The 144179-nt window shown below is 31.7% G+C and overlaps 1 protein-coding gene across 3 annotated transcripts; it reads left to right on the top strand.

The window, feature by feature from the left end:
* Positions 1-36284: 36284 nt before the first annotated feature.
* Tecrl (trans-2,3-enoyl-CoA reductase like) lies at positions 36285-141468 on the top strand. Of its 3 annotated transcripts, none has more exons than XM_058574033.1 (12): positions 36285-36616; positions 56783-56834; positions 86511-86555; positions 92047-92150; positions 103598-103713; positions 107375-107480; positions 108755-108827; positions 110423-110466; positions 114225-114282; positions 119189-119274; positions 119787-119832; positions 141200-141468. In XM_058574033.1, exons 1-12 carry the CDS (start codon positions 36383-36385, stop codon positions 141208-141210), a joined length of 975 nt encoding a protein of 324 aa, XP_058430016.1. In that variant the 5' UTR covers positions 36285-36382; the 3' UTR covers positions 141211-141468. The 3 variants fall into 3 exon arrangements, with proteins under 3 accessions (XP_058430016.1, XP_058430015.1, XP_046284616.1); XM_046428660.2 differs by lacking the exon at positions 141200-141468 and adding an exon at positions 120714-122983 and having other exon boundaries at positions 36287-36616; XM_058574032.1 differs by lacking the exons at positions 86511-86555; positions 141200-141468 and adding an exon at positions 120714-122983.
* Positions 141469-144179: the final 2711 nt, after the last annotated feature.

The raw sequence follows: 144179 nt of genomic DNA, 5'->3' as shown, positions 1-144179 counted from the left end.
GAATCCTACTTGATCATGGTGCACAATTTTTTTGATATGTTTTTGTATCCGATTTGCCAGAATTTTATTGAGGATTTTTGTATCTAGGTTCATTAGAGATATTGGTCTGTAGTTTTCTTTCTTTGAAGTGTCTTTGTCTGGTTTAGGTATCAGGGTGATATTGACCTCGTAGAATGAATTTGGAAGTTCTCCCTCTTTTTCTATTTCCTGAAGTAGCTTGAAAAGTATTGGTATTAGTTCCTCTTTAAAGGTTTTGTAAAACTCTGCTGTACACCCATCCTGTCCTGGGCTTTTCTTAGTTGGTAGTCTTTTGATGGTTTCTTCTATTTCCTCAATTGATATTGGTCTGTTTAGGTTGTCTATATCTTCCTGACTGAATCTGGTCAGATCATATGACTTAAGAAATTTATCTATGCCTTCACTATCTTCTAATTTATTGGAGTATAAGGATTCAAAATAATTTTTGATTATCTTCTGTATTTCTGAAGTGTCTGTTGTGATATTGCCTTTTTCATCCCGTATGCTAGTAATTTGAGTTCTCTCTCTTCTTCTCTTCGCTAGCATGGCTAAGGGTCTGTCGATTTTATTTTTTTTTTCAAAGAACCAACTTTTAGTTTTGTCAATTTTTTCAATTGTTTCTTTTGTTTTGATTTCATTAATTTCAGCTCTGATTTTAATTATTTCTTGCCTTCTACTTCTTTTGCTGTTGTTTTGCTCTTCTTTTTCTAGGATTTTGAGATGAAGTGTGAGATCATTTATTTGTTGTTTTTTTTCTTTTTTTAAGGAATGAACTCCACGCAATGAAATTTCCTCTTAGAACTGCTTTCAATGTGTCCCATAGATTCCGATATGTTGTGTCTGTGTTTTCATTTATCTCTAAGAATTTTTTAATTTCCTCCTTGATGTCTTCTATAACCCATTGATCATTCAGTAACCTATTGTTCATTCTCCAAGTTATGTATGCTTTTTCCTTCCTTCTTTTATCATTGATTTTCAGTTTCATTCCATTATGATCAGATAAGATGCATGGTATTATCTCTACTCCTTTATATTGTCTAAGTGTTGCCCTGTGACATAATATATGATCTATTTTTGAGAAGGATCCATGTGCTGCTGAGAAAAAAGTGTAACTGCTTGATGTTGGGTAGTATATTCTATATATGTCAATTAAGTCTAGGTTATTAATTGTGTTATTGAGTACTGTAGTTTCCTTCTTCAACTTTTGTTTGGATGATCTGTCCATTGGTGAGAGAGGTGTGTTGAAGTCTCCCATGATTATTGTATGGTGGTCTATTAGACTGTTGAACTTGAGAAGAGTTTGTTTGATGAACATAGCTGCACCATTGTTTGGGGCATATATATTTATGATTGTTATGTCTTGTTGGTGTATGGTTCCCTTGAGCAGTATGTAGTGTCCCTCTTTATCCCTTTTGATTAACCCTGGCTTGAAATCTATTTTATTTGATATGAGTATGGACACTCCTGCTTGTTTCCGAAGTCCATATGAGTGATATGATTTTTCCCAACCTTTCACCTTCAGCCTATGTATGTCTTTTCCTATCAAATGCGTCTCCTGTAGGCAGCATATTGTTGGGTCTTGTTTTATGATCCATTCTACTAGCCTGTGTCTCTTAATTGGTGAGTTTAAGCCACTAACATTTAGGGTTATTATTGAGATATGGGTTGTGCTTCCAGCCATATTTGTTTATTTATGTTACTAAACATGGTTTGTTTTCCTCTTTGGTTATTTCCCCCCCTTTACTGTCCTACCTCCCACTGTTGGTTTTCATTGTTATTTTCCATTTCCTCTTCCTGTAATGTTTTGCCGAGGATTTTTTGGAGAGATGGTTTTCTAGCTGCAAATTCTTTTAACTTTTGTTTATTGTGGAAGGTTTTAATTTCATCTTCCATCCTGAAGCTTAATTTCGCTGGATACACAATTCTTGGTTGGAACCCATTTTCTTTCAGTGTTTGAAATATGTTATTCTAGGATCTTCTGGCTTTCAGAGTCTGTGTTGAAAGATCAGCTGTTATCCTGATTGGTTTACCTCTAAATGTAATCTGCTTCCTTTCTCTTGTAGCTTTTAAAATTATCTCCTTATTCTGTATGTTGGGCATCTTCATTATAATGTGTCTAGGTGTGGATCTCTTATGATTTTGCACATTCGGCGTCCTGTAGGCTTCTAGGATTTGGGATTCTGTCTCATTCTTCATGTCTGGGAAGTTTTCTCGTATTATTTCATTGAATAGATTGCTCATTCCTTTGTTTGGACCTCTATACCTTCCTGTATCCCAATGACTCTTAAATTTGGTCTCTTTATGTTACCCCATATTTCTTGGATGTTCTGCTCATGGTTTCTTAACAGTCTTGCTGAGCTGTCTATGCTCTTTTCAAGTTGAAATACTTTGTCTTCATTGTCTGATGTTCTATCTTCTAAGTGTTCTACTCTGCTGGTAGTATTCTCCATTGAGTTTTTAAGTTGGTTTATTGCTTCTTGCATTTCTAGCATTTCTGTTTGTTTGTTTTTTATAACCTCTATATCTCTGTATAGTTGATATTTTGCTTCTTGGATTTGTTTATGTAATTCATTGTTGAAGTGATCTTTCATTGTCTGATTTTGCTGTCTAATGTCTTCCTTGAGACTCCAGATCATCTGAAGCATGTATATCCTGAATTCTTTCTCTGACATTCCATCTGCTGCAGATATTACCTCTTCTAACGTTGAGTTCACCTGCATTGCTTGTGGTCCTTTCTTTCCTTGTCTCTTCATACTGTTCGCGTTTCTTTCTGCTTGGTGAAACTGTTGTGTTATTGAATTTTCCCCCTATATATTTATATTGCTCTTGTATAGTTGCAAAGTCTCCCTCGAAGGCGCGGGCGGCGGCTCTGCCCCTCCTCCAATTGGGGCAATGTGCCTACCACGCCAGCAGGCCGCTGGGCCTGTTCTTCCGGTTGGTAGCAGGTTGCCTACCTTGCAGGCGCGGGCGGCGGCTCTGCCACTCTGCGGGCCACTGGGCCAGTTCTGCCGGTGGGTGGCAGGTCCGCCTACCTTGCAGGCGTGGGGGGGCGGGGCGGCTCTACCCTTCCGCAGGACGCTGGGCCTGTTCTGTCTGTTGGTTGCAGGTCTGGCCTGTTCTGTTGTTGGTCGCAGGTCCGCGTACCTTGCAGGAGCGTGGGGTAGCTCTGCCCCTCTGCGGGTTGCTGGGCCTGTGCTCCTGGTGGATCACAGGTCCGCCTACCTTGCAGGCGCAGGGGGAGGGGGCGGCTCTGACCCTCAGCAGGCCGCTGGGTTTGTTCTGCCGGTGGGTCGCAGGTCCGCCTACCTTGCAGGTGCGTGGGCCGGCTCTGCCCCTCCACGGGTTGCTGGGCGTATTCTGCTGGTGGGTCGCAGGTCTGCCTACCTTGCATGTATGGTTTTCAGCTCTGCCCCTCCGCGGGCCACTGGGCCTGTTCTGTCGGTGGTCACAGTTCCGCCTACCTTGCAGGCGCGGGGGGAGGAGGCGGCTCTTAGTCTAGCTGTTTTGCTGAATAAAATGATCTATCACTTTTTTTTTCTGGGAGGAAAACATAATATTTGGAAAAACACTTCTTTCTGGATGATAGTCTTTTCAACTTCTGGATACTCCTTCCCTTCTATTTGGGAGAGCCAGACCAAATGTCTCATATTCAGAGCTATAGACAATTTTGTGCCTGATTGTAAATATAATTTCATTTCAAAGTCCTATCAAAATAATTAATTGGCACAAGTAGATGACTCACTCTAGGTCCATTTTAGAAATCAGTGTGATTCAGACAGGGGCAGACAGATATCAGATATTACTAATGCATTAAAAGTAATGCTATTAAGCAAACTATCAAAAGCCAACCTGACAGGACAATGAGCAAATAATTATTTTGTTATGAGATATACTTAAATGAAAATATTGCTTGATAACTTTGTAATTTTATAAAATATATTAACAATGACAAAGTCTATAGATATATTTTAGAGGATTTTATCAAGCCAATTTCTATCATTTATATAAGACAGGCCCTTGAATAGGATTAAAATTCAACAATCATAGGAAAATAATGTAAATTCAATCATGTCATACCATATTCTGGGAAAAGGATTTTTTATCTGTACCAAAGTTTAAAGGCATTATGTCACTTTCATACTAAATACTATAAACATCTGAAGAAATTCTCTGAGAAATTTATCACTTCCCACTTTCCTCACCCCATCATCTGCATCATCAATCTATACAAATCTCTATGGAATTTTATTCATAGAAACACTCCCTACCACCTAACCCACCAGTTTTCTTAGATATTTTTATGCTAGTCTAAAGCTTGAAATACCTTTTTGTCCTGTTCCAGCCCATTCAACCCTATGATGTTAACGTCTATTATCATAAATGCACAATAAAACAACTTTCCTCTGGAATATTTTCTTGTCCTGGAGCCCTATTGTATAACTGGGATAATAGATTTGGCCAAATCCCACAAGTGTTTCTGAAACATTTACTTACTCCTTGGTGTTTGGTCTATGGAGTACCATAACATTGTTTGCATGTGTCACTTGGAGATATATATATATATATATATATATATATATATATATCACACACACACACATTCATGCAACTATTATTTTATCACTATTTATTGAACACCTATTTCATCTGTAGAATGGTAAGCAAATCTCTTTTGTTGTTGTTGTTGTTCAAGAAATATACCAATACCCAAACACATTTTTTTTCCACCATCAGTCTTACATTAAGAATGAGAAAAAAATATCCTTTTTGCTATGTATTACCTAGTAACAAGCCTGGAAAATCCTGGGTGTGTCTGATTATTTTGTTTTCTATTGGTTACAAGAAAATATTTGAGATCTGTTAATTTATAAATAGCACATGTTTATTTAGCTCACGGATCTGGAGGCTGGAAAGTCCAAGAATATGGTACTGACATCTGCTCATCATCTAGTTAGGGTCTTCTTAATGCATCATAATATTGTGGAGAGCATCATATGGCAAAACAGAGCAAGCATGCCAGAGAGATCTTCTTTTTCCAACAGAGACACTTTTATGATAACAAATTAATCCATTCAGGACAGCAGAAACCACAAAAAGCATGTGGACAAAACAAGAGACTCAGAATAGACAAAATTCTGAACTAAAAGAGCAAAGCTGGAGGCATCATAATACCTGATATCAAAGTATACAAAAGAGCTACAGTGACAAAAAAAAATATGATACTGGCATAAGAAAAACAGGCAAATAAACTGATGGAATACAATAGAAGACACATAGACAACCTCACACAGATATAGATATCTGATCCTTGACAAAGATTCCAAAAACAAATGGTGCCATGAAACTTGTAGAAGATTGAAGATGTGCAGAAGATTGAAACCAGATTCTTATCTCTCACTCTGGATAAAAGTCAACTCAAATAGATCAAACAGCTGGGAATTAGACCAGAAAATTTGCAAAACTGTCAGAAGAAAATATAGAATCAACATCTAAACAGGCAATGACTGCCATAATCAGACTCCTAAAACTTAGGAAATACCACTAAGAGTTAATAAATGGGAAGGTGTAAAATTAACAAGTTTATACACAGCAAAAGATACAAGAGTTTGAAGAGAGAGCCTTTAGAATGTGAATCTTTGCCAGCTACTTTTCTGACCAAAGAGTAATATCCAGAACATACAAAGAATTCAAAAAACTTTCATAAGCAAATAAATAAGCTAAAAAATAAATGGGCAAATAAACTGAATAGACATATCTTAAAGGATAAACACATGTACCTAATACTTATATGAAAAAGCATTTAAAGTATCAGCAATCATTGAGATGTCATCTCACTTCAGTTAGAATGGCAATCATCAAAAATACAAATAACAATAAATGATTGAGAGGATGTGGGTAAAGGAACACTTACATACTGGTGATGAGATCACCATGGAGATTCTTCAAATGACTAGGAATAGGACCACCATATAACACTGCTATACCACTCTGGGTATTTATCCAAAATAACTAAATTCAGTTTACTATTGCAATACATGCATACACATTTATACGTGTGTGGTTTGCAACAGATAATTTATGGAACCAGCCTAAGTGCTTGTCAGTTCCAAACTCAGAATCTTTCTGTGGTCATTGCTTACCCTATAGCATTTTAAAGCCATGAACTGTTTTTCTCCCACATTCCCTGTGCCTAGAGATAGACTGATAGACATCTTGCTAAGAATTTATCTAAATGGTTAAAGGCTGGGCTGGGGAGGTGGCTCACGTGGTAATGTGCTAGCCTGGCATGCACATGCTAGCCTCAGCACCACATAAAAATAAAATAAAGATGTTGTGGGGTTTTTCTTTGTGTGTGTGTGTGTGTCTGCCGAAAACTGAAAAATAAATATTAAAAAATTCTCTCTCTCTCTTAAAAAAAAAAAAAGTTAAATGCTGATTCAGTGAAATGTCTGCACTGCTATTCTTGTCATGGATAAACAAACATTTTGTTTATGGTAAGAGATAAACAAAATGTTGTAAACATATACCTCAGACATTTATGCTCCAAAAGGGTCAAAATTATGCATTTGCAGGAAAATGTATGGATCTGGATAACATCATGTTAAGTGAAATAAGCCAGATTAGAAAGACAGGGACCATATATTTTTTTCATATGTGGAAGCTAGACAGAAAAAATGAGAAAGGAATAATCACGAAAGTAAAAGGTCAGTAGAGGATAGGATTCAGGGGGAGGGATGAAGAGAGAGAAAGAGGAGGTAATATTGAATGAAATTGATGAGATTATGTTATGTGCATACACAAATATATAACAATGAACCTTATTGTTTTGTATAATTATAATGCACCTATTCGAAGCAGATTATCTGGGAAAGTGCCAGTGTGAAGTAGAAAAATGTGGTAGTCAAATTGGAAAACACTAAGAATTTATTAGTGGTTCTGCATTAAAATTTTGTAGAATCAGTTAGGTATTTTAACTCTGTTAATCAAGATGAAAAAACCAAACAGCTTAAAGATGAAAAGAAAGACAAAAGTTCATGTGTAAGATATGGAAACCTTACTATAATAATAGTGTTGTCCCATATCTATACAAGATGGGCTATGTATATTATTTGGGACACACACAATTATCCAACAGTATTGTTCTTAAAACTTACCTATTATGATTCTTATCTAAAGTCTCAAGTTTTGTTTCAGATGTGGTGGTTGGCTGAAACAGCTTACAGAGCAGTTCATATAAATTAACAGAGGATGTATACACTGTCTACACACAGTAAGCACCAATATGGAGTATACTATCCTAAGGCTGCTGTTTCCCTGTCTTGTTAAATTGGTGCATGTGACTTGTGATTGACTATTTTTTAGACTCAATTAAAAGGAAATTAATATATACTTATACTCAATTTGAATATGAGATGATTTTTAAAGGAGGACATAGAATTTTTCTTTTCCTAAGTTTGGATTCATGATTGTTGGAAGCCACGAATGAACTATGGGTGGGTCTGCAGCCATTTCTAAGCAGAGGTGAGCTCCTCGGAGAACTCTTGGTGTAATCTCACTAATCTGAGACAGCTTCATTTCCTTGGCAAAAGTCCTGCTCAAGATAAATCTGTGATACTGTGGAATTTATTGGCTCATAGATCCCTAGGTTCAAATGGAATTCTCCAGGTAGAGAGAGATACCAGTGCGTCAACTAGTCTTGAGGCGTCAGCTGCCTAGAATAGAAAAGGAAGAGTTACTATGCAATTGATAAGTCTCCAATCAGGCCAACTTCCCCACAGCCTCTTTTTCTTATTTACCTTGAAGAACCCTTCCTCACAATGAATTCCTTTGGTATGTTTCACTATAAGTAAAGCATTTGCGAGTTTTTTCCCTTTGTTAGTATCAGACCCATCCATAAGGTCTTTTCCACAGTAAAGCCCCCATTTAAAAAAAAAATTCTGTGTCTTTTGCTTTATTTATTGATATTACTTTTTCAGACTATTATTTCCAATTGGCCCACACCTCCAAGGGTTACTTATTCCCTGCTCACACTGGCCACAGGGGACACATGAAAACTTTGAGTGATGGTAGTTGGAGAAAGAATGAGAATGAGGGGAAGAGACTGAATGAACTTTTTCTTTCCTTTGTTACCCTTCTATGTTGTGTTATTTTAAGGTATTAAATTCCATTAACCATTTGAGAAACTTTTATATATATATATATATATATATATATATATATATATATATATATATACATATATATGTAAAAATAAATTTATGTAATTAATGGTTGTATGTGGATGTTGGTGGCTTACTTTGGTGACCTGAAGCTCAGAAGAATTAACATTCCTGAGTGGTTCAGGCCACTCTAACTGAAAGAATTAAATAGGGATTTAGGTGAGAGAAAGGTTGCAAAATAAGAAATTTTTATCTAGAAATGAGAAATGCATGCGGAATGAATTCCTGTTGGAATCTGAAATGTGTATATCTCTTCTTAGAGTGCTAGAGGATATTTTCCCTTATTAAGAATTTTTCATAAAAATTTTCAGGAGCTTTGTAAAAAGGAACTCTGTGGTTTCAATATCCATTGAATCATATTTTCTTTTTTTTTCTGTTTTGCTATTTTGATGAAAAAAAAAAACTTCTCAGGTGGAAAAAAAATCACCAATATATATGATATGCACAAGGACAATTTTTTAGCTTGCAGTTAATTCCCTTTTACAATTGTGTTTTTATGAGAAAGTAACCAGATGATTCATCTCATGGATTTGCCCTGAAGAAAGCCTGTTTGTCAAGAAGTAGAGGGAGTATGCAGAATTAAATTTTTATTAGTGCAACTGTATAAGATTATATGAAAACAGATAAAAATAAATGTACTGATATACCTTCTTAAGTTTGAAATAAAATATAAAATTTTAAGAAGGATATACATTTTAGTCCCATGTTATATTTCCTTAGAGATTCTTTGAAATTTAAAGAAACTAAACTCAAATTTGAGAAAGATTTTGATAGTAAAAAAAAGTTTAGCTAAAATTATGACTTCTTATGACTATTACAAATTATGAAGCTAATTTGTTTGTAATGACTTACCATGCAAATTGCATAGATATCATCCATTATGTGTGTATTATTAAAACTGCAAAAGGGATCAATTGATTTAATTTAGAAGAAATAAGACACTACAACAGTACATTCTTAGTTAACTGAATAAGTACATAATATTTTTTCCTATATAATTTTCTCCTATTCCATCATTTCATCGAATTTGATTTTCTACTCAAACTACTATATGTCTGTGTGTGTGCGTGTGTGTATATTTATTTATGTATTATTTTGAGATATGTGACACATATCTCAAAATAAGAATACAAGAATGAGTAACTAATTATTGAAAAAATACAGTATCTATCAAATAATCTAAATAAAATAGCTTACAAAAATCAAAATCACTTTTCAAAGATATTTATTCTAGTATGCCTCAGTTATTTTTGTTGTAGGTAACTTTATAGTTACATCTGCATTTATAATAATATGCTGATACTCCTGACTCTAAATAATCAATTTGAGTCATTATATATTCATTTTTTTTCTATAATACATACTAACTTTTACTTGGCTCATATTTCAAATTTTGATAGTAATGCCAAGGTTTTAATTCTTTTTTGTTTTGTTTTTCTTGTAATAAAGAAATATCAAATTATAGAACCCATAACCTGATGTCATCTCATTGGCTGCATTACATCCTTGTTTAATATTTTTTTTTCTTTCAGGAATGTTAGTTTGCTGTAATTGTGACAAAATACCTGACATAATAAACTTTAAAAGTGAAAATATTTATTTTGACTCACAGTTTCAAAGGTTCAGTACACAATCACTTGGCTCCATTGTTTTTGGGCCTATGGTGAGGTACAAGATCATGGCAGAGAATATAAAATGGTTTACCTCATATGTCAGGAAAAGAGAGAGAGAGAGAGAGAGAGAGAGAGAGAGAGAGAGAGAGAGAGAGAGAGAGAGAGAAGTGTGCAAGAATCCAAATATTCTCTTTGAAGGCAAGCTTCCAATGTCCTAATTTCCTTACTCTATGTCCCATCTCCTAACAAGTTCCACCAGATCCCCAAGATGGCCCAAGCTAAAGATTAAATCTTGAGGATATGGGCCTTCCTTTGTGGGATATTTATATCCAAATCATAACAAGAGCAATACAATTTTATGATATGATTAATCATGCACTAATGAACTTATCAGTTTAAGTGACTGAAGGAAATATTTCTTCAGAGTATATGCAATGCTTTCACCAAGCACAATTCTAAAAATACAAATATTATGACCCCATTAAAATTCTAGGCAACAACAATGTATAAGAACAATTTTGAGACTAACCAAATATCATAGTCTATCTAAATCTTACTTACTACTAAAGAATACAACCCTAGTTGAAGTAAGCAAAATGGAGGATACTTCTAAAATATGGAGTATAGAAAAGTGTCATTAAAACCTGGAGAAGTTTGGGAGTCCTGGGTTGGCAGTATATAAAGATGAAAGAGTGTTCCAGCAGCTGTGACACTGGCTTCCTGCCAAGAGGAATCAGAGAGAGACTGAGTCCCAGCAAACTCCATCAATATGAATGCCAGCGGTATCAGTTACTTAAAATTTGGCAGTTGTGACAGGTTTGTAACCTAGTTTTAGGTTGCAACTTGGAGTCTGCACAGTAGCCTTGATTTGGAAAAGGAATTCACATTTCCTTCCTGCCAACTTCTTAGAGCACAGGTGGCTGGAGCTAGGTGGAATCCTGAGAAGGGCCAAAATCTGTTGTTCAAATTCCTTCTAGGTTAGGAACCAGAAAGCCCTATACCTCCTCATCCCTGGAATCCCATAAACTTTTTATTACACCAATACAGGGGCTGCAGCCTCATGAACCCAACTTGACCCAGCAGAGAACTCCTGCAGGGTTCCTTGAGTCTTAGGAGATGGATGTTTCCACACAATAGAGACTCCAAAGTGCAGCATAGAGTTTAAGATTATGACTAATGGTCATGAAAGATAGCATATTAAAAAGTTGATTTATTTTTTCAAAATGACTTTTTTTCTTCAACTAAAGTACATGATTACTATGTGAAACATCAGAAAAATATATGTATTTCAGTATTTTAAAATATAGTCTGAATGAGAAAGAATGTACATCTGAGTATGATGATTAAACAATATTGTAAAACAATAGCATAATTTTTTCTTAATTAAAGTTTTTGAACTAGAAGAACAAAATCATTTGACTTAAAATGGTCTTTCTTGAAATCTTTTCAGACAGAATTTATGAATTTATCAAATGAAATATAAGCCATTACTAAATTCTCTAGTAATATAAATAATGTATATTAAAATTAGCCAGGTTTTATAAAGTTGAATTTAAGAAAAAAACAATGTATGAGGAATATGTCATTTTACTTATTTGAAACTATTTTGTGTAGCATAATATCAATATATGTCATAAAACTAGCATAGGCTAGCACAAAGGGAATAAAAATTTAAAATGAAACCTCAAATCTGTCTTGTGAAACAGCCATCATTAATGGTGTTTTACTCTAAAACTGTAATACTACTACTATACAAAATATAGGCAGTCAACTTTTAGTATAAAAGGAATTTCATGTCCTCATATTTCCTTTATGATACCAGGTAGTATTTTAATTTCTATTCTATATAAATTCTATATTTTTGTCAATATTTTATTCAGCACTGTTCTCTATCAGAATAACTGAATAAGTAATTCATGTAGCTTTGTCAACCCAATAAGCATCATTGTCAATGACATGATGTACTGAAGAATGACAGATTTTATTTTAATTAGAGAAGAAAATTAATATTTAGAAATTTCAGAAAAATACCTCTATATAATTATGATTTATATTAGTGAAGAATAGGAGAAGCCAGGAGAGATAGAGCACTAAATAAAGTATTCAAATTTTGTTTAGAAAAACTGTAGTATAATTACTATACCTTTTTAAAATGATAAAGTGTAAGTGTTTGAAAATATAAGCATTTGATGAATGCGTTAGCTAGTCAAGATTTTCATCTATTCTGAAAACTGGCATATTCTCTATCTATTCTCATTCACAATTTTTAATTGAATATTCAAAATATTATTTAGATATTAATATGATCAAAGATATTAAGAAATTATTAGATTGAAAGCCAAGAAATATTAGTTCTGTGTTTCTAAATCTTATATAATATGATCAACAGTATGGCAGGAGTAACTTCTGGTTACTGGTTGCAGGGAGCCTTATGTTACTGTGTCTCTTTTAAATTAACCATTTTGATTTGATTCTGATAGTTGCAAGATAACTAAGCCTGAGACTCTCTTCACTTATGATGACATGTCACACATTTAAACTATCTGCTTTGCTTCATACCCAATTAATTCAGGGTGCATTTAATGAATATATCTCATATACCTATAATAAACCAAGTGCCAAAGATTTAATAGTAAACAAAAGATACTAATTCCTACTCTGTAGGACTTATATTCTAATAAAGTTGGGGAGGAAAAACTCTAAAATAATCAAGCTTAATGTGTCAAAGTTGATATGTGCTAAGTGGAAATAAAGGAGAAATAGAACAAGAGTTTTAGGGATATGTCCTTTGAGATGGAGTGGGTCAGAACATTCTCCTTGATATGGTCATAATTTAGCAAACATCTGAAAGAACTGAAACCAGTTTAGTCTTTTATAATATAATTAAGTCTTTCATAATATAAACAACTACACTCCAGTAAGGATGAAAATAGTGAAATCCTGAATGGAGACATGTGTAAAGTGTCTAGATACAGCTAGGCTAGTGAAGGAGCAGAATGTGTGGAAACAGCAGCAAAAAAGTTACTGGACAATCAGGATTGCAGAAAAAAAGATCTTGACTATACCACATTAACTTTTGTCTTTTCTTGTGGAGAGATGAAAGATTAATTTGATTTCTGTGCAAATTGTCTTTTTGGAAGCAAGATTAAAGCAAAAGACAGCAATTTGGAGTCTATTAATATATTCAAATGAGAGACAATAGTGTCTTAGATACCAGTAGCTTCCATGTAGGTTGTAAAATGGCCTAGATTCTAGATATTTTTAAATTGTAAAGCAAATAGCATTTATATATGGTTTGGTTGTGGTTTGTGAGAAAGGGAACAGGTAAGATTTTTGCCAGGACGATTGGCCAAATACGATCAACTATTGTCCTTAGTTCAATGTGAAGAAAATTCAATGGTTGAGAAAGACGCGGTGAAAGGTGTTGAAAGTACAATGAAAAAGAGAAATCCTCAGACATTCATATAATTTACCTAATACACATGTGTGTAGTATAAAATTTAGCTTTGCCAAGATTTTTTCTATACATATTAGGTAGAAGGAAAATTATTGTTATAACAGATAACGATTTTCTTTTAACTTTTACATTTTTTCTATCTATAGCTTGATAAATGTGAATATTTTCACAAATGTATATACTAATATGTATATATTGATTTTTATCATCATTTAAACTTCAATAGTCTTAAATTTTAATAATATGTGTTAGCTTAAGAAAATTAAGATTAATAGGCATAATAATAAGACTTATCAACTTCATAGTTAACACAATAATTGACATGTTATTTGTTTGGTAAAACCACTTAAATAGAGTTAAAAAAGTACTAAAAGAAATAGGCATGTTAAAGGAAATATACTAAATTGTTTTATATGGATCAGAAGTTAAATGACAAGTACATTAATATTTATCACATAGCAAATGATGTACCATATGTGCAATCAAATTTTATGGTGTTCATAAAATCATCCTGCAGGTAACTAAAAGTTAGAGACAAAAAAAGTCATAGGAATATGATAATTCTTATCATATTTTCTCAGAGTTTCTAGTATCAGGGAGATGTTACAATGCAAATTACTACAAAATTTGTTTTGATTATTAATTTTCAAACTTCCCTTTTTATATAGATTACTTAGATGACATTATATCATATAATGCAACAAAAGTAAAACTCATGAGTCAAGAAGCAAAGCTATTGCTGTAGTTGGTAACATGATGAAGTATTGTGGATTTCTGAAGAAAAATTCTAGGTCCTTACATTTATTTTGTACATGATTTTATTGCAAACTGCTGACAAATGAGTTACAATAATAATAACAGAAAGCACATTTTTAGTTTATGTTTAGCATTTTTGACATTTATGAATATATTTTATTTTCTAAATTATTTTTTAGTTCATCATGACTCATCCCCCTAAATGATTTAGCATCTGTTTCTTAAGAAAAACATTTTCTTACATAACTATAATTAAATGACCCAACTCATCATATTTAATTTTTCACAATATTATTATTTATTTATATAGATAATTTCTGCTTCAATCTTGTCAAATTGTCTCTATAAGATAACAAGAATTTTGATCTCATCCTAGATCCAATTGTAACCTAAACAATAATTAAGGCTCAGGATTCTTTATTTTTCCATAACATGGAATAGTTAATTACTTTATTTTGCATTGTAATGTTTGATAAATTTAGTACATGTGTCATATTTATTTTATTCCATTTATTATTGTTATTTTTTGGCAAGAATACTACATAATTAATACTATGTCCTTTTCAGTGAATTATGCAAGTGATATTAACTTATTATAATTTTATTTATATCAGTATAAATCTCTTGATTACAGAGTTGGTCCCCAGATTGCCTTTATGGAATATTACCAGTTCCTTCTACCTTAGTAGTTATTCTATGGGGAGACACTTTGGAATTATGTAATATCCTGTTTTGACATCTCTGATGAATTTTCCCTGAAAAAAGAAATTTATTACAATGGTAACAAAACGTGTTTTTGTGATGTTATTATTGTTTATCAGTTGACATTCTACTCTGAAGAGTATCTTTCCAGTCTTCACTGTTGATGAGATCACAAGCAAGGGAATAGTTCATGCTGATCTTAGTAACTTTATTGAGGACACATGATTAGTTTGGTCTTCCTGATACATTTGTCAAGTGACAAGAAGTCCATCAGGCTTCATAGCAAGAACTATTGTGAAAAAACTGAAAAGTTTTTAATTTCCACATGCACACAAACCAGTGAGACAAGGAGAGAAATATATTAAGGGTAAGGGTAAATTTTATTCATATGAAAAACCTCATAGTCTTTTTTTTTTTGCATGTTTTTTTTTTTTCGTCGTTTGTTTTTTGGTAAGGAAGTTTCCTTGTAACATGTGATAGACATTGAACCACTTGTTCTCTGAAACTTAACATTGAAGCTTTTGTTTCAAGTTATGTTTTAGCATTTATTTCAGAACAATCAAGTTTTTCTTTAATTACCTAAATTCTTTATCTTCCTACATATGATACTTCTTCATCCATCTGTTGTCAATCCATTTTTACAGGAGACAGCCCTGACAGAATCTGGACATAACTACTCTTGACTGAATCTGTATTTCCTTGTAAAATCAAAGGACTATTCTGTTTCCACCTATATTCTAACATAATCCTGAAATTCCCTGTATTTTTAACCTAAAGCTATTTTTAGTTTGTATTTTTTATTATACTGTCTTCAGTATCATTTTTATATTGCCATTTATTCAAAATCTGTTATCAGATGCCTGTCATACTGTCCTGTAAACATAATAACCGGGTGGTTCCTACTTCAGTTTTTAGGAAAATTGTTTATCTTTGGTTAGAACCATTAACCACAGCCCATTTAAATGTCAAAATGATTGGGCACGAGAAATGATGGAAAAGTAAATCATTGTCCACATTTAGAGTCAATGAAAGTCCAGAAACTTGAGCTTATGTGCCTGTCAAAAACATAGTGTTTTACTATTTCCTTAAGAGCAAACTCTTCAAAAGCAGCATTAATCACTAGCTCTAAATTCTCTCTCTCACATACACACAATCATCACAAAACGTACTCACACTCACACTCACACAAATATGGATAATGCAGTATATTAAGGGTTCATTCGTTTTGAAAGTTTTCTACTAAAAAATGTACGTGTGTCTATTTACCATATTGCAGTACCAATTATATATTAAAAGTTTATGCATATTTCTGTGTTGAATAATTTTAATTATAATGAAAAATAGTAGACACCTATGTATATATTTGGTCTTTATGTATATGTGTGTAGCCATGAAAATTGATGCTGTGAAATGATTAATAGCTTAGACTAGTTGATGACCAATTATGCCACTTTTTATATCAATTGGGTCAAATTAAGCTCTTAGTGACCCAGGTTTTGCACCTGTAATAATAACTATCTTACAGAATTGTTAAGTGGATAAGTCCGGGGTAACTTGCCAGGACCATAACCTTCACATGAGCACTGACAATTATTACATGAATGTTGAGTATTTTAGCTTAAACATAACTTTTAAAAATTAGAGTAATTCATGAAAATCTTATATCACAAAATGTATTCCAAAATGAAAACAAAAAAGACTATCCAAGAAAATCATAAGACACTCAAGATGATGATAGTCAAACTTTCTGCTTATAGACAAAAATGTGCCATAAACATATCAAGTCAGAATTAAAGATATTTGAAATGTGCATAATAGACCTGTGTTAAAATATGACCAATTTCAAAGTTATGGAGAAGAACATTTAATGTCCTTACTCTGTATTGTTTTACTCTTATTCTTCCTATTTAAAAAAAATATTTCTCAATATCTGTGAAACAAAGAAACATACTGGACTAATTTTCCTTGCCCCAGTGAAAAATAGAAACTATATATAATAAAAATAAATAAACTGAGTTGTTGATTCTCAAATTGAACCTTAACTTTTGTTTGACCCTACAACCTACCAAAAAATGAAAAGATAAATCTACATAGGAAGTGGTTGGTTTGGTTTTTAAACATATAGAATTGAATGTGTTTTTTCCCCCCAGTTGTTCTTTCAGTGTTGATAAAGGAGTTCTTCATCCACACAATTCATGGCAAGAATCTCTGAAAAGATTATTTTTCTAAAACAAATATCAATGACAAAAGGTGAAGACTAAATCATTTTAGATAATGGCTTAGTCTGACTTATTAATTAATAATAAGGCTATACAATTTCAGAGTGCATTTTCACATATTAGTTTAATAACTTCTGAGGGAAGGACTATTTTGTAGGTTTTATTCCTATCAGTTCCAAAGTAAAGGGCAACATGTACCACTAAATAGAAGGGAAGTAGCAGTGAGACTGGGACTCCAGGGACAGGCAGGCCCTGGTGAACTGGAAACTCTCCAGGGGAGTTCTGAGAACTCAAGAGCAGGAAGAATCAACTGCCCCTGTAGAAGAGCAGTAGGCAATCCAGGAATATAAGACAGGTAGAACTGAGTGAAAGACTGAGGTTGAAGGATCTGTACTGAGCTTGCATAAACTGTTCAAAGAAAACGTTTTGCTAAGTATTCATAAAAAATTTAAAGGACAGTCAAGATCAACAGATATGTATAACCTTGTTCAAACTGACAACGAAGTAAATTCTGTGCCCTCCCTATTAGTTTTTTCTCACCAGTATGTATTTTAATTTTACAAGAAACTCTGATCATTTGCATATATGAGATGAGACTATGTTTCCCCAATTTTCTCCAGGAAAGATTAAATCCCTGTGCAATTTATTTGCTTTTCAGGAAGCTATTTAGTTTTAACTTAGCCTTGGAGAAGTATAGAGTTTTCCACTGCAGTCTGATTTGCTAATTAATAATAAGGTCATACAATTTCATAGTACATTTTACATATTAGTTTAAAACTAACAACCTTCTGAGGGACAGACTATTTATTCATACCTTTATATTATTAATGATTTTAAATATGAAGTAAAGCATAACTAGAAGAGTAATTAGAGACCATGTTAAGATTAACATCATCTCATATTCAGAGAATTTACCCAGCTTATCTAATATTACACAATAAACACAGGCAGACCTAAAAGTTAGGTAACCATCTCTTTCAACTCTGGAAGCTTTTGCTCTGTATCACAGCTACAATATCTTTTTTAATAGAATTATAATAACTTTCTGTTATCTGAAATGATTTAATCATCACCATTTCTCATTGATAATTGTTTTAGATCAACAGTCTGAATCTATTACTCGAAAGTACAAAGGTGAAATTGTGTCATAGTAACCATTTTCATTTTTCTGCTTTATTGCTGTTACAAGTGATATACTTTATGTAACCAAAATAATTTGTGAAATACTGTGTATTAATTGAACTGTTAAAATCAATGGTTTAAATTTTACTGATCACAAATTGGAAAAAAAAAATGTTTTTGTATTTCCAGAAGTTTATGTAATAGATTGATAAATAAAATATTATTTTAAGAAAATTAATATCTTCTTGTGACTCAGAAAATAATTTGTTTTTATACATAATGCCCTTTCTATTTGAGCCTACTGATTCAGAACCCATTTTATAGTTCATTAGGATCATTAAAAAGGAAAAATCTGAGAAGGCCCAGGTCCATTCCTCCATTGGTAGCCACCTGCCAGAGCCTAGCCTCCAACAGAGGACTCCTCCTTCTGACCAGCAGACTAAGGGAGGCCAGACCCAGCCCAGATCTGTTCACACTGGCCTGCACAGGACACAGTAGGTCCAACCCTCCACCAGCAGGCACCCACTAGAGCCCAGCCTCAGGATGGCCCCTTCCAACCAACAGACTACAGGAGGCCAGGCCCATCCCTGATCCACCCACATGGGCTGCATGGGACCTAGGTTCACAGTAGGCCCAGGTCCATCCCTCCACTGACAGATACTTGCTAGAGTACATCCTCTGGCACAAGACAGCCCCTTCTGACCAGCAGATTACTGCAGGAGGTCAGGCCCTGCCCAGATCCACCCACACCAACTTGATCAAAACTCAGGTCCATGGTAGGCCTGAATTTGCCCCCCAACCCTACCTGAAAACCTGAGCATAACCCATTTCCATCTTGGGACACTGTAGTCATCATCATAGCCTTCCCTATGCAATACCCCTACATTTTTTACAACAAGCAAGACCTAGATGTAGCTATGTCTCAAATCAGTCATCCCAAAGAATGTGAGGTCCACCCTTACAGCCCCATTTCTTTAAGACATGGCTTCCATCTTGGGACACCTCAACCATTATCTCAAGTTACCTAGTTTACTGCCACCACCACCTTTAGTAGCAGTAGCATACATTGAGGGACACCAGAAAAGTCTGGAACCCCAACATCAAAGTCAGGAACAGACAGTCTGAATGTGTACTACAAGAATATAAGATAGAAACTGTAATTTCTCAGATCCACACTTCAAGAAAGGAAGACACATAGACAACAAGAAAAAGCAAGGGAGGAAATTTCCACAAACCAACTAGGATACTAAAATAACAGAACATATGGACAGCAAAGTTCATGAAATGTCAGAGAAAGAGTTCAGAAGGTTCATAATTAAAAAGATCTATGAATTAAAGCATGACCTAAATGAGCAAACATAGGTAAAAATTGATCACTCCAACAATGAGATAAGAGAGCAAATACAAGTAGCAAAAGATTACTTCAAGGGAGAGAGAGAGGGCTGGGGTTGTGGCTCAGAAATAGAGTGCTTGCTACCATGTGTGAAGCACTGGGTTTGATCCTCGGCACCACATAAAAATAAAATAAAGATATTGCATCCACCTATAACTAAAAATAAATATTTAAACAACAAAAAAAGTTTAAAAAAATTGAAAGAGATAGACTCTGAAAAAAAAGTTGAGAAATCCTTGAAATGAAGACTACAATAAATAAAATAAAAAATTCAATAGAAAGCATAACAAATTCACTAGTTCACTTGGAAGAAAGAATGTTAGATAATGAAGAAAAAGACTATAATATGGAAAATAAAGTTTCCATATTAATAAAGTTAATCACACAGTGAAGATAGTAAGGAACCATGAAAAGAACATTAAAAAAATAATGGGACAGCATCAAAAGACCAAATCTAAGAGTTATTGGGTTAGAGGAAGGCACAGAGTTTCAAACCAAAGGAATGCACAATCTCTTAACTTATTTAATAGCAGAAAATTTCCCAAGCATGAAGAATGAATTAGAAAACCAAATAAAAGAGTCTTATAGAACACCAAATGTGCATTACAACAGATCTACACTAAGTTACATTATGTAGGCCTAACATACAGAATAAGTATAGAATCTTAAAAACTGTAAGAAAGAGGAATCAGATAACATACAGGGTGAGAAAAATTTGTATCTCAGCAGATTTTTCAACAAAGACCCTCAGAGCCAGGAGATCATGGAACATCATATACCAAGCTCTAAAAAAAAGGATGTCAACTGAGGATCTTATATCTAGCAAAATTAAGCTTTATATTTGATAATGAAATAAAAACTGCCCATGATAAAAAAGTTCAAAGAATATACAACTAGAAAGTCTGCACTAGAGAACATCGTCAGCAAAATATTTCATGAAGAGGAAATGAAAAACAATGATGAAAATCAGCAGAGGGACATATTACACTAACGGAAAATCTAATCAGAGGAGAACCAAGTCAAGTTAAATACCAAAAATAAACAAAATGGCTGGAAATACAAAGCATGCCTCAGTAATAACCCTGAATATTAATGGCCTAAACTCACTAATCAAAAGACATAGATTGGATTTTTTAAAAAAGACCCAACAATATGCTACCTCCAAGAGACATATCTCATAGGAAAATATATCCACAGACTGAAGGTGAAGGGTTGGGAAAATCATACCACTCACATGGACTGCAGAAGCAAGCAGGGGTTTTCATTCTCACATCAAATAAAGTAGACTTCAAGGTAAAGTCAATCAAATGGAATAAAGATGGACACTACGTACTGCTCAGGGAACCAGACACCAACAAGACTTAACAATTATAAACATATGTGCCCTCCAAAATGGAGTGCCTACATTCATCAAACAAACTCTTCTCAAGTTCAAAAGTAAAATAGACAACGACAGAATAATTTTGGGTGATTTTAACACACCTCTTTCATCACTAGATAATCTTCCAATCAAAATCTGAACAAAGAAACTATAGAACTCAATAATATAATCAATAACTTAGACTTAACTGACATATACAGAATATTTCATCCTTCAACAAGAGAATACACATTCTTCTCAGCAGCATGTGAATCTTTCTATAAAATACACCATATATTACTCCACAAAGCAACTCTTAGCAAATATAAAAATGTAGAGATACTACCCTGTATTCTATCAAATCATAGTGGAATGAAAATAGAAATCAATAATAAAATAAAAAATAAAAACTATTCCAACACCTGGTGACTAAATAATATGCTACTAAATGAACAATGGATTGCAGAAGACATCAAGGAGGAGAATAAAAAAAAAATTAGAGGTGAAAGAGAACAGAGATACAACATATTGAAATATCTGGGACATTATAAAAGCAATTTTCAGAGGAAAGTTCATTGCATGGAGTTCATTCCTTAAAAGAAGAAAAAGTCAACAAATAAATGACTTAACATTACATCTCAAAGCCCTAAAAAAGAAGAACAAATCTACACTAAAAACAGTAGAAGACAGGAGGTAATTAAAATCTGAACTAAAATCAATTAAAATGAAACAATAACAACAACAAGAAAAACAATAAAAAGAACAAAAAAATTGGTTCTTTGAAAAAATAAATAAAATTGACAGAACTTTAACCATGCTAAGGAAGAGGAGAGAGAAAACTCAAATTACTAACATACATAATGAAAAAGGAAATATCACAACAGACACTACAGAAATACAGACAATAATTAGAAATTATTTTGAAAACTTGTACTACAATAAAATAGAAAATATTACAGTCATCAACAAATTTCTAGAGTCATATAATATACTTTGCCCAAATTGAATCAGGATGATATACACAATTTAAACAGATCAATTTCAAGTGACAAAATAGAAGACTCTATCAGAATTCTACCAACAAAGAAAAGTCCAGGAAATGATGTATACACAGCTGAGTTCTACAAGACCTTTAAAGAAGAACTAATACCAATACTCTTCAATGCATTGCAGGAAATAGAAAAAGAGGGAGCATTTCATAACTCATTCTATGAGGCCAATAATACCCTGACTCCAAAATCAGGCAAAGACACATCAAAAATGAAAACTTCAGACCAATATCTCTAATTAAAACAGATGAGAAAATTCTCAATAAAATTCTGGCAAATTGAATACAAAAACATATCAAAAAGATTGTGCACCAAGATCAAGTGGGGTTCATTCCAGTGATGCAAGTTTGCTTCAACATACAGAAATCAATAAATGTAATTCAGCACATCCATAGACTTAAAGATAAGAATCATAGGATCATCTCAATAGATGCAGAAAAAGCATTTGACAAAATATAGCACCCCTTCATGTTTAAAATACTAGAAAAACTAGAAATAACAAGAACATATCTCAACATCATAAGGCTATCTATGGTAAGCTCCAGGCCAACATCATTCTAAATGGAGAAAACTGAAGGCATTCCCTCTAAAAACTGGAACAAGATAGAGATGCCCTCTTTCACCACTTTTATTTAACATAGTTCTTGAAACACTAGCCGGAGCAATAGACAGACAAAAGAAAATAAAGGGATACACAAAGGAAAAGGAGATCTCAAATGGGCACTATTTGCTGATGATATGATTCTATGCCTAGAAGACCCAAAAAGTTCTATCAGAAAACTTCTAGAACTAGTAAATGAATTCAGCAAAGTAGCAGGATATAAAATAAATACCCATAAATCAAAAGCATTTTTGTAAATCAGTGACAAATCCTCAGAAAGGGAAATGAAGAACACTACCCCATTTGCAATAACCTCAAAACAAACAAAAAACAAAAACAAACAAACAAACAAACAAAAAATTTGGAATCAACTTAATGAAAGAGGTGAAAGATCTATATATTAAAAATTACAGAACCCTAAAGAAAGAAATCAAAGAATACCTTAAAAGATGGAAAGAGCTACCTTGCTCTTGGATAGGCAGAATTAATATTACCAAAATGACCATACTACCAAAAGCACTATACAGATTTAATGTAATTCTAAAAAAAGCCCAATGGCATTCCTCATAGAAATAGAAAAAGCAGTCATGAAATTCATCTGAAAAAATAAGAGACCTAGAATAGCTAAAGCAATCCTTAGGAGGAAGAGTAGAGCAACTAGCATCACTATACCAGACCTTAAACTATACTACAGAGCAACAGTAATAAAAAGAGCATGTTATTGGCACCAAGACAGACTGGTTGACCAATGATACAGAATAGAGGATGCAGAGACTAACCCACAAAATTACAATTATCTTGTTTTAAACAAAGGTGCCAAAAACATACACTGGAGAAAAGATAGCCTCTTCAACAAACGGTGCTGGGAAAACTGGAAATACATATGCAACAAAATGAAATTAAACCCCAATCTCTCAATATGCACAAAACTCAACTCAAAATGGATCAAGAACCTAGGAATAAAACCAAAGACCCTGCATTTTATAGAAGAAAAAGAATGCCTTAATCTCCATCATGTGGCATTAGGCCCCAACTTCCTTAATAAGACTTCTTTGACACAAGAATTAAAATAAAGAATCAATAAATGGGATGTTTTCAACCTAAAAAGTTTCTTCTCAGCAGAAGAAACAATCTGTGAGGTAAATAGAAAGCCTACATCTTAGGAGCAAATTTTTACCCTTCACACATCAGTTAAATCACTAATCTCCAGGGTCTATAAAGAAGTCAAAAGCTCAGCACCCAAAACCCAAATAACTCAATTAATAAATTGGCCAAGGGCCCAAGCAGACACTTCTCAGAAGATTATATAAAAATCAATCAACAGATATATGAAAAAATATTCATCATCATTAGCACTTAGAGAAATGCAAATCAAAACTACTCTAAGATTTCACCTCATTTCAGTCAAAATGGAAGCTATTAAGAATACAAACAACAATAAGTGTTGGCAAGGATGTAGGGGAAAAGGTACACTCATACACTGCTGGTGGGACTGAAAATTGGTGCAGCCAATCTGGAAAGTATTATGGAGATTTCTTGGAATATTGGAGAAACACCGTTTGACCTCTCCTCAGTCTATACCCAAAGACTTAAAAACAGTATACAAGAGGGACACAGTCACAATTCACAATGTTTATAGCAGGACAATTCACAATAGCTAAACTGTGGAACCAACCTGTATGCCCTTCAGTAGATGAATGGATAAAAAAAATGTGGCATATATACACAATGGAATATTACTCAGCACTAAAAAATAACAAGATCATGGCATTTGCAGGTAAATGGAAGGAATTAGAGAAGGTAATGCTAAGCGAAGTTAGACAATCCCAAAAAAACAAATGCCAAATGTTTTCTCTGATATAAGGAGGCTGATTCATAGTGGGGTAGGGAGGGGAAGCATGAGAGGAATATATGAACTCTATATAAGGCAAAGAGGTTGGAGGGCAAGGGAAGGGCATGTGGTTAGAAATGATGGTGAAGTGTGATGGACATTATTATCCAAAGTACGTATATGAAGAAATGAATTGGTGGGAATATATTAAGTATAAAAGCAGAGATATAAAAAATGTGTTCTATGTGTGTAATATGAATTGGAATGCATTTTGCTGTCATACATAAATTTAAAAAATAATTTAAAAAAGTGAAAAAACTTGACAAAAAATTAAGACCGTATAAAAATTATAATGTAAGAGATTAAAACAACTTGCAGATATTTTAGTAAGTCAATTGAACTGAGTTAGTACTCTGCCTACTTTTTTTTTGTTATTATGAGTGATTTTTTCAATGAACTGGTATTGTATCATTTAAGTTTAGAAGGCTAGAAAACAGGAATAATCTTAATGTTTGAGCAAGGTGACAGAGTAAAACAATGTCTGTTTGGGGACCTATGCTGAAAATTATATTAAGTTTATATGTTGAATATATTCCATTTTTTAAAGTATGCCTTGATCTATTAGACTTAATAAAAATTTTGTGAGTTTCACATGTTGTAAAATGTGACATAAGCATCAGATCATATAAGTGTTTAATTAGAATGCAGATATATGAATCCATACATTTAAAATAACGGTGCAATTTTCTAGGTAAACTGCTTATTTACATAATTACCCAAGTCTAGGAACAGGATAATTTGATATACATTTTGACATTCTGTCTTTCCTTAGCTTCCTGAACTCCAATTCTTTTTATTAATATATAAAATTTTCTCATCAAAATTGAAAATATGCACAAGTGGTTCATCTTTAGATTCCTATATTTTTCTCTTTCTTTCATCCTTCTGCAGGTTCACTGTCTTATAGTGTTTACTTGGGTGACTTTTAACCCAGTTCAAATCATAGTTTTTATCATGAATTTCTTTTCATTACCTCAATGACTACCATATTGTGATATCAGTAATGAATAGGTTAAATTAGAATGGAAAATTTATTCATGTGATGATTTATTCATTCAACCAGTAATATTGAGTGCTTACTACGAGTAACATTCTATATCTTGAAGACAAAGCATTGGATGGAATTTGATCCAATCACTGCCTCATGAATGTATGGTTCAGTGGATGAAACCATTATTGTTTAAATATCACAAATGCATACAGATAATTACAACTTCCATTGATTCCCTACAGAGTTGACTATTAATGAAGGATTCTAAATATAGAAAATTGAAATACAATTTAGAAAGAGAGCCAAGAACCTTTGTCTAATGATGGGAAACATAGAAACACATATAGATATTCCAACTTGACACATTATGATTTAGAAAATTCACAAGTTTGAAATCAGTGTAGTATCTTTGATAATAGCTAATATAATAGACAGAAAACTCATAATATTAGGCATAACATTAAAAAGAGGAACAAAGACCTGACATCAGTGGATGACTGACACTATTCAACAGAAGAACTTTGTATATCATGTTAGTAATAAAGAAAATGTCTTGTTGGCAAAACAACAGCATATAGAAGAAGCAATAAAGCTACACAAATATAATTTTGATTTTTGACAAAATAACAGAATATTGCAATGAAGAAATGATAGTATTTTCATTCAATGTACTGGAATAACTGGAAGACCTTGCATTTCTCATAAAATTTTTGTATATATATATGTGTGTGTGTGTGTGTATATATATATATATATATATATATATATATATATATGGCATTTTATATATATATGGCATTTTATATATATATGGCATTTTATATATATAATGGCATTTTACTCAGCCCTTAAGAATGAAATGATGACATTTTCTGGCAAATGAATGGAACTTAACAACATCATGCTGATTGAAACAGCCTAGACCCAGAAAGTCAAAAGTCAAATGTTTCTCTTATATGTGAAGACACAGAAAAAAATGGATCATGGAAATAAATGTAAAATTCGAAACTGCATAGCATCTATAATGTAGCACAGGAAAAATTTTGGCTATCTATATCTTTGGTAATTACTGTCTACATACAGTCCAAAAATCACAATCCATGAATGAAAAAAAATGAAGAAATTGGATTCTAATAGATTATAAACCAGCATATGTATCCCTAAATAGACAACTAGATAAAGGAAATTTTTGTACATATATATATATATATATATATATATATATATATATAAATGGCATTTTACGCAGCCCTTAAGAATGAAATGATGACATTTTCTGGCAAATGAATGGAACTTAACAACATCATGCTGATTGAAACAGCCTAGACCCAGAAAGTCAATGTCAATAGCTTTATAATGTTTTGAACAACCAATAAAAAAAAAGTCAAATGTTTCTCTTATATGTGAAGACACAGAAAAATGAGGACTAAAAAGGAAGTATAAAATAGAAGGGATAACTGTGGAGCAGAGGAAAGATAATGAGGTGTGGGAGCAGGGGTGGGATAGGGAAAGAACAGCAGAATGACATTAACCAAACTACTTTATGTGCATACACAAATATATCTCAATGAATTCCAATTTTATGAATAACTATAGTACACCAATTTAAAAATAAATCAGTAAATGCATATTTGTAAAACATCTGAAAAAGTTATTCAAAGAATATTATAATATAAAAAGAAATATTAAAACTCAACAATTATAAAATAACCTATTACAAAATGGATGAAAGACCTGAATGGACACCTCACCAAAGAAAATATTCAAATAGGAAATAAAGATAATTAAAGTTACATAACATTCTTCATACACCATAAGGGAATCACATATAAAACAATGAAATTCCACGACCTGACAAATTATTATTTAAATGGTTAAAATCCAACAAATTGACAACACAAATTCTGCTGAGGACTTGGAGAGACAGGAGCTCACATTCATTGTTAGTGGGAATGAGTGCATAATGGTCCAGTCAATTTGGAAAACTGTCTCCGTTTTTTTCAAAGCTACACTTAAGTTTACCATTCAGTCCAGGAATCACGTTGCTAGGTATTTACCTAAATAAATTTGAAATTATATTCATACCAAAAGCAACAGATAAATGTTTACATTTATTATGACCAAGATGTCTTTCAATAGATAAATGAATAAATAAAGTATGATTCACCTAAACAATAGTATATTATCAGCAATTAAAAAAATAATAAGCCTTCAGTCTTTGAAAAAAACAGAGACTTAAATGAGATTACAAACTGAAAACTGTCCAAAAACACTACGTGCTAAATAATTCCAACTAATGACATTCTGGAAAAGCTAAAGGTAGGAAGATAGTAAAAAAATCAGAAATTTTTAGTGGATCAGGTGATAAAGAATGATGAGTAAGTGGAGCACAGGACATTTTTAGATCATTAAAACTATCTGTATAATATTGTCACTGTGGAACATGACATTAACCATTTGTCAAAACTCAGAAGTATAAAACCAAAAGTCTAAACAGTAAAGTAATTTGTGTGTAGAGTTTATATAATCTATGAATATTATTTTTTTTAATTTAAAAAATATTCCACAATATACAAGCATTAATAATAAAAAAATGTGTGGTATAGTGGCCCATAGAAATATATGGAAATTTAGGTTTGGATGTTCAATTTTTGTGTTAACTAAAACTGCTCACAAAATGATGATTAATTTTAAAAAAATCAACAGAGAAGAAATAGCACTTCAAATAGGGAATAAATGGAAATGGAATATTTTTTGTCAAAACAAATATGAAAGATATCAAGGTAAAAGCAATGATGTGCTACTTTTCCCCCTTATTTGTATTTTACAGTATTTAAATGCGTTAGGAAGAAGATTGTCACTGAATTTTTTTTACAATACTTTTCTGATCTTAATGTTTTAGATTGCAGTATAGCATATAAATTGGCATAAATTTTCTGCTGTCAAACAAATATCAACTTAGGTGTTATTTTCTTAATGATTTGCATATCAATGTTTATAACACCTTCATAAAGACAAATATTTTATTTTTCAAGCTACTTTGTATTCACAAAATGAAATAGTAATTATAGTGTCTGAAAGTTTTCATCCTCATTTTTTTATGTAAGTAAATGAGTAAATATATCAGATAAATATATACAGATTTCTGTTTTTTATGTCATTCCCTTTCATTTTTCTCTTTTTTTAAAAAAATGTTCTTTATTTGTTCTTTTTAGAAATATATGACAGTAGAGGGTTTTTTTTTTTTACTAAAGTGCACTTTAACATATTATAAATACATGGATTATTACTTCCCATTCTTGATGTTATACTACATGATATGGAGTTACACTGGACATGTATTCTTTTATGAACATAGGACAGTTAATTTCTAGTTTCATTCTATTGTCTTTCCTACTCCTATTCTTTCCCTTCCCTTCATTACCCTTTTTCTAATCCAGTGAAATTTCTAGTCTCTACCTGCTTATCATGTGTTAAAATCCGTATATGAGAGAGAACATTTGGCCTTTGGTTTTGAGGGATTGGCTTATTTCACTCAGCATAATAGTCTCCAGTTTCATTCATTTACAGCAAATGGCATAATTTCATTGTATGGCTAATATTCCACTGTGTATACATACTATGATCTCTTTATCCATTCATCTATTGAACAGCACGTAGGTTGCTTGCATAACTTACCTATGGTGAAATGAGCTGCTATAAACATTGATGTGGCTGCATCACTATATTATAATTTTAAGTCCTTTGGGTATATACCAAGGAGTGGGGTAACTGGGTCAAACAGTAATTCCAGTCCAAGTTTTCTGAGGGATCTCCAAACTGCTTCCCAGAGTGGTTGCATCAGTTTACAGTCGCACCATCAGTGTATGAGTGTACTTTTACCCTCACATCCATGCCAACATTTATTGTTGCTTGCATTCTTTTTTAAATTTTTTAAAAATTTGTTTTAATTAGTTATACATGACAGTGGAATGTACTTTGATACATCATATATAATAGAGTATAATTTATCATTCTTCTGATTATACATGATGTAGAATCCCAACAAATAGTATACATGTACATAGGATAAAAATGTCTGTTAATTCTACTGTCTTTTCTACTCTGGTACCATTTTCCCCTGCCTTCACTGACCCCTACTTAATCTAATGTAACTATATTCTTCCCTACCATGCACCCCATTGTGAATTAGCGGCTGCATATCAGAGAAAACATTCAACTTTTGGCTTGTTGGTTGGAAAACATAAAAGACCCAGAATAGTTACTTGTATTCTTGATAATTGCCATTATGACTGGAGTGAGATGAAATCTAGATATAGTTTTAATTTGCATTTTTCTAATCGCTAAAGGTGTTGAACATTTTTTCATGTATTTGTTGACTGATTGTCTTCTGTGTAGTGTCCAGTTTCTTTGTCCATTTATTAATTAATTGGGTTATTTGTGTTTTGGTGTTAAGGTTTTTTTTTTTTTTTAGTACTGGGGATTGCACTCAGGGGCACTCAACCAACCCTATTTTGCATTTTAATTAGAGACAGGGTCTCACTGAGTTGCTTAGCTCTTCTCCAGGTGCTGAGGCTGGCTTTGAACTCCAGACCCTCCTGTCTCAGCCTTAAGCTGCTGGGATTACAGGTGTGTGTCACTGAGTCTGGCAGGTTTTTGAGTACTTTATATATTCTGAACATTAGTGCTCCATCTGAGGTGCAGTTGGCAAAGTTTTCTCTCAGTCTGTAGTCTCTTTCTTCATGTTTTTGATTGTTTCCTTTGCTTTGAAGTAGTTTTTAGTTTGATACCATCCTATTTATTGACTCCTGATTTTACTACCTGCACTTTTGGAGCGCTGTTGAGGAAGTTGTTTAATAAGCCAACATGATGGAAAGTTGGTTCTAAATTTTCTTCTAGTAGGGACAGGGTCTCTGGTTTAGTACCTAGATCCTTAATTCACTTTGAGTTGAGTTTTGTGCATGGTGAGAAATAGGTATCTACTTTCTTTTTCTTACATATGGATTTCCAGTTTTCCCAGTACAATTGAAGAAGCTGCTCCAAATATGTTTACTATGACTTTGTCATGTATGAGATACTGTATTTACATGGGTTTGTCTCTTTGCCTTCCATTCTGTTCCATTGGTCTTCATGTCTGCTTTGTTGCCAATACCAAGCAGTTTTTTTTTTTTTTTTTTACTATAGTTTGTAGTATAATTTAAGGTCTGATTGTTGTGATGCCCTTCTTCACTTTTCTTGCTAAGGATTTCTTTGGCTGTTCTGGGCCTCTTAACTTTCCAAATGAATTTCATGACTGCTTTTCCTATTTTTATGAAGAAAGCCATGGGAATTTTAATAGGAAGTGCATTAAATCTGTATAATGCTTTTAGTAGTATGGCCATTTTGACAATATTATTTCTGCCTATCTAAAAATATAAGAGATCTTTTCATCTTCTAATGTCTTCTTTAATTTCTTTCTTTAGAATTCTATAGTTTTCATTGTAGAGACTCTTATTTTGATAGATTGAATCAAAACTAATTTTTTTGAGGCTATTGTGAATGGGATAGTTTTCCTAATTTCTCTTTCAGTTGATTCATCATTGATATATAGGAATTCCATTTATTTATGAGTTTCAATTTTTATATCCTGCTATATTGCTGAATTCATTTATGAGTTCTGAAAGTTTTTTGGTGAAGTTTTTTGATCTTCTAAATATAGAATTATGTCATTGGCAAATAGGAATAGTTTGAGTTGTTCTTTTCTTATTCATACCACATTGTATTTTCTGCTTAATTGCTCTGGCTAGAGTTTCAAGGGCTATGTTGAATAGAAGTAGTGAAAGAGGGCAGCCCTGTCTTATGAAGTTTTTAGAGAGAATGCTTTCAGTTTTTCTCCATTCAGTATGATGTTGGCCTTGGGTTTAGCATATATAGCATTTACAATGTTGATGGACGTTCCTACAATCCTTAGCTTTTCTCATGTTTTGAACATGAACAAGCACTGTATTTTGTCAAATGCTTTTTTCATCAATTTATTTCTGTACATTCTAAAGTCTTTCACTGACATTTCTTTCACTGTGGTGTTGATGGATTATTTTACTGAAGTAAGTTGATTTGCTTAGGGTGATTGGTTTCCTTACTTTTTCGTGTTATTTTTGTGTCTACCCATCTAACAGTATTTATCTGAGGCAGTAGAGTTTCCACCCTGTAGACTTATGGTATCACTGAAGGTTTCCAGTACCTCAACGTTTAGGAGAGACAAATAATAACAACAAACAAGGTGAACAATGTAAGACAGCAACCCAAATAGTTCCTACTATGACATGTACAACATTCAACATTAATTGTCACAATAAACAAAAATGATATGATCAGTTATTGCCCACAGTAAAAGCATTAAATTTGCAAAAAAAAAAAAAAAAGGCTTGCAATTTCAAATGGTAGACAGGAAGAGAACAAAAGTGATGTAGGAAGTGATGATTATGAAGGAGGAGGAGAGAAAATAGAAGTAAAAATTTAAAGAAACAGTGAAAGAGAGAACAATAGAGTTTGACTGTTAGTGGAAGGCAAGAGAGAAGGAATATCAAGGGAAACAGATAAGTGAGAGAAATATATATATATATATATATATATATATATATATATATATATATATATGATATATATATGATACAAATTTTAAAAGTTAATAAAATTAAAAATAAAAGAATACAAACCAAAATTGAAATTATTAAACAAACATCCTAGTCCTCAAAAAAATGATCCATAAAAAATATTGGCTTCAAAAATGCTAGAAATGCATAAAAGCACAAATATGAATATGAATAAATGTTCATGAATTATTAGGGTCACAATTAAAATGAAAAAAAAAGAAGAAAGATCTCCATTAAAAGTTAAAGAATTTTTGTTCAATAAAGTTCAAAAGATTCTCATCCTCTCTTCTCAGCAGTGCTAGGTGGCATGGCCTGGACTGTGATGCCTGCCATCAGGATGGTTTTGCTGGAGTGAGAGAGGAAATCCTGTGGGTAGACCTTCTGGAGGTGGGTTTTAGGCATAGCTGATCTCCAGAATTTTGTTGAATTGCAATTTGGAGATTTTAAATCAATACATCTCCAGGGCCCAGCAATTGTCAGACCATGATGGAAGACTGCACCCTAGGGATCTCCCTAGGGTTTCACTTATTCAGTGAAGGAGAAAATTCAGTCCCCTCTGTCACCTGTGGACCCTACATTTTCTGATCTGGGTTCAGTCTCCTAACTCAACATCTCCTGCCCCTGCCCTTTTGAATTTTGAGCCAGGCACATCTCTCTTAGCCCATCTTTTGAGCAACTGGATTGGAAGGGGAGGAGAAGAACTGGATGGGTTTCTACAATCACTATTCTCCTGTGTAAACTCCTCTCCAAGTTTGAATTTCCCCTAGTGTCACCTAGGTACACTCTATGTCATGCAATGTGAGTTTTCCAGGCCCATATTTCAGGCCAAATTCAGATTTTCCAGGAATCAACTTCCCCAGCTGGTGTACCCTTCACTGCAGCTGCAAATTGGGTCCTTCCTTTGTTCTCTGCACACTGTCAGGAGAGATGCGGCTTCTCTGAGCACAAGAATATTGTGCAGAACACCTTTCAGTTTAGTTGGGCAGTGTCTTTGATCTCTGAACTCTCCATGCCTCAGGCCGCCTAAAACTGAAGGTATCCTTAATTCCTTTATCCCTTCACTTTGCTTGAAGAAGGAAAGCTCTGACTGGTACCTCCAGTGGCAGCAGTGGCACTGGGGTTTTCTTCCTTATTTTATTATATCCAAGATACTGAGTCGCCAATCTGCTTTAAATGTCCAGTATTAGTTTTCATCAAAATCCCTCTTTTTTTTTGTTTTCTTTTTTCCACTCACCATGATGTAAAGCTGCTTTTCTGCAGTCTTGCTCTCATACCACAGAGTAGTCAGGGAAGCAACCTTCTCTATTCCATCATCTTGAAACATCCCCCCTCTATTTTCTCTTTATACCTTTATTATTATTAATAGAATAATAATTATTATTTTGGTGGTGGTTGTTTATTTTATACTTTATGTTTGGAATATTTTAATAAAAACCTTGGAAACAGAGTATCAAGAATATTTTAATCTCTGAAATCTCTAAATTCCTGAAATTTAGCATCTTTCTCTTTAATTTGTCAGTCTCTTCTTTATTTCCCCTATTCATTAGAGGTCTTAGTTTTTTTGTTTGTTTGTTTGTTTTTAACTCAGAGGCACTCAGCCACTGAGCCACATCCTCACTCCTATTTTGTACTTTATTTGGAGACAAGGACTCACTGAGTTGCTTAGAGCTTTGTCATTGCTGAGGCTGGCTTTCAACTTGCTATGCTCCTGGCTCGGTCTCAAGAGCCTCTAGTATTACAGAAGTGCACCACTATGCCTGGCCTATTCATTAGACTTTCAAAGAGTATTGTTGAATACTTGCTGGAATGCCCCACTGTTTGTACTTTCTGTCTTCACAGTTGTATTCAAGTAATAAGCTGTGGGGCAATAACACATAGATGAGGTATTCTGATCTCATATGATAGTGAGTTCATGATAGAAAAGTGAATATTTGGGGTGATATGAGACTCAGTCACATTGTTAAGATACAGACTGTCTGCCAGATTTCTTATCTATAGAGTTTCCATGTTTCTCTCTGCATTACTTAATTTTTGTAAGTCTGTCACTCAGTAAAATATATACTTAAGGAGAGGGTATCTACATATATTATTTGAAGTTGTTATAAAGAATTTTTTTTCCTTTTTTATCATGTATTTTATAACAGTATGGATTTATCAGTATTTTATTGTTTTTTGAGTTACAATACATTATTTTGATACTTGTATTGCTGTTGAGTTATTCTGACTTTGGATATGGGAGCTTTCTTAGGTTGTTTTTTTATATTTATCTTTTTTATTTTAAGGAGAGAGAGAGAAGAGAGAGGAGAGAGAGAGAATTTTTTAATATTTATTTTTTAGTTTTCGGCGGACACAACATCTTTGTTTGTACGCGGTGGTGAGGATCCAACCTGGGCGGCACCCACGCCAGGCGATTGCGCTACCGCTTGAGCCACCTCCCCAGCCCTATATTTATCTTTTTGACTATTCTTTTTTAAAATATAAATTATCTCTGATAAAAGATTATATGGCTCATAGTTATGTCATTTTATACAGTACACATAGTTAGAAATACATCATTCTTCTACTCTTTCAAGATGTAATTCTTGCTCATACATTCATTTTTTTTATTTACTCCATGTTTCTTGAGTACTCACCATTTGCCAGTCTCTGTTTTAGGAACTGTAGATAGTCTAGAGAATGAGATCAGTAATGTAATAGGGTGCTCAATGGAGTAGAGCACTGTAGGCTTTTGTAGAGAATTATGGCTTTTTCTTAAGAAAAAATAAGATGCTCCTGTAGTGTACTGAGCAGATTACTAAATTAATTGCCCAGATATAAAACCGGATTACTCAAACTGCTATGTTAAAATGAAATATAGTTTGGCAAATGTTCCCAGGGAGATCAATTGGGAAAAATGATAAAAGTGAGGCAGATGATGTTATGATAGCTATGAGGATAGTGAATAGAATGCATTCTAGATTTCTGATGAATCAGATGTTAAGTATGGGTAAAAAAATCACTCCAAATGTGGAGTCCAGAACAACTGAGTTAAGGTTATGCAACACATGTGCACAGAAGTGTATGCAAATGCTTGTGCAAATTTCCACACATATAAATGCATGTAAATGCACATGTATCTCTACTTTTATGCTTTTGAAAATACAAAATATTGAGTATAATGATGATGTACAACATGAAATTATAACTGAACCATATATAAATGAAACTGATGTCCTTATTGTGTAGTAAACACTTGAAAAAAAATTATATTTATTTTAAAAAGTAAAGGGTAGCCTCATATACATAACTGAATTTTTTTCCTCCATACTTTTAGCCATTTCCTTTAAATGTTTTTATTTAAAATAACATTCTAGAATGTTCTCCTTTAATATCCCTTTGAATCACTGACAATATATTTTAGAGTATTTTTTCTTGCTAATTTTTCTTCACCATATATAAAATCTAAGAATAGTTGCAGTCTCTTTATGAAAATCTCTCTTTCCAGGTTGTTTATCACATTCCATTGTTTATTCTGAGATCATTTAAATTTGCCCCAATTTGATGTTGTGGGAAGTGTGATGTTTAGTACTAATTTTCTATATCAATTCAATAATTTTCCGAAGACACAGAATGTGTAGAAATGCTAAAATAAGATTAGGTTCTTCTCCCTAAGTTATAAAATTGTTGTCTACGTATTCTAATCTCATTTTTTACCATCTTTTCATTCCATGTATTGAGTGAAAACTTCACCATTTTTTGATGTATCTTGAGTTTTTTGAAATGTATAATAAATGAAAATAAATCTCTCAGAATGTTGTAAATGTAAATATGCATATATATTAACATATATATATATATATATATATATATATATATATATATATAACATTAGTCTTTTCTTAAGATAAATTTTAAAATATGTTACATAATGCAATTTTTCATAATTGGAACTATGAAATGGTTTAACTATATTTAACTAAAGTTAAATATAGCTTAATGTGAATGTGCATGCAACAGTATGCATGTTTTTGAAGATAAGTGCATCCAGAATTCAGAAATAATAAAAACTATCTATTTTCATGCTTTGGAATCTCAGATAAGAGTGGTCATATTAAGAAGCAGAGATAAAAAGAGACAGCAAGAAATAATTCAAATGCTGGTAAAGTAATACCCTATCAACACTGCAGCAATTCTTAATGTGTGTTATATATAGAAATAAGATCAGTCATTGTTTTCAAGCCTGCTAAATAAAACTGAACTCTCGGAATGGCATGCCACTTGACCTCTCAGGAGTTCGCCAGAGGTATTTAACTGGTGTAAAGGGGACTCACTTGCAAGTGTCTCCTGTTTGCATGACAGTTTCTCCTGCTAGTTCACACAATGTTCAAAAGACACAGGTCCCTTGCCTCAGATCGCAAGCGAGAATTATTCTTCCAAAGAGTTTCACGGTCCATAATGAAGAATGATATAAGAAATTTCCACTCTTTGTCGCAACTTGTACTCTCAGCAGGCCCTCTAAAAGCAACTCCAGCAGTCAAGCACTCAAAAACTACTCACTTTGAGATAGAAATCCTTGATGCTCAAACCAGGAAACAGATATGCATCGTGGATAAGGTGAGTTTTATTTACTTAATTGTTTTAATTATATCTCAACCAAAGATTATTAATCCCTTGATTAAATGCTTACAGGACTGTGTTAAGAAAACATTCCTATCTTTTAAACTTACTTTTAAATTGAACAGGACAGAAACTTTATGAATTGTTTCAGGGGAAGATATTTGCTGTGTTTTAATATTCTATTTAAATTAGTTAAATGGTAAATAATAATTAGGATATGGTTTTCCAGCTTTCTGTTGACCATTATGCCCAAGTGAATTTCTAATGCTCAATATCTCAGCCTATGATAAAACTATTTCTAGATTTTTCTCATCAGGCACTTTATTGCATGTGCAAATTAGTATAGAATTTCAAGTGTTTGTAGAAAATAATAAGCAAAATGTCATGGAAGTTACCAGTAGCAATACAAAGTATTTATCATAAAATCTAGCCATTTTAAAACTTTATGTTAAGGTGTTATTTATCTTAAAAAATAACTTTTGTTTGTTTAAAAACACAAGTTCACTTTTGTTTGCTTAAAAACCCGAGTTCAAATTCCTGAAAAGAATGTCTTTTCACATTCATCCAATTTATACTCATATTCACAGATGGGTCATTAAGAAATGATAAAATATATACATCTCAAGTGAGAAAATTTAAGTGTGAATATATGTGCAGATTTTAGATATACATATATATGTAAAATAATACAAAATAATTTATTTCTCATAAAATTGAAAAGTAACTAGTTTATGAAGAGAAAGGCTTATGTTTTTAATACAACATTTCCTAATTTATTTTGCTTTAAAAACATGCTGCAAGAGTGTTTGCTGTCATCTTAAAAATAAAATTCAACTATGCATTCCATTTAATCATTCTCTAGATGGGCTTTTAGATAAGAGGAAAAGAGAATAAATTATTTACTGCTTTTAATTCCCAAGATCATTTGTAGTTTCATGTTTACTAATTGCAATAACATAACCAATCTATTAATTGTGCAATATTATTTATTTGTAATGAAAATAAAGATTAAGGACTTTTACAATTACATACAGATCATAGATTGTATTTAATAGATCAAAAAATTTCTTTTTCTACAATTTTGAATAATATGCTTTTTAATATTTCTACTGGGGCATATATGTGATTAATATATTATGTAAAATAGAATTTTGATATATGGACTTCATACATCATATAATTTCTTTTTACTATCTCAATAAAGGTTTGGATTTTTTAAAAGCATACAAGAGTATCGTAAACTTAGAAAATAAAATTATCAATCGGAATTTGCTACTGTTGGCAATATCTCATTATCAATAATCAAAATTGTATAACAAGGATACCATTAAATCAGGGGAGATTAGACAACTAATGGAATAGAAAGAAAGTAAGTCAGATTTCTACCTTAAAGTGACAGGAAGTAATCAGTGTCTAATCAGTTCCTTCATACATGAAAAATATGTATGACTGAGATTTTATTTGAAGGTAAGAGGAATTTTTGTGTTTCTGGATATCAGTTTGAAAAAAAAAGAAAAGAAAACATTCAGAAAGTCACCATTCTTAAAGATTTTTTTCTTATTAATCTCATATGTGAACAGAGTCCTGGTATTTTCACCTCAAGTGGAAAAACTTTATAGAAGTCCAGTAGGCTAAATAGGAGATTAACTTTGGATTCCTCACCTTCCTTTACTGCACAATCCATTTATAGGACATATAACATACTGTATTCAAACCTTTGACTTCACAGTAGAATTGAATTGCATTGTTTTCTTATTTTTATTTTGTAATTTGGTAAATTGTTTCATAATGCTTATGGCACACTTGAGACAAAAAAAGTGGATGACTATTTTTTTTTTATTCAAGATTCCTAGCAGTTTGCATTTATAAATATCAGAAAGTCAAATTTTCTGTCTTGTTTATGACACTGTTTTTCTTAGGTTAGTAAGCTATTTAGTAAGATCACATTAAGTCCTGTTTTTTGCACTTGGCTTTTCCCAGTATACAAAAGGAATGTTGCTTATCACTTGGTCCCTGTCTTTCAATACTTATCACGTTACAAGTTAGTACAAGTTAAGTATGATATACTTTGGAACTAAACATGCCTGAACTGAATCCTTGCTACATCATGCCTATGTATGAAGACTAAAAAAAGCCAATAAATTGCTTCCCCCAGGGCTTGTATTTAGAATATAGGTATAATAAAATCTATTTTGTGAGCTTATATTAAAAAGAAGAATAATGCCTTAAACATGACAGTAACAATTTCTTTTAATTTTAATAATAATTTTGAAAGACAATGTGGTTTATACCTAAAATCTAAAAAAAAAGAGAAAACTTTTATATCTGGCTCAAAATTTTAAATATGTTTTTTGATATTTGATTATCTAATGACATGACAGGAAACCTTCTACTAATTTCTCCAGCTTCAGCCTTTTACTGTCCCTGTTTTGAAGTGTTGTAATTGTCTACCTCATTTGGCTTTTCTCATTCTATGTAAGCCTCTTCTATTACTGCTCAGAATGAGAGCTTGCTGAAGCACCAGTGAGGCAGTGACAAAAACGTATGCTAAATTCAAAAGGCCATTCTCATACTATGTTGACAACATTTTCCACTGTTAATAAATTCATTTTTTCTTTGTGGTATTGTGGATTGAATCCAGGAGTGTTTTACTACAGAGTTGCATTCCCAGATCATCTCCTCCTCCTCCTCCTCCTCCTCCTCCTCCTCCTCCTCCTCCTCCTCCTCCTCCTCCTCCTCTTCCTCCTCCTCCTTACTTTTTCTCCTTATTCTTCTCCTCCTCCCCCTTATTCTTTCTCCTCTTCCTCCTCCTCCTCCTCCTTACTCATCCTTTTCCTCCTCCTCCTTCTCTTCCTCCTCCTCCTTACTTTTTCTCCTCCTCCTCCTCCTTATTCTTTCTCCTCTTCCTCCTCCTCCTTACTCATCCTTTTCCTCTTCCTCCTCCTCCTCCATCCTCCTCCTCCTCCATCCTCCTCCTCCTCCATCCTCCTCCTCCTCCTTCCTCCTCCTCCCTCCTCCTCTTCCTCCTCCTCCTCCTCCTCCTCTTTCTTCTTCTTCTCTCTCTCTTTTTCTTTCTCTCTTTTTTTCTTTCTTATTTTGGGACAATATCTTGCTAATTTGCCAAGATTAGCCTCAAACTTATGATCTTCCTCCCTCAGCTTTCTGAGTTGGTGACATTGTAGGAATGTAATCAGAGCCTCTTCTATAAAATATTTTGTTGAATTTTGTTGTATATATGTAGTTTAACCTGTAGTACTTTGTGGGCTACTCCGTTTCCTTTCTGCTGATTCATTATCTGGTGTATTGGGTGTGGACGCTCAGCTCAGGCATCAGAACTTCTTTCCATCTTCAGCAATTGCCATATTTAGTTCTATAGTTATAACTATCATCTGCCTATTGATGACTTTAAAGTTTATAACTGCAATCTATTTCCCTTCCTGAACTTTTTTTTTGTTCATCTGTATATCTAGCTATCTAGTTATCTATCATCTATCTAATCTATTTACTTATGTACAATCCATCTGGATCTTTCTAGGTATTTCAAACTTAGTATATCTAAAACATCACTTTGTCTTTTCCCAATAATATTCAATATTGTTCTCCAAATAAATAAGTGGGAACTACATTCTTCAAATAGCTCAAGGCAAAGACTTAGAGGAGTCCTTATTCATCATCTCTTAATCTCACCCCACATGAAATCCATCTTCTTGGCATTACCTCCAAAATATCTCCAGACTTTGACAAACTTCCACCACCTCTACTGCCAGAACTCCTAAATCTTTACCCTGCTTTTGTCATTAGCACTTTCAATGTATTCCCTACATAGAAACCAGAACCAGCCTGTTGAATTGTGTCAGATAATACCATGCTCTTCTCAAAACTAGTCAAAACTAGATGAGGCTAATCTCCTTTATATCTTAACAGTCAGGTATTCCTGCAAACCTATTGACTATTTAAAACTGCTATTTAAAACACTATTACTTTTCCTGTTTTAATTCTTTACTGAATTTATTACCATCTAACATACATTTTTAAAATTAGTTTATTATTTGGCTTACCTTAATATGTCAGCTTCACAAAGCAAAGATTTTGTTGGTTACTTGTTTTTCACTCCAGTATTTTCTGGGTTTATAGCAGTATTTGGCACAAAGTGTTTAACCAGTATGTAATGAATAAATGGACAGCTATTTGAGAAGTATGTGGATTTGAAAGTGCACATGTCTAGTAGTGAGAGTTTTAAGGTAGATGAATATAATATTGAAAATACATCTATTTCATGAAAAATGCAAATATATTAACTTAAAAAGGCATTTTCTAAATCCATTTAACCAAATCCCAAATTCCTCATAGCCTGCCCCAAACACAGATGCAGATAATGTAACTTTGTATTTTCGAATAATTCATTAATAGATAGTCATGCTCTGATGACAAAAGTTAGCACATTTTATCAATATCAGATGGAGATATTGATTTAATTAATTTAGTTATTTCCCATGAGTGCTTAGCATAATATAACCAATTAAGGATGATTCAAACTGAAATATCAAAAATAAATTTTAAAACTTTTTTTTTTAATTTTTTTTAGTTGTAGATGGACACAATATCTTTATTTTTATTTGTTTATTTTTTATGTGGTGCTGAGGATTGAACCCAGGGCCTCACACATTCGAGGCAAGTACTCTACCACTGAGCTAAAACCCCAACCCCTAAATTTTAAAACTTTAACAATGAATTATTTCCAGTTGTTGCCTATTTTTGCCTTGCTTCTATTTTGGTAAATTTCAGAAGCTTATCTGGTGATAAGTCACTGAATCCAGAGCATGACAAGAACTCTAAAAGCTAGGACTGATAAATGTTTCCAGTATCATCCCAGTCACCCTTTGATCTTTTTTCCAAGGAAATTGACCTCAAAAGATCACTTTTTCTGGTGATTTTTTTTCATTATGTCAAAATTCTGAAAAACTTTCTTGATTTCTTACAAATAAAACAAAGTGCTTAATGATTTTCTAATCTTTCTAGTGGCCAAAATAACAGAGAATAGTAGGGAGCATTATGGAATTGGAAGACTGCATAAAAATTGAACACTTAACTCTTAGAAATTTAGAGAATTCTTGATTGACAATTGTCAAGATTGTCACTTTTAATGTTTTACTTTGCACCTGATACTTTTCCTTGTTTTGTTTATCTATAACATGAAAATGTGATGTACCTTAGAATGTCTTCTGGAAGTTTCAGAACCTCATATTTCTCCCTTTTTCTTCTTTTTTCTCTTTCTCTACTTCTCTTCTCCCCTTCCTCTCATCCCTGCCTGTTTTTCTTCTCCTTCTCAGTCCACTTGCACCTACTATTTCTGATAAAGCATGATATAATTAAAAACTTATAAGCTTTGAATTCAGATGCAAGAGAATTTTGATACAAACTTCAAGGTGCATTTTCTTTTTTTTTTGGAAATTTTCCAATATCTCTGTCCCTTATTATCCTTTTCTGCAAATGAATTTGATATTATTTTTCTATCCCTTTATAGAGGAAGACATTGTAACACAGAGATAGTGATAGATAGCAATGAATAAAATTGTTCATAACAAGAGGTCTTAATATTCTACCCTGAGAAGCATTAATGAGTGCCCTTAGCCTAAATTGGGTTTTGTTTATTTCATGGCTGTAAACTATAAAGATATCATTATTGTCCTCTAATATATGAAATGTAATGATACTTTATTTATAAATTCTACATAAATAAGTTTAGAAAATGCATTTTTTTATTCAGAAGTCCAAGCAAGATAATTTCAATGATAAGGGAGACATTGGTAGTGTCAAAGATTGTTAAGAACCATAGACAAATATTGTAAGCATTCCTGGCATTGAATGTCATGGTGTTTATTGTCGTATTTAATAGGCTACCTTAGGTAAAGGGATTTGAGGGGAAGTGCAATATGGAACAGGTTATGACAATCAGTAGAGGATAAAAAATTTGACTTTGTTGGCAGATATTTCTTTTGTAACCAGTTTATTTTCAGCTCTGTACTCTCTCTTATGATAAGTTCTTGTGATTCCTCTTCTTGGAATTGCTTTAATCTGTTCTCTAATACTACTGCATGTTTCATCATTCTAACCTGCTCACCATTCCTAGATCACATTTTGCAATTTCTATTTTTTGAATTTTGAGCAAACTTGATTCCTTTGCTTGGGGTCTTTTCTACCACAATCTGTCCATTTCACAAGGTCCAATGGAGCTGATAAGTCCTTTGTGTGGCACATAAGAGATCCTATATGCAGATGTGTTCTTCGTCCCAATAACACTTGCTTCAAACATCCATTATATCTTTTATCTAATAGTTGGTAATGTGATTTTGTAAGCTATCACGGAAAAATGAAATAATAACGGTGCTTTTTCACTCTGATAATAATAATGAAGTGAGACTTCTCATTGCTAAACTAGTGTTTAATTATTAATAATTTATTTCCATTGTATTTTCAATGTATCAATTCATGAAAAATAGAAATAAAAATTCAACTTTGTGTACATGGTTTGAGAATCACTGAGTTAGAGGGCATGAAAATGTACTTCTTAAAATTGACATGAAACAAACAAATCATGTGACCTAAATGTTTTTGTACAAGGAATACATATTGCATATAAAATTAGAACATGTCACATCCAGGCTCCTCTTGCACTCTATTCTAAAGATAGCATTCTGTTGACAGGCAAGGTAAAACTAATAACTCTCAATGGTATGTGTTATAAATATAGAAAATAGGTAATAGCTTAAATGACTTAAACTTTTAGACCTATGAAAAGAGAATAAAACTGTTTTTTTTTTTAATTTTCCTTTAAATAAAATCAAGAAAGATGGGATAGAAAAAGAAATGCTAACCATTAGGGAAATAAAAATAAGTGGACATATTGTACAATTAAAAGAGAGTCTTTTTCTTATTAAATTGAGATTGAATGTAAAAAGTTAACAGTTAAAAACACCTGTTCACAAAGTACATAGACTTTGATAACATTTCTGTATGAGGAAATAGAGTAATAACTATGACCAAGACAGATAAATAAAGGTGAGAGGTGTATGCCTATTTTGTTATTCATATTGCAGAAGGAGCTATTTATAAGTGGCTACTACAGATTACATGGGTTGAAAATTAAATATTTTTCTTTCTGTACAATATAGGAGCCTTCCTGGAAAGAAAGATTACACATTTTAAAATAAATTGTAATATAGCACATGGCAAACACAAATTTACCTCAAACCATACTGAAATGGCTATGGAAATAATTATTTGTCTATGAAGTTTAGGTGTGAAGATGAGAGTAAAACAAGTATTTCATTAAAGGATGCATTTAAAAATCTTAAAAATCATACAAAACAATATGTTAGTCTGGGTGATGTGGAAAGAACATTCCAAGAAAGAATTATTAGCATATTACAGGCAAAGAGCAGGTAGGTAGCAAGTAAGACTCCTGGCCTAATGTTATTATGTGTATGAATTTTGTTGTAGAATGAAACAAACAGAATAAAATGGTATGGCATGGCTGATGATAGAGGATCTAGATGCCTTGTTAAGGCATTCAGACATTACATCACAAATTAGGGGAATGCTTTTTCAGAGCTCTGTTTCAGAAGATTAAATCTGACAACTATGTGGAAGATAGAACAAATAGTAAGAGTTTGAAGATGGTTCAGTAAAACTGAGAAGCAGATCTTTTGGGAGCCTGCTCATGAGTCCCATATTTGGGAGGCAACATGATCTCATGGGATTTGCTTAGGCTTTGCAGATACTCAAACACCTCTTATACTTAAACAGCTCATGACATTAGGCAAGGTTTGTATTTTCATTCCCCTTATATTGATATATGATATCCTGTTGGAGGTATCCCAAATTACCACCTTCCATAAAGAATTTCCTCAAATTGTTATAACATACAGCCTTCAATACCTTAGGCTATAGTTAACAAATTGACATTTATAAATTTAATAATGAAACTAAATTCTCACATTCATTATATTTTTAGGGAATTAATATATAAAGAAAATTCAATAAAAAATTCACATGCTACTAAAAACACCAATGTAAATATATTTTCCCCCTGTATATGTGCATAATCTGAGTTTTTACAAAGTAAGTACAAATTTTTTCAAAGTAAGTAAAAATCTTTTAGTGCATCTTTAAGACGCACTTGAGCTTTTAAGATGTATACAGGTTCATATTCTACTTCTGTCTTTACTACACATCAGCAATCTGTCTTAATCAGTTCGGGCTGCTATAGCAAAATTATCATAGATTAAATGGCTTACAAAAACAGAAATTTATTTCTTAAGATATTGCCAGTTAGGAATCCAAGTTCAAGGAGCCAACAGAGTATCTGGTAAGGTATTCCTTGTGTAAAAATGAATGGCCTCCTTCTTCCTATGTGTTCATATAGCAAAATGGTCTAGCAAACTTTCAGGTCTCTTCTAAAAATGAACTAATTTCATTAATGAGGGCTTCATGAATCCTTGTGATTTTTATTATTGTATGCATATCATCAACTTTTGTGCTCCAAGTTACTTACAAACTTTATTTAACTTATTCCTCATTAAAATTAGCATTTAACAAAATGAGCATTAATCTAAAAAATATTGAGAAACGAACATTTCATTACCATATATATTAAATTATCCAAAGCCATAGAAAGGTCTGAAAGGACAAGTATGTATCAGGACGACACTGATAATTATAGCACATTATGACTTGAAGTTCTCACACCCCATATTTCTGGACACAAATTTGTACTCCCTAAAGGTTTAAGCTTATGTTATCAGAAGCCTATGAGTGATTAAATATTGTTTTTGCTACAATTTGTTTAAAGAAACACCTAAGATCTGCATAGTACTAAATTATATATAATTGTGATTAATCTCAAATTTACCTTTATTTATGTAGTATCTTACTTTATGCCTTGAAAATTATGCTATGCACATAACCACATGACAAGAGCTCAAACATTTGAATGAAAAGCTTCATTTGAATATGATATTACACCTGAAGTTCATTCAATTGATTATTATGAAGTAGCAAAAATATCTTGCACAGTCATAAACCTGGAATATTGATTTTCTTCCTTCCCTTCTGTGGATATGGTGTTCCACATCCACAGATTTTTATGTCTGTATTTAATATACTGAAAAAAAATTGTATCTGAACTGAGTATTTATCAACTGTTTGTTTGTATCATTGTTCCCTCAACACCACAGTGTAGCAGCTACTTACATAACATTTAAATTGTATCCTGTGTTATAAATAATTTGGAGAAAATATAACACAAACTATAATAGAAGTAGGGATAAGGTGCAGATTGAGCCCAAATGATACTTTTCTACTGAAGTAATTTGAGAGCAACTAGAAATCTCTTCCAGTTTTAACAGTTTCAGCACATGGAAAGATTATCATGTGGTTGTATCTAACAGTAAAGGGCAGTCTCTTACAGTAGAAATTATCTCCTCTAAGTTCCTTAGATCCTTGGCCTTTCAGCTTTAAGAGAAAACATAGTACAATAGAGACACTTCTGAAGAGTTCAGAAATGAATGCCAGGGTGAACTCATTTCCCACTTAAAGTTTCATATGTGCAAATCCCTCAGGTTGAACACCATTAGTATATAATATTTTATTAGTGGATTTTTAAACTGACAATCATCAAATAATCTTCAATTCATGTTGATCCTCTGGGATTTCACTGAGTAACCTGAGTGAACTGTGTGTCACCACATTAAGCCTATCAATGTGGAACCCACTTAGTTTCTACCAAAAGTTGGTTCTGTTTGTAAAAGATCTGTTTTGAATTGTGCACCACATCTAGATAACATTATATTTGAGAAATAATCATTCCTTCAAGGAATTTTCTACCTCTTCTTTCTTGTAAATTCATCATTGTAACATGTTTTTGTGAAAACAAAAGGAATTATTACCTGTCCTTTTTTCTTATTTCTTTTTGAGTTTTCCCATTATGCATTTTTAATGCCTCTAAAACAGACCCTTAATATTTTTTCAAGTTTGGAAGTGTATAACTTTGCAGTTATTCGTTATTTGACTTGTTAAAAATTATAATCTAATGTAATTAGTAATTTCTTTTAGCAAAACATTTGATGAATTACTATGTCTAAATGAATCTTGTGTTTGTCAATACTGTCTTATACACCACTGAATATGGATTTATTATGTGTTCCTCAGAAGCTTCATTTAATAAAATCCAGTTACAATCTGAACTTAATTTAATCAGGACTTTAACATAAAACCTGAAGAAATGATTCAGATTTTATATTACTGCCTTTCAGAAATCTCCCAGTAAAATTCTTAATAAAATGCCTTTATCTTAAAAGCTATTTTTAATGTAGAATTCCTTTAACTCTTGAGATAGTAAGAATGTAAACATCCAAAACAGTCACAGATCTGAATTGTTCATTGCTAAAATAAAATGCTTCATTTTAAAGTGGAAAGAAAAGTTGAATAGTTTTTTTTTTGTAATTATAGAATATTTATTTATTTATTTATTTATATTTTAATCAGCATTCTTGGCATTGTATAAACCTGATTTCTTTCTAAGAACTTTATTTAAAAAAATTCTACAATTTGAATTAATAGTCCATTTATATCATAATTTTAGTATATAAATATAATTTGGCTAAAATATCTAATTTCCTAGGATTGTTAGATTTTTAGGAAGATATTTTTCATTTTTTAAAATAACTTCTTATCACATACTTCATAAGGTTTTTTATGTTGACTATCTGTATAGATCCTAATATAATGCCTGCCAACAATAAGTGCTCAATATATTTTTCTATACCTTCTACTCCCACTTTACCCTCTCCTGCTGAACGGTGTAGTGTAGTGGATAAGAAGAAGGTTTGGAACCCAGCTATTTGCATTCAAATTCCAACTCTGTAGCTTAATTATGTGACTTTGATAAATTATTTAATCATGTTGAATCACAGTTTTCACATCCATAAAATGGAAATAATATATATCTTAAGCCATAAATTTGGTGTGTGAATTAAATTATTTAATAAAGGTAAAGGTCTTGAAATAGTACAGGACTTATTAAATATTCAATGATGTTAATCATTACTGTTAGCAATTTTATTAATGATTCCCCTTTGTTATGTCTCTACATAGTAATTTTTAAAAATGTGACAAGAGTGAAATAAGCATTTTAAATATAACACAAAACTAGCTAGCAAATTTACTTCTGTAATTAAAAATTCTAATTTCTATTGAAGTGACAGAAAATAGCATTATATATATATATATAAAATACCAATATATATATGTATATATATTATATATATATACATATATATATATATGTATATATATATATATATAAAGCATTGAAGTTGTCTAACTTATAGCATTCGAAAACACTCAGTTTCTTTAAAATTCTATTGTTTTTCTACCAAGAAACCTGTGACTAGCAGAGCAGAAATAAAATCCCTTATCAGTATAATTGTTTTTGTCTTTGTTTTTGATGTATTTATTGATAACACTTTTACTTCTTTTGCATTTAAAATTATCTTGGGGGCTGAGGTTGTGGCTCAGTGGTAGAGCACTTGCCTAGCACTTGTGAGATGCTTGGTTCGAATCTAAGCACCACATTTAAAAAAATAATAAATAAATAAATAAATAAATACAAAGGTATTGTGTCCAAATACAAATATTTTTAATTTTTTTGAACATTTTGTTGCATAATAATATAATTTGGAATTGCATATGATATTACCTATTCTACACAATGATAAAAAATCTACTTTCACATCATAATATTTTGTCACTTATATTTGCTTCCCACAAGAAAAGGAACCCACCATTTTTTAATGCAACACCACTGTGTTTTTTTTTTAACAAAAATCAATGAAACATGACTATTTTATCATATTTTACTGAGCCAATATATTTTATTTTTTATTTTTATTTATTTATTTATTTATTTTAAATTTTTTATTGTTGGTTGTTCAAAACATTACATAGTTCTTGATATATCATATTTCACACTTTGATTCAAGTGGGTTATGAGCTCCCATTTTTACCCCATATACAGATTGCAGAATCACATCAGTTACACATCCATTGATTTACATATTGCCCTACTAGTGTCTGTTGTGTTCTGCTGCCTTTCCTATCCTCTACTATCCCCCTCCCCTCCCCTCCCCTCCCCTCTTCTCTCTCTGCCCCCTCTACTGACATTCATTTGTCCCCCTTGTATTATTTTTCCCTTTCCCCTCACTTCCTCTTGTATGTACTTTTGTATAACTCTGAGGGTCTCCTTCCATTTCCATGCAATTTCCCTTCTCTCTCCCTTTCCCTCCCACCTCTCATCCCTGTTTAATGTTAATCTTCTTCTCATGCTCTTCGACCCTACTCTGTTCTTAGTTACTCTCCTGGAATTCCTTATAGGATAAAAATAAAATAAAATTCCAAGACTTCTTAGCAGTCTTTCATGGCTTTATCTGCTAATTTTGAGATTAAACTTAGTCAAAGAAAAGCTTAAAGAATTTGTACATAGTTACATTTAAAAAACAGTTAAAATGTAAGTCAAACTTAATATAATTAAAATATTTCCCTGTGAATAATTTTAATAATTCATATTTTAATTTGTGACTTCCAGATACAAGTGGTGTTTGATACTCTAACAATACATATGCTAACTTTATTATATTTATTGGTATTTTGTGTAAGATGTCAGAATTAAAAAACACAGAAAAATAGGAAACTTATAGCCAATATTTCTCAAAAAGACTGAAATACTCTCACCCCTTTTTCTATTTTTAATATCCTCATGAAGTTGGCATAAATAGATAACAATCTGTCTTAACAGAGGAATTTAAAAATTATATATAATTATGTTTAAAATGTTTCTCACTGGAAATTTCTGTAATGATAAGATTTATTAATTTTTTTGCCACAAATTTGAGTTAAGCAAAAAATTGGAATGATTTTTCTTCTATTTTTAATGTAAGTGGTCCCATAGGTCATGGTCACATTTGCAGTTAAAGTCCTAGACTTAGATACTGGGAAAAGAATAATCTTGTGATGAATATCTATCATGATCAACAAATCAAATTTTATTATTTTGAGATTCTAATATATCTTGGTTTGTCTGTCAGTCAAGCATAACCTATATGATGCTGACACGTGCACCACTTCATACAAGGAATGGTGTGATGGGGTAATATTTAAATAATGCAACAATAGCTTAATCATTTTTTGACAGAGTGAGGGAATCATCAGAAACTGTAAATATAAAAACTCTGGTGATATAATTGTAAAATAATTGCTAAAATATTGCCTAAATTAACTTATGGATTATAGTAAAAAACTAGTGAATTTGCTGATCTGGAAAAATGGGTAGGGATAAATTAACACTGCCAGTGGTTTGCTATTGTATGCCTTTAGCAATGGGTTCTAGAAGAAATGAGTTCACATAATAGCACAAGTGCCGTCAAACAGACAAACAAAAAGAGTTTGAGCCTACTGTAAAAAAAAAAATATATATATATATATATATATATATCAGTCTGGACTAAAAAGAGGTGTGACTTTTTAAATACTCAAATCATTGTTGACTCCTAAACATGAAAGAGTAGGAAGAGAACTCTCGGGATCAGATAATTCAAAGACTCTGAAATTTGAGCTTGATTCCTTGATCAGAAGGAAGTTTACAATACTTCCACAAGAATATGGAGAATGTACTTAGAAAATATAAAGAATATTGTAACAAATATTTGATGATCAGAAGATAGAACTCTGTAAATATTAATAGTTTTTTGATTGGTTGTCATGTAGGAGCATGTTAGGAGTAAACTTGCCTATCTCACTGAAGTAATTTTTTTTTTTCTGCTGTGAAATGCAGGTTGAAGACATACATTTATTAACACAGGGAAGCTTTAACAATTAAACTTATTCTACACCTTTCTAAAAGTGTCTGCCCTCAAAACAATGTTGTAGATGATAACTGCTTTGTCAGATGCCACTGTGAAATAAATGCAGAAGGATATACTACTAACTAATCCTGGGAGTACATGTCTTATGTGTATGGAAAATAACCACTGGCTACTTTAAACCACTGAGTTTTGCAGCACAATCTGGACTATTCTAACAGGTACACAAAATTAAACTGAAATTAAAATTGCTTTCACGATTTGTCAGTTCATCATTAAAGATTGTTTAATCATCATAACCATCCATAACAAAGAAAAAGGATTAAGAAAAGTTTTTCTGTGTCATTGTCAAATACTTCTGCTTAATTCTTTGTATACATGTCAATGTCAAACATCATTTAAAACTCTATGTCAGAATTACAACGTTATTGTTCATGTAGGGCAGTTACAAATTGATTATATTAGATAATCTAACCATTGGATTTTTAACTCTTTAATGAATATTTAGTGAGTGCCTAATATATACTAAGATTTTAGCAAGTAAAGTGTGTGTGTGTGTGTGTGTATACTAGAGATTTAATCCACTTTAACACTGAGCTACATCCTCAGCCCTTTTTATTTTGAGATAAGAAGCTGTGGAGGGCTTCACTAAGTTGCTGATGCTGGCCTCAAACTTATGATCAGTTTACTTCAGCCTACAGAGTTGCTGGAATAAAAGGCATGTGCAACCATTTCTGGCTCTAACAGGTAACATTCAGTGTAAAAAAAAAACAGCATAAGAGATCTGATTTTAGATATATGAAGTTGAATCAATAGAATTATGAAATTTCTTAGAAAATGAAGTTCAGCTATGATGATGATTCTGGCTTGAAAAATTTTGTGACTATTGATGTCATTAATAGAGTGGAAGCAGTTCTTGGCCAAACACATATTGCATTTAGTTCTGTTTAATTTGAGCTTAGTTGAGACATCCATGCAGACATGTTAAATATCCAACTGTAGAAATAAGTTTGCAGGTATAAAAACAACTTGGCATTAAGAGTATACATTTTGGAATATGATATTAAGGATATGACATTAATAATATCCTCCTTCTACATAAATAACTTATTTTTACACAGGATAACAAAGGTGATATAATGAATGTGATAGAGCTTCATATATCAGTTAATCTTCAAGCATTTTTCAAAATTTCAAACACACTAAAAGCTAAATATTCATTGTTCTTTAAGATGAAAAATACTCTGAATTTAAGTGTTCAGAATGAATTCTTTTGTGAACATGCAATACGCACAGTTAAATTTGGAAAGTTACATGATCACTTTCAGTGGCTGACAATGTATAATAGCATTTATGAGAACACTGAGTCAATGAGGCAGAAATAATTGTAGCCTCTGTCTTTGTGGTTTCATGTCAAGCAGTCCATTAATAATATGAACTCTCCAAAGTTTATTTTCCTCTCTAATTATTTTTGCCGGGAGCTCCTTTCACATTGTCTGTACTTTAAAAATTGTAACATAAATCTTGAGGTAGGTAAGAAACACAAGACTATAACTTCAAAGTTTGAAGTGACCTTTTAAAATTTGGTTTCAAAATTTATTTTAAATCTGTATTTCTCAGGGTTGTAGGATCTGAGTTTGCATATATCTAAAAAAACTTAGCATTTTATAATATATAAATATTTAATAAATAAAAGTATATTTCAGCTTACACTCAGTAATGATTTCAAATAATCAATAATGTTTTACAACCAATGTTTAATGCTCTCTCAAGTGATATGCCCAATCTGGATGAACTATGGCCTTGTGCTGAGCTCTCTTTGTTTTAGCATCAAATTCATTAAGCAGTTCTTGTAATTTTCCAAAAAAAATGAGCAGAGTGGTAGCAAACTTCCATGCTGCCTCTAGAAGTTTCCACCTAGATGATAATGTGTAACTTCCTGTCACATTTCACAGGACAATCAAGTCACATGACTATGCCTGAGTTCAACACAGTAAAGATACAAAATACTGCATCTAGGAGGATGTCTAGATAGGGATAACAAATATTTTAATAATTATAAATCTGTAAAAGTAAGCTAGGGCTCTCTGGAAAAACATATTTATTCAAAAATTAATGTGCTAAAATTAATTCACTATAACCATATAAGACATCCTGATTCTTCATTCAAAATCTATTAACTTATTTGCTTAGTTTTTAATAATCTGGTTTCTAAGAAAGATGTGAGATCCATAGTAGATAAGTGCAGGAACAAGTTCAAGAAATAAGAACCAACAGCTTTGAGAGTAAATACTCATCTTGGTAGAAGTGAATTGCTTCCAGATATGTATGTAAAAACATACAATGCCCTTCAAGTACTAAGGCTTAAAATGGAAATACTGTCTCTACTGTCCACATTCCACTAGTCAAAGTAAGTCAAAATGACAAGTCCAGCAACAGCAAGCATCTCTTCCTGAAGAAATGGGATGAGGATTAGAACAAATATTTACTAAAATTTATCAATTTGCAACAGTTCTTCAATTTCCCCAAAACCACTTAAATTACCTTTATCCACAAAGTAAAATAAGAAATATATTAAAGTGAGAAGAGTTTTCAGATTGGGTGAATTGAAAATATTTGATGTTTAAAGAAGTAGATATGTTCTACTTTTTAGAAAACTGATGTCTTTTCCCAAATGATGCTGTGTATGTTAGAATGGGGGTTACCTGAATCATTAGGGAAATTGATGACACATTTTATGATTTCACATATTTGTGTGTGTGTGTGTGTATAAAATTTGTACAGTGTCTTTTCTACCCTGCACTAAGTATTTTTAGTTATATTTTCATAGCTCTGTATGTAATAATTTATATGTAATTTATCTTTCCATCTGTTCTTTCTGTGTTTTTGTAGACATTTTTTCTTCACTGTGTTTACTGTCAGTTTCTGGTTTACATATTATAATTACTCTTCCAAATGAATTTCTAATAGTTATTGTTTTTCATATTACTTAATTGTCATTCCTCTAAGCAGAATCAATAGCATTTTGGAGTTATCACTTAATTTTAGAAGTTTAAGAAAGTGGTCCAAACTTTTACAAAGAAGTGGTAGCACCATTGCCAGCTCTGAGCATTGTGGAATCTTAGCTCTTAACAGTACCACTCTTACTGTTACCAGCAAAGTCTTTGATTAATTTGACCAATTTTGAGATAAAAATCAAGGAGAGACAAGCAATAGCAACCAAATGAGATTTTATTGGAGTTTATGCTTGAGCATAAGGGAAATAGTGCCCAGGTCAAGTGTTCCTGACTGGCTTTCCCAATGCACAAGGAGTAAAGATTAAAAAGCCAAAGAAGTGGGTTCATGCAGACTGACAGTCACTTGATGTGTATAATCTCAGGATTTTTGCACACATTTTGTCAGCTATTTGATCTGGCACCAGGGTTTTCACTTGAAGTGGAGATTTGCACACATGCATCAATTCATTCTGAACTAGACTCTTGACTCACAAAAGATGGTCAAGACACTCACTGCTGCAGCTCCAGAAATATTATATCTCAGTCATATCCTGGCAGGAGTTTCAGAACAGCATTGGGGAAGAATCAGGAGCTCCTGGATCTGGTCATTGGTGGAAAACATTTTTTTTCTTTTCTTTTTTCTTTTTTTTTTGAAAGCAGCTTTTATTCGGTGTTATTAGGTTGGAAACCTTGGTAGGAGGGTCAGGGGGCCCTTCCTGCTCTAAATACAAGACAATTTTTCTCTAAAACAGACTTTATTTTGAATGTGAAAAAGCTTTTTCGTGTCCATGAAATGAAATATGAGATAAAGTAATAATGCACCAAATGTCAACTATTATCAGTTAAAATTTAAAAGTGAATTTTGGGGTCAACTAACAAGTACCATTTACCTTTCTATTTACTATTTTATGTTTCAATTTCCTCTGATGAAAAATTAACATTAATAAAGAGAGTTTTGGGGTGGCCAATGCAGAAATACTTATTTTTCCCATTTGTGTAATTAGTTGTGATTTATGAAAATGAATAAATTACTGTGATGCTAATTTGTCCTTTTTAAGATGCTAAAATCTGGCTACAAAATAGAAGTTATTATGAATAAACTCCCTGATGAAGCCACTAGGACATCAATTTAACAATCAAAAGGTCTTATGTGCTCTGTTAATTATCATAGTCTCTTTGTGTTCTGAGTACAACTAAAGGACTGAAAGGGCAGATAAGCACAGTCTTGTGGCTAATTGAGTAGATGTCTGAATCAATTAGTGGTTAATTTTTTCTTAAGTTTTTGTCTAAAAGCGCTGTAGAAAGGGCAGATCTCAAAAACTCATTCAGATCAGAACTTTTCTGACATGAAATTTAAGAAAAAATTTGTTGGAAGTTTTAATACAATCCCATTCAACATGTAGGTTTCTTTCAGGAAAACATAATCTTAGCTTAAAGGAGTACAGCTTTGAGGGGGGAAAAAAAGTCCTATATAGAATTAAAAGGTGGTCATTCAAATTATTATGATATAAAAAATAGCATAGTATTCCATTTAAGAAAGATATTGCTAATCTGATTAATGAATGTGAATTTGTATACTCTTTTCACATGAATTTACATAAATTCATTGTTTACTTTTACAAAAGCTAAAATTTCATTATGTGCTTTGCAGAATACTAACTGTTGGCACACAATTTACAGTCACAGCAGGTCATTGTCCTCAAGATCCTTATAGGTTGAACAAATATAAAATAAGTTACCCTCATAAGGTGCCAAAGGAACACACACTAAATCCTTATTGAGAGGTTGTTGCTCATCAAATGTTTTCAAAATCTGGGAGCCCTTGAAAAAACTGATGGACAAATATTTGTTACTCTAGGAATAGCACAGGTTTTAGGCTACCCTCTTAGAAGAAGTAACATAAAAGTGATGAGTGAATAAATAACTGAGATAAAACAATGGAGTCTATTAAAATAAGTCATGTTTTAAAAAAAATAAGTATTAGATGTCAATCATAAAAATTGCAATTAAATACAAAGTGCAAAACATATAAATGTATATTACATTCTCTATAAACTAGTTTTCTAATATTTCCTAAAATGTTTTAGAGAAGAGTAATGATATAAAATATCAAAAATTTTTATATTTACAGAATTGTTCACATAAATGAGAATTAATATCATTGCCTAAGGCTTAAATCTTACAATTTTCTTATAAATTAACCACATAATTAAATAAATAAAAAATAATTCTCACAATTTGCTGAATCTTTGTAGTCTTATTAAGCCAAAGAATATGATAATTTTTATTTATTTATTCATTATTAGAATAAAATTAATAATATTAATAAGAATTGCCTGGTCAATTATTATATGCTTGACTATGCATTTTTCACTTAACTCTTCCATAATAGAGTTAAGGCTACCTTAATGTAGCACAAATAAGTAAAATACATGCTTGTATAATTATCATATATTTCATCAAGCTTCTATTCATATTCAGAGAAAATATATATATTTTATTAAGTGATCAAATGAAAATAATCAGAGCTGGAGGATGTGAATTCCAATTTGAGAGTTTGATAAGAATAAAGCCAAAAAGTCAAAAACCACTATGATGGCTTCATCCATTTTATGGTAATATCATCTTCAAGAACTTTATAATTTAGATGAGTAAAATTTTCTTTTATTCATTTTTATACTTTAAAGAGGTAGTTTTAGTAAATTAAGACAAAAATTTGGTCAAACCATTATTCAGTTAAAGGATCCAAATACCATACCTTGAATGTATTTTAATGGACCTTTCAAATATTTAGCTGGAGATTTTAGTAACATAAACATGGGGCTTCTAAAGGTGATTTTTCACATGCTAAATCTGACAAACATTTCCTTCTATGCTACATAAATCAATTTCATGTTCTTATACTTCCTTGTGCATTATGTCATATTTTTAATTGCTAATTTCATGAGTTTTGAAGACAGAAACTGGATGTTTAGGACAGAGAAAATTGCAAAATATGTTTTAGAGATAAATCTTTGACTAAACTCATAAAATAACATAATTATTGATATCCATAAATATAATTTTTAAAAGATATGTTATTATTTGTAATGTATCAAGATGGCAAATTAGCAGTAATTAAAAGCTAAACAAACTAAATATGCTTACTTTATAAAAAGATTATTCCCTATTCATATTAAAATATATTTCCTTCTTAAATGTATAGAAAAAAATTAACACTTTTTCTTATGTTTTCTCTTTTCCTTTTTCAGGTGACACAAAGAGCTACTATTCATGATGTTAAACAAAAGTTTCATAAAACATGTAAGTTCTACATATAATTTAGAATATGTATTTTTTTTTCAAAATAGCTCTAATTTATGTATAAAAATAAGTTAAATATTGTGATAGCAAGAGTTATAGAAATCATATTTTCGCAGGGAACTAAGAGTTAATTCTTCTTCACTGTAAATATTTTCACGTTTAACACAAATTTGTGCTTTATTCTTCAGCAATATATTTTTGTTTATTAGTATTATTTTATTTATTTCACCCATTTTACTTTATCATAAATTATTTCTTTTCATCATTTAAATTTATTTTATCCTAAAAGAATAAAAGTCATTAATTGACGTAAAGTATTTATATAAGCAAATATTTTATTCCATTATTTATACTGGTCAAATTTTTTCCACATAGAAATTCTTAATAGAAACATGCATATTTTATTACTTAATTTTATTTTTGTATTTGTTATTCTTTAATTTGTGTATTAGAGGTATTTTTTAAATTAATTTTTAAAAAATAAATGACAGCAGAATGCATTACAACTCTTTTTTTAATTTTTTAAAAATTTTTTATTAGTTGCTCATGACAATACAATGATCTTGACATGTCATACATTTGATTCAAATGGGGTATGAATTCTAATTTTTCTATGTGTACAGGTTGCAGGATCACATTGGTTATATGGATATATATATATATATATATATATACAGCAATACTAGTGTCTATTGTCTTATTACACATATACAGCACAATTTTTCATATCTCTGGTTGTATATAAAATATGTTTACACCAATTCATGTCTTCATGCATGTATTTTGGATAATGATGTCCATCACATTCCACCATCCTTGGCTTAAATCTTACAAAGAATATGATAATTTTTATTTATTTATTCATTATTAGAATAAAATTAATAATATTAATAAGAATTGCCTGGTCCTAACCCTTTGCCCACTCCTTTTTATCCCCCCCACCCTATCTAGAGTTATCTATTCCTCCCATGCTCCCCCTGCCTACCCTGTTATGAATCAGCCTTCTTATATCAGAGAAAATATTCAGCATTTGTTTTTTGGGGATTGGCTAACTCCACTTAGCATTATCTTCTCCAGTGCCATCCATTTACCTGTGAATGCCATTAATAACTATGATTACTTTCTGAACAGGGTTCATTACAATTTACTTAAAATATTTATATTTGGTATATTTTTTGTAGATTTTTGTTTTTATATCTTTTTAATGAAACTTATTGTAATCCTTAAACATTGTAAAAATGTCTGTAATTACTTGGAACCATGTTTTTTACTCACTTTATTTTTTGAGCACTTTTATTTTGTACAGAAAAAAATTAAATGGAAAATACAGACATTTTACAACTACTGATGACCCAACACATGCCTACTTTCTCCTGTTTTAAGTATCCCCCCCAAAAAAAGTGGTGTATTTACTATCATTGATTATAATATCAATCATAATGACAAAAATCACTGGGATTAACTTATGGTGTTTATTTCATATTAGTTTTGCTAGAGAGCACTTAAAAAAATTGGGACTTTCATGAACAATGCTTCTTTTGTAAAAATAATCTTGAAGTTGACAATTAAATGTATTAAGCCATTTAATAATATTGAAGAGAAAAATGACATTTCATTATTTTCTTTTAAGAAAAATATAGAATACGTACAGTACGGAATACTTTCTGTAAATATAGCATCATCTCAGGAATAACGACTACTTCAGAGAAGGTAGAAGATTGTCATTAGCCTTCAAAAAAAAGGCTCATATAACCAATGTAACAAAAAATTGTAAACATTTTGGGGAACAACTGTTTAGAATTTAGAATTGAAACAATATATGGGAAACATATATGGGAAGAAATAGAATTCTTTAAAAAATTCTTACATAATTTTAAATTCTTGAGGAGGCAAGTACTGATAATTTAAAAAAAGAGACAAAAATTAAAAAGAAAGAAAATAGCACAGCATTGTAATGAGATTAAAACTAAATACCAATAGAATAGAAGAAAAATGGACAGAACCACAAAAATACAGTCATCTGATACTTGACAAAGGTGCCAAAATCATATATTGGAGAAAAGATACCCTTGTTATCAAATGATGCTAGGAAAAGAAGATATCTATTTGTTCTAGGAAAATGAAATATGAAAGATATCCCTATCTTTCACCCTCCACAGAAATCTATTCAAAGTGGATCAATGACCTACGAATTATGCCATAAATCTTTATCAGCTACTCCTCCAATGGGGGATTATTTTCCAGAATATATAGATAACTCAAAAATCTTAATGGCAAATGTCGGAACCGCCCTCAGACAGGGGTTGGGGAGAATCGCTAGACCAGCTAGTGTCTCCGGGCGGAGCCAGAGGGTCAGTGTCCACAACCCGGCCAGCCACCCAGCCGAGATTACACAGCAACTTCACTTTAATTGCAGAGGGGGAGGACTTATATAGTGGAAGAAAGAAGAGAAGGGGTGGGCAAAGGCAGGAGCCAATCAGAGATATGTGTGCCCCTGTTGCTGGGGAGTTATTCTTTGTGTTTGCAGAAGCCATATCTTGGGACCTTTCAGGCACGAATGTGTAAATCATTTCCTCATTTCAATTTGCCACATACACTGAAATTCCACAAGATCAGAATCACAAGACTGTTTTTTCATACAGTTGTAGCTCTGTGGTAAACATAGGCCCCAACAGGCAAAAACAATTAACTCCATCAATAAATGGGCAAAAGAACTAAACATTTTTTTTAAAGAAGAATTACCTATGGCCAACAAATAAATATATATATATATATATATATATATATATATATATATATATATATATATATATATTCACTACATGTAGCAATCATGGAAATGCAAATCAAAACTATACTGAGATTTCATCTCACTCAATTACAATGGCAATCATAAGGAACACAAATAATAAGAAATAGTGGAGTAAAGGTACACTGTGACATTGTTGATAGATAGGACTACAAATTAGTACCACGTTGAAAAGCAGTTGTAGAATTCCTTGACAAATGGGGTATGGAACTCTTCTTTTGACCCAGTCATCCCACTCCTTGGTTTTTACCCAAAATAAATAAAATCAGAGTATAGAGTGTTAGAGACACATTAATGTTCATGGGAGCACAATTCACAATAGTGAACTTATGAATTCAGCCCAGGTGCCTATCAACAGAAGAATGGATATATATGGCATATATACAGAATGGAATTTTACTTAGCAATAAAAAAGAATGAAATTATGGCATTTGCTGGTAAATGGATGTAACTGGAGAACATCATGTTAAGTGAAGCAAACCCAAGTCAGAAACTCAAGAGTTAAATGTTTTCTTCCATGTTTGGAAACCATAATAAAATATGGAAGCAAAATGAGACAATAGAAGGGAGATCCATGGAGTAGAAGAAGGGGGTAGGGATGAAGATTGCCAAAAAAGGAGAAACTGAGGAATAACATTAACCAAATTATGCTATGTACATATATGAATTTACCACAGTGAATTTCACTCTTATGTATATTCTAAAGCACCAACTTAAAATCAATCAATAAATATAAGGAAGACCAATAGATTAGATGAAGGGGAATAGAGAAAAAAAGAAGAGAAGGAAAAGAAAAAGTCCTGGAGACTGAAATGGAACAAATTGTATTCTATGCATGAAGGAGCATGTCAAAATAAACCCTACTATTATGCACAACTATAATTAACTAACAAAATATTTTTAAAATAAAATAAAAAGACATTAAAAAAGAAATTGATCTTGGATTGTAGAAATGAGAAGACATTTGAAAATGACTTCTTTTTAAACTGAAAGATCAAAAGATACAACAAAATGATTGCACTGTAAAAATTATGACAAGGTAATAAGTATATTTATTGTCTAAAAATGACATCTAAGTTTAATCTACATTTTATGGTTTAAGTATTAGGTGTCCCCCAAAAGCTCTTGTGAGACAATTTATGAAAGTTTACAGGAGAAATTTATGAAAGTTTACAGGAGAAATTTATGAAAGTTTATTAGATTATGAGAGTTTTAAGCTAATCAGTGCATTTATCCCCTAATAGGAATTAGCTGGATGGTTACTGTAGGCAGGTAGGGTCTGGCTGGAGGAAGAGTAATGGAGCTCTCTTACTCGGCTTTCTCATGGCCATGTCCTGAAATGCTTTTGTTGAGCCAAGAGCAATGGAAACAGCTGTCTGCAGAATAAAACCTCTGAAACTGTGAACCTGGAATAAACTTTTCCTCCTATAAAATTGTTCTTCTTAGCTATTTTGGTCACAGGGTCAAAAAGGGGGACTAAAAACATTATGTGTATAAACAATCACCTTAAAAGAAAACTATGGCTTATTTTATGATGGTATACACACATTACAGTTATGTAAAACCTTAAATACTAGATTGAGAATTTTGGTGTTTATGTGATTGGGGCCCATTTCTATTAATTAGAAAAAAAAATGAAGCCAAGCAACATTTAGAAAATCTTAGAAATATCTGAATGCATAAACTTGCTAATTAAAAATTAGCAATAACATGGTTAGTTGCAATAGCTATAGTAAGACTTAAGGATTGGTTGACCATGAACATTTTCTTTTGCAGGCATAGTTTGAGAGGTTAAGATGCTTATTTAAACTCTGACCTTTACACTTTTTAAAAAATTCTCTTAACTTTGACAGTTATACAAATTTATTTAAAGGCTATAAATACTCAGGCATGGTGGTAGAGATCTGTAATTCCAGCTACTGAGAGGCTGAGGCAGGAGGGCCCCAAGTCCCAAAATTAGCATATGCAAATTAAGGAGATCCTATCTTAAAAATTAAAAAATGTTGAATATTTGGCTTAGTGGTAGAACATTACTGGGTTCAATCCCCCTATACCACAAAAAATAAATCATAAAATAAACTAGAAAAAGAGAAATAATTTTCAGCATTTTTTGCATTTAGTATACTATCTTTCAAAATCTTACTGTTCTTTAGTTGTCATAAATGATAGAAACACAAAAGCATATTTTGCTGCACTACATTACAAAAAATATTTAAAAATCAATTCAGTTTTATATATTAGACTTAATATGCTTGCCAAAACATAAAAGACATTTAAAAATACTGCTAACATTAGAATCTGGGATGATTTGGACAATGGTAACTTTTTAAAAATTATCTGTTCATTGTTTTAAGATCTTATATACTTAGCGTATTTTAAAACAAGATAACATTGAATTCTAAAACATATATAAAAAGAATAATCATACATATACAAAACCGCAAATTTTTACAAACTTACTCCTAGAGTTTTTAACACCTAATAGATATTTTTTCTTTTGGTTTTTCTGATACTCTTCATTTTCAGGACTAATCTTATAAGTAAATGAATAAATAAACAACTTTTATCATAACCCTGTGCTTTCAAACACTGTGTTTCCTTTATTTTATCTCTAACCTTTGTTCCCTTAGTTTTTCCTAAGTGATAGTGATCTTGATATTTTGTCTCTCTACCACTTCTCCAACATAAGCTTTACATTTCTTTTATTTTAGAGTTTATTTGGCTGTTATTTTTTCTACCCCTTTACAATGATTATCTTAATGCTCTTCCAAGGTTAATAATTTTTAGTTCTTTGTTTTTGTAAGAATCACCATTTAGATGACTCTAAAGAAACAGAAATGAGGAAACCACACTTAAAGTGTGCATTGATACCAAGGAAAGAGCAATGGCCTCCATGAAAGAGAAACAGCTGTGAAATTCATCATATGTTGTGCTTACACATGCAAACATGTAACTTCACCTATTTCTTTTGTTGTCCTCCCTCAATGCTTCAAAAAATGCATGAAGTTACCTCTACTGGGACTACTCTGTTAGTCTTTCTTTATCTCTACACATGTGCCCCTTAACACTTGTAATTATCACTACTCCTTGTATCTTCAAATATCTCTTAGAAATCTTTCTGATTTGGGGTAAAAATGGAAGTTCATAACCCACTTGAATCTAAGGTATGAAATATGATATGTCAAGAGCTTTGTAATGTTTTGAACAACCAATAAAAAAAAAATAAAACAGTGCAGAAGGTAAAAAAAAAAAAGAAAGAAAGAAATCTGGCAATCTTCACACAGTGTCCCTGTATTTCATGCCCTATTAATTCTCACTTTCTCATAAAAGTTGCACAGAATAAACATTATTATAAAAATTGAGTGATCCTCCTGCCTCAGCCTCCTGAGTATCTGGCATCATAAGCATGGGGCACTGCACCAGGCTATTTATATATTTTGTATAATTAAAATAGTATCAGAGAAGAGAAGATTTTGAAAAAGTAGAAAAGGTCACAGTATAAATAAGTCTTTTAAAGATTAAAACTGTGCTCATAAAAGACATTAAAAGAGTGTTCAATAAATTCTTGAATCTTAAAGCTATTGAAACTAACCATGCTATTGTTGTATTTTTCATTACCAATTATGCCCCTGGATATTTCTATAAAGTATTATGTGAGTCCAGGTGACACTGTGACACAAAATGTGTAACTATATTTTAAAATGTCAATAAAGATTTTAAAAACTTCACAATTATTTTTTATTACATATTCTAGAACTGTCATATTATGGTTTCAGGTTATTCAAGTCAACTACTATCTTTTATTTTCTATTTTAAATGTAATTTATCTTAATGTACAATATGTCTTTATTTGATTATGTTTAAAATAAAAAATTAACCAATTTATAGATCCATTTGGCTTTTATTAGTAATGTATGATCACTTCAATGATTGTTTAGTGGGGATAAAAACAGTGTAATTTAAACCATGTTTTTGAAGTTAGGTGAAATATAAAAAGCAATGAGTATTTGAAGAATATTACAATTCAAACTTTCTGAATTGGCAAATCATATACCTTTTAATATGATTCTTTAAATTATGTGAATAATTATATTTTGAAAACATATTAAAATTTACACAGAACTAGCAAGGTGAACCATGTGAGATTTTGATTCAAGTGAGTATATGTACCAAACAAATACTAGTTTTCTTTGTAGATAGTGGTAAATACTATGGAAAGTTTCTTGAGATTAAAATTGCAATATTATTTTTATCAATTATTAAGTAATCTATGTTTTATAGTGTTTTCAGATAATGTTTCTTCTAAAATTATCAAAATCATTTAGGATAAATAAAGAGTAAAGAAAGAAAGTCATTATAAATAAAACCACTATGTAGAAGAGTACTTTACATATATTCTGCTCCAAAATTTTGTGTGAACTTGGCATATATTTGTCAAAGTTAATTTAAAAAAATGTGTGTTTAAGATATCAGAAAGAAACTGTGAAGTGTTAGGAATAAAGCGAGCTTTTGTCTTTTGATGTTAGTCTTGTTACCATTTATTTTTCTGTCCTCAGATCTATAAATTATTAGCATCCTTGTGCTCCTCAAACATTATCACTCAGATATTTACACAACTCTCTCAATTTTTGTCATCTTCTGGGATTGGTAAAATATGTTTTCTTAGGACAATTTACTTCCAAAATTGACAGGTTTAATCTTTACAAAACTGTCCCTCAATACTTCAAAATCAACATTTCTTATTCAAGCAAGTTTCTCTTTGTTAATTTTCTTATTTTCCACAAATGATTAAAACATTATTGTTTCTTGGTTTTTTAGACAGTTGAATTGCCTTTAGAAAATTGTTTATTAAATTTAAATTTTCTCCTAGGCAGAGTACTCTTATTAATTTTTCCATGTTTGCTCATGCCTTTTTATACCAGTTAATGAGATTTCTTTATTTAAAAAAAAAACACTTAGTTATCAAGACTTATGTACTTTCTTCCTATATGAGAATTGCCCTGAATATCCTAATTTATACTCTCATGTGTTTTTACATTTTAGAATGATTGTTAACATCAAGTTTGAGCGTTGCCATCAAGTACTGTGCTTACAATACTGCGTGTTCTAGTTTAGCTATTTTGCATTAACATTTTAAATAAGAGAAAATTTTATAAAACTCTTACTCATTGCCATGAACCTCCTAATATATTTCCAGGTAGGAAATTTCTAAAATATCATGACAACCCTATAATCACTTAAGTACAATAATAATTTTCATTTAATGAATAAAATTCTTTAAACAAATTTGTAAAGCTTGCTCAAGATCACATAGCTAATAAAAGTCAGAGCTGTGATTTACACAGAGACAATATGTCTCTGTACCTGTCCTAAAACCAACTTCTATTACCTCTTTTACTATTTTCTATTTGTCACCAATTTTAGATGTCCAAACAATACTGGTTATTTTATTGGGGAAAAGCTATCATTAGTTCTCAAATTTTAACCGGGAACTAGAAAGTTCATTTTAGGAAATGTGTAATGAATAAGAATAATGTAAATCTAATCACAGTTCACAATGTGTTATTCGTTACTACGTTAAGAGCACAGGGATGCTAGTAATTCGTAAAACCAGCTGTCAGTAGAAATAAGGAACAATGCAAATATGCCTCGAACTTGCTAATGTAATCTTTTCCTGTGAGACTAGTGGCATATAAGCCAATGTAAAAAGTCAATGGATGATGAGCAATTGCAATGTAATTAGTACACTGACTCTGTGTCAAAAAAATAAGTTTCTGAAAGAAAAAGCAAAATCATTTTTTCCATGAATTCTTTGTTATCTATTGGTTGGCAACACCATAAAAGTTTCAACATTTATTATCTATTGGATTACTTGTCTCTGCAGTTCCTGTAAAGAACCATGGGAAGAAAAGCAAGGGAAAAACAATGAAATTAATTTTAACCACACAAAAGGATATATAATTTATTAAGGCAGTTGAGAAGCGTATAAATCTTTGCCAAGGGCTAGGGGATATAAAAAAATACTAAACTTTGAAAGTTTAAAGACTAGTAATTCAGGACAAAGATAACAGAACAGAAAGATTTATCACACATAGTATGGAATAATGGGTGTTCTCTAGTGTTCTTCCACACTGGGGGAGACTTTTACCCAAGAATCTCCTGACATCTCACCAAAAATAAGTTAGAAAACTGGTTTATGCAACCAAAGAAAGAAGTGACAAAACAATTTGAATACTATTAAATCAAATTGTAGCTAATATTTTCTCTCATGGTTTATTCAGCAAGAGAAATGATTACCCTCATCGAAAATTTAGATGGAAAAAGGGGATAAGTTAGCAAGTTATTTATGTTTATTCTTTGCAACTGTTATGATTGCATTTTGTGAAAACTATGGGGAAAATGATTATTCTAAGAACTTTCTAGGAACATAAAAGGTTCATTAATCCCTTTTAGCTAGTTGGTAGTAATAACAACTCTTTTGATACTATATATAAATTTGAAGATTGCAATAAATTAACAAAAAATTAGCATTGATGCTCTGGTCATCGAAGAAATCTAAACAAGTGTGCCTACTGAACACAAAGAAAACAAATTCCATTCTTCTTTTTTCTCTTCCCCAGCTGGTCACAGCAAAAGAAATCCATTAGGTAGTTGAATCCTCAGTGAACATGAAAATTTTCAGAAAAAAAAGTTTTCAGGAATTGCATTTTATCAATTTAAAATTAAACAGCGATTCTATTCTTTATTTGGCATACTTCATAAGTTATTTATATAATTTATATAGCATACTGTTAATTTTTCTTCAATTTTATAAAAGAGGAGTGTCATAGTTTTGTCACTCAGTAGCTATAATTGACCAAATTTTATTTTATATTATTTTTATTGCAACTGGACCTTGCCTTATTGGATCTACTTTAAAATACTGATCATATTTATATTACTATAAAATTTTGTTGTATATTCATGTACATATTTTTATATTATATTGCAATATAAATTGGTACTCATTTAAATGGGAAGAATTCTAGTATCTGATTATTTTGTATTTGCTATATTTTTCCTTTTTTGCACAAACAATAATATTCTAGAATATATTACTAAAGGCTTTGTCAAAATTATGAAATTTTTATTTTATATTAGGATTATTAATGTTACTCTTTGTAGTCATATGGTCACAGGTTTTCTCTTGATTCTTGTAGGCATTTGTCAGAATATTTCAAAGTAACAATTCTTTTACATTAATTAAAAATGTGTAAATTTAAAACAAGAAATTCTGAGGAAAGCAGTTTCCTAACTTACAAATTTCAGGGAAATCAATGATTTATTTACTTCTATAGTTCTAAGTTGCACTAAAAAATATCTAAAATGTGTATCATCTACCAGTATAATATCAAGGTCTGTAAATTTGGTGAAAAATATCCTTGAGACAAGGCTACATTTCAAATCTATCCCACTTTACTAGATATTATATAATGTTAATAATGATATGTAACAATACATTACTCAGAAGGTAGTTTCTTGTGATACATCACTAATGTTTTGTATTTTGAAATTTGCATAGTGACATAGAAGCATAATAAAATAATCTTATCTATAAGCCTACTTGATTATTTCCACTAAAAGGTCCTTGCTGTTAGTATATCCCTTAAATTTCTTAAACCTATATTTTCTTTGTGGCTTCAATATAAACTACAATATAAACCCCTGGAACATGTTTGATTTCCAAGCTACATTTGGCATTTAAAATGGACTCTTCTCTCTGTGCCTACTTTAAAATACTGGCCAAATTTATATTGCTTACTGTCATTGAATGTTCATATAAGTGTTGAAAATTCTATTTACCTATTTGATATATGATTGTTTGCTAAATCATAAGAGAATAAACTATAAGGAAGGGATGGCCATTTGCCTGTCAAGGTTCATGTAATAAAACTGTCATAACTAATAATAATTCTTAAACTGCATGAAGGGCGATCCTGTCTATATATGGTTTGTTTCTCATTATGCTACAACATTAAAGCTGCATGCTGCTGTACAATGTCAGGTTTATTTTGATTCATCCTTCATAATATGCTGATGTTTCCCAAGCCTGCTATTACAGAATAATGTTTTATAATTCCCATACTCTAGATTGTTGAGTTAGCAATCTTTGAATTGGAGCAAGCATTTAACATTATAAATGCCCCCAAATATAAAAAGAAATATTGTATTTATAGCCAAGTCATTTCTTTCTTATGTATTTTTGAATATTCAAAAATATGATGACATTTTAAACTCAATGGGAAGAAGATATCTGGGTAGTGATAAAAATGGTTCATCCTATTTCCAAAAGGAATGCTCTCAATAATAAGAATCTTGAAGCAGATGCAGTACTAAAAGCATTGTTAAAAAAGTTAAAGGCAGTGCCTCAAGCTTTAATAAATATGTTTGTTTTTATTTTTTATTTTATTTTTTGCTTTTGGCAGCTACAGTTTCTAAATTCAATTGCATTTTTAGTAGGGTTATAAGAATATTTTGTGTATTATGAACAGTATAAAAAAGAAAGTGAGACTAGAGGCATGGCTTGAAGCATGAAAAAGGCCCCTCTTTTCATTCCCTCCTGAGATTTTTCTGCTTAAGAAAATTTTCAGAAATAAATGGGATACATTGGTATGAATTTCAATATAATAAAATAAAGACAAGCACATAGATTCTTGAGAAATTTTATTGATAATACATTTTTATTTCAAGGAAAGGTAAATTATGTTGTTTCTTATTATATATTTTTTACTAAAATGGTTGGTTAAAAAAATTTATAATTATTTTCAGTTCCTAAAATAGGTCATATTTAAAGTAGTATAGATTCTAACATTTTAAATGTTATGAAAATACAGTTGATCTCACTTAAATTCAGATGTGCTAAACTGTAACAGTATTTGCTGTTATCCCAAAAGTTAACAGTATATCAATATCTGATTTTCATGAGTGGTTTTTAAATACCATTTGCATATACTGTCTTAGCAAAGCATCCTATTTAATACAATGTTGATTATTTTTGTGAGATATTAATAGTTTGCATTCCTACTATAATAAAATAATGTGTATACTAGATATAACAATGAATCCCACCATTATAATGAACCAACAAAAATATGGGAAAAAAGAAAAACAAATTCTTAAAAAGAATAAAATATTACCCACCTACTATTAATATAGTGTTTATCATTCTCCAAGAATTTCTCACATTATTCTATGATAACACCTTCATTAGTCAGCTTTTGTCACTGTTACTCTTAATTTTCCTGAGGAATATATTATTCATCTTTATTGCTACATAATAAGGGATTTTTATTTAAAAAACACAACTTCTCTGCTCATTTGTTGATTGGGTTATTTGGTTTTTTGGCTTTAAGTTTTTGAGTTCTCTGTATATTCTGGACATCAAAGCTCTATCTGAGATACTGATGGCAAAGATTTTCTCCCATTCTCTAGTCTCTCCTTTCACATTCTTGATTTCTTCCTTTGATGTGAAGAAGCTTTTTTAAGGTCATCCCATTATTTATCCTTGGTTTTACTTGCACTTTAGGAGTCTTGAGGAAGTCAGTCCCCAAGCTGACATGATGAAAAGTTTGAACTAAATCTTCTTCTAGTAGGTACAGGGTATCTGGTCTAATGCCTAAATCCTTGATACACTTTGAGTTGAGTTTTGTGTAGGGTGAGACATAGGGGTTCAATTTCATTTTCATTTTGAATACATGCTTTTTTGTTGTTCTTATAATTGTTTTGTTTGTTGGTTTTGGTGTACTGAATATTAACTCAGGAACACTTTATTATTGAACTACATTCTCATTCCTTTTATATTTTTTTTTTTAATTTTGTGACAGGGTCTTGCTAAGTTACATGAAATGGCCTCAAACTCTCAATCCTACAGTTTCAGCCTCCTGAGCCACTGGGATTACAGGAATACACCACCACATCTATATTTTCAAATACACACACACACACACACGTATGTATTTGTAAGCAAGAAATGTTGAAGTATTAACTTTTCTAGAATAAAAATTAATTTTTTTTACAGTTTTAAATTATTATTTCACAGAGTTTAATACAAACACATTGAAGATAGATTTCTTTTTTTAATAGCCTTCTTTCTCTTTATTGAAAATAGTGATTCATGAGTCATCTATATCTTTCCACACATTTTACTGGTTTCTAAGAAACTAAAGGAAAAAGTCTCATCAGCTAACTGGGAACAGTCACCAGTTTAAGGTACTGATCTCTACAGAGCTATAATAATGGGAAAGGAAATAAAAAGTTAAGTGACTATAATGATAGTATATTCTCAGAATTCTTTAAGTTCCATTTTTTTAGAAGAGATTTTCTCATAAAATTCCCTACAATTATAATTCCATTTTTGTTTTTATAATTCAATACACAGCTTTAGAAGACTTTCAGACTTACATTACTGTGTCGCGACCCCTCGCCGGCAAGGGAAAACACGACACGGGATTCTTCTTTCAGCAGTTTATTCAGGCCTTGTTTCATGTATCATCTTCTAGCGACCCCCCGCCGAGCGCCCAAGCATAGCCTAATAAAGCTTACTCAAGTCCAATCCAAAGCTGCCACGCGGGGTTTTCTCATAGGGTGTTGAGGGACAGCATGCCAACTTTCCCTAATAAGGAGTTGTTTACCAAGATCCACAACGGAGACCGGCGCCATCTTCTAATGGCGGCAATGGTCTACAAACACGGCTCACCACAGTTCCCCCTTATCTCTTAAAAAACAATGCAGGCGAAAGTAGAGGTCCTATCCCACTGTGCAAACATGGCTGCAATGTATGGCTCAGTCCCAAGGAGGCGCCTTCCCTAGATCTGACACCATATCAGCCGACGCCTTTTTTCGTGGGAAGGGGCGTGGACGCCAAACCCGTATGCAATAGGACATGCTTCCCTTGAGGTCCGGAGATCGGATCACTCAAGTGCAGTGCCTTGCCTCGCATCCTGCATCGTGCTGACAGTGAAAAAGAAGGGGGATTTTACAGGTAGCCGGTCAATGACTATGAGGTTGGAAGTGGCAACACCATCCTTCAGCCCCTGAAAAAACGAAGGGTCCAAAGCATAAAGTGCAGCACCAGCATGGAAGCCCACCTGCGTGCAATGGCAACAAGGCCTGCAGAGTGCATGGGCCTTCCATAACTGGAAAGGCAGGAAGAGGAGGGCATGCCAATCCCAGTGCAATGTCAAAGATAACTTGGGGTGCAATGGCCAAAACCCAGGAAATTATTGCTTAAGTTGCGCAAGCCAAACTTGTGGAGAGATACCATTCTCTAGGGCTGCAAAAGCCTGGACGATCATAGCCTTTTCTTGGCTATGACGAGCTCTTAGGCGACAGAAAAGCCACAGACAAAGGACAACCCCAAAACAACACATCGCTCCAAAAATGCCTACTCCCACCCATTCCTTAAAGAAAGAAAAAGCAGAAGACAGCCAATTCGTAAATTGGCCCAATGTCACAGGGTCCACACGAGTGTTGTTCAACATGGCAATTTGTGTCAGTTGGGTCTGGATCAACTTCTCTGCTTCCATGGACCAGTTTCCGGCCAGGTACTGTCCGATGATTTGAGAGGTATTTCTGGAATCATTAAATCTGAGAGATGTTATACATAAATGTGCACGATGATCAACACAACACAAATGTACTAGGTCTGACAATTCCTCAACTTGAGCTTGAAGCAGATCTATCCTTTGATTAGCAGCCCAAATCCCAGATAGAATGTGTTGATTAATTCTACTTTGAGATTCAAGTATGGTGGATGTTTGTTGAATAACCTGATTAATAGTGGCAGCAGTTTGAACCTGGCTGGCCATGGCTACTCCAGCTGTAACTGCTGCAGCAGCAGACAGTGCCACAGCTGTCACTATAGCTGCCGTAATTCCAAAATCTCTACAGGCTCTAATCAGTTCAACAATAGGAAATGACTCTGGATCCGCAGTAACTGGGATCGGGACAAAAGTTGGAATTTTCATAACCACTGCCATAGTCCAGGAGCCATTCCAACACTCAGACAAGTAACAGGTAGTATTAGAACAATTAAGCATCCCCTGTGATGTAACATTAGCCAAAAGGAACAGAAACGGAGATTGGAGACAGACTGCTGCAGAGGGTAACATTGCATTACCTAATAGTGCATTGTGTGAGATAGATTTGAGTCTCCTACCCCACCCCGAGTCTTGGGTACTGTCAGAAACATTAAACAGCCAACTTTGGACTCCTCGTAATTGAGCCAAAGCGGAGATGTCGGCTGTGGCCCCCTTTCCATTGGAAATCAACCATTGAAACCAGGACCAACCCCCTCCTATAGAGGAATTATTGTTGGAAGAATTATACAAGTACCTTTTGAGAGAGGGGGAAAGGGAAAAACCTTTGGCGACCTGATGTTTCTCCCAAGAGTGATCTTGACAAGGTGTAAATATAGGAGGGAAGCCATACTCAGGGGTGCAATGAGGAGAAGCCTTAAAACGAGTGGCATTAGAGGTCGTATTAGAAGGAGACAGCGGGATTAGCACCTGGGAAGTAATGGCCAAAGTGGTTATATTAAACTCAGATGTATTTGTCAGGACTCTTCTTGTCAGGCGTTCTGGAACCCACACCGGTTCCATCCGGTCCTGGCCCCCCTCCGCTTTCTCCACAGCGTGAGCCGCTCCCCAGCAGTGCAGGCAGGTCCTTCAGCTGCGGCTGCAGCGACGCCGGCGGCTGCTCGCGCTCTGGCTCGCGGGCGCTGGGACTGCGGTGCAGAGCGCTGTCCGCCGCCGCCACCGCCGCGGCCAGGGCCGGGTTCTCGCAGGGCGGCTGCATCTTGACTGAGCCCACCGCCATCCTCATGCCCAGACCGCGGCCGCGGCCCCGGCAGCTTCTCTCAAAAACATCTGCAAAGTGCTCTGCTTTACCTTAAGTCCTTTTGAACGTAGCAACCCATCTAGGGCCAACAAAATTGGGCTTGAAGAGGTAGCACCCATAATGTTTTTAGAGCTATAAAGAAAGTGAAAGTACAAAAGCCCTGCTCTCTCCTTATTTACAGGGGAGCGTCCTTTTTCCCGCTCTCTCTTTCTTTACCGAGGAGCGTCCCGCTATTAGCTTGCGGATTCCCACTTTACCTGGGAACTTACCGGTGCACCACCCTGACTGCTGAAAGTTCTGGATCCTGGGTTCGAGGAATATAATTCCCCGTCCGGGCCACCAACTGCCGCTACCCCTCGCCGGCAAGGGAAAACACGACACAGGATTCTTCTTTCAGCAGTTTATTCAGGCCTTGTTTCATGTATCATCTTCTAGCGACCCCCCGCCGAGCGCCCAAGCATAGCCTAATAAAGCTTACTCAAGTCCAATCCAAAGCTGCCACGCGGGGTTTTCTCATAGGGTGTTGAGGGACAGCGTGCCAACTTTCCCTAATAAGGAGTTGTTTACCAAGATCCACAACGGAGACCGGCGCCATCTTCTAATGGCGGCAATGGTCTACAAACACGGCTCACCACATTACTGTAAAAGCATGAGGAAGAGTGTCCAATTATGTCCTTAGAGATTTAATTGCACAGACATCTTTAAAAGCATCAACATTCTCCATAACTGAACAGCTCATAAAAACAATGTCAGAAAAATAAAATAAAAACACATCAATAATCCCTTTTTTCTTTCTTTCATTTTTTAAAGATTTTACTACATAATATTCTTCTTCCTAGAATTTTTGTCTCAAGGTGTAGTTAGTAAGAATAAAAAAAAATTTGGCCAATTTCTACAGAGGAAATTTCTCTAACCATTTAGGCCAATCATTTGTCAAACTGGAGGGGATTTGTTGTTGTTGATGATATTGTTGTTTTTTTTTTCTTTTTTAAGGTAATATGTTACCAGATTTCATTTACTTTCTTAAAGACAAATGTAATTTCCATTAAAAAAATTTCAATACTTAAAATTAAAGACATAATGTTGACAGAAAATTTTTGGCATTAAGAATGCTTTTTAAAATTATATTTTTGTTAAATATATTTTATCTTTAAAATTGGTTAATATGGCAGACAGTTTAAATTAACTATAATAGAGTTTATTGAAATATGTGCTATCTTTGTACTTTGTTGAAATAGTTTTCTTTGGCTGTGTGATGTTTAGCTTCTTAAAACAACAGAAATTTCTTATTTGTCAGTTGTATTAGGCTTGGGTCTGAATGAGTGTCTCAGATTCTTTGCTCCAGTCTCCAAAGGCTAAAAGTAAGTTTCTGGCATTTTTCTAAAGGTTCTAGAACAATCTGCTTTCAATGTCTCATTGAGTAGTTTGTCAGAAGCCATTCTGAACTATGGCAGGCTTCCTATATTTCTTTCAGTGTTGCCTCACCGTCTTCAAATCAATAGCCTTGCATCCAGTCTCTCATGCTTTCAATTTAACTTCTGTCACATCTCTTCTGACTCCAATCGGTGTCTCATGTAGACTGGACCCACAAAACAAATCCAGAATAATCTATGTTTTTATTACATTTTCAATATCCCTTTTAGCATGACATGTACCAAATTTTAAGTCTGATGATTATATAAAGTCAACATCTTTTAAGGGCCATTATTCTGCTTACTACATATCTTAAGTACTCTATGTCCTTTTAGTATCCTAACATTCAGTTAATTACACTGTAATATTTCTACACGTCTATATCAACTTTTTGATAGGAACATAGTAAAATGACTATCCTTAGAATCATCTAGATTCCAATTGTGCATTTAATTTCAATTATAAAATGGAAACATACTTAGCATTGCTTTTGTCATTGCTATCTCAGAGTCAAATGTCACAATTTTGAAATGAGTCAAGTTAACTACATACACTGTTTTCCAAGAAACATTAATTTTACTATAGGAGAATATTTATGTCAAATAGAGATATTTTGGAAGACAGGGTGATTTATTTGGGTGAAGTTTATGTGAAAAGTTAACATCTGCTCAAGCTATATGTAAACAAAAATAATATTTCCTTGATTGAAAAATCACTGAAAATCTCTAAGTTCAAGCATCTTTATCTGAGATGGGCAACATTATGATCAAAGCTGCATGGCTCCCCCAAAATTTATATACTACTTATATTTGCCTACCTTAATTTATATCTCCATCTGTCCCTCCTGCAATAGACTTTGCATTCCATGATGCCTTTTTGCTGATGACTCAGGACTCTGCTTAAAAACAGCTTCTTTCACTAACTTCTCCAGTAGGGATAGTACCATCTTCCTTGATGTCTATATAACCTTTTCATTGATGCACTCATACCATATTTGAATTGCTTGTGTCTCTGTTGTTACACTGTGAGTTTCTTGAAGTGATGGAATATGTATTTCCTTTCATCATTCTTCATCTAGAAAAATGCCAGTTTTAAACACCAGTAATAATCATTCTATCAATATTTGTTAATCATTGGTCTGAGACCAAGATCAAAATAGTTATGTCATAGCTTTTGGATAGGAACATAGCAGTATGACAATTCACTCTTTATCCTTAAAATCATCTAGAATCCAGCATGCATTTCATTTCAAATATAAAGTGAACGGTGCCTAGCATGGCTTTTGTCATTGGTAGTCCAAAGTCAAATCTCACAATTTTGGAATGAATTAAATAAGTATATGTACATAGTTTTCTAAGCATCTTTAATTTTATTATAGCTTAAGAACTATATGGTAATTTTACTTTAGCTTAAGAGTTTTAAAATCTGTGTTGGTTATCTAATCTTATATGAATTACCAGTTAAAATTTCTGTTAAAACTGATTTTTAAAATGACCAATTCACAGGAAATTTTACAAATATCCCAACAATACTTACTGCAATAGTTAGGGTTCCCAAGAGAAACAGAATGACAGTGTGAGTGAGTGTGTGTGTGTGTGTGTGTGTGTGTGTGTGTGAGAGAGAGAGAGAGAGAGATTAAAAGGAATTAGTTCACCGGATTGTGGAGTTTTGGAGAATCCAAATTGATGGAATAGGCCACAAGACTGGAAACTCAGGAAAGAATTGCAATTTGAATTCAAAGGCTGTCTGCTGGCAGAATTATCAGCTATAATCTTTGAATGACCAGATGAGTTCTACCCACTTTATAAAGTGCAATCTGATTTATTCAAAATTTACCCATTTGTGAGTTATTATCATCCAAAAAATATCTTCACAGAAATATCTGTAAAAGAGTTTGGACACATTAGCTATATAATTTGATCTCTTATTAAAAGGGATATAATTGCTTATTCTATCTACCTTATCCATAGTTGGCATCTATAGGAAGCTTTTTTGAAAATATTATAAGGCAAAATGAGACAGTAAGAGAATTCAAATGGAAAAAACTCTGCTCTTCTGTCATCATTCTTCATGGTGAGAAAACAAAGCTATTTGACTATATTTTCTTCAATAACTTGAAATTAAAGTTGTATTCTGATCCAGTTTGTCTTTCCTTAAGGTATAGTTTTCTGCAACATAGGTAATATCTGATAACTTAAAGCAAATCCTGTTTCTATGCAGAAGGTAGAACCTTAATCTCTTCTTGTATTAAAATTTTTTAAAAGATACTATGCATTCTTTAAACACTAATCATTAAGTAATGCTACATATTTCAAAATTTCTTATAATTAGTGCCTTAGATATTTTAAAACTCACATCAGAAAAATAATTTTTAAGAATTAGCTTCTACTTAATTTTCTAAATAGTCCTTTTGCTTTCAACTATACTATAATTGTTTACATATAAATGTTATTATTTATCTCCATCTATCTTCAATAAAGGAGTTTGTTTGTGGAATGAAATTGACCTTCCAGAAATGTTAGAGTTCTGTCTTATTAGAGCCACTATTATATGTCTCTTCAAATTGACCATCACAATATGATATAACTTTTAGGATCTATTGTATCTGTGGTTTCACTTTCTACAGTTTTAGTTAGTTCTGTGTGAAAATATTAAATGGAAAATTCCAGAAATTAATAATTCATAAGTTTTAATTTGCAAACCATTCTCAGTAGTATGATGAAATTTCAATCCTTCTCTTTCTCTGGCACATGAGTCACCCTTTTGGCCAATGTCTCCACACTGTGTATACTACCCTGTTGTTATTTAGTTACCTCATTTATCATGTCATTTCTTACAGTATCACAGGTCTTGTGTTATCACAGTTCTTGTATTTGGATAATCCTTATTTGACTTAATAATAACTAAAACATATAAGAGTAGAAATGCAAAGGAGACAATGGGATATAAAACGTGCCTTTAGATGATGTGGCCATGTACTATTTTCAGAAGAAATGGGAGATCCTTAATGTGTCTCAAAGATTTGGACAATGTTGCATTGTAGCTTTCTTGAATTGCTGACATAAAGTGGAGGATGAGGAGGCTTCTTTCTGATCTGGAATTTTTTGTGTGTCACCAGACAGTATTATCTAGTAAGGTGCATGGTCCCAAAGGCTCATTCTTGTGAGACACATGTTCTGCTTTAGAAGATTTTTTTCATCCCCCTTCAGCATAAGGGGACACACCCTAGGCGGAAACTGCAGGAGTTAGTACATTGTAGAGTTTAAAGATCAAAGAAATTTTCACCAGCATGGTGAACAACACAGTGGAGAGAAGAGAAATACTTCAGAAAGAATAGGGGCAAGGTCTCCAGTTTGGGAAGACTTCAGAGACTATATGTGAGATAAGTCTTTCATGTGCAGGAGACTGGGAGGAACTTGCAGACAGTACTTCAGCACTATGCACCTCATTATGTGAAAGCCACATAGAAACATCTAGTGCAGAGGGGCACAGGGATAACTTTTATATTGGGGGAAAAGAACTTAAAATGCAGTGAAAATAAAAACAATCAGCTGCAACTGCACATTTTTCTTCAATGACAAGTCTATATATGAGAAAGTCATCGGATGTAAAGCCCATGTGGGAAAAGTCTGTGCTACATTGCTAAGCTTAAAAAATCAGAAAATTCACACAAGATATATAGGCTTTAGAAGGGCAGGAATGTACTGTCTTATTATTTAAGAAAAGGGCTCAAACTAGAGAAGATCTCTTGAGAGTGACTTTGAGAGGCACTCAGCTGGAATTTGAACTTGATCTGCACTGGCAGTTTTCCCAATCAGTGTCAGCTGTGTGAGAAAATTTCAGGAGCTGTGTTATACTTTATCATAGTCCCAGGGCCTTGTCAGAATTATGTCAATGCCAGGGCCTATGGAAAAAGTTATTTCACACCTACTAGCTCACAGGGTCCCTATATAGCGTCTACATCATTTGTGATTTCTCCATAGAAATAGCACTACTAGGATATAGATACAGAGAAATGAATGTAGAGGGACATTATCATGAAGGATTGGCTCATGTGATTTTTGAAGAAGTCCTATGATCTGCTGTCTTCCATCAACAATCTGGAGATGTATGAAAGCAAGAAGGATAGTTCTAATACAAACCCAGACTTAAGAACTAGTAGAGCCCCTCCCCCCAAAAAATGCGGTAATTCAGCTACAAATATAAATGTTCAAGAACTAGAAGTGTCAGGGTTTGAGTGAAGGAGAGATGTATGTCCTCCTCAAGTTGAGAGCAAATTTGCCTTTTCAAAGCTTTTTTGTTCTGTGTGGGCCCTAAGAAGATTGGATGATGCGTGAGCATGCTGGTGAAGGTCTGTTCTCCTCTCAGTCTACTGATTCATATGCTAGTCTATTCTGTGTGTCATTTCCAAAGACATAACCTGAAGTGATATTTAGGAGTGAACTGGGCAGTTCCTAACACATACACATCAAATTAACCATTACTGTAAACCTCAGCCCCTGCTTCCCCAAGAAGCTGGGGAGACAGATTTTGATGTTTGTTCTAGTGCCTGTTGGCATCATGAGGATTCTGAATTCATCGGTGGGCCTCACTCCTTCTCACTGGCTGTTAGGACACTGAAATGACTGAGGCCCCCTCAAGAGGACTTTAACTGGAATCTGTTTGTGACTTGGAACATCTTTGTCTTCTTTAAGGACTATCTCAGTCTTGGTGTGTAAAATAATAAATGTCACTATTTTAGGACAATAAAAACAAATGATGTGGAAAATAGAACTTCTTGGGTATTTTGAGATTGTAATTCCTATTTTCTTTTACCAGTTATTCTTTTTTTTTTAATGGTGCTGGGAATCAAACCCAGGGCCTTTTGCATGCAAGGCAAGCACTTTACCAGCTGAGCTATATCCCCAGCCCACCAGTTGTTATTGAACACCATGATTGTTCTTGTGCATTTGCTATGTAGTTTTATTCAAAACCTCAAATCCATAACTTTTTAACTAAGAGCCATGTTTTAAATTACACTTGAAACTGCATGCACCATTTCCAAAATTCACCACAAATGTTTGCAAATTAAATAGTAGACAATTATCAAGTCTTTCACCTCAGTCTAATTTCCAATCTGAATCAAATAAACTAAAGATACTTCCTTTTTCACATTATTTATATAAAATGCTCTACATTTGATTCTCTTCTGTTAGGACACAATTTCTCATACCACACTTACAATCTCAAATTTCAAATTCTTATATCAAAAATTGTTTAAAAAGTATATATATATATATATATATATATCTCCAAAACTGTACTGTTGTAGGTATATAGAGATAGAGAAACTTATAGCAAAATGTAATACAGATTATATATAAATATATGTGTATATATACACATACATGGGTTATATATATATACACATACACATATATTGGTGATATTGTTGTTATAATGTTATACACCTGGATGTTTCCCTATGATTTTGCTACATTTTTTCCATCCCAGTTGTTAATGGTAATTGGTTTACAATGCATTCACTCATACATTCCAGAAATACTTATGCATGGAGCATTGTATTTAGGGATAGAGTATGTCTTTTTATCCACTAGAATTAAGGGAGATGTATTTTCTTCCAAGATTTATGTTCCCAGGCTTTGGGAAAGATATTTTTCTGCAGCTGGGAAGGATAATTTTCTCTCCACAAACCATGACATTTTGTTTACTCCCTACTTTTTAAAATCTATGGCTGTTAAAGATAATTGATAATTCATAATTGATAGTAATATCCTGAAAGATTTATTTATCAAAAATCTTCAGGAACATTCTGTAAACAAAACATACTTTTGTGACCTGAAACAGCTATTAAATAATTTGTGACATGGAATTATTTTAATTATTTTTCATTTAACAACATTTAGCTAATTACCTGAATAAAATTTCTAAGCTTTTTTGTTCTGTGTGGGCCCTCAGTAAAATGCTGAATTTGCTTGGAAAGACTATGTTAAGTAAACTTTGTGTGTGTGTGTGTGTGTGTGTCCCTGAGCACATGTCCACACATACTTATATTGGTGGCAGTCCAAAACAAAAAACAAAACAACAACAAACAAACAAACAAACAAACAAAACACTTAACAGATAATTTGATTTGGAGTTGGGTAAGAGATGGTTCTTTGATTTATTTCCTGTTGTACACCTGATTTGGACTGTTTATAGTGTTTGTTTTTATTTCCTATAACAGTAAGTAGCTTGCATATAATTGATAAATAGGATCACAGAATCAATATAATGTGAAATTTATAATTTTGATACCCATATTTGTTAGCATGGTATCATTTTTTTTACAAGAACTAACAGTAACTGAACACCAACTAAGCAACACAAACAGATGAAGATATAAACTAGTAAGAAACACTGTATTTTTTTTTTAATTTTTTTTATTGGTTGTTCAAAACATTATAAAGCTCTTGACATATCATATTTCATACATTAGATTCAAGTTGGTTATGAACTCCCAATTTTACCCCAAATACAGATTGCAGAATCACATCGGTTACACATCCACATTTTTACATAATGCCCTATTAGTAACTGTTGTAGAAACACTGTATTATGAGATACATTTCTTACCAGATTTCATTCCAACATTTCCTCTGGCTTGAAAATATTTTTTATCTATTTTACACTTGTTTGTTAATTTTAGCAGTGGAAAATATTTTTTACATATATTTCCTTTACCCATTCACACTTTTTTTAAAGATAAAAAAATTATGTTTTTGAAGTATTATTTTATTTTGAACCTTTTAAATGGTGCTGGTATTTTTATTATGACTATTATTATTATTTTTATTGATCATAATTCAGAGTTGTAAAGATTTTATTTTCTCTTAATTCTATTTATTATCCCTATTATTTTCACAGTATGATTTTTCAAAAAGAAATTTCAAATTATATATATTATGTTTTAGTAGAAATGCAAACAAAAATATAAAAAATACAAATAATAAATTTTTACTGTTGTTTATATACTTTAATGAGCTCCTACTATGTTTTGATAATTTGCAGTTTATCTCATTTAATCTCACAGTATCTCAAATAGTGAGATAACTCTGCTATCCATCATATTTACTTTTACTTTGCTAAATAGATGACTAAAGTAAGAATCACAAAAGTTATTTCCCTATGATATATATATGTCATATATATATATATATATATATATATATATATATATATATATGACAACTGGAAAATCATTTTCTGAAGAGATAGGAAAATTATTTACTACAAATAATTAACCTCAAATTAAAGTAAAATTATGGTATGTATATGACTTTTTCCTGTTCTTTAAAAGAAGCCTGGATGTTTATTGAAATCTCATAAAATCACCCATTTCTATGTCAGACAATCTTCTAACTACCATATGCTGGTGATCAAAATCTTCAAGAGTGCCTGTTCTCATAGAGCTTGTACAATAGTGAGAAATGGACCTTAAACATCTTAATGAAATATAAAATAATTTCAGAGAGAAAGATCAAAAACAACATGAGAAGAAATATAACTGCATGATAATCCTGGGATTTGCTATGTCTTGTAGTGTCAGGGAAATGCCTTTCATGTGGAAGTTGTTCATTAATTCAGAGATGGAACAGTTGAGCTTAACCAGAGTCAGGGTTGCCAATTAGTAAGACAGAAGGAAAGTAAGGCAAAGTAGAAAACCCTTTTTGTCAGGGTGTGATTTTAGGTAACAATTCTAGAATTTAACCTTGAATAGTGTGAAATTTTGAAGAACTGAAAAGTTTTTCATAGTGAAAATGATTTCTGGACATTCCTTGAATAATTGAAGAATATTTGAGACAAAAATATCAGCCTAAGTAAACAGGAAGGAAGGATGGTAATAATGAGGAGAAAGATGTTCAAAATTTATATTTGGAATGGTTGGACTTGTTAGTGTAAGACTCTGGGAAAGAATGGCAGATCAAAGAGTGGATTTGAGTATCTAGATCTAAAGGACAGAAATTGAAAAAGATGCTGAAATCACAAACATTGATATATAAGTAGTGGCAAAGAGGATGTTCTGAACTTAAGTCATCAACCATTTGATGTAAAAGACCATAAGAGATAGCAACAAGAATGATATTAGACATCAAGTTCTAGTGATATGCATTCCACAGGGAGAATGAAAGCAAATATTTGGGGCAAGATTTGATAGGAAGAAGAGTCCTAAAACACGTTCTAATACACAATTGAGTGGGTTTTTCATGAGTAATAAAAACTGGTTGAAGAATATTAAAAGAACTTTTATATTACAGAAAAGAATATTGAGTGTAATTTGATATTTAGAAGTTTATAACAGATATTGGACCAGGAGTAGTTTAAAGTACATTGAAAAAGTATGAAAAGGCCTGGAGAAGTGGACAATCAGGTCTGATCAGTGCAGTTGTGCAAAATAAAATTAGGAAAAGTGCCATTGGGCTAATGCATGCTCTGGGAGACTTGAATAGCTGATGATGTCCAAAAGAAATGGCATATAGGCATAGCAATCAGTCTTGATATTTCCTTAGATGATAGTGAGTAATTAGATGAATAAAATGGCTATAAACTTTAGTGAAGATAAATGGTTCAGTTTCACTCTATGTTCTTTTCCTCCCACACAATTCTTATTCAGTGCCTTGAATTGTTCTGAGATATGAATTTGTTTTATACCTCTTTTCATCACCTTGTAATTTCATAATTATGAGTATTTGTTTATGAAGCTTTAAAATTTTGCATTTTTTAGAGCCAATTTCTTTATACTTCCACAGAAATCCTGTTCTGCAATTGCTGATTATACAGTGTTATGGCACCTTGTCTTTCTTAGTTGAGCAGTTTGTAATAGTAAACTTTCTAGCAGATGCTTTTTGTTTCTAAGGTCAGCAAAATAATACATGTTTTATTGGTGCTGGTTTGCATTTAACTTTTTTAGTTTTTTTTTTTTTTTTGAAGACGAGAGAGAAAACAGTTCCTTTTTTCAGAAACACAAACTCTGTCACTAACATATTAATGTCCTACTGACTAAAAAAATGAAAAAAAAATTTCACAGTATTATTTTTAAATAATATGGAATAAGAGTTTTTTTAAAGTGATATCTATTTTAAGAGTTCTTCATTTCACTTTCCCAACAAATGTAGGAATATATGCTATGCTATCCTTTAAATACATATATTACACATATCTATGAGAGAAAACCAATGTTAACTATTTGTATCTTTTAGGAAATTCTTACCTTGCACAAAAACTTTCTTTCTTCACAAATAACCCTAATGCTATTCTTTTGAATAAGACTATCTTTATTTCATTTAACATTTTTTTTTCTTTTAAAAAATTATCTTGATTTTCTTGAAAATCCCTTCTTCTTTAGATACATCATATGAATACTTCGAATCATCACATGAAAAGGCACATTTCAAGCCCAGTCATCATGTTTGACATTTTCTATTGATGTTTTCTTGCCTGCTATCTTTCCTTTAAAATGTTGAGTCAAAAAGTAGGTGTAAAATTGGAGCTCCTTTCATTAGATTTAAGTACAAGAAGGCTGTTACCATTTATTTTCTGGAAAATCACTTTATTTGTTTCACCTCATGGTCAACCCTTAATTTGCTCATCCTTTGGTCTAATTTCCTTACCTTGCAAGATGATTATGAATCAGGGTATCATTTGAAATGCCCTTGACAGCTATCAGGCTCATATCTGGTTTTCAGTTACACATCCACTTATTTTGGGTCAACTTTTGAAGTTAGGTTAAATGAAGTTCATTTAATAACTAAAGAGATTTTTTAAAAATATCTCTTGTATAATTTTAAAAGTCTCCTATCTATGTTTATTTAAAATGTTATTAATGACATTTATTTTGGTAAGATAAAGGATTCATTAAAATTGAGATGCACCATGGTGGCTCCAGTATTTATCATCAGCACTTGCTCATAAACTGTTATCCTTTGTTCATTTTTATACAGTGAATGTCATTAAGACACTGACACAGATTCTAAGTCTTTGTGTACATACTTGTTTTTACTTTCTATTTTATTCCTGATATGATCCTAAAATATAAATATTTCTTTTATGTAAATTTCTAATTATATATCCATCTACATATATTTTTTCACATTCTTTATCTTTTAAAAAACATACAATGCTGTAGGTACTACATTTCCTTTTACAAATATTAATTGCCTATAAATGGCTTATTGGATATAGCAACCTTACTAAAATAAATATATGTGAATTATAGCAAGACATTACTTATTTCATTACTTAGTTAATTTAATAACTAAAGATCAATTATATTCCAATTATCATTAAAAGAACTCTAAAGTTACAATATGGTAGCAATTATACAAATCTAGTTCAATACCTACAATGATATAAGAACCTGCCATATCATTGGAAGTACTTGGTATAGTTATCATTTATCTGTGAGCCAGTTGTCCAACTTCAATGTAAACAGCACTACAAATAACCTTTTAAACTATTCAGTCATACTAGAACCCTTATGTAATATGTCTTTAATGTTTTATAAATTATCTTTTCTCCTTCACTTTCTTCAGTCTAATCCACCTCATCCCAACAAGAAACCCACGTAGCCATTCATCTAGTTCATAGACAGTTTCAATTGTCTACAATGATAGTTTTGTTTGGTATTTTCACCATAAAAGTGTTATAGAATGATATGGAAAATGATGTCTTAAACTGGATATTATTAAAATAGATGAAACTTGACAACTTGTATATACCCATTATAAGTATTCAATTAGTGTTGGTCAAATATAAATGAAATCTGAAAAGTTTACTTTTTGTTCAATACCCATAGTTTGCTAACAAACTCAATTAAAACTGTTATTTGTTGCATTAATTGGTATCATATTTTCTTTAACAGCAGATTTGAACTGTAACAAATTTATTTTAAAATATTTTTGATCCAATGATACTAATATATATTACAAAACAACAAATATTAGCATTATATTAGTAAACCCAAACAGAAAACAAAACAAAGTGTATTTTTCTAAATATTTTCTAAACAATAAAATGACAAAGTTAAATATGCCTTACTATTTGTCATGTTATTCCAAAATTTTGTTTAGAAATAATTCTAAGTAGCATAAAACTTGTGGTTGTAATTTTTGCCATATGGGTTACTTTTCCATGACAACTTCCATGTATAAAATGTAAATTCAGGGAGAATTGATTTTTACAGTCTATTATCATCACTCTTGCTGACACTTAAAAGGTATTGTTTTGAAAGTAAAGATTATAATTGTGGAACATTTCTTTGAAGAAATACTTCTTTTTGATTTATTATACAATGGAAAAATTTGTTTAACATTGGATCTCAAAGTCAAGTGAATTTTCAATAGAGATTTTAAAATAATGTTATAGAATTTATATTAAAAAATCAAATACTAATTGTGAATCAACTTTTCATAATGGCTGTGTATAAGAAAGTTGTTTTGATGATTCTGTACAGATAGCATTATTGTATTTATTCTTAATGTTGGAATAAAGATAACATATTAAAATGATATTTCTTTGGTGATCAATACAATCATGATATTAGAAGTTGTTAATACATATTCTGATAGAGAGTCCTACTCCTATAGAGAAAATAACCCATTTTCAAGTACTAAATTAGACAAATTTCAAATGAGACCAAAGGTCTCCAAGACTAAATAAATATGTTTAAGTTCTTTATTGAATAACAATTTACATTGTCAAGAGCCATCCATGGGCTGTGTGTGGTTTATATCGGCATCTCAGCCTAGTGAATAGGAGAATCTGGTGTCTGGGAACTTCCACTGGAAATTTCCTCTGGCTAAGACCACCGAAACACATGTGACCCTATTCAAGTTCTTCCTGGTCCCACAGAGCATAGGGGAGGGGGTGACCTGCTGTAGCCACACAGCCTCTCAGAGATGGGTGTGACCTGCCAAGATGCCAATAAACCTGCTGACTGCAAGACACCATGAAGCAAGACTCCATCCCTGAAACCTTACTGCTGCCTTTGATGTACCCTTTAGATAAACCATGGGAGCTATTTTCTAGTTGTTCAGCTCCTGCTTCTATATGGGCTGGACCTGTCAGAAGCTCCAAGTTCCCTTTAAAACTATCTTTTCTGACTTTTTGTCTTTTGTTCCTCACTAATCATTCTAGACTTAAATTTTTGTACAGTGGGTTACATGTTCTGTGGCAGGAAGAAGGACCACCTTAGCCTGGCTCTGGATGGCTTCTGTTATTACATAAAGTGCATCAATCTTAGGCCACACATATTGGCACATGTCTGTAACCTAAGCACACCTATGGAACCAGTATCAAGATTAAAAAGTAGAAAATTGCCAACTGAAAGCTCTCCTCATAATTTTTTCTACTCACTCACCACCGCTGCTGGTCAGCGCTCTGTCAAAGGTAGCTACTATTTTCATTTTTCACATAGTGTAACCATTTTATTCAATTTCCAAGATGCAATCTGTGCTTCAATGGAAGCTGTTAGATTTTTAATCTGTTTGGTTTTCTTTATTTATTTTTTTGATAATTACCTGTTAATTTTTGTTGAATAGGTCCCAAGTGGTGCCCTTCTAGAGTTGGACTACAGCTAGAATGTGGTAAGAAAGAATTTTCACTGATCCATTTATTTAATTTAGAATCAGTTTTCTACCATCAGGGTCTCATATTTATTACTTAGTGTGTATATGGAAATATTACATCTTTTCACCAAGTGTTTCACTTTTATAGATGAGGAATATTAGTCTCGAAAAGATGTTTCTCACATATTCACCATTTCTGAGTATTAGAAACAGGATCTAAATTAAATTTTTTTCTGTCTCCAAAGTGTTAACAGCTATACGCTCTCATTTTATTGTTCTTTGAAATATTATTGGACATAATGCTTAACTCCTTGAATATTTTTGTTTGTTTGTTTTTCTTTTTGGAATCAGAAAGTAGGAAAAGCGAAGTAATGAGAGGCAAAATTAGTGAACTAGGAGGAGAAATATTATATTCAGTGTTAAAATTTCTCAGAATTTTAAACTGTTTCTCTCAGGGGATATTTCAATAAATACATTTAAAAATGGGTCTTACTTAAGCATCATCATTATTGACTTTGAATCAACTTGTTTTTAAATTAGGAATTTTGAATTTTAATGAAAGCTGTGGTGATAATTAATTAATTTGCTTATTTATTTATTTATTTTGTGGGAGACATTGTAAGGGAGACAAAGTCCTTAATATTAAATCTACAAGAGACATTTGAGTAATTACAATTTTTAATATTTCCATTAAATAATATATTGAAGTTTTTCTAAGGCTTTTGCTGACACTCAGGTTCTCTACTCTCAGCTATTTCTGGCATATAAAGACAAATGCAGATTTCCTTGTATGTCTCAAAGATGTTTTTTCTCATTGATATTTTTTTAAACACGACCTCTTTCTATGAGACCTATATATTAAACACACAGGAATCCATGACATTCTTAAAAGTGACACTCTTGATAATCTCTGAATCATTCTTGCTTAGAGTAAAATTCTCACTTGCCTAGAGTTTAAGAAAATAACATCATCATCTGCTTTATATCTGCCTCCACAGATCCTAGTAAAATACATGAAATGTAACAGTTATACTGTTTTCTGATGTTGACTCTAATATACAGAATGTTCTCCAAGACAGCTGAAGATGTCAATGTGAAATGTAACTTGAATGTGAAGGATAGTATAAGGGAATTAGAATTGTTAATCCAACTTTTTGCTTTTTTCTTACATTTATTTACCTGATTGAGTGTACTGGGATTTGATCTGAGCATGGTATAAGTGTTTGATAAGTCCTTGGATAGGAACATGATAATGTATTTGATAAAAGAGTCACTTAATTAACTGAAAGATTAGAGTATTGTTGCAAAATAAAATGTTTATTTAGGTAACTTTAGAATATTAACCTTGACTTTTATAGTTACCTATCTACAGATCTTCTTTTGTAAGGTAGAACTAATAAAATACATAAATCATTTTAAGTGTTCTATAAAGTTATCTTTATGAAGCATACATAATGACTGTTGCATGCTATGAGTTCTTCACTAATCTTCACTAATCATATTAATAAGTAATTATATTATAAAGGAAATACACAGTACTACTAAAACAAAACAGAGTCAGAAAAATTAAGTATGTTTATTCACAGAATACATTTACCAGAATTAATTGCTTTATGAGCAATAACCTCATATGAAATGAGAGACTTATACAAAATCTTCATAAAGGGACATCTCTGAAGTGTCAACAAGATTTAGCAGACTTTGATTGTTTTTCAATTATTTTGTTCTTTTTAGTTATTCATGACAGGAGAATGTATTTTGACATATCATATATATATGGAGTATAACTTCCCATTCTTGTAGTTGTACATGATGTGGAGTTACACTGGTCATATATTCATATATGAACATAGGGAAGTTATATTATATATATTCTATTGTCTCTCCTATTCTCATCCTCCTTCCCTTCCCACATTCCCCCTGACCAATTGGGTGAAACTGTGTTCCTCCCTCCCCCCACCGCAACAGCCTATTGTGAGTCTATTCTTCTTTATGGCTTAGTAATATTCCTTTGTGTATATGTACCTCATTTTGTTTATCCATTCATCTCTTGAAGGACACCTAGGTCGGTTCCACAGCTTAGCTATTATGAATTGGCAAGCTTTGATTTTTATGGTTAAAATGGTAAACATTTATTTAGCTTACTGGTTCTGCTGAACCAGACTCTACTTAGCTGAAGTTAACTATATTAATTTTTGCAGCTGTGTTTAGCTGTTAATGACTGTTGTAGCATGGCTTCAAATATGTGGTCATGTGCTATATGATTGTCATCCTTTGGCAGGAAATTCTGTGCTTTTTCACATGGTGGAAACAGAAATATAAACAATAAGCAGATCCACTCAAAAATTCTTGAGACCCAGATTTGGAAGTGGTAAATGATCTCTTGCCTCACATTCTGTTAGTCAAAGCAAGTCATTAGCTTATATTTGAGGTGGAGAAGTACATATCAACTGTCTATGAAGAAAATACAGAGTTATACTGGGAATAATATGAATGTGGAGTGCTGAGAGCCATAGCCAAGTAGGAATGACGCATAGCATTTTGGGTTGAAAGGTGACCCTGCTCAGGGATTAGGTGGCTCCAGGATTAGGGCGGATCCTGCTGCCTCAGGTGCAGGCTCCTTTGGAGTTCCCGTTGAGTTCTCGCGGGGTTCTGATTGAATTTGTGCTAAAAGCCAAGTAACACGATTTAGTAAAAAAGCAATGATTATCACAGTCACAATCCCAGGAATAAGAAAAAGGACAAGAATCTTATAGCTATGTATTAAAAACCTGCCTAACACCTATATCTTCTTAGCACAAATCTGAGCTACATTCACATTTTCAAGGTAATACCAATTTTATGTGTATATGCATGTGTGTATGTGTATATACATTTAAAGCAGATTTTTGAAATGTAACTGTAAAATGGTTCTCATTAAAGTACCCAGAGTATTATTACTATTTCCATTTTAATTCTCGGGTTATTCAAGTTATGAATCAAGCCCAGGTGCCTGTCAATTGATGAATGGATAAAGAAAATGTGGTCCATAACATGGTGGAGTTTTACTCAACCATGAAGAAGAGTGAAATTGACAGTAAATGGATGGAACTGGAGAACGTCATGTTATGTGAAATAAGTAAGGGTGGAATGTGTAATTTCATATGGGGAAGCTAGAGCAAAACAAAGGGGAAAATAAGAGGAGGGAGAATCACATAAAAATAGATGAGAACACAGTGGAGTAGAAGAAGGGGATTGAGGGGGAGGGAGGAAGCATGGGAAAGGGAAGAACAGTGGAATGAAACTGCCCAAACTATCCTATGTACATATATGAATATATCACAGTGAATTCCATTTCTATGTATGTTTATAATGCATTATTTAAAAAAAAAACAACTATAAATAAATAGGAAAAAAAGACCAGTAGAGTAGAATGAAAGGAACAGGGGGAGGGAGGAGGAAACAGAAAGGAGAAGTACTAGGTACTGAATTAATATAACATGCTTGTGTCATTATATCAAAAGGAACCCCAATATATTTAGAACTATATTAACAAAAAATTTAATAAAATTGGAATACTATATTTTCAAGTAAAAACTCTATCATTTCAAAATAGATTGTCATTTTTGAGACTAGTATTATTTTTCTCCATATGTCAAGTTGTCAGGGTTCAAAATTATCAATACAAATTTTATAACTCTCACAAATATAAAAATAGAAATGAACAAATAAAAATAAATAATTTTTCTGGCTACTAAAATTGGATGTATCATATTACCATCTTTAAGTGTAATACACAAGAACTATATATTTTAATTTATTTTAAATTACCCTGATTATGGATATAAATAAGCATTTGAAATTCTGAAAATCACCTCATGGTAAACTCAAATTAACATTTTTCTGATTCTTTCAAAAAAAGAAAATGGAATGACAACTTTTCATAAGAGGGATATTACAAATCAAGTTGCACTATAAAGCATGATATAAATAATAGCAATTATATCAGCATTATACCCACAAGATTTATCCATTTAGTACATGTGACTCCACTAATTTTTCTTCCCCCATAATATACATTGTTATGAATTAAAAATACATTAATCTCATCTCTTTAATGAATATTTAAGCTTTTTTTCAATTTTTGTTATTATAAACAATGCTAAAAAATTTACATACATATCTTTAATTAAATTTAAAAAAGTACATACATGTATTTCAGACTAAATTAAAAAATTTACATACATGTATTTCAAACTTGTCTGGTGTTCATTTTTATGAATAGAATGTTTACTCCTTCTGAGACATGGGTTCTATCCTATTTTGTGAGTGTCCTTCTCAGTAACTTTTAGGGTATCTTCCTCTCTTTGTGTCTGAAACCTGCAGAGCTGGAGTAAAAACAATAGAGTAAAAACAAAATAAAGAGTAAAAAATAGAGTAAAAAAAAATAGAGTAAAAACAGTTCAGTCTGTTTTTACTCTATTATTTTCAAACTAAATTTTTTTAAGTCTTTTTTTTTAAAGAGAGAGAAGAGACAGAGAGAGAATTTTTTTAATATTTATTTTTCAGTTTTCAGTGGACACAACATCTTTATTTATTTATTTATTTTTAATGTGGTGCTGAGGATCTAACCCAGTGCCTGGAGCTTGCCAGGTGAGGGGGTTATTACCGCTTGAGCCACACCTCCAGCCCTCAAACTAAATTTTTAAACCATCCAGTCAAACTCTGTGGCTTTAAATGTTAATAACTTTCAAGTATCTTCTGAGATATCCATTGAGCTGGTTACTTGACAACTATTTCTTGAATAACAAATATCACAAATGTAACATATGCTTATAGAACTCTCAATTTGCACTCCCAAATCCTGCTCTGTTCTCAGTCTTCTTCGTGTAAGTTAATGAGATAATAATACACTTAAGTACTCAACCAAAAATATAAGAACTGTTTTATCTCACTGAATCCTCTCCTCTCAACCATTTCATCAGCAAGTTTAACATGATCTGTGATCAAAATATATCAGGAATTAATAATTCATCAATAATTCCATCAGTTACCACCTTAATCCAAATGAACATCATCTGTTGCTTGATCAGTTTTCAGTGACTCTCTAATAATCTTCTTTGTTCCCCTTCTCATTTTCCACACAGATCCAGAGTGATCTTTAAAAAGATAAATCATGCCACTCTTTTCATGCTTTTTAGTGATCATTGGAATTCATCTACCTGCATCTAATTTTCCTTATAAAAAATCATTTAGAGAGTAGTTGAGATTTAGGTTTATTAATGTCTAAAATTAAACTGTATAAAAAATCTTGTATCTTATTTGACTAGGTTCTAATACTAGATTTTTTAAAAGTTGCTATACATTTATTTTATAAAATGTATTGTTCATTATTTTCAGTTTGAAAGATTATTATGCATTTTACTTTCTATACAAATTTCTTTGCAGTCATTGGTTTCAAATTAAGAAAATATTTGTCTTTATTTTCAAATTGTATTTAAATAGTATTTTCTTGTTCTTTTCATTTTAGGTGGACCTTTTTTGAGGGATGACATCACTATTCAAAGTGTTGCAGCTTCCTCTATTATAACACTGTATTTTACAGACCTAGGTCAGCAAGTCAGCTGGACCACAGTAAGTGTCAACTTGAAATGCAATATACATGTCCCATATTTTGCTCTAATTCACATATTGACAGATTATTTCTATCAAATAAATTGACAGTGAAACAAATATTGGGCTGGATGGATAGTATTTTTATTTCTACATTCTTAATATAATCAGTAGTCAAAGTTCTATTGAAAAATGCGAGCAACAGAAATTAATGGCCAGGTGCTGCAGCATACACCCATAATTCCAGTAGCTCAGTTGGGAGGATTCCAAGTTGGAGGCCTGTCATTGGAATTTATGGAGACCCCGTGTCAAAAGAGTACCCTTCTGCTCAATCCATTGGAAAAAGAAAAAAAAATAAGGAAGGAAGAGAGGGAGAAAGGAATCCATGGTTTAATAAAGGAAATATGGGTTTACACACACACACACACACACACACACAAACAATCCACTTTCTGACCTGGGGCATCAACTGTGCTTCCTGAACTCTGCTTTGTCAGGTGAAAGGTATCTCTTTACTTTTCCCTTCTAGGGAGCCTAAGGGCATCAAAGAATCTTTTTTTTTTTCTTTTTTTGACGATGGAAAGGGGAGGGATAGAATATACAGTAAAAGGAGAGCAGAGGGAAGACTTTTAGGAAACTCTGAGAACTAAGAAGCAAGATTTCTTTCAGCTTTTGAAAGGTTCTTTTGGCTCTGTTTGGGGACAATAGGAGCTCTCAAAATGGCCACAATTGATTTCAATAGCATTAGAAGAATGAGGACTACAATAAAGAATATGAAGTGCTAAAAAAGTGAAAATACTCAATGGTCATTCACAATCATTGAGCTTCTCTCAAGTGATGGAATGAATTGAGGAAAAAGTTTCAGCAGCAAGAGAAAATACCATAAGATTTTTAGTAACAGAGGCAGGTGATGTTAATCTGACAATGGTGAACAAAGAATAGTGCATTCTACTTTTTTTTTCAATTAATTTTTTTCACAAAGGGCATTCTTTTATGTGTACTCTTTAAATTTGGACCTTTTTGTTCCGAATTACATTTCATGTTCGCCATGTCACTATTTTTTATATTTTTCTTTCAAATTGGCTTTCCTTTTGATGACATTAAAAATCAGCATTGTCATTCATAGTGCTTTGAGCTTTTCCTTTGAAGAACCAATTTTAAAAATTATTACAAATGTAGCTTAATTTACACATTATTATTTAATTCTCTAAAACAGAAATTCAAGTTTACATTTATTAATTAAAATATCACCACATCTGTCAATTTTCTAAAAATCTTTGCTTTTGAGGTGTATTTTCTTTCTGTATTTATGTTTTTTTCAGTTCTATTTTAAAGGTCTGATGTTATTGTTGTTAAATAGTTGTTACAGTTTACAAAATCTGTTAAGATTTTGAATGATAATTTGTTGTACTAAAAACTGAATTTAGAGTGTTTCAAATGTTTGAAAGTTATATTGTAATGTTTGGGAAAAGTAAAAAACTATTCATGCATGCATTGTGTACACAAAGTTTTAAAAACTTAAATGGGACACCTCCATACCCATGTTTAAAGGGATTCTGGACAGGATGATTTAATCTACTGAATTTAAAATATTCGAGGATTCTTTTCCCACATTTATGATGAAAAGGGAATTCTGTTTACAGAAATTGTGTCAGGGTGAGCAGCATTAACCATGAGTTCATTAAAAATTTCCAGCTGCAACATTTGGATAAGCTCTGCATAGTAAAAGCACTAAAGTAGAATTCTATGACAACTGTACTAGAAAATTATATCTTATTTGAGGAGAAAGTAATCTAAATGACAAAGAGAACTCTGGAAATAGGCTAGATATTTTTAAATCAGTCCTCTGGTTCACAAATCATTTTTCACCAACTGAGCCAGTCCTATTAAATGCTAAAAATATACACATTACATTGCAATCACACCCACTTTATATCAACTAAATTATACAAAAAAAGCAATGGCTTACAACATACAACATTCATATGCATTTATAAAACATTAAAATGTGCTCCTAAGCATTTTGTGGGTTTTTTTTGAAATAATTTAATTTAGCAAAGTAAAAATTTAGATTTTAATGTTTTGCACAAAGTAAGTGTGCTACATATTATTGAAAAACTTTCTACCTCAATAAAAGATTGAGGATAAAATCTTAATATGAAAATATCATATTCATCATTACTAAGTACTATTAAATTAAGATCTTAGTTTTCAACATTTTTTACATTAATGTGTATGTCTATAGACAATTTATTCCCTGCCTAAATTCATGCCTCTACATCCAAGATCAACTTCAGAATTATTTTATCTCCTCTAAGGAACTCTATCATGTTACTCCTGTATGTTCACATACCCTTTTCTCTATCGTGGGGCAATCATCTCAATATTTTTGTCTTGTGAAGAATGATATAATAAACAGTTTTTTGGGGGAGTGACATTGATTTTTCCCTAAGTACTGTTCCTTTATATTAGTTATTATATGTGTCAATACTTTTTTCTTTTTTATTGATGAATAGTATTTGGCTATACAATGGAAATGTAGTTTATTTGAATATTCACCTTCTGAAATCCAGTTGCATGATTTTCAGTAATCTGCTACTATAAATTATGCTGCTATGAACATCTGTGTACATTTCTCTATGCACATAATTTTTTAATTATCTGTGATAATAGTGAGTTTTGAGAGTTCTTTATATATTCTAAAAAAAGTCCTTTGTTTAATGTGTGATTTGCAAATAATTTCTCTTCATCTTTAACTTTTCTTTTTTATCTTCTAACAAGAATTTTCACTGTGCAAAAAGTTTTCAGTTTGAAAATGATTAACTTAAGGATACTGTCTTTATAAGTTTTCAGGTATCTGGAATTCTCAACCATGTGTTTGAACACATAAACAATAGGCTTTTTAACCCTCTCTCTCTGTTATTCTTGTCATGTGAATCTTCAATGCATTTATTTCAAATGTCTGCTATTTCCCTTAATTTGGGTCAAAATATCCCCAGTCATGGTATACCCACATACTTTTGACAAGTACAAAAATATTATGTGAAAAACTTTGAAAGCTAACTCAGTCTGAGGGTGATGTTATCTTCTTTCAAAGATAATTTATCATACTCTGGATGGACTAATTGCACTGTTGGGTCCAGGTCATCTTGATCTAATCAATGATTGAAATTATTTCAGGCTGAGCTATAGTACCTGTGAATACAGTACTTATTAGGTATCTTCATCCCTGAGAGATAATGGGCAACAGGTTTTTAAAATTAATATTATTATTTACATTCCTGGGCATGGTCAAAAGATCTGTTTATTCATTTTTCATGCTCTTATCAGGCTTCATATCCCAGGTTCAATTGGTTTTCTCCAGAGCACTTTTTCAAAGGTTTGAAATCCCAATTCTTCAAAGACTCAAGAGCTCTCTGGAACCTAAAAATACTATTAAAAATATTTTGATAAATTTTTCTCTCTGGGCTCATTAGAATGATTTGTTTAAATTACCTAGTACCTAAACTAAACTTCTCCATATAACAATCAAACTAAAAATATGTTAAAACCAATTTTCATGTAATATTATGTTATCTTCAATAACATTCATTAATACAAAGTGATATTATTTTTGGAAAGTGTTCTCATAATTTTATTTGTACTTCTCTTTTCTTGAGGATATGAAGATTGTAAACACTTTATTTTTGTTGTTAATTTCCTACAACCCTGAAACAGGCAATTTCTTTTGTTTCCAATTTCCATTTGGTAATTTTATGACAGTAAAGTAATTCCATCACCTTAACATTGTTAGTGCTAAAAAGATTTCCGTTTCAAGATAGGATCAAATGCAATAAACACTGTTTAAGTATGCAAGTTCCAAACAATCAACAATGCAGCCTCATGTTGTTTCTTTTATTTATTAAAAAATAAAGTTGCCATTTCCCCTTTGCATTTTAGAAATACACATATGCAGTTGATTTTCCATTTCTGTGGGGCACTCTATCCATGGACTGAAACAACCATGCTGTTATGTGTAAAATATTTGTATCTGTACTGGACATAAACACATTTATTTTTTCTCAATATTTTCTAAACAATACAGCATACAACTGTTTGCATACTATTTACATCTTATTAGATATTTTAAATAATCTAGATATAATTTGGAGTATACTAGAAAATGCAAATGGTAATTTGCAAATATTATGTCATTTTACAGACATGGGCAACCATGGCTTGTGGTATCTGCACTGGTCCCAGAATCCATCACCACAGATAGTGAGGGATGATTACATAACAAGTTGAAGATTTTACAGAATTCCAACAACTCTCAATTACATCATTTGCCTAGCAGAAGTAATGAATTTTTCATTAAAAGCAATATGTTACTTTAATCCAGAAACATTGTAAAAAGTATAAATGAGTACAGGTTGATAATGGAAATAAGTCAAAATTTAAATATAGATTATACCTTCAAAATAAGTAGAAAATGTCATTACTTATTTTGATATAGAATCTCAGATTATGGTTTATATTGGAGATTTTTTGTAAGTTCTTATAATTCACTTGACCTGTGTACATATGCATTTCTGTTTGCTTATGCCTGATTTTTATATATTTTTAATTTTTTACTTCTTATTGGAAGAGCTATTCTATTTTGATAAGCTATTATATTAACATTTTAATATCTGGTCCTTATACTGAAACATTTTTTGATTACTTTCTCAGCTTAGTAAAACATCTTTCATCTTTTCTTATATTTAGACTCAAATGAATTTTTTCAAAAAATGCATTACCCAAAAGTTAGTTATTATCATCCTCTAGTGATTTAAATATGTACACTTCATATTTATGTACCATTTTAACTTCCATGTTTCAGCCTTAACAATATATGTGATAAAGTATTGAGCCTTCTAAAATATATTCATGTACACTAGCATGCTTTTCAGATTTCTTTTTATGAGACATAGTGATAAGAATATAATTTAATTTCCTCTGGTCCAAAGAAACTTCATATCTATGATAGGCTTTTATTAACTTAATAAATAGTGACTTTTTATTCAGATTAACTATTGTTCACATCATTGTTCTTTTTTGATCTATGTCTAGAGAATTTGCTCAAATGTTATTTTTTTGGATTATTTGATGCAGGGATACATTTTTTAAACTTTTTTTGTTGTTGTACAAAAATGTTCACCTTCCTCATTATTACATTGTGTTGACTAGACCCTATCAACAGACATTCAATAGTGAACATTCTCCTTATATTTGAAAAATCTGGCATGTCATAAGTCATAAATCAAGATAGTCTCTCAAACAAAGTTGTTTTTACAATGAATTGACCAGATATTGTATTATGTTTACCTTCAGAAGTCTTTCTTGGGTTATGAGATATATATTGCTAAAAGTAGAATTATAACCAGAGATCTGCATGTAAAAAGGCCATATTTATTATGTATTATTATTATAAAAACTATGTAATATACTTACATTTAAGTATACATTTATATAAAATCACACACATACATATACATAATAAATTCAAATTTCAGTAAAGTGGTGAACATAATTCTAACAAATGTCTTAGTTGCATATTTGAACAAAGCTTGCAGATTCAGTTTTTTTTTCCTTTAGAAAATGGTGAAAACAAAGCAGTTAATGGCAGTCAAATTTAATATTGTAATATCTGTTTGGTTCCTATTATCCTTGAATACTCAGAAGTAACGTAATTACATTTCCTTTTCTTTCTGAATATTTCAAAGTGACTTTAAACTAGTTTTAGCATTAAAACAAAATCAAATAATGAGCAGTTATCAGATTTGTAAAATTATCAGAAAACCAGTCAACCAACTATTCTTTTCTCAGTCACACTGTCTTGTTTCTGATGATTTTTTTTCAAATTTTATTAGTGTTTTGTTAGTTAAAAATTCTGCAGAACATAATTACTCTCAGCCCTAGCACTTTGAAGTCAATCCTTTTTGCCACACAACTACGCTCATTAGAATTAAGGTAAAAAAAAAAAAAGAACTGAATTATTTCAGTCTGAATCAGAGTCAAATCAACTGAGTTAAGATAATACATGGAAAATGACAGGGACAGTTCTTGTGGAAGAGAGAGTATACATTGGGTTGAGGAAGTGAAAAAAATACATTAAAGTTGTTTAGTGAAATAAAATCTCCTTTGTTCCAATTTTTAAAAATCAGTTTATTAGTTTCAGTATTTTCTATTTCCGTATTAATGCAATTTCACTACTGTATACTGTTACAGTTGTCCATTTTATTTTTATTATTTATTGCATTGTAGTTATACATAATAGTGGAGTTCATTTTGACCTCATCATATATGGTATATAATTTGCTCCCTTTCAGCCCCCAGTATTTCCTCTTTCCTTCCCCCTGTTCCCTTCCTCTATGCTTCTGGTCTATCTTTTATTTATTTATTTGAACTGGGGGCTTTATGGATATACATTAAGGCAAATTTACTATGGTAAATTCACACACACACACACACACACACACACACACACACACACACCATGATTTGGTCAGTTGCATCCCCCAGATTCTCCTTTCTGCATCCATTCTGCCTCCCTCTCTACTACCTTCCTCTACACCATGATCTCCTTTTATCTTCTTTATTTGACTTTCTTATTATTTTCCTTAGCTTCCACATATGAGAAAAAAAAAAAAAAAAAACATTGAACCCTCAGCTTTGGGGTCTGTTTTTTTTCAACTTAGCATAATGTTCTCTAGTTCCACCCATTTACCATCAATTGTCATAATTCCATAATTCTTTACGGCTTAGTAAACTCCATTTTGTAGAGATACTGCATTTTCTTAATCCATTCATCTGTTGATGAGCAATTTGGCTGGTTCTACAACATGATTATTGTGAATTGCACTGTTATAAACACTGATTTGCTTGTATTGCTTTATACTCTGAATTTTGTTCTCTTGGATAAATACCAAGGAGTGGTACAGCTGGGTCATATGGTGATTCCATTCCTGCCTTTTGAGGAATTGCCATACTATTTTCCATTGGAGATTTTCATTTGCAGTCCCTCCAAAAAAGTGTATAAATATATCTTTTTCTTCACTTACTTTCTGATATTTTTTATTACTCATATTCTTGATGATTGGCATTCTAAATGGCATGAGATGAAATCTCAATGTAGTTTTGATTTGCATTTCCCTGATTCCTAGGGATATTAAATGTTTTTGATATACTTGTTGGTCATTTATGCTTCTTCTTTGAGTAAAGTCTGTTTAGTTCTTTTGCCCACTTATTGATCCAGTTAGTTATTTGTTTATTTTGGTGTTAAGCTTTTTGAGTTTTTTACATATCTGGATATTAATTCCCCATCAGAAAAGTTACTGGTAAATATTTTCTCTCATTCTCTAGGTTCTTTCTTCAGTCCCTTATTTCACTTGCTATGCAGAAGGTTTTTGTTTTGTTTTAATTTGATGCCATCAAGTTTGGTGATTCTTAGTTTTGTGTCTTGACCTTTAAGGGCCTTGTTAAGGAAGTTGGCGCCTGTACCAATAGTGAGCCTATACTTTCATCTGATGGTTTCAGTATTTCTGATCTAATTTCTATGTCTGTAGTTTCTATGTTTTTCTATGCAGTTCTATGTGTTTCTGATCTCATTTCTATGTCTAAGTTCTATACATGTAGTCTACTTTGAGTTGACTTTTGTGCAGGAAGGAAGATGGAGATCTAATTTCATTATTCTACATATGGATGTTAAGTTTTCCAGCATCATTTGTTAGGAAAGCCATCTAGATTATTAGAACATTTATTTGTTCCAAATAAATTTTAGCACTGTTTTTTTCCAGTTCTGTAAATAATATCAGTTGTATTTCAGTGGAGATTGAATTCAATTATTTATGAGACTTTTGTTAATATGAACATTTTGATGATGTTGACTTTGTCTATGCTAGAACATATGAAGTCTTTCCATCTTCTAATGTCTTCTTCTATTTCTTTCTTCAGTATTTTATAGTTTTCATTGTAAGAGGGCTTTTACCTCCTTAGTTAGATGATTCCTCCTCCTCCTCCTCCTCTTTCTCCTCCTCCTCCTCCTCCTTCTTTTTCATTTTTTTGAGGTTATTATGAATGAGATAATATTCTTAATTTTTTCTCAGCAGATTAATTATTATACTCCAGGATAATGATAGTTTCTCTCCTGCTCCTCCTCCTCTTCCTCCTCCTCCTTCTTCTTTTATATTGCTTTTGTGCCCTGCTACTTTGCTGAACCTGCTTATCATCCCTAGAAATCTTTTAGTGTAGTTTTTTTGGGTCTTCAGATATAGGATCAAGTCATCAGCAAAAATAATTTAACAGTTCTTTTTCTATTTGTATACCTTTAATTTCCTTCTCTTGCAAGATTTCACTGGTTAGACTTTCAAGAGCTATATTAATAAAATTGGTAAGAGTGGACATTTTTTCCCATTCCTGATTTTAGAGGAAATGCTTTGAGTTTTTTCTATTAGTATTATGTTGGTTTTAGACTTTATAATGTTGATGTAAGTTCCTTCTATTCCTGAATTTTCCAGCATTTTAAACATGAAACTGTGCTGGATTTTGTCAAAGGCTTTTTCTGCAACTATGGAGATAATCATGTGATTCTCTTCCTTAATTTTTTAAAATGAATTACATGTATTGATTTGCATATGTAGAACCATATTTATATGGGATGAAACCCACTTGATCATGGTGCACTATCTTCTTAATGTTTTATTGAATGTGATTTGCTAATATTTTATTAAAGATTTTTACATCTATGTTCATCAGGAATATTGTTCTGTAGCTTTCTCTCCTTGACTGTGTATTTGGTTTTTGTATCCAGATGATACTAGCGTCTTAGGATGAATTTGTGAGTTTTTTATTCCGTCTTTCCCTCTCTTTGGAATAATTTAAGAAAGATTGATATTAGTTATCTTTAAAGATCTGTTAGAACTTTTCAAAGAATCCATCTGGTCCTGAGATTTTCTTTGTTGGAAAGCTTTTAATTTCGGTTTCACTCTCATTGCTTGATATTGGTCTGTTTAGGCTATCTATATCCTTTTGGTTTAATTTGGATAGGTCATTTGTATCTAGAAAGTTAATAACTTCTAGAGTTTCTAATTTATTGGAGTATCAATTTTCAAAATAGATTCTAATGATTATCTGGATTTCAGAAGTATATGTGGTCATATCTCCTCTTTCATCTCTAATTTTGCTCATTTGAGTCTTTGCTCTCTTTTGACTCATTTGGCTAAGAGTTTATCAATCTTTATCATTTCAAAGAGTCAAATATTTGTCACATTAATAATTTGTATTACCTTTAATTTTTAATTTTACTAATTTTGGCTCTGATTTTATTTCCTATCTTCTACTTATTTTGAATTTTTTTTTTTACTTTTCTATAACATTTTATTATTTATTTGGGATATTTCTTGTTTTGTTTTTTAATGTACAATGCTATAAATTTTCCTGTTAAAATTGCTTTCATAATATCCAAGAGAGTTTTAGTTGTTTTAATTCCATTCTCATTTGTTTTTAAAATTGTTTGATTTCTCGCCTGATTTCTTCCATAACCTATTCCTTACTTAAAATTCTATTAGTTAATCTCCAGAAGTTACAAATAGTTTCTGTTCTTTATTTTGTTGATTTCTAATTTTATTCCAATATGATCTGATAGAATTTAATCTCTCTCCCTCCCTCCCCACCTCCTCTCTTTCTTTGCTAAGATTTGCTTTATGTCCTAAAATACAGCCTATTATAAAAAAAGTTTCCAGGTTCCATGTCCAACTGAGAAGAAAATAAATAAATTTTATTGTTCATACATGAAATATGCTATAGATATGTTAGGTTCTTTATCTTAACAGTATATATGTGTGTGTGTGTATATATATATATATATATATATATTTAATTCTGAAGAACTTTTAGTTTATGTCTGGAAATTCAGGAACTCACAGCTGTGGATTCTTCTAGAGATTCTGGGGCACAGGAACTATTTCCATGGTTGTTATGGTTTTCTTGCCAGATGGTGCTTGTTAGTTAGACTAGAGATCCAAATCTGCATGTTTGGAAGGGTGATACATCTCTGTTTTTGTTGGGTGTGGAATCACAGGGTGCAGGGCTGAGCACTGTTGCTGATTGGAATGCTGGCAACCTGCTCCACACAGCTGGAATTTCTTTATGGCAGCATAAAGCTTGGTGATTGCAAATGTGTGGCACCTGAATGCAGCCTCCCTGTGAGCAGTCTGTGGCAAAAACCTCTCTTGTTCTGACTAATGTGGGTGACTGGAGTACTTTTCCTCAACTGGAGTGTAGGCTGTTATTGGGCCAGGCTTTGTGTGAGCTCCAGTAGCTGTCTGGTTATTGTGAATTCTTGAGCACCTGCTCCCCTCTCCTGGGGCTTCTTTAGAGCAATGTTATCTAAGTACATGGTGGTTGTCTTCAACTGAGGGGCCTGTGAGAGCAGGCTTCCTGCTGACAGACTGTTGCACAGAAGTATTACCCTGATTACTGCACATCATTGTTTTTTACCTGTTACTCTGAATAGGGTAGGATGTCAGTTTGCCTGTCTTCATCTGAAGCAGAGGCTGTGGTGAGCTCAGATTGGAGTTAGCACTCCCTGGCAGTGACCTATTTGTTCTTATGTCAGCTCTATCCCACTCCCCTTGTGGAGGGCAGGGGGGAGAAGGTTTATGAATCTCTACAAGTTTCTTCTAGATGGATCACTGAGACAATCCACTTCAGAGGTGCTCCCTATGGTTTTATTTGTTGTTATCTGTAAATGGGGAGAAGATGTGTTTGTTCAATCTCTTCTAAAGAGGCTGGTTAGTTGTGGACTCTACAAACTGCTTGCCTTGCCTGAAACAGATTTCTGACCACAATTTGGGATAAACTGTGTGATCTCCTTCACTGTTCTTGCTGCTTCTGGCCCATTTTAATTTGATTCACATTTCTTTTCAACTATTGTTAAGTCAGGATTATGGGCTTTTCCTCTTCTTCTTTCTCTCTGTTACCCCTCCCCCAACTGTACCCTGGTCAGAGTTTTAGGGTCAGGAAATGTCCTGATTCTCTACTCCAGTAACCAAATTCCAAGTCTCCCCATCTCCCAAGTTGTCCAATACTGAGTTTGGGGGGCATTCTGTCACCCACCTTTCTGGTCAATTGTTCTTTTACTGCTTTTTTTCTGGGATTTGTATAAGAGTCAGCATTTGCTGCCTAGATCCACACTGCCATCATCTGAGTCTCAATGTTTGTTTTTATTTTAAATTAACTATTTGCATATAATGAGTTCTCCTTAACTCTTGCATGGTTCTTCTAAGGAAGATTTATTTATGCTAGCATCTTATATAATTATTTTAAAATAGCATGTATTCACCTAGCCATTTTACCAGTTCAGGCAGTAGATCAATACTAATGAAGGTAAGTAAACCTTGAAAAACTTATAAAATTATTGTAAATATAAATTACCTTCTTCTTTCCAGGTATTTTTGGCTGAATACACAGGACCTCTGCTAATATACCTCCTGTTTTATTTGAGGATCTCATATGTATATGACAGGAAAGAGAGCACTAGAAGTATACGCCACCCAGTGGTACAGTAAGTGATTCATATAGCTCTTACAGTTTGGGGAGGAGATACTTCTCAAATTACAGAGGGTTTAGGGCTGTATAATCCCATTATAAATTGAAAATTTCATTTCTAAATTCATGTAGTATGCCTAATTTATGGAACATTATAGCTTAACAACATAGTAAATCGTAGACTTATCAGCTGTTCACTTTTATGATTGTGTGGCAATCAGTGATGTATAACATTCTGTTGCTGCCCAGAGCACCAGAGTCTTGTACCACATCTCCCTTGCTAGGAACAACAACAACAAAAAAAAAATGTAAGTTTGAAATAAAATTTGTACTGAATATGTATGGATTTCATAAAAAATTAAAACATCACTGGGCGAGATGCAACATGCCTGTAATCCCATGGGCTCAGGAGGCTGAGGCAGGAGGATCAAGGTTTCAAAGCCCGCCTCAATAAAAGCAAGTTGCTAAGCAACTCAGTAAGACATTGTCTCTAAATAAAATACAAAATAGATCTGGGGATGTGGCTCAGTGATCCAGTGCCCCTGAGTTCAATCCCCAGTATCCTCTCACTCCCCCCAAAAAAGAAAGTTAAAACATATTTACACAAAATTTATTGTTATATTTTGAGAAAAATGGAAATTTTAAATAATACAGTTATACTAATGAAAGTAATAGATTTTTAGGGATGACAAAATTTTTTAGTGCATGGTAGCAAAATCAAGAAATCTAGGATAGCAGAGATAGAACCAAGTAAGGAGACATTGGATCTCACTGATGATGGTCTTGCCTAGGAATATTAACTTCTTTCTTTTTTTCCTTAAATAAAGAGAATGTCTAATTCATTTAGAAAACGACTGAGGCTGAGAGATTAGAAAGAAAATGTAATGGCTACCACTAATTTTTTTAGAGCAAATATGTAACATGTAATAGATACATAGCACAGTATAAATAAAGAACATTTTTAAGCAGCATTCTCAAAAGAATTAACTGACAATGGTTACTACTCTTAAATGCAAACACAAAAACTTTAATAATATTTCTGTAGATTTACAATAAGTTTGGGAATGGACAAAGAAAAAAACTGGTGCTAGATAGGAAGCCCAACATAATCAAATAGAATAAAAATATTTCAAAATGAAATTAGACTTATTTAGTTATCAACTATGCACAGTGGCGCAAATATCTCAACAGGAAAGCTCTAGCTGTGTATGCTACGTATGGTCTCCTCTTTCCTATGCCCTTGTGTTATAATAATATAAAACAAACTGGGGACCTATTTCATGGCTATCATGTCTTGAACCAAAATTTCTTATTTAGGGTTCTGGTATGTTGCCAGATTTAATCTAAATTTTAGGCTTTGTTTGTTTTGGTTACTGGGGATTGAACTTTAGGGGCACTAAACCACTAAGCTACATCCCCAACCCTATTTTGCATTTTTTTAGAGACAGGGTCTCACTGAATTTCTTAGCATTGCTGAGGCTGGCTTTGAACTCATGATCCTCCTGCTTTAGCCTCCCAAGCCACTGGGAGTATAAGCATGTGCCACCGCACCGGGCTAATTTTATGCTTTCTTTTAAAAAGTGGGAAGTTGTATTACTTAAACATTTTTATAAATATTCTGAAACATAACCCAGAAATGAAGAGAGATATAATTTCCCTTACCAATCCTTAGAATTTTACAAATCAACCTTCTATATCATGACATTTGCTTTTTTTGTCTGTCTGTTTTGCTGCCTAAGAAGGTTTATACTCCAGATACCCACATTGTTTTTCACCTTTTAAATAATTTTTGTGTTAATTATTAAAATACACATCACATAGAACATGTACTCTAACATTAGAGTTATATTATATATTATATTTTTATGAATTAATAAATGATAGACTTCTGGTTGACTTAACCCAGATACTATTGACCCACAGCCTGCATGGGGAGAGAAGAAGTAACACTTGGAGGTGTGGGCCTGCTGGAAATAAAAGTCTGAAAAAGTAGTCGTAAGAAATAATACTAGGGGCTGGGGACACAGCTCAGTTGGTAGAGTGCTTGCCTTGCATGCACAAGGCCCTGGGTTCAATCCCCAGCACCACATAAATAAATAAATAAATAAACAAACAAATAAATATAAAAATAAAAATAGTGAGTGCTGTTTATTTAAAAAACAAAAGAAAGAATAGGAAAGATGCAAGAAAATATATTTAAAGCAAGGGCTTAAGTTGTGGAAGAGACCTGATGGGTCTGATCCTAACAAAGGGAGAAAGCCCTCAAATGCCACCAAAGGTAATTACTGGGAAGAAGGGCTCTTTAAGATAAATAGGAGGTGATAAGCTGTGGGAAATTGGCCCTGTTAGGACCCTTATCACTTGCACAGTAATTCTTCCTCCAGGCAGCTGGTGCCTCAAGGCACACTGGTATCTTTTTTACCTAAGGCTAGCAGGCATCTAAATTTAAAGCTACAATCTAAATTCCTTGCCATGTAGGGGAATTGACTGGATTAACAGCAGCTGCCTGTAAATGGGCCTGTCTTTCTATACCTTGTCATGGAAAGATTCCCAGATGCAGCAGTCAAGATGTCCAAGGCTATGAAGTTCAAAGTAATAATTTATTTGCCACTTCTGACACTATTGTCTATTTTTGTTTGTTTGTTTGTTTTCCTTAAACTCACTACCAGATAAAGCAGAAATCATTTTTGTTGTTGTTGTTTGTAGTGCTGGGAATTGAACCCAGGACTTCCCACAAGCTACATAAGTGCTCTATCACTGAGTTACACCTCAATTAGTGAATCACACTCATTAATTAATTTTTTGTTCAAATAAATTTTCCACTTGATAAATCATCTCAATATCTTACTTTGCAAAGAGTAAATGGCATGCTAATTTTTATGTTCAAACTTTATTGGTAAAGTTACATCATCTTTGATCCATACTGATTTTCTTAATAGCAAAGCTTTGAGACTTGACCTTTTTTTCTTCAAACAAAATATGTACTAATTTTAATGGAATTCTTCTTAGTATTTCTAAAAACGATATACTTCTGTAAGTCACATTTAATATTTACTTTTAAAATAATAGCTATGTTAAAATGACAAGAGGCAGAAACTTAGAATACAACAAAAACAAATATATGAAAAGACCAAATATTACAACATCCTATATGGGTAAGAAGCAAAGAAAAACAAATGATGCATTATGACTCTATAGAAAATGAAAATGTAACTTTCTCAATTCTAAAGGAGAATCAGACCATTAAAATTATTCTGTATATTATTAAGTGTCAAATGCATCTATTTGAAGCACATTATTTATAAATCTTAAAAATCTACTTTTTAAAAATTTATAAATTGCTTCAATCTCGAGGCATTTTGGTATGAAGGCATTTGCAATTATGATATTTAGATTATTTGTGGGGCAAGTGTGAGCATAACAGTTTAGGATTTATATTGTAAACGATATGTATTATCAGAAGTATAGAATCTTACAACTGTTATTTCATTAACTTTAGAAGAATTCTAGAATAAAATATAAAAGTAAACATTTGTGTTTGGTTACCAGAATTAATATTTTCTAATATGTGGATAGTGTAATAAACTAACAAACATGTAAAATAATTAACTCAAAACAAGAAAGAATTTTGGAAGAGAATTTAATGTTTATGTTTATGTGTGTTTTTCTTTTTCCAGTTTAGCTTGCCTCTTCCATTGCATTCATTATATCCGATATCTTTTGGAAACTTTATTTGTTCACAAAGTTTCTGCAGGACACACACCTTTGAAAAATTTGATACAGGTGGGAATTAATGTTATTTGTATTTTAATTATTATTGAGAAAATGAGTATATTGATCATTAGCAAAGCTTTAAGGTATGAATCATCTTTTCCTCAAAACTAGATTTTTCTGATTGTGTCAACATTTATTAAAACGTATGGTTCTGAAATGTCTTTCCTTGAGCAATTCTATTTGAGCTACCCTCAGCCAATAAAGTTCAGAGAGATTTGCCAGGACCTTATCTTACAAGACCAACTAGATACTCCAAGGAACATTTTTCATTTTGGGAAGAGTGAGCACTGAATTTGGATTCTTTAAGTGCCTCCTGAAAAGGATAAATATTACATATGAATTCTCCTAAAATACACACTGGTGTGTGATTAATATGACAATAACTTTATCTTATTTATGAAAGTGATAGTGTAATGCTAAGATTTTTGCTTTTCCCAGAAAAGGTGAATGTAACCGTTATCGACTACCAAAAAGCTATCAAACATGGGAAATTTTTTAAAAGATTGAGTTAAAAACTTATAATGGACACTATTGGTCACATTGATTTGTCATTTCGAATTCAAATTTAATTTGATTTTCACTTTGAAATTTATTTAAAAGATGTTCTCACATACACACACACAAATGCCCTGATTTTTGGCAAATATCAGCTTTCTAAAACGTCTCCAAAACAGCCATCTAATTTTGTTGTTGCTGCTGTTGTTGTAACACAGTAGTAAACCCTAGAGCGCTAAGAAAAGATACATCATGAAGAGAAGAAATTATTTATTTATTTATTTATTTATTTTTGACAAAAGGCAATCAAATTTATTCTATTGGTGGACAATCTGTATGTTTTAATTCAGTACTCATAAATCTGGCCTATATTACAGAGGTTCTAATCAATCAAGATATATATTTGCTAATGATTAAATAATTCATTCTTTTTCCATTTATTGTTAGAACTTTTTATGCAGCAATTAGTTTTTATTTCATTCATATTTTTAATATACAATACCATTCTTGAGAAATCTTTCTAAAACATAAAAATTACTTTTTACCTATATTGTAAATATTCATTAATGTTAATAATAATGGTACAATGGAATATACATCCTCAGTGATACCGAGTTTTATAATGCTGCCTTAGCAATTGAAGAAATTTATTTTTCTAGCTTAGAAAATTTATACAATTTTTTATACAAAAATAAATTCTCAGTGTATGAAATGAATATATGAGCTAGCTTTAGAGGATTTGACAAGTATAGTTTCCATAACATCTGTTTTACTTTGTCTATTTGTAGGGTTGTGCCTTTTACTGGGGATTCACTTCTTGGATTGCCTACTACATTAATCATCCACAGTATACACCACCATGTATGTAGAATTTCTTCTCATCTAACAATACACTAAATTGCTAACCTCAAAATTCTAGCTTAGACAATTTATACAATTTTTTATACAAAAAATATTGAAAATATTTGTTAAACTGTAAATTTGCTATTTCTTTTGTAGTTGAACATTATTATGTAAGTGTAAATTTAAGTAGGACTCAAATTCAGTGAAGCATCTGTTACATTACAATACAGATTTCAAGTGGAAAGTAAGTACCTTGTATAGACAGTCTGCACCTTATAGGTTTGAAATATGTATCTATTCCAATGCCATATATCATAGTTTAAATTTCAGTTACCACAGCGTGTTATTGCAATTGTACAAAATGCAAATTTTGCAACTAATGCTTAAATATACATAACTTTAGTCTATTCCTAGATATACATAAGTGACCGGTCATATCTGGCATTAATTGGTAACTGCACATCTGTTATAATCATATATGTAGAAGCTCTTTTTGATACCATTTATCAAGTTTACAAATTTTCATTCATTGGCATGTGAGCATGTGATTAGTATTTGTTTCCTGATCAGACTAAGTTCTATTAAGGTAAGATTTGGTTTGGCTTTTCCTATAATTTATCACAAGCATACAGTAAGTGCAGTGTCTGTTATATGAATTCCTAATGGAAATTGCTGAGTGAATGAAGTTATGTCAAGTTGTATCAACTTGATACAAGAATAATGGTAAATAGAAATTAGTATAATACAACTATTACAATTTAGATAAAGAAGAATGTTTCATTATAAGAAGAAACATATATGATATTAAGGTAAACAATAGGTATAAGTTTTATAATAAAAACATAATACAGCTGGACATGGTGGTGCAGGTCTATAATCCCAGTGATTTGGGAGGCTGTGGCAGGAGGGTCTCAGGTTCCAGACTAACCTCAGATCCTTAGATCCTCAGTAACTTAGTAAGGTCTTAAGGTCTTATTTCAAAATAAAATATGAGAATGGCTGGGAATTGGCTCAGTAGTTAATCATCTCTGGGTTTAATCCCTTGTACCAAAAAACAATATATATATATATATATATATATATATATATATATATATATATATGTACATTTTATATATAAATATGTATATATTTATATAAACCAGCTAACATAGTGCCTGTTATAAAACACTCCTATACATTTGACTGATTAAAATAATGAGTATTTAAAAACAATGATGCAAAATACTGATTATTATTAACATTTTATGTTTATTGTTAGACATTAAATAAAAGCATTATGTGGTATTATTATGTGTTGTTAGGCCATTATAGTTTTGCTTTTAAAATGAGAGATGATAAATGAGAGAGATAAAATATATTTTAAAGAGCTAAATGACACCAATTAATTTTAGAGATTTTTTTAAATGTCCTTATAGCACTAAAAAAGAGGTATTTTATTTTCAACAAAACAATTACACTTTAGTATCACCCTAAAATGTAGATAATATAGCTCACCATACTGCTGGTTAGGGAATAGTCATGACCATGAAGCCATTAAACATTTTGTGAATTACACCTGTAGTGTGACAATACAGAGTGTTTGCATAACAAATTCTTTTCCTACTTTCTAGCATTTGGAAATAGGCAAGTCACAGTATCTGCTATCAATTTTCTGGTATGTATCAAATATTTACTTGCTACTCATGCTCTAATTTTGGTATTATTAAGAACATAAAATACTTTGCTTTGGAAGATTTGTCATACAGAAAATAAAATCTATTTTTGTATCAATATATTATAAATAATGTTATAAAATGAAATAAATTAAATAAATTCCTATAATCAAATCATTAGCTCTCTAAATCTTTTAATCAAAATGTTGTAGTCACTTATAAAGAATAAAATTATTGTAACCATTTAAAAAATATAGTCAGTGATTCTTCCTATTATAAAGTCACCAATTTATAAAATTTTAAGAGCAAAAACTTTTACAAGTACACCAAATAAACATCCCCAAAACAACTTTGGCCAAATTGTCAATGTAGCTAGTTCAGTATGAAGAAAAAGTCTGTCCTCAATTTTTTATCTTTCTTTTTTTAAAAATTATTTTATGTGGTTTTGGGGAATGAACTCAGGGCCTGCATCTTCCCAAATTCTTTCAGTCCTGTTCTTCAGACCTTTCTATGGAACCAAACATGTATATTGATTGAATTATGTAAAAATTTATATCAATTTGAATATTAGTAAGTCAAACATAATATTACTTCATTTGTTAAATTACTATAAAGCAGGAAATGGTGCTGTTACTTGCATATTTATTTAAATATTATTTTTTTAGTAAATTTGAACAATGTTGCTTTATGTTTCTGTATGTTCGTTATCTATGACGTTTGTTATCTGTTACATGGGACTATATGTTTTGTTTTATTATCTAAGAAAATTTTATTATCTAACACAGTTTAAGCTTTAAATAATGTAAATCAAGAGCAATGATAGTAAATGCCTGAAATTTTAGTTATTAAGTCATTTTGTTAACATATAATATGGTAAATGAAGACTTCCAGTTTAAGAATGAATATACCTAAAATGTGTAAATCATACTGAGTAGCATACCAGTGTTTCATATTAAAGTTCTTCTGAAATTAACCAGTAAATAATGGAATCATATACTGAGTTTTAGAGCACAACAGAATTTTCTAATTCTACTCAGCCCTAACCTAAGAAGAAATTATACCAACAACATTTATGCAGACCGCTTATTATTCTGACTTCTATTACATTTCCCAGAGTTTTAAAGCTGGATCTTAAGATTAAAATTACTGCTAGTCCTAATTACTTAAAATCCATTAGGAAGTCATTCATTTTTGTAGCTAACACACAACAAGGGAAGTGCGGAGGGGAAGAGTAGAAGTTCAATAAATTTGACAAAGGGGAATGAAGGGAAGGGGGGATGGGAATATGAAAGACTGTAAAATGAGTTGGACATAACTTTCTATATTCATATATGAATATGACCAGTGAAACTCCATGTCATGTACAACCACAAGAATGGGGTCCTAAGTAGAATAAGTTATACTTCATGTATGTATAATATGTCAAAATGTACCCTACTGTCATGTATATCTAAAAAGAACTAATACAAATATATTGAAAAAGAAAAAAAAATCCATTATGAAATTTCTAAGTTGACAATAAATTAATCATTTCTAGGGTTTAGATATAGTTGTTTTATTTTTCCAACCTTAGAAAATATATAAAGAAGTGTTTCATCATGACATTGAAAGATGAAAAATATAGCTTATTGATTTACCACATTTCACTCACTTTATATTGTGTTTCTAATTTTAGTATGTAACTGGTATGTTTGGGGAAGGGCACCCAATGATAAATTATGTATCAATACATGAATACTCTGGCTTTGTATATGAAATTTTATGGCCTGGACTTTGAGTAGAATATTGATGATTTCAATGTTTACTTTTGTTGTGATGAACAGGAAGAAGAAAATGGGTTGAGGGTTAAAATGGCCAAAATATTGATAATCTCAAAGCAAACATATTCATCAGATGAAAAAAAATAATTTTCAAAGATATTTTGTTTCTTAATAAATATTTTATCATAATCTCATTTTGCATTGTAAGTGATGAAAAATAAGTATGACATGATATCTATATTGACATGTGCCCATATAAAAAAGGTATACATGTAACATTCATATAACAAATCATTAATTTACAATTAATTGTTTTGTGAAGTTGAAAATGAGACAAATTTAGAGAAGATCAATATAGGATAATAATTTACTAGTGATTACATAGGTAACTAAAATTATCACAAACTTTATTGAACAAATAATATATGTCAGGTACTTGAATTAATCATCATAAAGTCCCTAGATTTAAGAATTGATATTTGCAGCTGGCTGGGGATAGAGATTAGTGTTGAGTAATTGCCTAGCATGTGTGAGGTGCAGGATTCAAATCCCAGCACTGTGAAAAAAGAAAGAAAAAAGAATTAATATTTGCATTTAAGAGACGAGAAAAAATTTAAAATTTCTAATTCACTTACTAAGTCTCTCACAACTACTAAATGAAAGATGTGGTGTGAAAATATAGACTCATGTAGCTAAAATCCTATATTTACCCACAGTCACAGGTAAAAACAAAACAAAATAAATAAAACACAAGCAAACAAACAAACCAAAATGAAGCAAAATTTATTAAGTGAAAACTCAAAATTCAGCTTTTTATTCCTAATGATGACTTAAAAATCAGAGCCTCTCTTATTTTGTGGAATTATCTTTGTGTGAAATTAATAATTATATTGTTTTGGGTATCTTCAAATATTGTTTTAGTGTATTCGATCTGTTTTTAATGTTATCTCCTGTAAGAACAGTTCTATCTAAGTTGATTATTTCGAATAACAGTTTTACAAAGGAGAAATGGATTTGGGTTTTCTCTTTCAATCTACTTCTTTTCTAAAATTTAAAATATGTTGAAATCTATGCCATCTGTTTTGTGTGAATTACCTAGACATTGCAGTCTGTTAAAATATTATTATATGTGAAGAAATGCATACAAAAATGTTTGAAAAGAAAATAAGAAATCAGATATGTTTTAAGAGACTAATAAGTATTAAAGGAACTAACTTTAAAGGATGCTTGGATTTGGGGATTTGTTACTTTTAAAACGATAGTGGCTTTAAATAATAATGGTTTTGAATAATAATCTATTATCAATAAGAACGTATTTCTTTGTTGAACTCATACCTTATCGTACCAGATAAGGTAAATATGGCAAACAAAGGAAGTATCTCACCTTCAAAAGATAGATATTGCAAATTTTCAATATTATTAGTCCCAGGAGACTGTGGTAAGTCTTTGATCTTCTCAGAGGATTATAGTGACCTATAGCAGAACATTAGTGGAAGAGCCAAGATCAAGAGGACCAATGACATACGAGTAGCAAGAGTCCTTGTGGGGCAGTACTACTTACAATAGTCATTTTAAGAGCTGAAACCACTGGGATTCACACTTCCTCACTGACTCTGAGAATATTGTTACTGCATTAATGAACTGAGAATACTGTAAGAAGTCTGTCTTCAGCAATGTGTGCTATGTGTTCATGGTAAGAAAATCTATGTAGAGTAACAAGCTTTAAGCAAATAATACACACTCATTGATTAATAAGGTGATTTGAACCTGGTTATCAAAAAAGATAAAGTATATTTTCGGAATTTCTCATTGTGTCTAGTTGTTTTATATTCAATATAGTCAAATAGTTGCTTACATTGTTTTAAAATTTTCTTATTACAAGTAAAAATGTTTGTCTTGCATCTTTGGAATTAATATATTACATGGATTTTATTTTGTCTAGAATAAAAAATAGGCATTGGTTGATCTCTTTATCACACTGAATAATTTATATGTTGTAGGTTTGTGAAGCTGGGAATCACTTCATCAATGTAATGTTGGCTCACCCCAATCATACAGGTTCGTTTCTTTTGTGTTTTATCTTCCCTAGAGTGAATTTTGTTGATAATTATTTTAAAAAGCTTTATTTCAAGTTTTTTTTTTAAGGAGAATATTAACAGTTGGGAATAACTTAAGAATAATGTACCACATATTTTGTTTGTTTGTTTGTTTTATATATGTTTTCCAAACTAAATGACATTCATCCTAATGATAATTCCCTTAAAATGCAGCGTGCAGATTTTCAGCTACATCCTTCATTGACACAAACCAAACAATCACACTAAATATGTGATAAAAATTCTCTTGATTAAGAAGTAAATTAGTACAAAATCAGTTGATGAATATTCAAATTCCCGAACACACAATCTTGATCTGATTTGCCAATATTTATATAATCCTTGATAGTTCAAATGACTTTTTTAATTTTTTTTCCTAATGAGATTGAACTTTAAAAAAAAAAGCCAAAACTCAATCACAGTAAAATAGGCAGTACCTGGGAGAATATTTTAAATTTAATAGCTACACATATTTAAAAAGTTTATAGTGTGTGCTTATTTAAAGATGGCTTTGTTAAATCAGTCCTCTCATTTAGATTTAATAATATACAACAATTTCTATATAGTACATACATTTATTGTAAATTTCAATTAGAAATTGTCAACATTTGGACTTCAGTTTATTGATCCAGCTAAAAATATAAAGGCAGAATTATGTTTTCAAGCATGTTTTAAGATATACCTGAATTTTTTCACACTTTCTTGATAGGCTGATGAAGTATGTTAAATGCTTTCTCAAATAATTGCTGAATGCAATAAAATATACAACATTACAAAGTAAATTTATTATCATAGAATGTTTGAAAAAGCTGTGCTGTAAGAATATATTTTATTACATTACATAAAATTATGATTACTACTCAACTTTTTGAATTTGTTGATCATCAATAATGTGTGTGGATATCTAAAAATGCTATGCCATGATTTATCGTGGTGAGAAAATTTCACATAGTGCAAATGCTCATATGGTTTATTGTCTTCATTTGTATTGAAGTATAGCTTACCTTTCATAAAGAGGTTAAATGTTATTTTTATCTGTTTTAAAATGATAGTATATACTGACTCTCTTTAAAGGCATGTGAATCTCCAATAAAAATTTTCTGAGAGTCTAATATTTTTTGGTGTAGAGAAAAACACAATACAATTTAATAAAAATGCTAAACTTGTTAATGTTATTTATATCACAAATTTTAGTCATAATTTTGGCTTACTAACAATTTGTCAAGCTTCTTAATTTATTTGGAGTATGATGTGATTACTTCAAAATGAAAATTTTAAGACAGCCTGCAATGTTAAAATTATTCATGCAAGAGAGCCATTGTATTATAATATTTACTCCACAATTTATCTAGCTTTGCATGTTTCTTTTGAGAAATCATATCCCATCCTAATTTTCTTTTCTTGATTGAGTTGGTCTTTTTTTGACTTAAGGCTTCGGTGACTTTTTTTTTTATCAGAACAGTCTATTAATTTTTAAGGTTATGTGACAGAGTTGGTAATTCCAGATCAGTTTTCCCAGGGCTTAAGGTAATCTTCTACTTGGCTGATTCATATTTTATTTTAGTTATAGAAAATTGTGTTGAAGTATGGTTTTAAAGTTAGTTTTGTTATAGTGTGAAATGTAAGGGAAGTTATACATCATATGCCTCCAGCATCTTCATCACTTTCTATTTTAATCTTTTGTTGTTGTGGGATTAACTTTTTTTATCTACATTTAGTAGATAATCACCTGTAGGCAAATTGAAAAATGTTCCATATTATTGAGGTTGATTTTCTTTTTTTACAGTTTTTTTCTTAAGTTCGATTAATTTATTTTTTACCTTCCTGTTTTTTCAATATCTACTTAAGTTTTGGAGGTTTCTTTTGTTGTTTTTTTGTTTTTGTTTTTGTTTTTTTGGTGATTATGTTCCCTGATGTTCACAAATGCTAGTGGTGTGTGTGTGTGTGTGTGTGTGTGTGTGTGTGTTTGTGCTGAATGTGTTTTCTTCTTCACTAAGGTGGGTGGTTACTTTGTTCATTCTTCTATGTGCATTTTAATACTGTGTTTGTTTAATCTTAGCACTACTATATACTATCCTAAATACTAGTCATAACACTACTATATACTATCCTAAATACTAAGTAGAGTGCTTAGAAATTATTAACCTGCCTTTATTCAATTTTATATATTTTTTTCCTTTATCACGTACCCTCAAAATCCAGTCACACATGTATTCTTCTATGGTGTGTTGGTTCACACTGGCTAGGTCCTGCAGTTCCTTTGGAACATAATCTCTTTTTCCCTTAGCCAATCCAGGAAAACCTTAGGTAGCTAATACAATAATTCAATGATGGTTACTACAAAGGTTAGGAGGAGATATGGGGAGGAACCTAAAGAAGATTTTTTATAGCATATTTTCTTCTTTATTGACTTTCAGTAAAGGGGTGTTAATTAGGGTGTAATTGGGACAAGTGAGTCATTTCTGTAGACTCATGAAGTTCATGAAAATCTAGATCTTGTAAGGTTTTTGGATAACCTTCAAATGTAATTGTCTAATTCTTGGAGCTTGATCACTTTTATAATTAAGTACTGAGTCTGGGTCTGGTATTCAGCTTTCTGTGGCCTCTCATTGGAAAAGATAAGATGTCTTCACATGTTACCAAGGAAGAATTCTAATATTCAAATTTCACTTTTAATTGCCAATTATAAGTTTAAGTTTTAGCAATTGTTTTGTCAAGTATGTTGCCAGAAACTACCACTTCATTCCACTCTTTGAATTATACTGGATAAAACATTCCTCTCCATCAATATAACATATCAATATTCTATTAATAAAAGGTTTCACACCTGCACTGCTATCTTATTTCAGAAGCTGTTTTGCATTGTTGAGCAGTGAAGTACTCATTGCAGGCTCTTTATTAGGTTATTCTAATCTAAATGTCCATTCTAGCATCTGCTTTTAGAGCTACTCTTGGTGACAACCAAGAGATGCCAATGCAAAGGTGAAGGTTAGTGTTCAGAATTGTGTAGGTGATTTCGTAAACAACAACATAGAAATCATGTTTATGTAAAAAATTGATAAGGATGCATTCTCAGGAAGTATCTACAATGAGCATTTGGGGCATTCTAATGCAAGAATGAATAAATAACATTGTTCTAAATTGAGTCATCTTTTACTGTATTGATCAAATATTTGATGAAGACTAAACCAAGAAGAGAGGATGACCTTGACTTAGATTGCTTTCTTCAGCCAAAAAATCCAAGAAATGCTAAGACATGAAGGTGTTCTTCCTGGAGCACTTCCTGGATCAATAGAATAAACTCTTTCCTCTGGAAGAAAAATCTGGGTTGTGGAGAAATTTAATGTGAAGAGCCTTCTGACTTTCACCAGGCATGTTAGTGCACCTAGTAATCCTACTTTGAGGTTGAGGCAGCAGGATCACAAGTTAAAGGTTATCAGGGCAACTTAGAAAAAAGAAAAGGAATCTTATGATTTTCATTTTATAGAAACTCTATTATAACAAGTGTAGGTTAGAAACTTCATGGAGAATGTGTGTATAAAACTAGTGATCTTTAAACTTACATACTATTACAATTAATACCAACTATATACACTAGAAACAACATTTTCTGTATATATATATATATATATTTTTTTTTTCTGTGTCATAAAACATATCCATTAATCTACAATTTACATTTAGAAGAAATGTGAACTTGTGTTCTCTTGGTCATGCCCCCACTTCCAGGGGCTGAAAACCCATAAGTTAGAGGCCTTTATCCAAATTATCTTTTGTGCATATGGTACCACTGAAATTCAATGACTATAACCAGGGTAAGTTCCTCAATTATCTCTCTTTTGATTACTATAGGCACATTACACAAAGGTGTTTACATAAATCTTATGAGATAATCTCTGGTATTAAATGGCATTTGTGTTTGCCCTTATCTTGAAATGAGCAGTGCATGAAATCTGCACAGTGCTTAATATATTTTTTACTTTGATATTTCAACCATAGTTACAATTTTGAAAATAACATACTGACATTTCATTATGACTTTAGAGTTACAACCAAAAGAGATTAGTTGATTTGTTATCTGATTAAATCTTGTTATGGAGAATAAAACAGTAAATTTATAATTCATATTTAATTTTACAAATGTCATAGCTCAAAGTTCAACTTCATATCATTATAAATTTCATTTCTAAAATGTTTCTTGAAAAAATTTGAAGGAAAAAATAACAAAAATCAAGTGACAATATGCTAAATATAATGAGAGCTGTAAATAAGATTCTTAATTTCTGAGAAGAAATAATTTATATGGTATTTATGAATATTAACTATACTGATTTTCAACTTAATCTTCTTATGAGAGATTTTCACACTCCTTTGATATAAATGGCATTCTTATAACTTTTCCTTCGGGTTTTTGCCAATTTAATACAAAGGGAGTTTTGAGGTATTTGATAATCTCAACCAAACACATATACTTTGACACTAAAGGATAATGTGAAGAAGCATGCAATTGTCAAAGCACATTTTATAATTTTAGCATGTAACCCTGCTGCAGCTATTATAATATACAAAATAAATTTAAATATTTTTTATTTAAAATATTGAGGACTTTATTATCCTATGTATTGTGCAATGTTACAGCAATATAGTTATAGATATGGTCAAAAATGATAGCTATTTTATCTGAGTCAGAAAAGTTCATAACATTTGAAATTGGGTCTCTTCTGAGCAATTTATAAAATAGGTTGTTGTAAATATACAATGTAATTTCATGTGGTATGTAGTTATTCTCAGGAATTTAGTATTATACAAGAATATAATCAAATTTACAATATGTGACATCATTGACATTTTACTCTACTTTCTAAAAGGAAATAATGCCTGTTTTCCACGTCCAAATTATAACCCCTTCACATGGATGTTTTTGCTGGTTTCTTGTCCTAACTATACCTATGAGGTATGTTGTTCATAAATGTAAATTATATAACTTTATATGATAATGTGCAAATTATGTGTTCATATATATATATATATAATACATTATCATATATAATGATCTATTATGAAATGTATATTTGTTTTGTCTCTAGATATGGGTTCAGAGATATAGATTTCAATTCAAGTTATAGATTTAAAAAGTATATTTCAACCACTATTTTCACTATCTGTGCATAAATGTATCTGCATTTAAGTAGTTTGAACACTTTATATAAAATGTCTTTAGAGATTTTGAGAATTTTAATATTTATCCAAGTTTTTAAGACAATATTCTCTATTTTATTATGGATAGGGTACAATTTTTGGAATTTTGGACTTTCATATGTAAAAATTGAAATATTAGTTTTGGAAATTTAGTTTATGTCTATTTTTCTAATAATTTAATATTTTAAATTACCTGTTTAAGTGCACAAGTGAACAAATTATTATATTAACTGTATGCATGTGTTAATTTATGTTTTAATTTAACAGATTGGGTCATGGATTAGTTTCACAGTCATGACACAAACATTGCCAGGTAAGACTTTTATTGACAATTACTCAAAGTGAATTGACAGGTTTATTGACAATTACTCAAAGTGCATGAATATTTAAAAAAGAGTGGTTTCTGAGATTAAGATACTGTTGTACTAATTTGGTGTGTTTGCAAATGGATTTTAATACTTTATTTTTATTTTTTAGCAGTATTAAAAATACTGAAACATCATTTATCTCTATATGATTACTGCTGTAACCAAGCTAGGAAATGTAATTCAAGTATATAAAGCAATGAGATTTGGTTAAAAATAGTGGTAATATGCACTTCATTTGAAACTTTCTTTTGTACACTTACACAATCCCTTGTATGTCTTATTTATGGAAGTTTTCATGAGAATCTAAGAAGGGACAACTGGGGAGCATGAATGTGAAATTTCAAATATAGTGCATCTTAGTGCATGGTAGAAAGTTGATTGCAGTGCTTTCTTTATATATTAGAAGAAATATAGGTAATATCCATTTCATCTATTTGTTCCATTGTACAATTTTGAACCATAATTAATGTGGTTTATCATATTATGTATGTGTTTATATACGTAAAGTCATATTACATGCATATGGAAAAGTATTACTGAAAAAAATTTCAGATCAAAAATTTATATTTGGAATTATTTTATGGCAGTAAGATATTTAAAATGTGGATTAATTTTGAACCTTGCTATGTATTTTTATCTTTATTCATAAATGCAATAAATATTGATTGAATATACATTATGCTAGTCAATGAATGTAAGGATATTGATAAGAAACTGCAATATTTCAGAAATGTTTTAAAAGTTGTGTCTGATACTGGTTCTTTGTTCAAAATAAGTTATTGTATTCATCATAGAAATAAGAAAGGATGATTTTTTTTTCTTCTAGTTGGGATATTTACACTTCTGATGAGTATCCAGATGTCTTTGTGGGCACAAAAGAAACATAAGATTTATGTGAAGAAATTCAACGCATATATGCACAGGAAATCAGCAATAATTCCATTCATATTATAAGAATGTAGATCCTTATCTTGTATAAAGAAAGGCAATATATAAATTCACTAAATAAGACTTTGTGAAAGATAGTTGACTGTTAAGCTCTAGCAATTCATGAATGGCATTTTTACAAAATAAAAATATAAAATTTTAAAATTCACCAAAATTAAAATAATAAACTTGAGGTTAAAATATAAGAATAATAAATGTAATTAAAGAAGAATGACACTGAATATGTTTTCAAGAGATTGATCTTTGAATAATTTTTTTAAATTTATTCATTATGTCACAACATTCTTTCATAAGACAATTTAAATATTTGAATTCTAAAATAAATGTTTTTGAAAGTCATAGCCTTTACATCCCTGGAATTTCATACATTATTTTGAGAGCAATTTAATTTTTTCCTTTGTTGTTTATTTTGTGACTCTGTGAAATGTCTTATGTTATTAATTTCTTGTGAAAATTGTACTCATATGGAAAGTGAATTTTACATAAATAATCACATATTTTATTTATTCCTAATCTATACATTCTATATTATCATTCTGAAAACATGACAATGAAAATATTTTCAAAACATTATTTGTTAAATCATTTTAAACATGCATTTTGATAAGTTTATGTATAAATTATTTTATATCTATATGTAATTTATTTTATATAGATAAATTACAGGATATTTTCAGATATATACATATATGTAATTCAAATGGATTATATGGCTAAAATTACATTAGTAATTCATGGGCATTTAGAATGGAAACATGTTTTATTTTTACATATTTTAAATGCCTGTAACCTCTCAGGTCTGTGTGCAGGTTTGTGTGTGTGTGTGTGTGTGTGTGTGATTGTGCATATAATTATGCACATATGTTTGTCAGAGAAGACTGATGTTATAAAAACCAAAGTGTATACTTGTTAAAATATTTGAAAGAAATTCTCAGTTCCTTCATTTTAAAATTGGGATTCTTTAGATTGGTAAGTTTCGAAAGCCTTTCTAATTCTCAGATTTTATAATTGTGTAACAAAATGTCCTAATTAAAGCTCTTAGATCATATACATGTATGAAAAAACATCTTAGGAAATGTAGACTTATATGTGCCAAGTAATTGTTTATTGTATGTGGCGAATTATTTAAGAAATAGAAGTTTCACCCCTTTAAGAGCTTTAGCTTCATTCCTAAATGTTTACTGTTAAAATATCTCAGGTTACAACCACCACTAACTCTCTAATACCTTTACAGCAAAATAGCATTACATCTATACAACGGTCTTAAAAGTAATGGTTAGTGTATTAAACCACATTTGTCTCATATAGGTATGTAATTAACTATCTATCATAAATATCCTTCCTGGAAACATTAAGGGAAGTTGGTGTTTTTATGCCTGAATCTTGAGTGAACCTAGGCAAAATGTGCACATTTGTTTGCAAGTAGGAAATCTTTATTGTTGCAAAGAGGAAGGAATTCATATCCAACTGACCTTTCTCTTTGTATTGTGTATATATGCTCTTATCTCGGTTGTTCATTCATATTTGTTTCTTCTCAATTTATTGTTGTAGACGTGCCTTAGTTAACAGATACCCCAATTATGAAGTTTTTCAAAATTTATTAATTATTTTTACTTCTTGGGTTTCTGTATATTTTTCTCTACATTATTCTCTGTATTTTTCTCTATAGTCAAACACATCACTAAGAGAGCTTGATAAAATTATACCATCTTTTTTTTTATGATGGTAGACAAGCATATAAAATCCTGCACCAGCCACATATACACCTTCAGTTTAAAACTTTTCTTTTTCATAGAATTTCATAGAGTTGCTGTACCTCAGGACATATATACTGCCCACACACATAAATGAATGTACATAGGCAGACTATAATTTCTTTGAGTTGTGTAATTTCTTACATATTTCCTCTTTCTGTAGCTTTCTCTAGCCAAGACTTTCATCCCCATTGTATTTACCTCAATTGTTTCCTAATTCTGGGCTTTGATACATGTTCATAATCATGCTTTGAAAAGTAGGATGGGGAGCAGAAACAGATCTCTTATGATTTCCTCTGTATTTAAACTCTTTAAATGAATGTGTATGGCTTTTTCTCTTAAATGTAAAATAAAAACTAGAATGAAACTCTAATAATATGTATTCATTACATAATATTTTGTATTGTTATTTAAGAACTTTGCCATTCCTTTTGATACAAAGCAAATCTCTATGATAACATCATGCATTAACCCAGATGTTCTTTTGACACAGATAACTTAATTTCAGCTTATGGGATCTTTTGTAGAAAAAATTTTCATTACTGCATAGATTTTAGGTGTCCTTACTGTTTTTAGGTCTCTGTGGGTTTGATGGCAAGGGGGAATGTAATTGCTGGAGATAGTTCAGAAAATTGGGCATTAAGTATAAAGTTAAAGTGAAAATTAATATATGCCATATTTCGTTTAAAGTGTATGTAATAATTTGACCATATCCATTAAAAAACAAGGATAGGGCCTGGGAATGTGGCTCAAGTGATAGCACACTTGCCTGGCATGCGCAGGGTGCTGGGTTCAATCCTCAACACCACATAAAAATAAAAAAATAAAGATGTTGTGTCACCAAAAACTAAAAAATAAATATTAAAAAATCTCTCTCTCTCTCTCTTTAAAGAAAAAAAACAAGGATAATTTAAGGGTGAAAACTATATACACATACATTAGATAAATTAACTGTAACATTACTAACATAGTTATTGAAGTAATATCCTCCCCTACATGTATTTCATTGCACCTTCTTTTCACAAAATGCCTACCCTCTACTCTTATAAAACAGTACTTACATTCTCAGACCCTAAAGTTTCTATAGGTGTGTTTTCAATACTTGTGATTTTTATGTTAAGGTAAGATTCTAATGATATTAACAACTAATACATTCTATAATTTTAATAGATAAATACATGAAGGTGTATTTCTAATTTAATAAATATGTATATACTTGGTATCTTCATAAAAGTGGTAAGTGGTGGCCAAAAATTTTTGACATTTGGGAAACGGACAAGTCTATTGCTATCATCAACCATGTCAATTGGAGAACAGTACAGGGATTCTGACACTCCCTATCCAATTTTTCATACTCCATTTTTGGATAGATCTGTTTATGGAATTCAGTGTTAGATGTGAACAATCAATCAATCAATAAGAATAGAAAAGGGACCAAAACAGCCTCAACTTTTTAGATAACTTGCTCATTGAAGAGACAAAAAATAAACCAAAATTGAAATTCTGCATATATCCTTGCTTGATTATTGAATATTTAAACCTTAAATATTCTTTAAAATATGCATATGCACACAAAAAAGATAAAGTTGATAACTGCAGCCATGCAATTCTCCCACACTCCTGGGATCCATTTGACTCACATTCCTCACAAGTACATGTTTGCTCTTCTCAAAGCATCCTACATTTCTTTTGACACTTAGAAGTATGCCTGTCCCTTTCATTAATGTCTTAGAGTTTCATGGATTTTTTGTTGTTTTGTTCCAATTTTACTATTGGATGATCAAACATTCTTAAAATTTGTCAATAATTGTGACTAAAGGAATATTATTGTTTTGAAACCAATTTGTTATCTATGTGTCACTCAGAAACACCTGCACTTGGGGGCTGGAATTGTGGCTCAGCAGTATTGTGCTTGCCTAGCACGGGCGAGGCCCGGGTTCCTTCCTCAGCACCACATAAAAATAAAGGTTTTGCGTTGTGTCTATTTACACCTAAAAAATAAATATTAAAAGAAAACAAACAAACACCTGCACACTGTCCCTTCCATGCAGGAGCCTATGAGACTTGAATTACAATCAAACCAACAATTTACAGTTTGAAAATTGTTATGCCAAGGTTGTTTCATTATTTAAAAACAGGAAATAAATTCATACAAGCACACCACAGTTTTAATATAAAAATATCATTATTAATAAAAATAAAATAATCTTCAGGAGAATTAAAGGAAGATAATTAAAATGCATATAATTAAAGCAATATTATATTTTCTCCATATTTCATCATTTTGTACCTTGAGTTACAGGGGATGATGTAAAGTAATGGATGGATATTGCCCCAACCTGCCAGTGCTTATTTAAAAATCACTGAGATTGACAAATGTCTGAGTTATGTGAGATGGAAGTGGTGGTATGTAGGGACTCTATATACAAACTTCCCCAATCCTCTAAGTTATTTTTTTTAAAAAAGATTAAAATATATAATTAAACCTTTTTTCTTTATAGTTTCTTTTTTCTTTATAGTTTATGATCTTGGACAGACTCATGATCTTGATATTAGTTATTATAAGCAACTCTAAATTGATACGTATGATACATATGCCCTATTAAGAAACATATGCCTTATTAATTTTCTTCTATGTAATATGCCACTGGTAGTATGTGACCCAGAGTGCTATTTTATAGAATAATTTTGTCAATTGCTAATTCTTTTTTTTTACTATGCATTATTTGAATAGATTTCCAAGACTCTTGGTAGTATTTTAACATATATCAGCTATATGTGGAGTGCAGCTTTGAATTATTCTTATATAGCTGGATATTTCCTGTATGTACTACCAAACTTATGTATTTTAACTAGAAAATGTTGTTTTGAAATTTCTTAGGGAACGATAATACCATTATCTTAAAAGAATTGTTGTGAATCTGATTCACATTATCAGTCTTCTGACCATTTCTCTATCTAGGATTATAAGTTGTTAGAGTGAATTTGTTCTCCATTTATATTAATTTTACAGGACATAACCCTTGGAAAAATAAAATAAAATAAAAACTCTAAAAATTAAAAAGATCACGACTACCTCTAAATTTTTCTTTGAAAGAAATGTATAGATACGTACATTCATGTTCAATACCTTCACAAATTGTGTTCCATTCATTTACTTGGTGTTTAGTAACTTTTTTCCACATGTTCAAAGATGATTCAAGATGAACCTTCTCAAAGAAAGACTGGACCAGTTTGGTACCCCATCAATGTAGGACTCTCTAGATCCACTTAGATAAAATACCTACTCCAAGCAAAAACTGAAAATTACATCAATTAGAAGGGGAAAATAAAATTCAGACTTCAGTTTCTATATTAAAATTGTTTAAAACAATGATTATTATGACTTTTCCAGGTGATAGTTTTTCACATTGCTTTTGAAGTTTTCCCAGGTGACAGTTTTGCACATTGCTTTTGGAGTGTGTTAAGAAGTGTAACCAATAAATTAATAATTTAATGCTTAAAAATAAGTTAACCTATGAAATTTAATACATTTTAGTACATTTTCTGGTTAATACAGTTTTGATTTCATATATTATTAAAAACAACAGGAAAGTTCATTTGATCTAATCATTACTCTGTTAACTACTTTTTTTAATATTTATTTTTTAGTTGTAGTTGGACACAATACCTTTACTTATTTATTTTTATGTGGTGCTGAAAATTGAACACAGGGCCTCACATGTGTTTTTTTGTACTCTACTGCTAAGCCATAACCCCAGCCCCTCTGATAACTACTTTTGGAATAATACTTTATTCCAAAACAAGTTGCAAAAAAAAGTGTTTTACAAGTACCACATCTTCATCTCTTACATGTTTTTACAAATATTACCTGGAGAGAGAAATATCAAAACATAAACAAAGGAATTGGCTGCCAATCCAATCCATATTGTTACACTATGCTGCATTTCTATTTTTCCCCTGAACTGTTTTCTACCATGAACTGCTACATTTAAAGTGTATTTTGTATTTTTTAAATTTCTTTGTTTAAATTTGATTAAAAATAGACGTGTAAGGGATTTTGTTTCTTATCAAACTTTTCTGAAAAAATTATTATCTGAGTCATACAAGCACACACAACACACACACACGAATCAACTCTAAGTAGCATCACTTCTTACACAAGATATATAAAATGAAAATATTCTCAGTTTTAAATGTGTATGTTCAATCTTATCTATCTAGAAAATGCTATGCATAACACCTAAGCAAATGAAATCATAAAATTCATAATCATGTTTGTATGTTGACCTTTAGCCTTCTTCCAGTAATTGAACACATTTTCAAGATATTTAGGTTCAAATTTAAGTAGTTAGCTTTCAGCACATGTTAACTTTTAGCAATTATTGGTCAACTATAACATTTATGCTCACAAATTTAAGAAAAAAAATGATCTGTGAGTCAACAATGAGGATTTCTTCTATTTTTATTTGTATTGAACAAAAAAGGAGAAGAAAACCCTGCAGTTGCTCCTGGATTTTAGAGGTGATTATAGCAAATGTTGCGCTATAAGCACAATTAAAGGCATTTACCCAGTTTTTGCATAATGATAATAATTAAGAAAAATTTATTTTAAAGGCTGCTTAAAAGTTAATTTTCACCCAGGTGCAAACTGACGCCTATAATTTGCCTTCCTTCAAAGGAGTTCTGGTTGTGGCAATGTACAAAATCATCTCCACAGACAGAATCCGGGCTAAAACAGAATTTTGGGTTTTTAATTCTAGTTGGTAATGGTGCTTAAATGTGTGATAGAAAAAAAAAATGAATGGACAGTCATCACAAACTTATTTTCTTAAGAATAGGGAAGACATTTTCATATTATTTGTTTGAGTAATTAAATTTTATAAGCCTACTGTCAGAAACGTTATTTACATCACATTCACAACAGCCTCAAAGCATAATTCCCTTGTATCCCCTCCTTCTACCAGCTTAAAAATCAGTGTGATTTCTTTGATCAACTCTAACCCATAATTTATTCTTCCTCTTTCAATGATCTTAATGCTACCCCTTATCCAGATGAAGCTCTTCATACTTCCTCATAGAATATCCAAGTAGAAGATGTTATGCTTTAATAATCTAAAACTAAATCAAATGAGAACAAAATACTATATGTAAATCCAATAACAATTTTCTAATTCAAGTAATTTTACTTTAAACTGAAGTTAATAACATTAAAAAGTAATTCATTTTGGAAATATATGTAATTTATTTAAAACTGACACTGGCTTAAAAAGTAATTCATTTTGGAAATATATGTAATTTATTTAAAACTGACACTGGCTAAGTTCGCATATGTTTTCACACATGAGTATTTTTTTACCTATAAAATGAAATATTTACAACCCTTAATATTTGTTTCCTATATACTATTTCAGAAAGCTAATGTAGATTCAAATAATTTTCAATTCTCTTTGAAATGTATAAAATTACATTTATAATCCATTTTTGAATTACATGAACAGCATTTATTTTATATAACATAATTTTTATAAATTTATTGGAAATATTTATTAACGTTTTGTATGTAAAACCAAGTCCAAACTCTATGAAAATAAATGGGATTCCTTCTTTAATGGAGTTTTCTTTTCAAAGTAGAAAATCAGAATATAAGAATAAGTGAGTGATAACTAACTTTATACTGGAAATGCTAAAAATAAAGTAGATATGAATTATGACAAAATAGAGAGCAACGTATGAGGTATGATGAATCACATGATGTGATCTTACATTTCCTCTAAAGGGCATGAACTTTCAGCTAACACTTACAGAGTATTCAGGGAGGAGTATTTTGCAGGTAGAATATTTTAGATTTTAGACCAAAATAGAGAGAAAGAGAGAGGGGCAGGGAGAGGGGGCTGTGGCGCGAAGAAACGAGGTAGAAGGGGCGTCAGGGTACTGGAGGGCAGAGGAAGGGAAAGGATATCAAGGAAAGGGAAATGGGAAGGCCAGAAGGCAGAAAGAAGGAAAAGATAAAAGCAAACTCTAGCTTGAGGCACTGACACAAGAAACTTTGGATTCCTTGAGAAACTGCAAGCCACTTAGTGTGATTAGAATGTACTGAATAAAAAGAGAAGAGTCTGCACATTCTGAAGCTGGAAAGAGCATGAAGCAAGATGTCATGCATGGCCCTTAGAGGAGTCTTACTTTGACATGCAAGTTTAGAATAATCCATTCTGTTGTAGGAAAGAAGAAAATATGAATTTGAAAAAACATAAGAAATGGCATCTAGCAAATTTACAAAAGATTGAAAAATAATTTCTATTTTATTCTGAATGAAAGAAAAAATGTATGATAGACAATAAAAAACATTATGTGACCATATATATTTTTAACATCCCTTATTCTGTTTCTTATGTGGAAAAATTAAGATAATGGGAAAAAAAGACAACATAGATAACATTTAGAAGAATGCAGTAATATCCAGAGAAAGAATTATTTATTTGTTATGCAATTCTCTGGGTTTGGCTTTTACTTTAAAAAGAAAACAAAACTTATAACATAGGCTCCCCAACACTGGGTCATTTAAATTGAGGGGGGTATGAGAGTGAAATCAATGTACCCCTGATTTCCAATCTGACAGAAGCATTTTCATTAGCTCAGTACACAAGAAAGCATTTCAGTGTAAATAATTCCATGCCCCTGCAAGAGTCAGCAACTGTTGTTGTTCCTGCCCATTGTCACATGTGTATTTGCCAAAAGTACCCCAGAACTACACTCCCCATTAGCAATGTAGGATTTTTTTTCAAAATCTGTAAGTCTGCCCAAATACATCTTTTTGGAAAGACTGGATGGGTGCAAAAGTGAAATATTCCAACCACAAACTGTCTCTTCAGCAGTGGTGGTGTGTCCCAAATACTACCAATGTCATATGTAGACCAGTCCAAATAATGCAATCATCAAAGACACATTGTGACAATCAGATTATCTTTTTGAGATTTCTGGGCCTTCTGAGGCAAGAAAGTGTCATTAGGGGTTCAGAATAAAAAAGTCAGCAACCTTGATCAAATTGTAATTACTAATTGTAAGAACAAATAATTTCTAATAATTGCCCCACCAAGAAAAAAAAAAGATTTGCTGTATTTTAAAAGGGTATGTATGTTCAAATTTATATGTATATACATGGTAATGATGCTTAGGCAGACATTAAATGTGGACGAGAAGGAGAATATGTCTAACAAATCAACTCACACTATTACTAAGTCATAAGATACACTATGTAGCTTTTAGAATAAATATCCTGTGAATTTTTATTAGCAAAATAAGACTTTTATCAAAGTTCAAGCAAGTATAAAAATAGACAAACAATTTATCTGAGTGTGCAGGTATTTTATAACTTTTAATAATAATAGTTTTGAAAAACTACTAAAGAAGACAAAATCAAATTTACATATTAAAGTCATAATGTAAGGCAGGATTAACACAGAAGATGCAATCATAATATTTGCAATAACTTGTGACTTGAAATATTAAGAATATTTTTTTCTTCCTAATATTCTGTTTTTTAGATTTTCTATTAAAAATGGTAATATATTCCACTTTGAGATTTGAAAAAAAAAATATGTTGTATTGAACTCAACAAAGACTTTATTCACATTTTCCTGTGTTTACTGTCTAGTGTTATTCTAAACATGACTTTTCATATCCCCTATGTTCCATAGTGACACATAGTATGTGTTGGAATTTTCATATGATTTTATGTGGCTAAATTTCTGTATGTATTTTTCACACACAGTGTGAACTATCCTTAAGGTGATCTTCTTTTTGAAAATTATGTTGAAATTCAATTCATATATAAAATATATATGTATAATTCTTCATTATTCTATGTATAAATGAATTTTTTTCAAACCAAGTACTTCAGATTATTTCATAAACAGAATATCACCAGCATCCCAGAAACTATCCCCCCTCATTTATTCTTTTTTTAAATTAGTGGCATCCCCAAACACAAATAAAATGTGAAAATGCCAAAATATAATTTTAGTGTTCCACTAAATTTAACCAAATCCAGTGCTGCCAGAGTGACTGTCTTCCAGCCATGATACACAGAGTTATCCCCACTAGCAACAAGTGAGAAGAGATATAACAGGTGATGCTCTTAATCTCTCTGAATTCAAGGTCTGTAATAAGTTGCATTCTAGCTGAGAACCAAAAAGACAATGCAGAGTCTCACTTATATCAAATACAGAATTACAGCACCTCCTGTTTGCTTGGCATCCCTTTTCCTCCTCCAACAGTTACATTCTTACTTCCCTTACCTATTCAGTCTTGATTATATGAAGTGACTTCTACTTAATTGCATTCATCTAATTACCATCTCCTCATTTAATAGAATCATCCAGAGGCTTCAAATTTCATAAGAAACATTAAGTCATTGCTTGAAGGTTTGGTTTAGCCATCATCTCAAAACATACATGTGTACCATACTCATTCAATTTAATCACATTTTCTCATTTCTTTCACTTCCAAGAAAAATCTAAAATAACTATAATTCTCTGTATTTATAATGTTTCAAAACGTTTTTATTTACTTTTACTTATTATTTTTAGTTATATGCAATATCAGGATACACCCTGACACAGTTACAAAAGTGTGGAACACAACCCATTCCTTCAGTCTCCAGCAGTTCCCTCCACATCCCTCCCCAAATCTCTTCTCTTCACTCTACTGATCCCTACTCAATCCATTTACAGTTTACTTCTTACATTTTTGTAGTAAGTATTCTGTGGATGCATCTGATGCAGGAACTCACCATGACACATCAATTCATTATGTGCATACAAAATTTTGCTCAGAGTCATTCCACTGTTTGAAAATTTTGCTGTCCCTTCTTCCTCCTCCTTAATTCCCTTTGTCTACTGATCTTTCCTCTATTTTGATTAAATTCTCTCTCCATTTTTCTTTCTTTCTCTCTCCATTTTATCTGCCCCTTCCATTTTGTATTAACTTCCACATATCAGAGAAAACATTCAACATTTTTTTTGGGGGGGACCAGCTTATTTTACTTAGCAAGCTACTCTCAAGTTCCATCCATTTACTGGCAAATACTATAAAGCCATTCTTCTTTATGGCCAAGTGTATATTTGACACATTTTCTATTTATCTGTTGAAGAGCCCTAGGTTGGTTCCATAGCTTTGCTATTGTGCATTGTGCTGCTATTAACATTGATGTGGCTGTAGTATCATCACTGTAGTATGCTGATTTTAACTCCTTTGGATATATCTTGAGGTGTGGGTCACATGATGGTTTCATTCCTAGTTTTTTGAGGCATCTCCATACTGCTTTACAGAGTAGTTGCACTAATATGCAGTTCCACCAACAATATGAGTATATTTTTCTCTCTACATCCTTAAGTTTCCCTAATTGTTAGAGATGCTGAACATTTTTTCATGTATGGGTTGACCATTTGCATTTTATTTTTTGTTGTTTCAAAATTTTTCCCTGTTTAGTGTCTGTTTAGTTCTTTGGCCAATGTATTGATTAGGTTATTTGTATTTTTGGTGTTAAGTGTTTGAGTTCTTTGTACATTTTGGATTGTAATATCCTCTTTGAGGAGTAGTTTTCAAATTGAACTCTCATATTTACTAAATTTATTATATTTGATAAGACTTTAAAATTTTTAGGACTTAATAAAATGAAGACAAAATGATTAAATCACAATAATATGTCTGGCCTGGTGCTGAATCCATAAAATATAAATCATAACTTTTATAGTTTTATTATTATTTCAGGCATATATCATTAACCTCACAAAAGTATTTGTCTTAGGCACTAATTTGTCCACCTTTTAGAAAAAGAACTACATAATTTTTATCTATGTATGATTAAACCCTACTACAATGTATAAGACTATTAATAAATAAATGCTTGGAAACTAATGAGATTTTCTCTTTATATACTCTCACATGAGGGTTTTAATACCCTCCTTTTTCTGAAAATACTAGAGGCAAGTAATTTTTGCAAAAAACATCACAATGTCAAATAACTCTACTTATTTATACTATGAGAAAAGAAAACAGAGGGGGAGGCTTGAAAAGAAAGTGACATAAGAACTAAATAAGGACAAAGCTAAGTATAAGTATATTCCTGATGCATAGGAAAGGACTAATGATACCAATTCTACTGGGATAATGTAATGAATAAAAGTGTAAATAGTAGTTTGCAATGTGCTTACTTCGCACGACTGTATTATATAATATTTCAAGTCATTAAAGATTATCATAATGACTGAATTATAGTCTTCAAAAGATAACCAGTTACACCTTTATTGATATTTTTAATTAGCAACATTATAAACTTGAGGCATTTTTGAATTGTTCTATTCTTTATCACATCTTAAACATTTTGTGGAAATAGTAAGGCAATTAAATAAAGGCATAAATAAATATGCAAATAAACAATGGTAAATATAAAAGCTTTGTTGTTGTTTTTCTGGGAATTGAATTTAGGATCTTGTGCAAGCTAAGCAAGTGTTCTATCGCTGAACCATATCTCCAGCACACTATGCAAGAATATTTTTGAACATTATTCTCTTGCTACTTTAGGGATTTAAGGGCAGAATTTGAGAGTTGGCTTTGTTTTCTTCCATACACATGTCAGATAAAATTAACATAAAGGGAGAAACAAAATATCAACAGATTAACTTTGGCAAAGGCATATTTAAATCTAGTTCAAATTAGAACGAAATAGAAAATGGGAGTCAATGATTAACAACAAATATGAAATGAAAATAATAGCTGATTTATTCTCTTTCAATGTCTCCAAATGTAGCTTGGTCTGCTTGTATAAGGCTGACTTTTCAACAAATAGTCGTGGGCCAGACATAATGACTCATGACTCTTATCCCAGAAACTCAGGAGACTGAGAGGAAGAATTGTGACTTCAAGGCCAACTTGGGCAATTTAGTGAGACCCTGTCTCAAACTGGAAAAAAAAGACCCATGGTAATATACTCCAATAAGTTTACATTATATGTGACTACTTTTTACACCTCCTCAGGGTGTGTTTATGTTACAATGCTCCTTTTACACCTCCTCAGGGTGTGTTTATGTTACAATGCTCCTGTAAATACTATATGAATAATTATTTGAAAATGCAGATATAAATTAAATGTAAAATTTAATATATACTAAATTAGTATTTTACATAGTATTATTTACTAGATTTAGATTTTAACATAAATCTCATCAAATTTAGATTTTAAGCACTATAGGTATACTTATTTGGAAATTATAAAGCAGTAAACTCCTTCCAAATACTCTGAAGTTAATTACACTGAATATAAAAAAATGAAAAAAAAGATTATATTTTAAATATTTTTCTATCTATATTTGTTAGTCATGCAAAATAATATCAAAAGCTCTTTTTAAAAACTTCATGAGGAAAAATATATGTGTGTATAAATTTTGCATTTGGAAAAATTTTCACAACTACATGATGTACAAGTAGCATCGACATGTATATTATGTGTACCCAGTAAAAATGACTTTCAACATTGGAGCACTGTACTGTTATAATTTCTCTTTTAATTCCATGAATGAAAAGTTGTTTACGTATGTAAAAGCCATTTTCACAGTACTATTCAGAATGTTACATATTATCTTGCCAAAATCATGTTAAATGATTTTGCTAGAAAATCATTTTGCTAGAAATTGAAAACTCAGTGTATAAAGTCATCCCATGACAGCAGCAAATCTTAATTACAGCCTAATTTCTAATTCCTGGACACTTTAGGTTCTTACATCTACTGGAACATTTCCACATTTTTCCCTAATTTATTTTTTATTGGTCCAGAAAATCTTCAGTTTACTAATTCCCTTGTGTACATTTAGCATTTGAATAAACATAATCTCCATTAATGTTGCAGTTTCAGTACTATCCAAAATAAATGTTTCATGAAAAAAAAAAACAATAACCAGAAAACAACATAAACCAAAATGAAAATACGTGAAAGCAAATTATCTTTTAATTTATTTACAGTTTTACATATTTTGTTTTAAATAACAGTTTCCTCCTGATTTCCCACATCTCTGTTCATAATAAAGGCATTCCATTACAGGTAATAGGCACATAAATGTCTTTAAATGTTAAGACTCATTGTAATTACCTGTCACTATTTGTTAAGCATATGCAACTCAATTAACATGTGGATTTAAGATACATTAAATATAAGTGGAAACAATGCTTTGCCTTCTGGTAAGACTGCCTCAGGAGTAAAGAAACAGTAAAAAACAGGGCCAAATTTTAATACTTAAAATGTCCTGTGAAGGTTTTTCTCTAATTCAGCTTTTACTGGCCTTCATTGAAATTAACCAGTGTGTGTGTGTATGTGTGTACGCATTTCTTCCAAAGTACAAAAACATACAGCTACAAAATCAACTTTAAAGTTGATTTCTCTATAAAGTTTTCCCTGATTGATGTTTTATTTTTTTATTCTCATATGACAGGTTATGGTCATCATTTCTTCTAGGCTCCCAAATATACGTAGTATATTATATTCAAGTATATTTTGTTATACTAGTTCATATACCATCTCTCATGCTATATGTACTTCTTGCCTGTATGTTTTACTACATAGAAGTATTCTAGATATTTATTGAAAGCAGGGATAGAGCCTTAATCACTTTATATCTAGAGTGATGCTAAATGATTATGGAACATTACAAAGTTTCAGTCTATAGAGACACCACCACTGTAAGAATGTACTTGTAGGGATTATTATTATTATTATTATTATTATTATTATTATTATTATTATTTCAATTGGGAATGTTAAAGCTAGAGTTGCTAATATGAAATCATTGTCTATCCACCATTGTATAATTCATGTAAATTATTTTTCTTGCAACTAAAACATAAGGAAAAGTCCAATTTTAAAAGACTGAACTCGACTGTCATTTAGTAGGTGTTAACAGAAGTGATCACTTCCATCCACTTTAACTCAGTTCACGTAAGGGTACTAAATTTATGCAGCTGAAACAGACTACTGGGAAATGCTGAGCAAAGCAAGCCGTTTTATGGCTTGAAGGCTATAAAAATACATCATCTGAGAAAATATCTTAAAATTTTGACAATCTTGGAGTACATATAATGGATGATCACACTGCTTCTATACGATTATTTGTGATTAATGCATTAAAACATGATGACAAGAAGTCTGACCCTGTGAAGCACTGAGAACATTATTTCTTAAAAAACTTGGAAAATAGAGATACAATTCTATTTCTCCAACTGTTTCATCACAGACAAGTAATTAAATAATTGGAAATAAAGAAAAGCAGACGATGGAGACTGTCATTTGTGGGATTATTTAATGAATTGAACAAACAGGCTGGAAGTTTTCTCAAAATACTAATAAATGTTTTCAGTATTAAGCTGAAAACAATAGACAACATAAAATCAAAATTAAACATCAATAGAATTGCCAATACCACATTTATATTCAGAATTAAGTAATGTGACAATTGAGATGATAATGAAATCTATTGATGTTTTAGTCTATCAGTGATTAAAATAACATCCTAATCTAGAAGTTTATTTGCACTGTTTATTTTCCAATTTTTTTTGCTGCTTGCATTTCCTGAAAGCATTAGTTGATTTCATGCTCAAAAAATGATGATGGTTTCATTGGCAAAATAAATATACATTATAAAACATGCATTGTATACTTCCTTTAATTCAATGAACCAAAACAATTTTCCAAATCACAGAAAATCAATTTTAAAATTCAAAATAAAGATAAATTAAAACATATCAATTTTATTAATTATCAAAAATATGTAATTTATAAACAGCACTATTTAATAAAATTTAATTAAAAACATGATGAAAGACATGAACATAAATATCCAAGGAATCAAAGAACTCCAGGTTTGAAGACCTCAAAAAAACTGCACATAAAGACATATTATAATCAACTCTTGGAAGACAAAGACAAAATAATGATTTTGAAAACAATAAGAAAGAAATGAATTATCAGATACAGGGGACCACAGCAAATCTATCATTGGAAATACTGAGCAAACTGTCCAGTATATCCAAAATGATAGTAGTAAAAATATAGACCTTCCAATCAAGAGTTTTTCATACAAAAAAAGTGTCCATCAAAAGTGAGGAAGATATTGAAATTTTTCCAAACAAAAACAAAGAGAAATGTGGTATCATAAGAACTCCTTTGCAAGAATATACTAGCCATGAAGGTGAAAATGAAGAAACTAGACACAACCCTGAAGTGTGAGAAGAGATAAAGATCTCAATAATTCTATCTACAGGAACAATTACAAAATGCCCAATTATTGTAACCATGGTTTACAACACTATTTTTGTTTCTTAAGTGATTTAAGAAATGCATAAATATTTTAAATTAAATTATTTATCTGAAAGTTATAATTATTGAAATTGCACTTAGAACTCTACATTTTGTTTTCTGTATAATTTAAGAGAATGATTCACAAAAATATTTATAATTTTGGACATATAATATATAGGCCTGTAACTTTGTGAAATAAATAATTGAAAGGAGTATCGATGATGTTACGAATGAGCAGAATTTTTTAAAAAGAAAATAATTACAGAATATAGAAAACTGAACATGAGAATATAAAGAAGACAGGATATAATCAAAAAATAAGTTTCATTTCAATATATCCACCAAATCCAAAGTAATGTGTTGGTCAACTTTATGTGTCTATGACCAAAACACCTGAGAAGAACAATATCTAGCAGGCACCCCTAGGTTTAATGGCCAGTACTAATAAATAAACAGCAAAGTTCAAGAATAACATTTATACAAACATAATATACATGAAAATGATCAATAATCATGTTAAAAGATGTTTAACATTACTAATCATTAGATAAATGCGAATCAATATTTCAATGACATACTATCACACATAAATTTAGATGAATACCATAAAAAATGTTTGTGAAGATATGCAGAAATTGGATTACTTGGGCATTGTTGGTGGGAATGTAAAACTGTATAGCAGGTATAAAACATAAAAAAATTACATAATCCGGAAGCTTCACTTGTAAGTACATACCCAAACAAATAGTAAGGAGGAGCTCAATGAGATGTTTGTATGAACATATTCATGCATAGCACGTTTGACATCAGATAAAAAGTGGAAGGAATGCAGTCATCTATAACAGGTGAATGGACAGGGAAAATGTGGAATATATACACACAGCAAAATATTACTAAACCTTGAAAGGAAGTTCAGATACATGCTATAACATTAATGAACCATGAGTACGGTATCCAAGGTGAACTATGCCAATCACATAAATGCATATACAATAACATAAAAACATACGATTTCATTTATATAAGTTATTTAAAGTTACCCAAATCCTAGAAGCAGTAGAATGGTGCTTGACAAGGGATAAGGGTAGGGGAATGTACAGTCAGTGTTTAATGGAGTTTCAGTTTCATGAGATGAAAAGAGCAAGGGTAATAAATGGTGGTGATGGTTACATAATGATATGAATGTACTAATATCAGTGAACTGTATAATTCAAAATGGTTTACATTTTGAATTTTTGTTATTTGTATTTTACCACAATGAAAAAGTTGAAAAGTTGACAATACCAAATCTGGGTAAAGATGAGAAGAAAATGACACAATTATTAGTCCTGTGAGTGTATAAGTCTGTTTTCTTCTATTATAACAATATACCTGTAATTCAAGTTTTACAGTCTCCTGCATGGAAGAACAGCGTCTGGATGTTTTGAGTTTTGGAGAACAACTTAGTTTTAAAACAATAATATTCTTTTACAAAGGAAAAAGTTTCATTTAACTCACAGTTTTGAAAGCTGTAATTCCAAGATTACACTTCATCATTATGGCTGACTAGTTAGAGCCTCATTGTGGCATGATAGCATCAAAATTGCATAAATAAGAGATCACATGATGGTACAGGAAACCAGAGAGTAGAAAGAGACCAATCTTGTCTTTTTATAATAACAAATTCTCACAGGAACTAATAACTCCAGGATATCAACATTAACCTCTTCTGAGAGAAGAGCCCTCAATCACCTAATTACATCCACAAGGACCCATCCCATAAAGTTTCTAACACCTCTTAATTCTGCCAAAATGTGGACTAAGTTTCAATACGAGTCCTCAGAAGACATGCTCAAATCATACCCAAACCATAGCTTTTAAATATATAATTAAATTCAAATTTATCAGAAGATAAGTAAACAATGTTTTAAGGAATATATAAGTATTAAATATTTTGTTTAGGAAATTACTAAAATATGAAGAACGGAAGAAAAACATTATGAATATTTTCATTTTAAACCTAATTATAACACTAAATGTCAGAAACAATGTAAGTATCAAACAAGTTGAAGTTTCAAAAGTTAAAGTGTATCAACCAAATTAAGCATTTGATACATATGTACAGTTTTTTTGAAAATTGTATAACAATAGGCAATTTATTGTTTTAACTTTTCAGGTCAAAAACTAATTTTCTTTAATAGGTAAATCTATGAATTTTGACAAATACACAAACTCAAGTAACATAGTCTACCACAACTAAGATGCAGGACAATTCCATAATGGTATTTTGATATTCAACCACTCCACAGATCCTTGAATCTTAGAAACCAGTAGTTTTTCACTGTCATTATGTTAATCATGAGGATGGCAGGAAGTCACATGAATGGTATCATATAATAGGTACACTTTTGAATACTTTTATTCATCACAATAAACTTGAAATTCATTCACATCAGTGTGTGTATCAAGAAATATTCCTCATTTTAAGTAGTATTCCAATGTACTAGAACTCAGTATTCATTCAGTAAAGAATATTTCATGTTTCCAGTTTTGATATACAGATAAAGTCTTTGTATGTATGTATGTATGTATGTATGTACATATTTGCATAGTGTAGTGTGTGTGTGTGTCTGAACATAAATTTATAAATGATCATATTTTTGTATAAATACCTGAAAATGTGATAGATGTTTCATGTGGTTAACTATATGATTAAATCACATAAAAATTCTAAGATGATTTCTAAATTGGTAGTATTATTTTACATAGTCTGTAGGATGGATTTTTTATTTTAAAAAATAATTAGAAACATGATTTTAAAAAATATAAATCAATTTAGATATTCAATACTTATAGCTTGCATTTATTTATTTATTGCAAAGCTAATCCACAATATTCATAGGTCTTATGAAAGGCTAGTAAAAGACAAAAATACTTTGAAGCTATTTCAGTAAGGTGGTCTAAACGATCTAAAGGCATTGGTAACTAATCATAAACAATGGCAAAGAGGGGAAACCATGTGCTATTTCTCTATTATACTAGTAATTATTTTCCCCAGGTGTATTATGTTATATTCATATTTGCTAGTATTAATTGTGCTCATGTATTTTAAGCATATTTTAATGGAGGTAGGCATCTCTTATCAGTTTACTTGAACTTACTTTAATAATGCTGAATATTGTAGCCACTTGTTTTCCAATATAAATAATTAACTTTGCCATTTCAATAAAAAATGAGTGAGTCAATTCTTGTGGTAATAATAATATAAGCAAAAGAAACATAAACCTCCATATATAAAACACTATATATTTCAATATTGAACACACAATCAAGTATTTCATTATAATTATTTTTCACCAAAGTATCTTGGCATGAAAGTGCTTGCATATTTATTTCATTTCAGAAGATTCATTTCTCTGATGTTACACTACTAAAGTTTATTTTCTGTCTTGGTTTATGGAATGAAAGAATGGAACATCCTTCCAATTATAATATTTGATAAGTATTGTAGTCAGGTCAATCCAATAAGCCTAGAGGAAAAGACTGGCCATCTGCCTCCGTGAAATTAAATACTGCACCTAAATGTGTTCATTGTACAATATCACTGATTCAAGTACACAGGCCAAGATTCTGCTCAAATACTTATCTTGTGGCTGATGAATAAAATTGACTTTAGATGTTCAATTTTCTGAGAGGGAATCACCAATTCTTATTACATCTTATTCTATTCATTATCTTGATCATTTCAGTATTATTTTTATGATTCATTTTCTATTCTTATCTTGAAATAGAAATTATATAATTTTGAAGCGGAAAGTGATTTTAAAATGATAAAACTAAAGGGACAAAAAAATAAATGTCTTCTTTTATTCACTTTTCTGAAACTGCATTGTTTTATTTTTGAATTGAATCTTATGTAAGGATGACTAGAAATATACACTGTTAGTTCTCTTCTAAATTAGCTCACATCTATTTTGTAGTTGAATGTGTTCCAATGGTTTGATTTTTGTTTTAAATTTACTTTGAGTGAGAGAGCTATTCAAACAAAAAAATCAATCAAGCAACCAGCAAAAACTTACTTGAGCATTTACAGTCCCGGATCACAAATCTTATAGTTTGGATCTGTAATGTTCCATAAGGCCCATTTGTTGAAGGTTGGATGCTTTGGGAAAGTGGTGGAAACTTTAGAAGGAAGAACTTATTTATAAGAAGTAGGTCACAGATGTGTCTTTTGAGAGTTATTTTGTGCCCAGTCCTTTCTTTTCTCTCTCTCTGTATTCCCAGGCCCACCATGAGATAAGCAGCTTGGGTCCACCACTACTTTCTGCTTCACCAAAAGCCTAGTAAAAATGAATCCAACCAACCATGAGCTGCAACTTCTGAAATCATGAGCCAAAATAACTCTTTCCTTCCTCAAAGTTGATATCTGTCAGGTATTTTTGTCATAGCAATGAGAATCTAAATAAAATATCGAGTAACATTTGTTTCACTGACACACACTCTTGGGAAACTTCATTAAATCACAATCTTGTCCTACACAATGGAGTCACATCATTAGTAGAAGCATAATAAAGACCTCTTGTTGACAATACTTAAATATATCACACAATGTTATTTATTAACTAATTTTGAAAAATATATGCTTTTATTATTTCTTTAATTTTTTTTCAAAATATATCTGCATGTGAAATAAATATTGATTAACACTAAAGGAATTTTAACATAGAAATAATCTTTAGAACCGTTTCAAAATAGAATTTAAAGCATTTGCATTGTGATTTTCTTAACATTTTAGGTAATTGTTATAGTTTAGATATAGGTGTACCACAAAAACTCCCATGTGAAAAAACGCAAGAAAGTTAAGAGGTGAAATTATTTAAAGTTATGAGAGTCTTAACCCAAGCAGTGTATTCATCATTTGAATGGATTAGCTGGGTGTTAACTCAAGGGAACTGGAGGAAGTGGGTCTTTGGAGGCATGACTTTGGGCATATATTTTGTCCCTGTGGAGCAGAGTGTCTCTTTATGCTCCCTGGTGCCATGTCCAAAACTGCTTTCCTTCTCCACACCTTTCCTCCAAGATGTTGTGCCTTCCTTCTGGCTTATACCAGCAAAACTGGCCATCTATAAACTGACACCATCATTTTTTGGTACTGGGGACTGAACCCAGGGGCACTTGATCACTAAGACACATCCCCAGCCCTTTCTAAAAATTTTATTTAGAGACAGGATCTCACTGAATTGCTTAGGGCTTCATCTAGTTTCTGAGGCTGGCTTTGAACTCCCCAACTTCCTCTCTCAGTCTTAGAGGCCACTGGGATTACAGGCATGCACCATCACACCCAGATGGACTGAAACCTTTGAAAATATAAGTTCCCAATAAAATTTACTGCATTTAAAATTGTTTTTGTTATGTCTTTTTATGAGACTGGAGAAAAATATGACTAAAACAATAAGAAAAATTAAAAGTTATATTTTAATTCTAATACCATAGGAATCATTCTTTTGCTTATGATCATTTTGGCTCATGATTTCATTTTTAATCTATTAATATCTATATGCACTTTTCAAAGAAAAATAAAATCATACCCTCAACTGTACCCACAATTTTAAGGGATTTGAGAGTGCTAAAATCTATTCATATATCTCAGTAGGCTTAGCTTCAAAATTCCTGCCTTAATTAAATTTAAAGTAGAAAATATCATGCCTTAGGAAGTCTGACATTCATTTTAAATATCTAAAAATTATTCACTATATTCAGACAATCAGCAGCTATAGCTGATAGTCTTTAAAGTTGTTAATGTTGCTACTTCTTGAGGAAGTAAGAAAAAAATCCTCTTAACCAGTCCTTGTTCAAAGGCAAAACATAGCAAAATGAATATTCAATAATACCTTAACTCTTGCATTGTAAGAATGGATTTTTAACTGAAAATGTAATTCTCTTTGGGGGGAGGTATATTATATTATACAAAACTCACATTAGAAGTATTTTCACATGATTTTTTTTTTTCGATTTGAGTGACATGTGTAATGTGTGTGGACTTAAGCCAATTAAGGATACACTTTAAGCAGTTTTGATATGGCATAAGAAAGGAACAGCTGGTTGTCAGCAGTGTTTACTGTGACTTTAACATACAACAACAGCTACAGAATTCAGAGTCTTAATGAAAGAGAGGCTTTAAATCTGCCTGTGGATAGTACTACAAATGTTTTGGGAATATCTCAGTAATTTGTTCTCTTCTAAGGAAAACAAAATTCATCTGAGATTCCATTGCCTGAAAGAAGTCCATATAATGCAAATATTAACAAACTCTTCAGGCTCTTTGATCACTGGCTTTCTTTGTTCTATTTTTCAATTCTTAAGTGCTACATTATTAGATTGGAGCAAAGGGAATAAATTCTTACATTTGTTTGACAGAAAGACTACTGGCTCCATCAATCTGTATTTCTTCTGTCCTGCTTCCCTTGAAATTTTACATAGTAGTATCCCATGCATTTACTCGGTTTTCATAATCAATATGGGAGGATATAGAACACAATGAGCTGATACACAAGAGATTGTGTGAGCATAACTCAAAGTATTTATTTGTCAATAGAAATGTGGTATTAGAACTAAATTGGAAATGGTCTGGGAACTTCAAAGCTGAAGAGTAGAATAATCTAAGTCATCCAGTATCAGAAGGAAGATGCCTGTGTGATAGCAATTTAAACATAATGAATGATTAGAGAAGGAAAGATGCTGGGAGCCATTAGCCAAGTAGGTATGACAATTTCCTTGCCAGCATACCCCATGTTGCTGACATTTTGCAGTGACATTGAATGTAGGTGACCTTGCTCAAGGACCAGGGCGGATTAGGGTGTTCCTGGTTTAAGATAATCGGGTTTAGGGCGTTCCCAGTTTAGGTTCCAGGTTTAAGGTTTAAGATTATTCCTGCTGGGAATAGGGCGTATCCTGCTGCCTGAGTTCCCCTTGAGTTCTCACAGGATTCAGACAGTATTTTTTGGGAGACAGAAGCCCAGTGGAAGTGGATTTGGGCAGAGAACGTGGATTTCCCCAGAACGTGATTGTAGACGGCTGGTGTGAGTTCGGGAATAAAGAGTTGCTATTTGAATTACAAGCTGTGAGGTGGCTTGTGATTGTGTGCCCAGCCAGACTGCGGCATTTGTGCCCACCCAGACTGCGGCATTTGGTGGCCCGTGCGGGGAACTTCTGAAGCTTGGAGGTAAGTGAAATTGCTCGTCCCTGAGGAAGAGCAAAAGAATGG

The sequence above is a fragment of the Marmota monax genome, unplaced genomic scaffold (assembly GCF_021218885.2).
Source record: "Marmota monax isolate L192 unplaced genomic scaffold, Marmota_monax_Labrador192_F-V1.1 WCK01_AAM20220418_F8-fsc00132, whole genome shotgun sequence".
In the NCBI taxonomy this organism is placed as follows: domain Eukaryota; kingdom Metazoa; phylum Chordata; class Mammalia; order Rodentia; family Sciuridae; genus Marmota; species Marmota monax.
The sequence above is the reverse complement of the archived record's forward strand: the minus strand, read 5'-3'. Positions and strand labels throughout refer to the sequence as shown.

What these genes read in the sequence shown, in the direction of transcription:
- Tecrl (XM_046428660.2), top strand. Translation starts at nt 36,383, where the DNA reads ATGTTCAAAAGACACAGGTCCCTTGCCTCAGATCGCAAGCGAGAATTA. An exon ending in AGCAAGTCAGCTGGACCACA is followed by an intron (nt 92,151 to 103,597) that starts GTAAGTGTCAAC and finishes TCTTCTTTCCAG; the next exon opens with GTATTTTTGGCTGAATACAC. An exon ending in CATGACACAAACATTGCCAG is followed by an intron (nt 119,833 to 120,713) that starts GTAAGACTTTTA and finishes TTTTTCTTCTAG; the next exon opens with TTGGGATATTTACACTTCTG.